The sequence below is a fragment of the Heteronotia binoei genome, chromosome 3 (assembly GCF_032191835.1).
Source record: "Heteronotia binoei isolate CCM8104 ecotype False Entrance Well chromosome 3, APGP_CSIRO_Hbin_v1, whole genome shotgun sequence".
NCBI lineage: Eukaryota > Metazoa > Chordata > Lepidosauria > Squamata > Gekkonidae > Heteronotia > Heteronotia binoei.
The window spans coordinates 159,685,514-159,829,692 of record NC_083225.1 but is presented as its reverse complement, the minus strand read 5'-3'; the positions used below and the strand labels follow the sequence as shown (position 1 = coordinate 159,829,692).

The 144,179-nt window shown below is 42.4% G+C and overlaps 1 protein-coding gene across 1 annotated transcript; it reads right to left on the bottom strand.

Moving 5' to 3' along the window:
* Window positions 1–28,627: 28,627 nt before the first annotated feature.
* UBL3 (ubiquitin like 3) lies at window positions 28,628–99,374 on the bottom strand. The gene is made up of 5 exons (XM_060234729.1): window positions 98,127–99,374; window positions 42,205–42,313; window positions 35,995–36,081; window positions 30,002–30,079; window positions 28,628–29,035 (listed from the first exon to the last, which is right to left on the bottom strand). The coding sequence occupies exons 1-5, from the start codon at window positions 98,151–98,153 to the stop codon at window positions 28,983–28,985; spliced, it is 354 nt and encodes a 117-aa protein (XP_060090712.1). The 5' UTR covers window positions 98,154–99,374; the 3' UTR covers window positions 28,628–28,982.
* Between the last annotated feature and the right edge of the window lie 44,805 nt (window positions 99,375–144,179).

The following is a 144,179-nucleotide window of genomic DNA, read 5'->3' as shown; positions in this document are numbered from 1 at the left end:
GTAGAATATTATGAAAGACATCCTGAAAAAGAAGTGGTGCTATTCTTTGCGGATGCAGAGAAAGCTTTTGATAATTTAAATTGGGACTTTGTTTGCGTTGATGAAAAAATTGAGATTGGGAGAGAATTTTATTAGAATGGTGAGAGCAATATATACTGAACAATGGGCAAGACTTTGTATTAATACAGATTTAACGGAGTATATGATGATCAGCAAAGGAACAAGACAAGGTTGCCATCTATCTCCATTGTTGTTTATAATGACTTTAGAAATTTTGCTGATGCAAATACAGGAAGATAAAGAGATAGAGGGACTGAAATTGAAAGGATTTTCCTATAAATATAGAGCATTTGCTGATGACGTTATGTTCATAAATGAAAACCCATTAAAAGTAACGCCACTGCTCTTGAGTAAAATACAAGAATATGGAGAATTGGCTGGATTTTATATAAATAAAGAGAAATCAAAAATTTTGTGTAAAAATTAGAATTAAAAACCAGAAAGAATTACAGAGCTCAACGGAGTTTGAAGTTACGTCTAAAGTAAAATATCTAGGTGTGGAAATTACCATGAAAAATATTGACGTATAAAAATAATTATGAAAAGTTATGGCACAAAGTGGAAGAAGATATATTAAAATGGAAAAGACTCAATTTGTCATTATTGGGAAGAATAGCCACAATAAAAATGAATATTTTACCGAGAATAATGTACTTGTTTCAAACTATTCCGATTGTAAAGGACAATAAACAATTTAGTAAAGGCAAAGGAAGATTTCGGAATTTGTGTGGGCTGGGAAGAAACCAGGAATTAAAATGAAAGTGTTAACATGCTAAAGAAAGAGGTGGATTTCAACTACCAGATTTAAAACTATATCATGAGGCGTTGTGCTTGGTGTGGATAAAAGAATGGATAATGTTGTTAAATAAAAAACTTTTAGCATTAGAAGGACATGAAAACAAATTTGGGTGGCACGAATATATATATTATGGTAAAAGTAAAATGGACGGCTTCTTCTCACACCATTATATAAGGATAAATCTGTTAAATATGTGGATAAAATATAAAAATATGGAGATGAGAGAAAGCCGTTGTGGATAGTGCCAACGGAAGTAATAAAAATATATGCTGAATGTCACAGCTGGGCCGGGCCAGGCCAGGCGAAGTCCAGGGGCAGTCCAAGGTCTGCAGCTGGTGAGCAAAGAGGGTTCAAAGCGCCAAAACCAAATCACAGTCCAGGTATCGCAGGTCAGAGGTTCAGAAGCCGAAGTGAGAGAGTCCAGAAGTCAAAGCCAACGTCAAGGGGTCCAGAAGCCAAAGTCAGAAGCCGAAGTGGATGCTAGAATGTCAGGTAAGCTTGAGAGTCATGGAGTAAAAGGACAGGTCCTCTTTTGGATCAAAAACTGGCTGAGTAATAGGAAGCAGAGAGTGAGTATAAATGGGCAGTCTTCGTAGCGGAGGACGGTAAGCAGTGGGGTGCCGCAGGGCTCGGTACTGGGTCCCATGCTTTTTAACTTGTTCATAAATAATTTAGAGTTGGGAGTGAGCAGTGAAGTGGCCAAGTTTGCGGATGACACTAAATTGTTCAGGGTGGTGAGAACCAGAGAGGATTGTGAGGAACTCTAAAGGGATCTGTTGAGGCTGGGTGAGTGGGCGTCATGGCAGATGAGGTTCAATGTGGCCAAGTGCAAAGTAATGCACATTGGGGCCAAGAATCCCAGCTACAAATACAAGTTGATGGGGTGTGAACTGGCAGAGACTGACCAAGAGAGAGATCTTGGGGTCGTGGTAGATAACTCACTGAAAATATCAAGACAGTGTGCGTTTGCAATAAAAAAGGCCAACGCCATGCTGGGAATTATTAGGAAGGGAATTGAAAACAAATCAGCCAGTATCATAATGCCCCTGTATAAATCGATGGTGCGGTCTCATTTGGAGTACTGTGTGCAGTTCTGGTCGCCGCACCTCAAAAAGGATATTATAGCATTGGGAAAAGTCCAGAAAAGGGCAACTAGAATGATTAAAGGGCTGGAGCACTTTCCCTATGAAGAAAGGTTGAAACGCTTGGGACTCTTTAGCTTGGAGAAACGTCGACTGCGGGGTGACATGATAGAGGTTTACAAGATAATGCATAGGATGGAGAAAGTAGAGAAAGAAGTACTTTTCTCCCTTTCTCACAATACAAGAACTCGTGGGCATTCGATGAAATTGCTGAGCAGACAGGTTAAAACGGATAAAAGGAAGTACTTCTTCACCCAAAGGGTGATTAACATGTGGAATTCACTGCCACAGGAGGTGGTGGCGGCCACAAGTATAGCCACCTTCAAGAGGGGTTTAGATAAAAATATGGAGCACAGGTCCATCAGTGGCTCTTAGCCACAGTGTGTGTATATATAATTTTTTGGGCCGCTGTGTGACATAGAGTGTTGGACTGGATGGGCCATTGGCCTGATCCAACATGGCTTCTCTTATGTTTTTATGTAAGTGACTAGTTGCTTCCACAAAGCCTTCTCCCAAAGCCCACAGCTATATAGCCCTCTGCTGTCTGTTGCCCATTTGGACTAATTGCTGACTCAGAGGGAGGCCAGGATCCTGCTGAGACTCAAGCATCCTCACTCCTAGAGGGGCCAGGATCCTTTTAGAACTGAGGGCTCAGGGAGCGTCTTGCTCGTGAGCGTGCCGCCCTCCTCCGATCCCTGAGGTCCTGACGAAGGCGGTCACGCACACGAGCCACCCAAGAGGGTGAGGCAGGGGGGCTTGGATCTTCTCCAGTAGGAGGCAGGGGCACTGGTGCCGGTGGCAGGGGCACAGTTTCTTCTGCAGGCTCAGCTTCTTCTGCAGGGTCCCCAGCACCCATGACACTGAAGGTGAAGGAAAGTGGTTATCATATGGTCAAATATTGAAAATCCAAGGTGGTAAAATCGAATTAAAGATGGAAGAATTAAGTAACAAATATGATTGGTTTCAAATTCAACAAATTAAGAACTTGGTGGAAAGTGACATTAAAAGAGCAAGAAGAAAAGAGCAAATCGAATTGGAAAAAGTTCTGCTTGGAGGCAATGAAAAGTTGATTTCAAAACTATATAAACTATTACTGAAATGGTCTACTGAAGATGAAGTAGTAAAATCTCAAATGATAAAATGGGCAATTAATGTTAATAAAGAAATACAGATGGAAATATGGGAATGTTTGTGGAAGAACTCTATGAAAACTTCAACATGTTATAGTATCAAAGAAAATTGTTATAAAATGATGTACAGGTGGTATATGACTCCTAAAAAGCTAGCAAAAATGAACAATAAGATGCCAGATAGATGTTGGAAATGTAAAGAGCATGAAGGTTCTTTCTACCATATGTGGTGGACTTGTGAAAGAGCGAAACAGTTTTGGCAAATGATTCAACAAGAAATTTCTAGAATCTTGGGATATGAATTTAAGAGAACTCCAGAGACTTTCTTATTGGGATTACAAATGGAGAAATTTCCAAAAGAAGATAGAACTGTTATGTGGTACTTGCTTTCAGCTGCTAGGACATTATATGCACAGTTATGGAAGCAAGATAAAATACCAGAAAAATGGGACTGGATTGTAAAAGTTATGTCATGGAGTGAAATGGACAAACTGACAAGAATCTTGAGAGACTATGAGTTAGAGGGATTTAAAAGGGATTGGGATAAATTTAGAAAGTACATAGAAAAAGAATGGAAAATAAAAAGATACTGGGTGATTTTTGAGAATACCACTTAGGTTTTCAGAAGAAGAAAGAAGATGAATTATAACTGGGTGGGACCTTATAAAGAATAAGAAATGGTGTTTTTTAACTTCTTTGCAAAATTATATATATATATTTTTCTTTTTATTTCTTATTACGATTCTTTTAAAGTTAAAGAAACCTTTTGATATTAGAAGTTTAGGTAACTGACAACAGCGGAAGTCAAGATCTGGGGGGAGGGAAGGAGGGGAAAGTGTAATGTATGGGGAAGGTAGTAAGTGTTAATATTTTATCAGAACTGGATATAATTACCATATATTACCAAATAAAAATGTGTTTAAAGTAGAAGGGGATATTTCAGAATTGGATCCCCCCCCTCCCAACAATGGCAGAAGAAGTTATATTGGCAATCTGGACTACCCCTCTGTGCACCTCTTAAAGATAAGAATATAAGATAAGCCATGTTGGATCAGGCCAATGGCTCATCCAGTCCAACACTCTGTGTCACACAGAGTGTCATCATGAGGACCACCAGCGGGGCTAGAACTCCAGAAGCCCTCTCACTGTGATCCCCCCCAAGCACCAAGAATACAGAACATCACTGCCCTGGCCATAGTGTTTCATCTATACCTTGTGGCTAATAGCCACTGATGGATCTCTGCTCCAAATGCAAGAATTTTCTCAGAATCTGGACCTTTCAACCCTCACTGCAAAACATAGTGAGGAATTATTCTTTTCAGCATTCCCTCATCTCTCTTTTCACTATTGCTACTGCTGTTAGCCACCTCTGTCTTGTCTTTTATAATAGGTGCAATGGCATCTCACGGATTTTCTGAGGGCAAGGAACTATCAAGGAGATTTCTGGAGACAAGGATGCCAGTCTCCAGGTGGGACCCAGGGATCCACCAGAATTATACCAGACTACAGAGATCAGTTATCCTGGAGAAAATTGATGTTTTGCAGGAGGGACTCTATGGTATTGTACCCCACTGAGGTCCAGGCTCCATCCCTCAATTCTCCAGGAGTTTCCCAGTCTGGATCTGGCCACCTTCCCCCCCATCCCCCACCAGTAGTCAGGGAGCACCTGACAACCCTGTATGGAGAGCATATGGCCACATCCAAGAATGGGGCAAAAGAAGGAAAATCAGAAATCTCCTTTTATTGCTGCTTTTAGTACTCTTAACTATAAGCCTTAGCTGGGAGTTTGCTTATTGTCAAGAGCTGAAGAAATTCACACCAGGCATACCACACAGGATGACATGAAAGGGATACTTCACACCTTACATTGTTGCCCTCCAGGCATGGAATTCATGGCATTCCATCAATAGTTCAGGCCTGCTGTCTGATAAGGGTACAATGGAACTGCTACAGTATGATGTCAGTAATGGGGAAAGATTTGCTACATAAAATGCTTTTTCCTCCAGAACAGGGGAAAAATTAGATTACTGCCACCCAGCAGCTGAAAAACAAGGTTGAAAAAGAGCCAGAGGGGAAAGGGTGACATGGCCTCATCTTCTCTACACACATATGCAAACAAGTCCTTCTTCTGCAGTCTATGTCAAATACCATGGAGGTCCATCTAATCTAAAGTGTAATTTGTGCCTTAATTGTGACTAAGCTTTCTGGAGTGTGAAGTGAAGTCTGGGTTCTTATCTCTAAACACGCAGCAGACATCTGCTAGAGAGTCGTTGCAAGGGGTTCTGTCACATTTTATTTCTTTATTAAAATATCAATGCCCTGCCTTTCCTTTAGGAGTGGCCAAATCTGCTTAACATAAGAGCCACATAGAATAAATGTCAGATGTTTGAGAGCCACAAGACATGAATGTCAGATGTTTGAAGGCAGGCAGGCAGGCAAATAGATGGGAGACAGGTGGAAAGAAAGCAACTTTAAATGTATTATTCAAGCCAGCTAATGGAGTAGTAGGGGCTTTAAGAGCCACACAAATACGTGTGAAAGAGCCACATCTGGCTTCCAAGCTGCAGTTTGGCCACCCCTGCCTTAGCGGTTCAAGGAGGCTTTCAATTCCAAACTAAAAACCATACATAATAAAATAGAACCCTATTAATCCCATCTAGGAAAATGCCTTCAGCTCCAACTCCATTATGCACCTTAACAGCATTACAATAACTTCTAAAAACTTGTTTGTACAGCGCCTTACTCAAGGAGCTTGTTCCACAGAGTGGGAAAATAAAAGAGGGCTGGGCTCTCATAAGATGCCAGGTAGGCAGCCTTAAGTCGGGGTCTCAGCAGAGGGAAACAGCTAAAGGAACATAACTGGTACACAGAAATATGGGGAGAGACATTCTGGATATTGAAATCCTAGCTCATGAGGGGCTTTAAAGGGTATAACCAACACCTTGAGCTGAATCTGGAAACAAACTGGCAGCTTCGGTTTTGATAATAGTTGGGATATCACGTTCCATACTACCTGTCACTTCTGCATAGTCTTCAAGGGAAGCCCACAAGCTTTATTCTTTTTAAGGGAAGCACACTCTGTTACAGTGGTTCAGCCGCTAGGTTACCAAAGCACAGTTTATTAACATGACCAGGTCAATTGAAGGGAAGAGTCGGCAGACCATAGCTCTGATTCTCACCATGCGATAATTTAGTGCCATTTTTTAACAGTCTCAAACGGTTAGCTGGTGGAGCTTGTGTGAATCCCACCTGACTCCTCTTTATCTTACAGTCCTTCCAGTACTTCTTTTGTTCCAGAATGTGCCATTTCTGATGAGAATCAGTGGTATAATAATAGAGTCCCTCAATATGTGCTTTATTCATTGCAAACCTTCAAGAACATTGCATCTTTCAAAATACATCAGTTATGTAACTTGGCAATGTTCTTAAATGAGTCAGTCTGTGAATCACGGGGGATAAAACTAGAAGAGAACCCATATTATCTTCCATACTTCAACAATACTGAATCTCCTACCCCCACACACATCAAGTGATTTTATGCTACTATTCAATTATTTTAACAATCTATTTTTCTACTGAACTGAGAAGAACTAAGTTCCATGTCTGAATATAGTTCCAGTAATGTTTTAATATATGTTGATATCACATACTGAGGGCAGAAAACGAACAGTCTCCATACTATTACAAAAAACATCACTAAGTACAATGACAATATATTGTCATTGAGGGTCATGCCATTGAGCTGAGGTGAAAGAAAGCTGGACTCAATGGAAACCGGAATCATATTTTTATAATTCAGGTCCAAGTTTTAAACATTGTGTTCAAAAAGTGTTATTTACGCAATGTTCCAAAATGTCACCCAGTTACATTTCTCTTCTTCCACAGTTGTAACTCCCACTTCACTGCTGTGGGCTTCCAAACCACCACCATCATCATTATTTCTAGATTGCTTACAGACACTAAGTAGGTGTATATCCCATCTGGGGATCCTTCTGAGGAGGTGGAGGACCTTTAGCACATCCTGCCTTATAAAGCACCAAAGAAAATGTTGAAGGGCTATGAGATTCATGTGTAGCTTGGCTGCAAAATTGCATTCATGTCCTTGCTTATTGTTATAGTCTATTACTTCACATGGAGATTCATACACAGGGATGTCTTGATTCATACATGGGATGAAAGTAAACTTGTTTAGGCCAGTACAGAATATCAGTTTAAAATGTCCAAAATGACCATTGTCTGCTTTGAGACCCTCAGGATAAACAGAACCGATTTGAAATTTAAGTCACTTTCACACATTACTTGGAAGGGAGACCACCAAGGAAGACTCTGCAGAGGAAGGCAATGGCAAACCACCTCTACTTCTCACCTTGAAAGCCCCATACTGGGGGTCACCATAAATTGGTTGCAACTTGACAGTACATAAATGACTGAATTGTCTGAGTTAACATTGTCAGAAACTTCATAAAGTTGCCCTCCGATATCTTTAAAAGTCTACTGGATAGCTATCAGGAGAGATGGAGGAAAAAGCAGAAACATCATTAGCATTACAAATAAAGCACCAAAAATGTGTTAAACTGAACTTGATCACCCAATTTCTGAATTTTCTCTCACCTGTTTCATCCTCTGGTTCTTCAGTAAATGCAGGAACAGAGAGGTCTTTACTGAAAAATGTACAGCATGTGGGAATAAGTGTGTCAACTGCCTGGGCCCTTTCCATATTCCCCAGATTATTCTTAGTTTCAACAGGAGCACCAGTCATTCCACAGAAGCACCAACCATACCCCCACGGTGGTCAGGAACACATCCACATCCATCAACCTCTGCAGTTGGACCAGGCTAATAGGCCTTTTTTGCAGAAGTATCAGGTTCCCAACATGCTAAACTTCACATAGGGTTGCCAGCTCAAGGTTGGGAAATCCTTGGAGATTAGGGGAGGGGGGAGGTGAAGCTTGGGGAGGGACTTCAGTGGGGTATAATGCCATAGAGTCCAACCTCCAAAGCAGCCATTTTCTCCAGGGAAACTATCTCTGCCACCTTCAGACCAATTGTCATTTCAGGAGTTCTCAAGCTACCATCTGGAAGTTGGCACACTTATTCACCAGGGAGTTATCAGTTAACAACAAAGGTATGGTGGTGTAGTAATTTGAGTGTTGAACTGGGGCCTGGGAAGCTCAGGTTCAAATCCCTCCTTAACTATGTTAAGGCCAGTCACTCTCTCTCAATCTAATCTTCCTCACAGGGTTGTTGTGAGGGCGAAATAGAGAAAGGAAGAACTATGTTCCAATTCTTTGAAGGACTTCTCTGCTACTAAGTACTTTTATAAACTGCATCAGTACAGAAGATCAAATCAAGGATGCAACCTGCTATAAGGTTGCCAACCTCCAAATCCCCAGGAATTTCCCAACCTGGAGTTGATGCTTGTAAACATACATGACATTCAAAAAAACGAACAAACACTTGATACTGAATGCAACTTTGAATCCCCTTCATGCTATTTGGCTGATGTGGAGAAAAATACAGAAGAGAGCTATTCTGAACAAGATGTACATTCCAGTCTTTTCATTTTAATTAAAGATGGTGGAAATGTTGAAAAGACCTTTCTCCGTCCTGTCTAAAAACACTCATCAGTTAAAGGCTGTGTCCGCAGAGCACCAGTTTGTGTTGAATCATTGCACATGTTCCAGTTGAGCCCCCAGGGCTGTGGCTTGGATCCCATGTTGTAGTCAGGAGACCTAACAGCAACCCCACACAGCCCCTGCTTGCATCACAGGGCTGCCATCTGCCTGTGGGGGCAGAACAGTGTCACTACTTCTTGGCTGTGCTGAGCCACCCCTGCTATTCCTTTTTCAGTCAGGAGCAAAGAAATGTATGGCTCTCTGCATTCACCTCCTGCCATGCAAAAACAGCAGCACTGCTAGGGTTGCCTACCTCCAGGTGGACTCTGGAGATCTCCCGCTTTTACAACTGATCTCCAGCTGGCAGAGATCAGCTCCCCTGGAGAAAATGGTTGCTTTGAAGGGGAGACTATATGGCATTGTACCATGCTGGGGCCCCTCCCCAAACCCTGCCCTATCCTGGACCCACCCCCCAAAGCTTCCAGGTATTTTCCAACACAGACCTGACAACTGTAGCTCAGATGGCTGTTTTACATACCCTTGCATAGATACTGCAACAGCTCAGCTGGAAGCCTGATTCTCACTCTCTTGTTTTGAGCACTCCATGTGTTCAAGGATGGTTAAAAATAAAGGAGCAGCCACTGTATTGAAGCAGGTTAATTAGGAACATTTAAATGTGGTCTTTAAAATGTGACAAAGTTTGTGTCTGTGTACATGCATGAGAGAGTTTGTGTGAGAGAAAGACTAGAACACCAGACATGAGACCATTTATCTTCATGCTTGTATTACAATTGGGGGCTGGGGGGCATGAAGAAAGAGGCTTTCCATTCCAACAGGTTGTAGAACTTTCCAGAAACCGTTCTTCACTTCCAACCAGTTGGATAGATTTTAACCATCACCATCTCAGCACTGATGTCACTGTGCTATTCAACAGGATCCATGCTGTTTAACAGGGAGGAGGTGTAGGCTGTAAGAAGAGTGGCCTCTGCATTTCCACCCAGGGACTGTCTGTTCAAGGGAATTGTTACACAGCATTTGAATGTTGAGTTAATGAATTTTAAATTAAGGGGCACCCGCCATGCCATTTCTTCCTCCAGTTCCCTTTGGCAGCTGCTGTCCTTTTCCTGCAGCTGCCCTGGGGTACTGCTCAAAGTACCTGACTCAGTTAAGCAAAACACAATCCTCTGACAAGCAGAGCAATTTATAAGCATGGCTCTTTTGGGGGGGAGGGGGGAAGGCATCTTTAAAAATTACAGATATCGAGGGTGGGGGGGATGTGCCATAGGTTTTATTCAAGGGGTTTAAAAACGTGTGTCTGCATCTGATAAAAAAGGCTTTTCCCCATGACAGCTCATACCATAACAAGAATATATATATATATATATATATATATATATAACATAACAGCGCAGAATGGTCAGGAGACATCTGCATCGCTAACCCCAGTGATGTTGTAAGGATCAGTCTGGCTGTGAATGCTATTTCAGGTAGGCTACTGAAATTCTTTGCAGTGGAAAATAAACCAGGGTAAACAGTTTCATCCATTTCAGATACAAGAAAATGGAACAGCAAACAGACAGTAATCTGTTAATGTAGGTCTGTAGATTCTTCTTTTTACAGAGAAACCATCCAACAACAGGCAATCTCAAATACTAGACCTATCTCTCTATTAAAAACTCCACCCCCATACTGCTTTGCTAGGGTTGCCAACTTCCAGGTAGGGCCTGGAGCTCTCCCAGAATTACAGCTGATCTCCTGACTATGGAGGTCAGTTCTGAAGAAAATGGCTGCTTTGGAGGGTGGACTCTGTTACAATATAACACACTGCAGTCCACCCCTTCCCCAAATCCTGCCCTCTCCAGGCTCCATTCCCAAATCCACCAGTATTTCTCAATTCAGAGTTGGCAGCTCTACAGATTTCTCTCTCTAAAAATCCATCTCTCAACTACACTGTCTACTTTCCTCCTTTCAGTAAACCTTCCCTTTTCCTCTTACCTTGACATTCATACAGTTGAGTTCAAATGGCTCAGTAAAACAACGTAACTGGAGAACTCCACATCTATTAGCCAGCATATCTAAACAGGATCTCCAGGTTCAGACACCATGCCACTGAGTACTGGTGGCCAAGAAGCACCAGTTGGAGGCAGCCTTCATGCCCTGCTTCAGGAGCATCTGGATGGCCACTTTTGGGAACAGGATGCTGGACTAGATGAAAACCTTCGGTCTGATTGAGCAGGACATTTTTTAAGTTAATGATTAAGATGAGTATCACCATGAAGAAGAAGAAGAATCTCAGAGCGGTCATGATCTCCTTTACCTTCCCCGCCCCCCCGCCACAGACATCCTGTGAGGTAGGTGGGGCTGAGAGTTCTTATAGCAGCTGCTCTTTCAAGGACAGCTCCTACGAGAGCTATAGCTGACCCAAGGCCATTCCAGCAGGTGCAAGTGGAGGAGTGGGGAATCAAACCTGGTTCTCCCAGATAAAAGTCCGCACACTTAACCATTATACCAAACTGGCTACTTTGTAATAATTGTTATGGTTGAATGCAGTAGTGGTCCCGCTATACAAAAAAGGTGATCACACTAACCCTGCCAATTACAGGCCGATTAGTCTACTTTCCATCATTGGCAAGCTTTACACCAAAAATCTATTAGTCAAGCTCTATTTGTGGATGTTGCAGGAAAATATTCTAGGCCCTGAACAGCTGGGCTTCTGCAAAGGGAAGACCACTTTAGACCACTGCATTACCCTATCCCATCTAGTCAACTAGTACCCTGTGTAAAATAACCAGAAATTATTTGTTGCTTTTTTAGATTTAAAAGGCGCATTTGATTCAGTTGACAGGGACCTCCTCTGGATTAAGCTAGATAAACTAAACATGGATAAAAGACTCCTTGTGAACTCTTGAGTAGTGAACTGGCAGAGACTGATCAAGAGAGAGATCTTGGGGTCATGGTAGATAACTCACTGAAAATGTCAAGACAGTGTGCGAATGCAATAAAAAAGGCCAAAGCCATGCTGGGAATTATTAGGAAGGGAATTGAAAACAAATCAGCCAGTATCATAATGCCGCTGTATAAATCAATGGTGCAGTCTCATTTGGAGTACTGTGTGCAATTCTGGTCACCGCACCTCAAACAAGATATTATAGCATTGGAAAAAGTGCAGAAAAGGGCAACTAGAATGATTAAAGGTTTGGAACACTTTCCATATGAAGAAAGGTTAAAACGCTTGGGGCTCTTTAGCTTGGAGAAATGATGACTGCAGGGTGTCATGATAGAGGTTTACAAGATTATGTATGGGATAGAGAAAGTAGAGAAAGAAGTCCTTTTCTCCCTTTCTCACAATATAAGAACTCGTGGGCATTCAATGAAATTGCTGAGCAGTCAGGTTAAAACGGATAAAAGGAAGTACTTCTTCACCCAAAGGGTGATTAACATGTGGAATTCACTGCCACAGGAGGTGGTGGTGGCTACAAGCATAGCCAGCTTCAAGAGGGGATTGGATAAAAATATGGAGCAAAGGTCCATCAGTGGCTATTAGCCACTGTGTGTGTGTGTGTGTGTATATATATATATATATTGGCCACTTTGTGATACAGCGTGTTGGACTGGATGGGCCATTGGCCTGATCCAATATGGCTTCTCTTATGTTCTTATGTTCTTCCTTATGCTTATTAAGAGATTCACATTTCTACCACCTGCCAGATGAAATGCTCATTAGCAGGCAACCTAACATCGAAGATTGCTGCCAATAAGGGTGTCAAATGGTTGCATTTTAGCTCCCTTTTTATTCAGTCTCTTTTTTAATGACCTGGCTATTCAGCTGTCTGGTCCTGGCTGCCATAGTCAAAACTTGGTGCATTGCACCTTTGTTACTTTATGCTGATGATACGGTGTTATTGTCCTGCTCTAGAGTGGGTTTAAGATGTCTGTTGTCCTGTTGTGTTCTGTATTTTACTAGTAATAAGCTCCAGCTCAATTATGAGAAGTCCAAAATCTTAGTTTTCTCAAAAAAGTGGAGACTTTACAAATGCGTTACTGATGGTAAAGAGATAGAGCAAATCACGTATTTTAAATACTTAGGTGTTTATTTTCAATATAATGTGACTTGGTCTACCTGTTGCAAGTATGCAGTGAAGACAACTAACATCAGTGCATCTGCCATAGCTCGCTTTTTTATGGCAGAGGTAACCAATTTGTGCCAGCTGCCATAAAAATATTCAAAGCCGAAGCGATTTCACAACTTCTGTATGGCATCCCAATATAGATTGGATCTTACGAATGTACCATCAAATGTGTCCAATCCAAATTCTTGCATAAAATTCTGGGCATGCCAAAATGTGACCCACATGCAGTTATCTGCTTAGAAACTGGCATGTCTTTAATGGTTACTAGTGCATGGCTCATGACCTTCAAATTCTGGCTACGCTTGCACTACAACTCTGAACCGGGGAGCTATATCTCTCAAATGCTCTCTGAATTTAATTTGTCAAATTGGTCAGCACATATTGAGAGAAAAATCAAAGCAATGGGTTTATCCCTAGAACTACTGTCCATGCTGTCCTTCACCACTGCAGTCCAACAAATTAAAAACAGGTTGCTAGATATTGAGCGCCAAGACCTATACCGTCTGGCTAAGAAAACTGTAGCTGTAGAAAAGAGCAAGAGTATCTGAAGAAGTGAGCTGTGACTCACAAAAGTTCATACCCTGCCTCAAATTTTGCTGCACAGAGGGAGGCAATAGCAAAGTGCCTCTCATGTCTCTTGCCTTAAAAACCCTGTGCGGTTGCCACGGATAACCTGCACTTTCACAGCCCCCTCCCTAAATTGCTTATGTCACTCCATCCTTTTTTAAAGGGGGAGAAACATAATTTTTGCCCTGACCTCAATAGCCCAAGCTAATCTGGTCTCATCATCAAATCTCAGAAGAAGCTAAGTAGGGTCAGCCCTGGTTAGTACTTGAATGGGAGATCACCAAGGCAGTCTAGGGTTGCTGCACAGAGGCAGGCCATGGCAAACCACCTCTGACTGTCTCTTGCCTTGGAAATCCCATAGGAATGCCATGTCAGCTGTGACTCAATGGCAAAAAACCAAAATAACATGCATGCATTGTGCATTTAGCCCACTTGGTGAAAAGCAAGTCGTGAATCCGCCTCTTACTAGAAAGGAGGGTTGTGCACATAATTTCTTTCCATTTTGTTTTCAGTTTGTTTCAGCTTTTTCAGCACTCTTATTTATTTATATTGTGTATGAATAAGTTTAAAGGTTTGTAAAGCCCATCCAGCTTGGCATTGCCCCAGAAATGGATATCAGACAAGGTGCCAAGATAAGCAGCCTATTGGAAGGTTTCCAATGGCACCTGAACATTAGAAATAACTGTTGTCTGTTAGGGACTTTTCCAGTATTTCTGAATGGGGTGTAGTTTGGATCAAATGTTGATTAGGTCAATTTCTGACTATGTAGCCTTAGAAGATAATTCTCACTTGAGCTTCAAATATCATAACTGGCATGCTAGAAATTACCTAGCAACTGCAACTGAACAAAGGACTCTGCGGACTAAAAGGGAAGCAAACGAGGGACCTAGGTTTCTAATGAGAAACTGTGGTGCTTCTGCATGTATGTTTCTTTGCATATGGTTACAGGCTGCTAGTCTTAAATAGGGGGCATGAGAGAGGTCTGGATGCTGCAGGAATCTTCAAGGTCACTGTTTGGGGAAAATGGACTTCAAATACATTTGTTACTTCTCAGCACTGCAAGCAGATCAGTGGGTCATCACAGGGGCTTCATTCAAGGTTCCTATAGTTGCAGAGCTAGAAACTCCTGCATCCCCCATTTTTTACCTGAACATTTACATTATTATTCTGGCTCAAAAGAGGTCCTATGTATGTTAGGAAATATGTGTTGAGGTGTGGGAGTGTGTTTCAAATATTCTGCTTGTTATGTTAAAAGAAAGGAAATGCTTTAAGCACCATACAGACAATTGAATACAATTGTTGCTGTTTGTTACTTATGGCAAAAAAAAAAATTATGCAAGAGATAACAGAAGTGTACCATGTGTGTAATTACCTTCCTGATGCTCATGTAAGCACACACACACACCAACTGCTATTATCTGCCCTTTCTAGGGTGTGGTGTTTTAGGTTGGTGGGAATCTCCTATCTCTGAATCATGCTAGTCACAGAGACAAACTGGCAACTTGAGAATAGTCAAGAACAATGCTGGGCTCCACTAGACCCACACTTGCAGGCCAGGCAAGCTGCATCTCATGTCTCTGCCTACACTCCTGTATGCTTTCTGCTTTTACCCCCCCACCCCCACCCCTTGTAGCAAGCAGAAGAGTTGATGAGTTTTGCACCTTCTTCATTCTCCTCCTGCAAGACTTGCTGCGTTGGACTAATGGAAGGAGGAGGGTGGGAGAACACTTCCAAAGGGAAGGTGCAGTGGGAGCTGCTGCATTCATGTCAATTATCTCATATTCGCCCACACAAGCTTCCCTGGATATGCTCTCCAGGCTAACAGGAGTGGAGAAATCAGTCTTCATGCAAAACAGACCCATGTGCTGGCTTGTCATTGAAGGTACTAGTACGTATTGCTGGTAAGTTCAGGAATCTATCCACAAGGATCCCAATTATCTTTCTTAAGCAATTGCAGCTGGTAGTGTTTATAGGGGGAGTCATGTGAACCCCTTGGTGGAGGATGGGGTAGTTTAGCTTTACTCCCCACTTGACCAACTTGAAATCCCCACCTTTTGGTCCCGGATGATGGGGCAAGTTGATAAAGGGATCACACAACCCCTCTAGGGGAATTCCAGGGGTTGAGGTGCTATCATCCTCAACTTTCTATCTAAGCATTCTACAAACTTGAAAACCTTTCATATTGGTCTAGGATGACAGGTCCAATTCATAGAGGGATTAAATAGCCAATCTTTAAGGACGATTGGGGTGGTGGGAAGGCAGGGATGGGCATAAATTGGTTGATGAACTAAAGTTTGTGATGAATTTTGGCCAGTTTGTGGATCCTGAACTGAAGTTGGTGGCAGGTCAACGAGCATGAACTTTCCATTAACTTTCAAGCTGTTCATGAAGGTTTGGTGAATGGATACATTTCCAGACAGGCTGTTTCCACTCAAAATGTTTACCAAACTTCACAGTAACGGGGGGGGGGGGGGAGGGTGGCATTCTCCAGCCTTGGAAACACTCATCAGTTTCAAACTTGTCATGTCAGTTTCAAGAGTGTTCCCCCCCACACACACACCTTTCTGGTAAAATCCCACCCCTCTTACTTGGATTTGTGACTCTGTGCTTTGAGATCAGTCCTTTTAAGTTTGCAATGCCAGTTGCACTGTATTCTGTTGGGCACGTGATTGCACTGGTACTGCTGGGCACTCTGTACATTGTACTCGTTCTGTTGGGCTTGCAAAAATGCCCCCCTCCCTGCTTGGATTATCATTGCACTGACGTGGCCATATTGGCACTGGGTTCTGATAGGCACTAGTAGAGTGCACTGGCTCTGCTGGGTTTGCAAAAATGTCTCCCACCTTCAGTTTCTACTGCTGATTCTGTTTGGCTGGGCTTCTATTGCCCTCTTCTTCCTCCTCCTCCTCCTTTTTCCCCAATGGAGGATAGAGGCACCTTTTTTGGAGGATTGTAACTTGGACTCCATAAATCCAATCTTCACCAAACTTGGAGGACAGGTAGAGGAGAGTCAATCAGAGATCCACTGTGAGTCTGGTGTCTCTAGCATGTTGGGGAGGGGGAGCCCATTTCACCACACTATGAACCTCATAAACTGAACCAGTCTGTTTGGCTCTTGAAAGCTCATGACAGTTTGTGAACTGGGCTCACTAAACCTCATTTTCCCAGTTCATACTCAGTGGGGTGCTGTAGTTTGTGCATTCCACAAACTCAAACCCCATACCTGTTAGTCCATGGCATTGAAATGAAAACTTAGAGGGATCACATAACCCTCTTAGGGCACTTGCAGGAACTGGGGTATTATTACCTTCCAACTTTCTACGCAAGCATTCTATAAACTCAAAACCCTTTCCTATTGTCCCAGAACAATGAGACAAGTTCATAGAGGGGTCACATGACCCCCCCTTAAGGGTTTCTCAGGAGGGGGGTGCACTATTGCCCTAAATTTCCCACCTGTGCACTCCACAAATTCAAAAACCTTTAATTTTGCTCTGGGGCAATGAAATAAATTCATAAAAGGGTCACATGTCACCCTAGAGAATTCTCAGGGGTCACATAGTTCAGGATCATTTCCCCTCATGTGAAGCAGACGTTCTAGGGCAAAGGTGGTGAGATTTAGGCCCCCTCGAAGGGGATGGGGCATCAATCACATTTTTTGTGACATAGGAGGTATGCCCGTATTCTCTGTTAAAGGAATGGGGCTTTCCCCCCTCCAGATTGTTGGCAGCCCCTATACACAATGCTACTTTCTCATCTTCATTCATTCTAATGATAAGTTATATCTGTCTACACTTAAGGTCAGAGATCTTTGGATTGCAGCACTTTTATGCAGAATAGAAACAAAACATAAGCACTCTTCACTGGAGTTAGATCCATGCAAGATGAAGAGATGCCTGGCTGCCATTTTGAAATGCCTGGCTAAATAGAAATTCCAAAGAAACGAAAAGACCAAAAATTCCAGGAAGTGGTTATTGGTATAAAATCCCTATTTTGATACCCTCACTTTCTTCACAGAACATATGATGGACCTAGGCTGTGGTAAGCTTGTAAACCAGATCCTTGAGCTGGGCCTGGAGATGCTCAGTTGCCCCTGAATAGGATAGACAGACCCCCACCTCTCAATTCCAAACAGCAGGTAGGCAGAAGCATTCTGTTCCAGTATGTCTTCAAGGCCTGGCTTCATGTAGGACACATAATAAGGGTCAGTCCCTGAAGTAAAAAAAATGTTTTTCATGACGGATAGGTCGGTGTCCCAGCCTGGGGAGTTGTATTTCCCATGCATTAGAAATGTTCAATTACAAGAAGACTGGCTTGACACAATGGAATTTCACCTACTTTAGCCAGTGAAGAAGCAAATCCTGCTGATTTGGGCTCATCCTTGAGCTGGCTTTGCATTTTGTTCCCCAGGTTAAAACAGGAGAAGTCTGCAAAGATCTTTTGATTCCAGAGTTTTAATCTCTCTTTTAAAATACATTGAAGATTCAGGGTGTTCTGACGACTACAGTATGATTTGCTTTAATTATCATAATACTCATATTGCATTTTATGCTGGATGGTCCCTTTGCCCATCCCCTTCTCCTTTGACACATACCACAATGATTCTCTAACTTTCTACAGGGGCAAGAATTGTATAACCTGATTGAACTCTACCACCAGTCTTTAAGAAAAACAGCCTTACGAGGTGTACATTACTGACTCATTCTTTGTGTCCCATTCATCCTGAGCTGTAGAAACAGCAAGCTTCCAATGGAAGGCTTAACCAGAGGTCACAATGATGTAATTTTAAGATGTATCAGATGTATGCAGGTTCGGCACAGATGTGTTATACTTTCTTGACACTTTCACTACCATATTTACCCAAAAGGAAGATGACCCTGAATGTAAGAAATTTTACAATGTTGTATTTTAAATAGTTTGGTTAATCATTGTGCCTACTTTTAATCTATATGCAAATATTCTTGATGACATGTCTGGAAGAAAACCTAGCCTTCCAGGTAAGGAAAGTATAGCTGTATTTGAGTTTCCCAAAGAATTTCACATACATTATCTTGTAAAGATTACAGTTCTGGAAGGTGTCAATATTATTATCCACAATGTTGCAGATTGTATAGGGTGTGTGTGGTAGATAAGGTTTGGATATTAAGGCTTGATCATGCAGAGTACAACACAGCTTCATGAGTTCAAAAATCAAACCAGGGACCTCCTGATTCACAGTTTACAAGTACACCACAAAAATATTCATTGGTTATTTTAAACATTGGTATATAAAATTAGTGGAAAGTACCATCAAGTCACAGCTGACTTATTGCAACCACATAAGGTTTTCCAAGTCCAAGTTACAAGTCTTTATTGACATAAGGTTTTCAAGGCAAGAGACAAGCATTTTGTCTTTGCACATCTCTGCATAGCAAACCTGAACTCCTTGGTCTCCCATCCAAGTACTAAACTGGTGAGATTGGGCGAGGTCATCCAGGTTGGTACTATTTTTGAAAAGCTATAAAAATTTAGTCATTTTTAAAAGTAACTCAGATTGTATTACCTGCCTCCCATGTCAGTAAGGTTGGTGGGGGTGGTTTGTGTGTGCACGTGCAAAATGGAGTAGACAGTAGATTAAATAGAAGTGTTTCCTTTATTTAGCATCACCTGTGCTTAGACCTTTGGTACAGGAAGGTTTGCATTTCTCACTGAGTACTGAACTAGTCTGACAGCCTTTTCTTTCCATCTGTGGAATGGAACACAGAACCTACCCTCACTACTGTGTTCCAAAGGTAAGACAACTGAGAATTATACAGTTCCTTGATAGTCTCCCATTCAAACATTCACCAGGGCTGCCCCTGCTTAGCGTCTGAATTCCGACAAAATTGAGTTTGCCTGGGTTATCCAGGTCAGGGCATAAAGTAAGTTACAAAATCAAAAAGAGTTGCAGAAATTATTTGCAAGAGGCTCTTGGTAATCTGCTCAATCTCCTCGACTCAGTCAGCTAGTGGTACTGGATAGCATTATTAATACTGCTGCTTAAGAAAAATAAGCAAGCACAGTATTCGTGCTCGTCTTTTATTGCTTTATATTGGCTTCCTCTCTGCTTCTCCTGAATCTTATCTGCCACCAGTTAGCCAAGTACTACAAATGGAGAAGTGGTCCACCCCTCATTTGCACTTCACCCTATCCAAGATTAGTTGCTGCTGATCCATCTTGCAAAGGGAGTTAGTGAATATTTCTCCCCTTGGTTCCAACTTGTCTGGGAACACAATACTAGTTGGAGGGTTTGGGGCACTTAAGCTATCAGCATCTTCAGTCTACTCCCCATCCAGCATATATTACATGTCAATACTACTCTTACATCTGAAGAAAGCTGTTTGGGTTACGAGCCTGCCCTGCATAACCCAACCATCAGAGAAACAGTGTAGGTGTGCAGCTGAGGCTAGCTCATGTGCCTATCATAGCACAAATGGGGCTACAGACCACACTGCCAGGAGCTGTGGTCCATTAGAAGGTATGGATATCACACTACTGAGATGGAGAACAGGCCAGAGGATTTCCAGTTCCAGCAGTCAGGCAGCTGATTGCTGGAAATAGGGTATCATTTCTTTCAGGCTACTGGGGTTGGCTCCAGATCTACAACCTACATGGGTAGAATGGGTAGTCCTGCATCCTGAGTACTGAGGCTACAGGACTACCATTATGCAAAACACATACAGAGTCAAGATGCAGCGAGGTGATATACAGAGACAGATGTATGCTTGGGGTTGAGAGGGAGTAATGGGGAACGGAAGATTGGTATCACTTACCGTGAAGCTTCCTTCTCGGTGGACTGGCAGTGGGTCGGTCCGACTACTGGGGGTATAGGCTCCTCCTCATCACAGGGTCGGGTGCTCCAATCGATCCGGAGGGGGAATGGCTTATGCCTCCCAGGCCTCGCCAGGTGTATCCAAGCCGCATCCCCCTAGAACAAAAAACTTCCACCACCTCCCCATTCACGTACAGAGACGAATAAATGAGGAAAAATGGTTTATTATGTTTCAGCACGCCACACACAATGGCGGAATGAAAAACCACTCAATATTAACAGAGAAAACCAGTATTCTCTAAGAAAGGAATCAGAATCGCTCCAGAATCCATCTCCAAAACCCAGGAAGCCGCTCAACCTTCAACGGGCGGGCCGGACCGACCCACTGCCAGTCCACCGAGAAGGAAGCTTCACGGTAAGTGATACCAATCTTCCGTTCTCCGGTGGTCTGGACAGTGGGTCGGTCCGACTACTGGGACGTAACAAAGCTGAACATCCCCGGGCGGGACCGGCTTCCCTATTTAGAGTGCATGCTGCAGCACACGCCTCCCAAAGGCCGCCTCAGCTGAAGCCCATTTATCCACCTTATAATGCCTGGTAAAGGTGTGCACAGATTTCCAAGTCGCTGCTTACACACAGCTTCCAGGGATGGAAAAGACCGATACACAGCTGACGTCGCAGCACCCCTAAGAGAATGGGCCGTGATCCCATCCAGGGGTGTTTGACCTCGGACCTTGTAAGCTAAAACAATACATTCCCGCAGCCACCTGCTAAGGGATGAAGTAGAGACCTGTCGTCCCTGCGACTTCTTGCTGAAGGAAACAAACAATGCCTCAGACTTTCGCCAGTCTTTTGTGCGATCAATATAAAAACTAAGTGCCCTTTTAACATCTAAACAGTGCAACTCCCTTTCTTTGGGAGACTGGGGGTTGGGACAAAAATTCGGAAGAACCAACTCCTGGGACCTATGAAAAACAGAATTAACTTTAGAAATGAAAGACGGATCTGGTCTCAGTACCACCTTTTCATTGTGAAAAACACAAAGTTCCTTGTCAACCGACAAGGCCCTTAACTCCGACACTCTCCGTGCCGTAGTGATACTCACTAGAAAAATTGTTTTAAGAGTCAGTTCCTTCAGCCCACAAGAAGCCATAGGCTCGAAGGGACGCCCACACAAGGCATTCAGCACGACGTTCAATCTCCAAGAGGGGAACCTATGTAGTTGAGGTTTAAGGAGAGCCACACCCCTTAAGAACCGTTTAATGTGTGGATGCGCTGACAAAGATTTACGCCCCCGCACCCCTCGAATAGATGATATGGCCGCCGCCTGATGCCGTAGCGTACTGGTGGAAAGCCCCTTGTCCGCCCCTTCCTGAAGAAAACTAAGAATGCCTTTGACTTTAACCTTCATCGGGTCCCACCCCTTCAGGGCGGCCCATGAAGAAAAAACCTTCCAGGTGGTATTATATATTCTATTAGTGGAACCCTTACGTGAAGCCAACAAGGTGTTCACCACTCTGGTGCTATAACCTAGCTCCCTGAGTTGCAACCGCTCAACCTCCAAACTGTCAATTGTAAAAGATCTGGTTGAGGGTGAGACATGTTGCCCTGAGTCAGAAGGTCCTCCCTCCCCGGCAGCCTCCAAGGAGGCTGAATCGACAACCTCAGAAGCTCCTGAAACCACGATCGTCTCGGCCAGAAGGGGGCCACAAACACCATCTCCGCCTTTACTTCCACCACTCTCTGCAACACCCTGGGTAACAGAGGAAGGGGAGGGAAGGCATACAATAGTCCCCTTGGCCATGTGACGCTGAGGGCATCGGTCCCTTCTGCTCTTGGGTCTCTGACCTTGGCGAAGAACCTGTCCACTTGACAATTGTCCGCCGTGGCAAACAAGTCCGCCATCACTGGGCCGTACCTGTCCACTATTTGACCGAAAACATCCCTGTGTAACATCCATTCCGTTTGGTCCAGCCAGCGTCTGCTGAGCCAATCCGCTACTAGATTGTCCTTCCCTGGAACATGCACCGCTTTGATCGACAGGAGATTGACCTCGGCCCACTCGAAGAGAAGCCTTGCCTCGGAGTGAAGAGATTTCACCCTGGTTCCCCCCTGTCGATTCACATAGGCTTTGGCAGTTGAATTGTCCGTTTTCACCAGGACATGGCGACCCTTCAGGACTGCCTGTAACCCTTGCAACCCCAACCGGATCGCCCTGAGCTCCAGAAAGTTGATACTGCGTTTCATCTCGTGGGGATCCCACTGACCCTGGATCATTTGATCCTGTGCGTGAGCCCCCCAACCCCATAAACTGGCATCCGTGGTCATGCAAACCCTCTGGGGTTCGCGAAGTGGATAACCTGGAATGAATCGGCCCAGGTCCAACCACCACTGTAGTTGGGACACCAACTCTGTCGATAAAGTTACCATTTTTGGAATCTTGTTCCCTATAATCTCCTGGAATGGTCGGAGGAACCATTGTAGAGGACGAGAATGGAATCTGGCCCAATACAGTAGATCCTGAAAGGAGACCATCATTCCTAAAACCTGTGCCAACGTCATGACTGACACCCTGCGTTGACACAAAACCCCTTGCAAGAGGAGACAAAACTTCTCCCGTCTCTCTGGAGTTAAGAAGACTCTGTCCATCTTTGTATCTATCTCCACCCCCAGGTGCATCAGCCTCTGAGAGGGAAGAAGATTGCTCTTTTCTAGGTTTACCACGAAGCCATGGGAACGTAACATGGACACTGTCTGCTGTATGCCCTCTAGGCATTGTTGGTATGACCCCGCCTTCACCAAAATGTCGTCCAGGTAAGGAAATATGGCCACACCCTGCAGTCTCAGCTCCGCCACCAGGGTCACCAGAACTTTGGTGAATACCCGGGGCGAAGACTTCAGACCGAACGGAAGGGCCCGATATTGGAAGTGTTTTCCCCCGTAGGAGAAACGTAGAAATCTTCTGTGTGATTCCCGAATGGGAATATGTAAATAGGCCTCTGATAGATCCAAGGAAGCCAGAAAATCCTGAGGCTGAATGGCTAGTAACACTGACCGTAGTGTCTCCATCCTGAAGTGTTTTGTTAGGACAAACTTGTTGAGCCATTTCAAATCCAGGATGGTTCTGAACTCCCCATTCCACCAGGTGTTGAATGGCCGACAGCATTGCTCTGTGAGCAGTCAAGTCTTTTTTCCGGGGAACCCAACGAAAATGGTTGGGGGGAGGAGAGTGGAATTCCAGGGTGTAACCCTGTTCCACTATCTCTAGTACCCATCTGTCTCGAATCGACTGATTCCAGATGTTTGTGAAACAAGAAAGGCGACCCCCTATTTTGCCTGTCGGCTGGTGAGAGGCATAGTCACTGGGATCCCCCTTTCTTGGGAGGGTTTTTGGAATTCTGATCTGGCTTCCCAGAATAATAGGGCTTGGAATCACACCCCTTCTGCTGCCACTTTCCTCTGAAGGACCGAAAGGGGCCTGATCTGGATGACTTTTTTGGGTCACGAAAGGAAGGAAAGGACTTCCTCTGCTTAGTTTCTTTGCCCTTAGACGGAAGGACCTTCTTTTTGTCCTTGTTCTCAACGAGGTACCTGTCCAAGCCCTCCCCGAACAACAAGGTTCCCTTGAAAGGCACCGCTGCAACCCTGGCCTGGGCTGCAGTGTTGACCTCCCAATTACGCAGCCAGATGTTGCGTCTAGCCGCCACACCACACGCCATAGCTCTGGCCGCCAGCTGCATGGTGTCCAAGGAACTATCCGCCACAAAGGCAGCAGATAAGGCAATCTTTTTGAGCTCATCCTTGAACTCCTTAGGAGCTCCACTATCCGCTGCTGCTAAATTATTGGCCCACGTACACATCGCTCTAGCGAACAATGAGGACGTAGTGGCAGCTTTAATGGCCCAGGATGTCGCTTCAAACTCTTTTCGAAAGGCCTGATCAATCCTCCTATCACAGGGATCCCAGGGTAAACCATCAGCGTCCATAGGTAGGACCGAGTTAGAAATCAAACTAGTTACAGGGTCATCCACTGTTGGTAACTTTAGCCTTTTAGTGGCTTGTGGAATAAGTGAATAGAGCTTGGAGAGGACCTGCTGACTGGCCTTAGGTTTAGCTGGTCGCTCCCATTCTGCTTTGACTAGAGCAAAAAAGGCCGCCGGCAAGGGAACCCCTGTCTGGGTCTTGCTCAGTTTTGGCATCATCTCCCCTGAACCCATGGGGAGGTCAGGGTCCAACTCCTCATTTTCCTTAGGAGTGGCCACAAAATTAAGAGTCCTCAGTACTTTGGGGAGTAATTTTGAATAATATTCAAAGGGGAAAAGCCTAGATTGTTCAGTGTCGGGCTCTTCCTCCTCATCTGAGAGCTCGCCTTCCTCTTTATCTGACAGTTGCTCAGAACCCTCAGATTCCTCAGCCGAACTCATGCGAGGGGAATCCAAGCCCAAATGAGGCTTGACCTTGGATTGCCGTTGAAAGTCACTAGGGCTAGGATCCCTGGGTCTTTTCTTTCCCTCTTGCTCTTTTGGTTTTGCCATGGAAGCAGAAGAGTCCATCTGTTGACGGAGGTCCTGGCCCAACTCCTTTAACATTTCCTTTTTAAGCCACTGGAGGAGATTTGACTTGGCATCCTCCCCTGAGAGATCAATATTCTGAGCCTCTTGCTGAGGGGTCAGAGCCCCTGAAAGAAGAGGCAGGTCGAATTCAGAGGGAGAACTGCTGTGGGAACCAGCCGCCATTGCTGCCTTACACGTCACTAAAAAGGAAGGGAAAGCATAGGCACTAGACGAAAAAGGCGGGAAGAACTCAAAATGGAGGGCTGTGTGCTTAACTACGCCCTCTAACCAGCCCAGGAACTTTGGGCGGGAAACACTCAAAATGGAGGGCTGTGCACTTAACTACGCCCTCTAACCAGCTTGGGAGCTTTCCAAACCCTTCAGGGGAAGAAAAAACCCCCTTCCATGGTGCTTTCCCCTTTTGCCAAGCACACTATGTGAGGCAGTTTGGGGTTAAAACAGTGCGGGCGGCAAGGGAACCTCCAGAACGCATGACGGTTTGCTAGCAGCCCTCCCGCCAAAGGGAGACTTACCGCTCCGCCGCTCTGTTTGCCGCCGCTTTTTTCCCTTCGTTTCTGACACGCCAGTGCAGAAAACGAAGCTCTCCGGGGCTCGGCCACTCGTTCCTCTGCTTGCTCCCGAGGAAACCGGCAGCTCTGCCCTCCGTCGGCGTTGTTGGGAGCGAGCCCAGCACTTCCGACCTTTGCCTGCGTCTTCTTCTTCTTCTTTCTTTAGCTATCCGGATCTTCTGCGCTTTCCCCAAGCGCCAGGAGAAAAACCGTCCTGCTCAGTGCAGGGCCGGGAAAGAACTGGCGAGGCCTGGGAGGTATAGGCCACTCCCCCTCCGGATCGATTGGAGCACCCGACCCTGTGATGAGGAGGAGGAGCCTATACCCCCAGTAGTCGGACCGACCCACTGTCCAGACCACCGGAGAAACCTTGTTGTGCCATAGCCCAGGGGTTCCCAACCATTTTGAGGCTGTGGGCACATTTGGGATTTTGACAAGGCAGAATAGAGCTAGACAGAAAATGTCACAGCTTAATTCCAGAAACACAGTACAGATACTTGTGCTATGCTGGCAGCTGCTGCCCAAGCAATATTTTTAAAAATCTGCACAGCCAAACAAGTCTCCAAGTCAGTCAGAAACCTTGCAGTGCAAAAGCCTCACCAGGCCCATCCACTTTCTAAAAACATTTGGTGGGAAAGAGAATTCCCTCCCCTTTGGTTCAAGATCTCTCTACTTTCTATTAACTGCTTGAGGGAAAAATTATGACAGACAGCGTAAGATTCTCCCAGAATGTTCAGATGTATTTTGTGTGAATGAGAACAAGTACAGACACACCCTGATTGTGGTCAAAGCTGTAATCACACTTCAGGAGTCTACATTGTCATCAGATTCTCAGAAATACCATAAGAGACAACTGGCACTGTTCCTAACAAAACTGAAATAGCATCCAAGGAAATCTGAACAATTAGGGCTACTAATGTCTAGCTTTCCATGTGTACTAAATTGAGCAGTCAGTGTAACAAACATGCTCAGACAAGGTTATAAGCGGAGATCCAGTAGCATTTTTAGTATCAATAATGCGGAATAACCATTCAACCAGTGCCTGATGGCTCAATTGAAGACAGGAGAGCAACAAAGCCCTAAACAGCTAGCCCAGAATATTTGCACCCACTCCTATACTCTATCCCAACCTTCAATTTCAATCAGAAATACCCTTAATCCAGGCCCTAATTCCACAACAACCACCAATGCCAAGTAATGTTCCTATAAAGCATTATTTGAAGAATACCACTGAGTCCTGTAATACCCTTACTGGGAGGTTAGATTTAAACTAAATGTCTCCTAGAATGATCACAGCCCTTTTGTTGGAAATTGGCTTTTGGGATGGAGAGATTTTTTTTTTTTTGGGGGGGGGGAGGCAAAAGGATTTAAAGATGTAAATAGCTGTTGTAATTAACATAATCATTACCATCATCTCCTTTTTAGGTTTCATTCAGAATACTTCATACATAGTCAACAGCAGGGTACTACTAATTTTCTTCTATAAACAGAGGGAATTCTCTTTTAAACTCTGACCTGAATCTCCCCAAGAAGTGGGAAAATTGTGTTAATTTATTTTCAGGAAATAATTCCTGACAAATGCCTAAATAGTGAAATAAACAATTCAATTTAATTAAATGTTAATGTCCAAAGATCACATAAAATACACCAAAACAATGATTAAATATACTGACTTCTTTGAGCCTCTTAGAAGTGCGGTATTTCCAAAGTCTTTCCGCAATATGGAGTGGGTATTTTTTTCTTTCAAAAAAGCGGCGGGGGGGGGGATTGTTTAGTGAGCCCAAGAATTCAGAGTGGTCTGAGTTGCTGATAAGGAATGTACATGGCAGCCATAGGTCTTCAGTTGTTCAGCCAAGCCCTAACGCTAAACAACACTGTCCTCTAGTCTGAAGTAGCTCCAATTCTTTTTGAAGACAACTGAAAAATGAATTGAAGGCAGAAAACAGGCCAGGTCATAGCCCTCAAATCACAACAAAGTGCACTACAATATTCTTCTTTTATTTAGTTTACAGAAGAATCTATCAGTACAGGTTGCAGAAAGAAAATGTTTAGTGCTATTTACAATTTGTTTTAAAACTCTGCTCTATACAAATTTAATTTTGATCATTATGAACAATATTTTTGTAGGCCTACTGCATATAAAGCATTTTGTCAAAGCAATAACATTGAATAAAATAACCCATTATGTTTAAATGAAGTTGATCATTCAGAAAACACGGAACATTTGTAAGGGCCATGGACTCAAGTACAGAACACAATGTCAACCTGCAATTTTTTTTAAAGCCTAAAGCTATTTATATGGATTATTACTGTATTACTCTACACGCCAATCTATATTTAAGTTCTATAGTTATGTTTTTATAAGATCTTTATTAAATATATTCTACATATTTGTAATTTCAACTAGGAAGAATTTCTTCCCAGTGAAAAAATATAAAATCTTTTATAATTTTTTACAGGTTTAGATGAAACTAACTCATGCTTTAGTGCTGTGCAAAAAATTGTTTTAGCATATCAATTTTTAAATTATTCATATGAAATAAAAGAATGGCATCCTTTGTAACTAACTACATATGCTTTTAAAAACCAGCTTCTGATTTCCAATACAATTGCAAGCACTAATACCAAATGCAGATTACATAAACAAAAAGTCATCATATGGCAGAGGAATTTTTTTGTCCTTTTTTTTCTTTTAGTTATTCCTTTGAAGTCACTAATGAGTAAGCATGACACTGGACACTAAGGTACGGATGAATAAGAATGACTGAAAAACATCAATTGCTGATTCAAAGACATAAAATTGATTAGTAAATGAGGTCTTCTAATATTTATGCACATTAATAAAAGCCTATGAACTACAGGAAATCACCCCTCCCATATTAAGGCTAGGAAATGCACTCTCTGCACTTATTTGTGCTGTCTGAACAAGCACTCAACTAATGTATGAGAGAAGAGTGCATGTTAATGAAAAAAAATTCAGTTTGAACAGCCCTCTACAGAGTGCTTTAAAATTACAGGCACATAGTTTGTTGCAGTGAAAATATATAATGTCTAAAGTCAGACTTAATTTTAGTTAGTATTTTGTGCCAGTTTGGCCACTAAGGTTGACTTTAGGTAGAATTTAGTAATTATTCCTCCTCTCCTTCAGTTGGCCATTACTGAATAATAATAATTTTTTTAAAAAGACTGCCGATAGTGTTTTCCAGTGCTGAATCATTTCTGTCTGCTTGAAATATTTAGAACTTTTGTTGATGAGGTCTATATATTGTCAACCATTTTTAGTGCAAATTGCATTTAGAAATGTTGATTGGTTAAAGTTCAGGTAAAGTATGATTTTATGGCAGCAAAATGATTCTTGTTGAAGAGAATAGTTAACCTTTTCCTGGAGACAGAATGCATTGGAGAAGTGATGCATTAATAAGTTTGTTCAACAACCAAAAAGTAGGGGGGAAAGTGTTCATTGCTCTAGGAAAAAAACATATGTGACAGTGTTCATGTAACATTTCAGTTGAATGGATTCACAGATAGGCTCTTCCTAAGGGCGTCTGAAGCGATGTTGGTCTCCTCTAGTCCAGCAGCATGAAAAACAAAAACTATTTTACATCACAAGTAGCAGATACAGCAGAGCTTTTACAGGATTACACAGCAATTGCTCTCTCCAGTTTTTTCACGATTCCTCTGACCTGCAGAACAAAAGAAGAGAAGAGGCTTAAGACTACTGCTTGACACGAGTGTGTCATATAAAGCTTTGGCTTAATTCTGAGCTGGACTACAGATTTGGGGTAAAGCATGTTAATTGGATAGGTAAGTGAGCATTTATAGTAGCAGGTTTTTAAAAACAAAATTGCTACTGTTTTTTAAGCTACCCTCTCGATTTCTCCTCAAGAAAAATTATTCATAAACCTTGAAAGAGTTACCTTGTTTTAAACAAATGTGGCAAGTGTACAACGACTTTGAATTATATGCCTATTGAGTCCAAGTCACTGATGCAGCAGAAGCAGATTACAGTAGTTTTGCTGGTTCATCAAATGCAGAAAGCAGACCTTGTTGTGGTTAATCAGGCATGGGTATTAGACTACTGCCATGTGCTCAGTGTGGGGCTGCTTATGAGGAATGCTCGGAAAGGCAGCTAGGTTCTTAATTGAAACTGGTCATGATCAGCCTACAAGATCGATAATCTGTCAACTCCATGGCTTCCTGGTTTGTTTCCGGGTTCCACTCAAAGTGATGCTTTTGACCTTTAAATGTGAACCCTGCTCAAGACCTGAGATCAGCTTCCAGGTTCATAAGCTGTATTATCAGAAGGGAGGTTAGGAGTGACAAGCCCTTCTTGATTGCTGCCATGGGGCTATGAAATTCTTTACCTCCTGAAGTCTGCTCCCTCCTGCTCTCCCAGTGACCTATTTCATAGAATACACATGAACTCTGGGACCAGGATGACCTTTTTGTTTTCTTGCGCTGACTTTTTTCCTGCTGCTTGATTATCCATATGTTTTCTTTTGAACCACTAATATTTTGAGTCAGTGTCTTTTATCACAGATTCCACAATTATATTTCTTATAAACTGCATTATAGGCTTCACTAAATAGGAAGGTAGAATATAAATCCCCTAAATAAAAAAGTTAAAAGCCAAATTCTGTTTCTCTTACCTTGAGAATTTGGCTCTGGCAATGTCTCTCTTGCCACCAAATGCATCACTGTTGTCTTGCCAAATGGAAGTTTTAATGCTGTGTGAGAAAAGGAGGAGAATGGTTAAATATCCCTCTTTGCCTCTACATGCAAATAATGTTGGAAATATCATTAATAATGTTAGTATCATTTTCAAAGCCTGCCTGTAGGGTAGGGTAGCCAAATTTGACTTGGGAAGTTCCTGGAGATTTAAAGGTGGGGTTTGGGGGAGGGAGCTCAGAGAAGGAAGTGACATCCACCCTCCAAAGCTGCTGTTTCCTCCGGATGAACTAATCTCTGTAGTCTGGAGATCAGTTGCAATTCCAGGAGAACTCTCAGTCCCACACTGAGGTTGGTGACCCTACTGCAAGTAGCTTACCTAAAGTATCCATTACCCAAAGTGCAGGTTATTTTTATAAATTACAGTAAGTAAATATTATCCATGAACTCCAGCCCCCAATATGGTCAGAAACATTCATACAATTTTAGGTAGTAGTTTGGACTAGTTAAAGTCATTATGAATTAACATTTTTAAAAAACTACTTTTTTAATTTTAAGTCACCTTGTTTTAGATCATTTGCCTTGCAGCAGGTCCCTTTTATTTTTTACCATATGAGATGGACAAAGGAATACGAGAAGTAACTGAAGTAGAAACTAATTTCATGTTAGTCTGTTGTAGCAAAATTGAACAAGACCTCAGGAGCATTTTCAAGACAAAACTTATTACAACATAAGCCTTTCATGAAGTAGAGCTCACTTGCTCAGATGCATGGCCATTCCATACATCTGATGATCTCTGACTCAAGAAAGTTTATTCTGAGCCCTGGCTTGGATAGCCCAGGCAAGCCCAATCTCGTCAGATCTCGGCAGCTAAGGAGGGTTGACTCTGGCAAGTACTTGGATGGGAAACCTTCTTGAAATACCAGAGCTGGGAGGGCAGGGGCAGGCTTTATTCAGCCACCTCTCTGAATATCCTCTATGCCCCTAGTAGGCAGTCAGTTCCAAAGGCTGCCATGATTCCAGGTGCACACACAAAAAACCAACAAAACAGAAAGACAATTTATTCTGTTAGTCTTCAGGTTGGTACTGGGCTCCAAAGCAGAGACTGCTGGTGGCTGTTATTCTCAAATAGACAAGCATGATGGGAGATTTTTCTGGACTTGTGTGAGATGTAAACTTTGTCGAACCAGTAGGGAATAATGACCACTGCTACTAAAGTCAGCATTTAAGCAAACAGAAAGCTTCCCCAAAACATCCAACATGTCCACATTTCACTTAAAAAGAAAACTTTTAAATGTGATGGGAGTAGTCAAACAAAGTCAAACAACTTAATTCTATTCAGGATTCTTGGGAGTTAATTAAATCCACAATAACTGAAGCTCAAGACAAAATGTATACCACAGATTAGGAAAGGTTACATAAAAATAACAAGATGCCAGCATGGTTAAACAAAATCAAGGAAACTATTAAAGGAATAAAAAGCTTCCCTTAACTACTGGAGATTGTGTCCAAATGAGGAGAACAAGCAGCAGCACAGGCTGTGGCAGAACAAATGTTGATGTTAAGGCCAGCCAAACAAGAATTTGACAACCACACTGGGGTTCTGCAATCAATAAGGGTTTTTAAAAAAAACATATTTCAGAATCAGGAAACCAGCCAGAGAGGTATTTGGGCTGCTGGATGTAAAAGAGTGAAAAGGCTGCTAAAGGATGATCAGGAAGAATGAATAAACTCGATCCATTTTCACTGCGGAAGTTATGGGGGGCTATCCACACTGGAACTGTTATCTATGTCTGTGGCGTGCAGCCAAATAGAGGTGAGAAGAGATGAAGCTCTAGGGCTAAATGAGAAATTAAAGACTAACAGATGGCACATACCCAGGTGCTATCAAGGAGCTCAACTGTGAAACTGCGGATCTCCTAATGGTAACAACGCAACTCTTCACTAAAATCAGGCTCTCTGTCCAAGGACAGGAAAACAGCAAACACAAATGTAGACTGTTAAAAAGGAATCCAGCTGGATCCATGATATTATAGACCCATTAAATTTATCATGCATCCTGGGAAATTTGATGAAAACTATTTAAGATAGAATTTTATAACATGCACACAGGAACATGCAGTACTGAGGAAAAATCAGAATGGTTTCTGTGAAGGAGAGTCCTACCTTGCTGACCTTTGAGTTCTCTGAGCATATTAATGTGGATAAGAATGAGCTGGCAGACATTATAAACAAGCAGAGAGCAGAAATAAGTAGCAATAGAGGGAAGGAAAAAGTGAAGTCTCCCAGGACTGATACTTTTAAATTTCTTTATAAGTGATCTGGATGCGGGATGAGCAAGAAAGAGGCTAAATTTGCAAAGGATGTAAATTAGGCGCCTAAAGCTAGCACCCTGGTATAACCAGGAGTTGCGGCAATTAAAGCGTGGACTCAGACGACTAGAGAGGCAATGGCGGTGCACTCGAGACGAAGGGACTAGAGCATCTTATAGAGAATGTATGAAGTCCTATGAGATGGCAGTCAAAGCCGCAAAGAAAACATACTTTGCAGCTAGGATTGCATCTGCAACTTCGCGCCCGGCACAATTGTTTAACACAATTCGGACTTTGATAACGCTGCCACAGGGCAGCCCAAACGCTAGTCAATTGGAAATCGGCTGTGAGGCTTTTGCGAAATTTTTTGCAGATAAAATCGCGTCGCTCCGCCGCGACACCCCCGCCATATTGGAGACAGTATGCAAACCCGAGGCTCCTTGCCTGTCTTCAGACTGTATTCTGGATGGTTTCGGTGCTCTCAGCCTGGAGGAAGTTGACAGAATCCTCCTATCTGCACGCCCTACAACTTGCAATTCGGACCCGTGCCCCTCCTGGCTTATTAAATCTTGCCAGAGGGAGCTTAGGTATCCTATACGGGATATCATAAATAGATCCCTAATGGAAGGGCAATTTCCAACACCTCTTAAGGAGGCAGTGGTCCGCCCCCTCCTAAAAAAAACAACACTGGACCCGGCTGAATTGGCACACTATCGGCCAGTCTCGAATTTACCCTTTTTTGGGTAAACTCATTGAGAGGGCAGTGGCGTTGCAATTACAGAGCTTCCTGGAGGATGCTTCCGTCCTTAACTCCCATCAGTCGGGCTTTCGCCCGGGTCATGGGACGGAGACAGTGCTGGTTGCCCTAGTGGATGATCTCCAGCGGCATCTGGACCGAGGCGGCTCGGCGGTACTGATGTTGTTAGACCTATCGGCAGCGTTCGATATGGTCGACCATCGGGTGCTGACTTGCCGACGCAGGGATTCAGGGGTTGGCTCTACAATGGCTTACCTCTTTCCTCAAGGGTCGGGGACAAAGAGTGGCGATTGGGGGTGAACTGTCCCGGAGGTACCCGCTGGATTGCGGGGTCCCTCAGGGAGCAGTTCTCTCCCCAATGTTGTTTAACATCTACATGCGCCCTCTTGCCCAGATTGCCCGGAGATATGGGCTGGGTTGCCACCAGTATGCTGATGACACCCAGCTCTATCTACTTATGGACGGCCGGCATGCCTGTGTCCCAGAAAACCTGGACCTGGCATTGCAGGCCGTATCTAGATGGCTCAGGCTGAGCGGGCTGAAGCTAAATCCGTCGAAGACAGAGGTCCTTTGCCTGGGTTGCCGTGGTCCGGGGAGGGAGATTCCCTTACCGGCCCTCGATGGTGTGCCTCTGTCAGCGGCGCACAGGGTTAGGAGCCTGGGGGTGCTATTGGAGCCTACTTTAACTATGGAGGCCCAGATAGTAGCCACTGCCAAGTCCGCATTTTTTCATCTTAGGTGGGCAAGGCAGTTGGCTCCTTTCCTGGAGGACAACGACCTGGCAACAGTGATCCATGCAACGGTCACCTCGAGGTTGGACTACTGCAATGCCCTCTACATGGGGCTGCCCCTGTGCCGAACCCGGAAGTTGCAGCTAGTGCAGAATGCCGCGGCCCGGCTGTTGTTAGGGCTCCCTAGACGGGAGCACATTCAGCCGGGGCTTCAGGGACTGCACTGGCTGCCGATAACATACCGAGTTCGGTACAAGGTGCTGGTTATGACCTTTAAAGCCCTTTATGACCTGGGACCTGCCTACCTTAGGGACCGTCTCTCCCCACATGTTCCCCAGAGAGTGCTGAGATCGGGGTCTCAAAACCTTCTTACAATCCCTGGGCCAAAGGAGGCCCGTCTGAAAGTGACCAGAGACAGGGCCTTCTCAATTGCAGCTCCCTGTTGGTGGAATCAACTCCCCGAGGAGGTGAGGGCCCTGCGGAACCTTGAACAGTTCCGCAGGGCCTGCAAAACAGCCCTCTTCCGGTTGGCATATAATTAATTGTTATCGGAATGCCTGAACATTCAAATCTCGAACACCAGATTATTCAATACTGGAATATTGAAGAATTGATCTAAGAAAGGTAGCATAGTACATACTGAAGCGTGCTTTTATGTATTTTATATGAATTTTATGTATTTTATTGCATAATTATAATTATTAATGTATTATTAATGTATTTTAAATAGACTTTGTTAGCTTTTTGTGTTGCAAGCCACCCTGAGCCCACCTCGGTGGGGTAGGGCGGGGTATAAATCGAATAATAAAAAAAACCCAACTATGCAGGAATGTGAAAACCAGAGCAGATAGTGGGGAATGTCTGTGAGAATGTCTCCAAACTGGGTGAAAAGGCAACAACATGGCAAATAAGGTTAAATGTAAAATGATGTTCAAGTGTAACATAATGCACAATGGGACAAAAACTTAACATGATGTATAAATTGATGGGATTTAAACTGACAGTGACTGACCAGAAAAGAGGTCATGGAGGATAATTCAACAAAAATGCAGCAGTGAGAACAATATGTCTGTGCTAGGGATTATTAGGAAAGCAGGTGAAAATAAAATAGTTGGTATCAACAGCCAGCCCTTATACAGATGGATAGTATTAATACTATGTGCATTTCTGATTGCTGCATCTCAAAAAGGGTATCATAGATGCAGAAAAGGCAGCCAAGGATCAGTGGGACTTGAGTACTTACTCTACAAAAAGTCTAAAGCTGCATTTGGGTCTAATAGGCTTAGAGGGAAAAAATCTAAAGCAAAAATTATTGAGGTTTCTAAAATGATGCATGATGTGTAAAGAATGAACAGAAAACTTAACATTCCACATGACAAATTGATGTCAACATAATGCACATAGTAGTGAATTAAAAAAAAAAGAAAACCCAGCATGAAGTGAAAAAAATTGGCATCACCAATCTTTGGATGTTCAAAACACGCTGAGAAAGACATGCCACAAGAGGGCACAATTGAACTGCTTTTGTACTTGAAGGGAGGCCATTTTCTGCTTGCATACTCAAGGCTATGCTAGACACAGCAAGAATTCTTGCCTTCATTCCACTTCTCAGTATCTCACTCCACTAACACTGCTGAGATTTTGGATGCTGTTAAGCAATTTTCATAACCTCTATTTAGAATACTGATTATACAGGAAGATTTTTAAAAATGGTTTTCATTGTAGAAGTTGCATACAAAAATCAAAATCTAAAGTATTTCTCCTATTAAGACATAATTTCCAGTCAAAGTTTACAACAGTATACTTATTGCTGTTGCACAATTCCAGAAGAATGAGTATAAGTGTGACCTACAGCATAACAATCCATGTGAAAATCCTCCTATTACTTTCAATGTTAACATTCATTTTTGTCAATACAGGCTGCAGCTGAAGGCTCAATTAGAAACATACATAAGGGAGACACATCACTGCAGATTTAATTAAAAGCACTGACTAGATTGTGCTGAAAAGTTAAGCACTTTTAAGACTCACCAATTTCAGCCAGAAGTCATTACATTTTTGCTCTGACTAGATAATGTTCAATATAGTCCTAAAAATCATGCAGTGCTACTGAAATCATTATTCCCATTTTATAGATCAGTCCAAGATTACCCACAGTACTCAGCTCTCCGTACCTCCTAATGTTACGTTGCCATGAAGGAACCGTCCTTGATAAATAAGCCGCAGAATATTTGGACTGCTCACCTGCTCTTCTTCCCAGTCTGAAAAAGCACAAGAAGAATGTCAAGATCTTTAACATTCTTATCTTCTCTCATTATGCCCTAACACAATGTAAATGACTGCATACATAAAACATGTATTATACAAATACTGTCTTAGTTTCTTTCCAATAAGGAGGCAAAGAAGCCCTTTTATCCATAAAAATGACACTGAGAATGGCTGGGAGAGGAACAGAATTAGGAGGCAGGAATTTTGACTCATAATTACAACCCTGTCTAGCTGCAACTACCAACAGAAAACACTCTGTTATGAAAATTAACAACTTAGTGTGGGGTCTTCACAAGAGAAAACTGAGTTCTGCTTGCAGGACTGAGCTGCCCCATCATCTCCCTTCTGCAACTGCCTACTCCAAGGAAAAGTCAGCCCTGAGGCCTGGAGGCATTCTGGAGCATCACCCCCCACTGTGCAAACAGAAGCAGCAGGTTCCTTTGGATTCAACTCAGATAATAAGCTGTCATCTCTGGTTTCCATTTAAGTCAAGAAACTCAATGTATTCCAGTGGCTAAAGCCTACCAAACTGGATCACCCCTTATATGGCAGGTGCCCAGTCAAAAAAAGTGATGTGACCTGATGCCTTGAAAGAGACAGCACCAGTCTGGGCTAAGTGAACATATTTAACAAGGTGTCAAATTAGCTTTTCACAGAATTAATGCTAACCTTTGAAAATATAATAGTTTAAAATCTTACTTAATGGTAAACAGAAGCAGGAAAAAAAATCTAAAGTTTGCACTTCAATCTTTGGGAAAATATATTTTAATCCAAAGATATATTTTAATCAACTTGAAAAAATATTTTTAATCCATAAACACTGTCAGAAAAGACACAATTTAATGAGAGTCAGTTTGGTGTAGTGGTTAAGTGCGCAGTCTCTCATCTGGGAGAACAGGGTTTGATTCCCCACTCCTCCACTTGCACCTGCTGGAATGGCCTTGGGTTAGCCATAGCTCTGGCAGAGGTTGTCCTTGAAAGGGCAGCTGCTTGTGAAAGCCCTCTCAGTCACACTCACCTCACAGGGTGTCTGTTGGGGGGGAGAAGATATAGGAGATTGTAAGCCGCTCTGAGTCTCTGATTCAAAGAGAAGGGCAAGGTATAAATCTGCAATTCTTTTTCTTCTTTAAAAGGCCTAAATAACCTTTTGCATGGCTCACTCTTTCCTTTAAGTCAAAACATCTTGGAGATGAGAACACGACTACCCAGATCAATATGGAATACTTAAGTGGTGTATCAGCATAAGTCGATTACCATAGGTACACTTTTTCACTTTGTTGGGGATCACAGAGACCCCTAGTACCCTGAATAGGTAATATGTCACTTGCCCCAATGAATAAAATGGGACTTCTGAATAGACCTGTGAAGGATTGTTCTTAAAGTCACTTAATTCTGTATTGCAGAAAATGTAAGTTTATGAAGTGGAACCTTTTTTTCCAGGGGGGGGAGGAACTATAATCCCAAATGCATAGAAGCATTAAGAGCTGCAGCCCTGTCCCCCCTTTTTAATACATAGAATTCTCTTTGAAGTCACAATTACATATGACAGTGTAGCAATGAATTCATTATCATCATCATGTTTCTTCTATTAAACTATGAAATGAACAGCTTGAATATTCAAGAGTCTATTCAGAAAATGAACCTAAGCATGAATGCACAATATTCTAAGTGTCAATATGTAGAAAACCAGACAAAGATATCAAAAACTATAAAAACATAGGATGAAAATGACTGTTTTTCTAATGAAGCTGAAAGAAAAATGTTAAAATGTTGAATACATTTTAAATTTGGTTCTCCTTTCTCCTTACAAAAAAAAAAGTGAACCAAAATCTGGAGTTGGGTCTAAGCTACACATCTGAATAGCTGAAGAGCAGCGATACTTCAGTTTTGTTTTTTATCTTTATGCTTTTAATGCCCAGCCTTCAAGATGAGTCTTTTGGATGCTGCACAACCTGACTAAGAAAGGGACTCAGTAGCCATTTTAGTACAGTAATTCATGCTTCTAAACTTTTACAGTTTTAAGAAGTGTTAGTGCTTTGACAGGAAGACCTTTCAGACCTTTGCTCTGCTTATCGTTTTAAAGAACGTGAAGAAAAATCCAGGCTGTTTAGCAGTTAAGTATTGCAAAAGGTCACTCATACAAATATAACAGCCCTGCTGGATGAGACCAATGGTCCATCTAGTCCAGCATCTTGTCTCACACAGTTGCCAACCAGTTCCTCTGGAGGGCCAACAACAGGGCATAAAGGCTGAGGCCTCCTGGCTCTGGGATTCAGAGGTTTAGCACCTCTGAATGTGGCACCCTTAGTTGTCATGGTCATTGATAGACTTATCCTCCATCAATCTGTCTAATCCCCTTTTAAAGCTGTTTATTCTTGGGGCCATCACTACATCCTCTGGCAGCAAATCCCACATTTTAATCACTCTCTGTGTAAAGTAGTATTCCCTTTTGTCTATCCTGAACCTACACCCACCAGCTTCATTGGATGCCCTTAATTTCATATTTTGGGACAGGGAGAAAAAGTTCCCTTTGCAAACTCACTCCACCCCATTCACAATTTTATAAACTTCTATCATGTCCCCCTTAGTCATCTCTTATCTAAACTGAAAAGTCCCAGACTCATCCGCCTTTCCTCATAGGGAAGGTGCCTCCAACCCTCTCATCATCTTGGTTGCCCTCCTCTGAACTTTTTCCAGCTCTGCAATGTCCTTTTTGAGATACAATGACCAGAACTGTACACGGTATTCCAAATGAAGCTACAACATAGATATATACACAAGCATTATAATAGTGGCCAGGGCTTGTTTTGTAGCAAGAACTCCTTTGCATATTAGGCCACACAGTACTCACTCCTGGGTCCAGATCATTCATGAATAAATTAAATAGTCGTGGTCCCTTGTGGGGACCCCACTGCTTACTTTTCTCCACTGTTTTTTTTTTAAAGGAAATCAAATAATGCCGCCAACACCCCCCCCCCTCCACAAATAGCTGACCCAACTATTTAGCCTTTGGGCCAGTTACCAGAATTTTGGGGAAACACTGCATATAGAACAAAGGTTGTGATAAGGAGTATCCCCAAGTCAAGTAAAAATACCTGCTTCCTCCTCCCTCAGTGAGAATGCTTTTCTTCTGTATCTTGACTACATACTAATGTAGCTCTGAACTATATTCAGGATTTTAATATATATATTCATATTCTTGTATATTAGCCAGGAAATCTATTGGGGATACCATCCCATATATAGAATTGTAATGTTTCACTTGGTCCTTAGTGTAGTTGCAAAATCCTGCCTGCTGATCATTGTTTGTTTGTTTTTTAACCCCCCCCCCTCCGAGTTTTCTAATGCTAGACATTCTAGTTAACTTGAGATGGAAGGGACTCAGATCTCTTAAAAATGAATTGACGTTAGGCATGCAAGGAAACTGCGCAGTGATTTATGGGGTGCAGGTAGTAGTTTTATTTAGATATTTATTCCCCACTTTTCTCTCCAGTGGGGACCCAAAGCAGTTTACAACATTCTCATTTCCTCCATTCTGTCCTCACAACAATCCTGTGAGGTAGGTCTGAGAGACTGACTCGCATAAGGTACCCAGCAAGCTTCTATGACAATGTGCGGAATCAAACCTCGTCCTCCCAAATTTCTGTCTGACACACTAATAACTATACTAGAGTGCCTTTTCAAACAAAGGACAAATTATGTCAGGGAAATACTATATCAGGGAAATATATTAGCTTGGGAGTCAACAGGGATTTAAATAAATTGCAATAAACAGCAATTTCTCTGATGACCTACAAGGAGGTCATACTTATTGCAATTCTGCAGAAATACAACCTGCTACCTAAGTGAATGATGTTCTGATGTTGTACAGTGTGAAAGCATTAGCTCATCTCCCTTCCGTTAAAAAAAGGTCAACCATGACTTCCAACTACATTAGAATAAGTATAAACGGAAGTGTTCACATATGGCAATAAAGAGGACAAAACCAACGAAATTTTACACTGTAAAGTGTTGAAATAGTCTTAAGCATACTGGAAATCCATTTATGAATAGCACTACAAATCTTGTGCATACCTGAAAGTAGAGAAAAGTATGTTATGTTCACAGAAGGTGACACAGGTCACATGTGCTCAAAAAGCTCTGTCTTCAATAGAAGGCAAGGCTTTTAATTGTAGTCACTGCGTACTTTTACATGTGACATGAAAAGAACCGTATGCAGTCACAGTGCACAAATGCAGAAGTTGGTAAGGGGAGTAGAATCAGCATTCTGATGGGATGGGAAAATGTCCATGTAACACACAGATGTCATCCTTGTATTCCAATTTTCATTAATCTAGAACTACAATGCAGACCACAGCAGGACGTAACTTTGGTCATGCTCTCTCATTAAAGCATCCCTCCTTTGAATGTGAATTTTCCCTACTGACCTGAATTACAGTTATTGGTTAAGGTTGCACAGCTATTAAATTATCATTGATCCCAGTTTCATTATCAAATTGCAGTAGAACAGTAATACTCAGTGGCTTGGCAGCCACATGTGTGCCTCTTTGACATGCCACCTGTGGTTCTTCTGAGCACCATTCTCCGATAAGGCACCTGCTCCAGGCTTCAGAAAAAGGGGTAAGGCTACTGCCTGGCAGGGATTTTGATTGGCTGGTGGTTCTCACTTAGCACAGAGACAGGTTTTAACCAAATTGTTTCTTGCCAGGCTGGATTTCAGTTTGAATATAACTTTTAACTTAAGGAACCATTTTTCTTTTAGCATCCAGCTGAACAGAACGTTGTGCAGAACTTGCAAGCTTGTACACTGTTTTGAGTGGGACACTTTCCCCTCACTCCAGATACACAAGGCCTGGCTAAAGTTCAACAATAGTAAAGAGAAATCACTCCACATGCTCAGGGGTGCTCTAGTAATTAACAAGGTAAGTTATTCATTTAATATTAATGCATATATCTTAATGTGCATGTCTGGTGTGGTGGATCAATGGAGATACAGTAGTCATGTGGCTCTTAAGATTGATAGTAATTGCATGTGACTCTGTGAACAGTGGAGAAAGTATCACTGAGAGAAAAGCTTGCTGGGCATTAACTACACTTGAATGGTGGAACTGACAAAGCCCTCATCTAGAAAAAAGTCAGAAAGGGAAATCACATGTTCACTAGAGATAATCACAAACACTGCTAATGAAACTCAAGGCCACAATCACAGTCAGTTACATAAAGTTTGGTTATTTGACCTCAGTTTCATACTGTTGAGAAGTGAGGGTTTCTGTGTACTTCCTGGGTCTTCCCCAGCTTTCCTCTGATCTTTCCTAAATTTGATTTGTTCCAAGTTTTAGGAAAAGATCACTGGATTTTCCTAGGCCTATCCACACAGCAGTCATTTTCATGACCCTTGTCTCTGTGATATCCACTAGGGATGGGCACGAATCAGGAAAATGTGGTTCAGTTCAGTTTATGGCTGAACCACCAATGAAATCCAAACTGAGTCTGGAGGCTCGTTTGCAAACTGAACCAGTTCGTGGCCCAGCAAACCCAATGAAAGGGACTACAGTTCTTTTAAACAGGATTTGCAGAAAGCCTGAAATGAGTAGCAGGGAGCAGCTTCCTCCCTGGTGCCCAGCTGTTTTGGGGCTGTCTTGTGCAGCCTCTTTAAAGATCAAAGGGACTGCAGAAGACAGTCAGAAAACAGCTGTGGGGCAGGGAGGAAGCTGTTCCCTGACACTCAGCTATTTCCATTGTCTTCTGCAGTACCTTTAAACTTTAAAAATTCAGGCAAAACACAGATACAATTACATAGAGCAGCAATACACAGATAAAACCACACAGAGTGACATTTCTAACATTCTGCATTGGGAAATAAAGACTCTCTTCTCTGCTCTCCCATCACGGCCAGATCTATGGGGGGCAGAGGGGGGTGCTTGGCCCGGGCGCTGATGGAGGGGGGGGCACCAAATTTGACATGGAGTCCATTGTAGTCTATGAGACCATAAGACAGAATGGCCCAAAAGGGGGCGTCATTTTTTAATTTTGCCCCCCTTCAAAAAACATGTAGATCCGGTCCCGTCTCCCATAAATAGTTTTAAAATATATTTTTTAAAATATCTATTACTTACCCATTGGCCAGTTATCATAAACATGTTTTGCGATGTCTGCTGCCGAATCATTTGGTGAGAATAAGAATTCTTTTGTTTTTCCACTTACCAAGATGAGGCGCAAATTTATCTACACAAGTAAATAAACAAGGAAAGTGTCAAAACTGCAGAAATGTATAGTGACAATTATGACTAAAATCTGCATTATTATTGCCTCAATGGATCAATGAGGTAAGCGCATTTTAAAAACTTGTTCGGTAATTGTATAAGACAGCAAACAAAGTAAGTCAAAATAACTTAAATCATTGATAGATTTTTTAATTAACATTTTATTATATAATCTAAAGGTATAACATAACCACAAAGCAAAGGAATATAGCAAAACAAACTGAAATATATATCTGTTAATCAACATAACAATACAACAGGAAGAATGACTAAGAGAGAAGAGTTGGAGGGGGGAGAGCTGACTGTAATGTACTCAGTTTCATTATATCCCATCTCATTCAGAGATACTGTGTCTATCACAACCATGACTGAAGTTGACACCAATCATGTGGAATAAACTATCGATGAGATAAATACTCTAGCAATAGAAAGCATTTTTCATTGAAACTGGAGACTTTAGGGAAATTTAAAGATCTATTAATCTGATCTGTGATGTTCTCCATGATGTACTGGTTCCATAGCTTATGGAACCAATTGTCTAGGTAAAGGTAGTCCCCTGTGTCATTACCAACCCATGGGGTGACATGACATCATGATGTTTTCTTGGTAGACTTTTATGGAGTGATTTGCCATTGCCTTCCCCAGACATCTACACTTTACCTCCAGCAAGCTGGGTACTCATTTTACCGACCTTGGGATGATGGAACCTTGAGCCGGCTACCTGAACCAAGCTTTTGTCAGGAGCAGATTTATTCCTCCAGAGATAGGCTACTGTTGACCTGGCTGCTACAATAATTGATTCTATTAGAGTTTTATGCCCTAAAGGCAGGGCATGTGGCCAGTAGTAATTTAAAAACAGGATTTCTGGGAGAACTGAGACTTCAATTCCAGTTTTTAGCTTTATGTGTATAAGGACCTTCTTCCAGAAGTTCTGTATTTTGTCACATTGCCACCAACAGTGGGCAAAAGTACCGATCTGGTTATATGATTTCCAGAAGTAAGGTGTTTGTGTTGAAACTGTGCAAAGTTTTGAGAGGTATGAGGGACCATCTGGACATGATTTTGAAAGTTTGCAGCCTCGTGGTAATAGTTGATGACAGCAGCATTTTTTACTTCCAAGGATATGATCATGCCTTATTAGTGAGCTGCATCTCACAATCCCTTTGCTGTGTTTGCTAGTATAGGAGAGTGTTTTTGTGACCTATTCAGGAGAATTTTGTATAAGGTAGATATTAAGCCCTGATTTTGTGTACCATAAACATGTATAACATGTTCAAGACCTGTTTGCAGAATTGCCAGGGTATTTTAAGATGACTAAACGTGTGATTTAATTACAAGTATAGAAACCAAGGGATTGGGTGATTTAGTTTAGGCTCTATAATTGCATTCTCTAGGATGCCATGTTCGGATAATATGTCAATTATTCATGTTATGTGACATCTCCATTTTTTGAACAGATTTTTATTTTGGCCTGGGGAAAACCATGTTTGATTCAGGAAAGTAGAATAATGCGAGAGTGTGTGGAAAGAAGCTGCTTATGTTTAGCTTTCCATATCTATATAGAGGGATATATAAAGTTGTTTTGCAGAATGGTTTAAGATAAAGAATTCTGCTCTGACCATATAATCTCATCTAATGCATATGGGTAAATCACTGCATTACAAAATGTCACTCTGTCAGGAAGAGAGGGTGTTCTGAGCACTTTGATAATATTTGACATGTGGATTGCTTGATAATAGGTTAAAAATCCAGAAAATTGAAATCTTTGTTTTGTCTGTGCATTATGTGAAAACCCACCCAAGGACTTTTCACTACCCCAAAAAACTTAACCAAGATGCTATTCCAACTCCCAAGAGTGATTTTTGATATTTTATTGGGATAGAGCAGAAGAGAAAATGAATTTTGGGAGAATAAGCAATTTGATGAGATTGTATCTATCTGACCAGTTGAGATTAAGCTTGTTCCAATTCGGTAGGGTGTTTAAAGGTTTCTCATACATGAGGACTCAGGGCTCTTTTTCTAGCAGAAGCTCCTCTGCATATTAGGCCATGCGCCCTGATGTAGCCAATCCTCCTGGAGCTTACAGTAGGCTCTGTACTAAGAGCCCTCTAAGCTCTTGGAGGATTGGCTACATCCGTGAGGGCATGGCCTAATATGCAGAAGAGCTCCTGCTAGAAAAAGAGCCCTGCATGAGGTGATAGTTAGATTCCAATATATTAGAGATGTCTTGGGGAATTTGGTTTTCAAGGTACTGTAGTGATGAAGTGACCCAGTGGAAAGAACAAGTGGTCTATTTATATATAGAGAGAGGCATGAAGTTAAAAGAATCCTAGGGAATATTGTAGGAAACCTTTGAAAATCAGTCCTTCAATTTAATCTCTGGAAATCTCAATAATAGACAACAGCTAACAATGTTTAACTGCACAAAAGTTACTGTGGTCAGCTTTTCATAAAATTGCACAACCAACCAACCAGATGTTACAGGGGGGAAAAAAGTTCAAAGTGTTTAAAAACTAGGCCCATTACTGTTAGCTATGACTGCAGCCATGCAGCAAGAGACTATATATTTATTAAAATGTTTAAACCTGCCTTTCCTCTTGGTTCTTATGATAATAGTTAAAATATCCCCAACTAAAACTGAACAGTCATCTGACCACAACATCAAAATAGCATTTCAGAACCAAGACAAACACATCTAGAGACTTGGATAATGAAGTACAGAACTAGGTGTCACCTACATATTGGTGGCACCCAAACCCAAAGTTCTGAACAATCTCACTCAGTGGCATGGGTGACAGAATAGAGCCCTGTGGCACCCTGCAAGATAAACCCCACCCTGCACCTCTGGTCCAGTCGGACAAAAAAAGTGAAACCACCATAAGGCTACCCCCTTAATATCAACACATTCAAGCCAGTGGATAACAATGAAATGATCACCTGTATCAGAGGCTGCTGAGAGGTCCAAGAGTATCAAAAGGAAAGGTAGACCCTTGACAACTTCAAACAAAAACTGCCCACCATTGCAATGAAAGCCATCTGAGTAACAAATCTGGCCTGAAACCAGATTGAAATGGGTCAAGGACAGATTTCTTCAAGACTTGCTCTCTCTTCCCTGTTAAAGGTAAATTGGTACTGGCCTATAATTGGCCACCTGATTCCTACCCAATGAAGGTCCCCCCCCCCTTTAAAGCAGACATCTAATAACTGTCTCCTTCAATGGTCAAGAGCAGGGATGCCAAACCCATTTGTCACAAGGGCTGCATCTGACATAAATGTCACTTTGTTGAGCCAAGCCATGCATGCCATAAAATGTTACATGAAGTACCAGAGAGATAAACTTTATAAAGGTGATTTCAGATGCCAAATGGCAATAGCAGGTGAATGACAATAGCAGGCTTGATTGGATGAGGTCTGATATGCAGAGAGATAGTATGACTGAATATACCAGCAGTGGTAATGAGACAGGAAACACAGGCCTCAATTTTTTGTTTAAACAATTTTATTGATAACATATGGTAATAATTTCCATTAATAACTTCTTTTCATCTATCCCATATGCTTCTTTCTAATCACCCCTCCCCCGTTACTTGACCCCTGCCGGTGTTATTTACTCAAAATACTAACATTAAAAGGTACCCTTAATTCCTAAGAACTAAAATTAATATTCTTCTTTCTTCTAAAGTTTAATCATTATCAAAAATTGTCCAATGTCCTTTTACTTTCCACTCGTCTTCTACATAACTTCTAAATTTTTCCCACTCCCTTTTAAAATCTTCTAAATCATAGTATCTTAAAGTTCTTGTTAATTTCTCCATCTCACTCCATGTCATAACTTTTACAATCCAATTCCATTTTTCTGGTATTTTTTCTTGCTTCCATAACTGCGCATATAGTGTCCTAGCAGCTGAAAGCAAGTACCAAATTATAGTTCTATCTTCTTTTGGAAATTTTTCCATTTGTAATCCTAACAGAAAAGTCTCTGCAGCTTTCTTGAATTCATATCCCAAGATCCTAGAAATTTCTTGTTGGATCATCTGCCAATGGAAGCCCAGGCCTCAATATGATCCAGGAGAGTTCAGACCAGGAGGAATAAATGGACATTAGAAAACAAAACATTAAAAAAAAAGTGAAGGAACATTTAACCTTGTAAGACATTCAGTTGCTGACCTAAGAGTAGTCATTCCCTTACAAAGGAATTTCAAAGGGGGAGACTGCTGAATTGCAATGGATAATGAAGTTCAAGTGATCCTCCAGGACTAAATTGAAACCTAGATTTCCTGTCTCATTACCAATGCCTGCTATTGACATTTGACATTTGAAATCACTCTACTCTTGAAGATATAAGGACCAGTGGACTCACATTCTAGCTTTATCTAAAGAAGTGGACAATGACTCATGAAAGGCTCATGCCCTGCCACAAATTCTGTTGGTGCTACTGGACTCTTGCTCCTTCCCACTGATAAAGATTGCAAGCTGTGCCATTAGGTTTCTTTTTTCTTCTTCATCTGTTTAAACTGGAGAGGGGGATCTCTCCAAGTGAAATAATGTGTTGATTTCAGACTGGGCAAAATCAGTGCTAATGCATCAGTGCTAGAAAGACAGCCAGAGAGGGAGATTGTTGAACTGGAACATATGGGACTATAAATGTATTTTAAAATACTTAGCTACTTCCAGTCATTAAGCTACAGAAAACAACCCAAGTGTTCTAATTTCTAATCAGAGTCTTTTTGAAAGAAAATAAAACCCCAGATAGGTACTGAGAAATCTAATTCTTTTTAATCCTTTTCAGAATAAGCCAAAATAATTTCCTTTTAATTCTCCTTCCCCTTTAGCCCAAGGTGCCCCTTTCTTTTAACACACCTACACGTGTGGAGAGGGGGGAGAGAGAGCAAGTTTCAAAGAAAGCAGCAGCACATGAGCAATCTCAGTGTAAATTGTGCTTGGCAGAAGAATCCATCCTCCCTAAAGAACAATGAAAGCTTATACCTTAAATGAAGCATTACTGTTCTTAAAAGAGCTATAGGAGGAGTCAGGCTTTGCTCTTGCTCTGCTGCACAAGCACTGGCTTTCGCCTTCCCTCATCCTCCCCTGTTCAGCCAGTGGAGGGAAGAGATGCATGGTTTGGTTCTCTCCTGTACAAAGCAGTAAGGAGCTGGGCAAAAGCTAGATGCAATGTGATAGTGTCAGTAGCCCCGGAGAAGTAAGTAAGAGGGAGCCATTACAATCTGAGATTGACCATGGTTGTCATGATGGTCATGAAGTTCTGAACCTGACCCAACAAGGTAGCCTTGGCAATCATCCTTGGGGGTTCTGAGCACAAAGTCTGTCAGCTCAACCAGAGATTCCACTGGTAAACTAGGCAGACAGTACACCAGCAAGTTCCCTAATATATCTCAGGTGCCCAGCTCAAGGCTGACCTCTGTCTGTACCGGATACTAGGGATGCAGAAATGTTCACTGATCCATCCTCCTGTTCAAGCTGTTGAAGGACTATACAGCCGGTGTGAGCTGTGTCAATAGCAGAGTCATGCAGTCAGGTTGACCTATTCTCAATAAACAGGTCATCAACATGTCAAATATTGTGGAGATGTTATTTTTCACACCTGGCATTATACATCATCAAGGTCCAAGTACAGCCACTTAGAGCTACTGCAGTTACTTTTTGACGGATGAACATATGAACATATGAAGCTGCCTTATACTGAATCAGACCCTTGGTCCATCAAAGTCAGTATTGTCTTCTCAGACTGGCAGTGGCTCTCCAGGGTCTCAAGCTGAGGTTTTTCACACCTATTTGCCTGGACCCTTTTTTGGAGATGCCAGGGATTGAACCTGGGACCTTCTGCTTCCCAAGCAGATGCTCTACCACTGAGCCACCGTCCTGAAACTAGACATGCAGTGAGCACCATTATGTCTCCTTACATGTCTTCTGGCAGTAACACTCCTCCCATTGTCTTATCTTCATAACATTTGCGCCACCTCAATGATCAATCCAGGATAAATCATGCCAGAAGCCAACCAAGTCCAAGTTCTCTACCCCATACCTCTACAACCATCACCTGCAATAGATGCTACATAGGGTTATGCCAGCCCTCAGAGACCCCATTGAAGGGACAAGCCAAAGGTACCTCTATTCCATTCCCTCCAGCATTGCCTCAGGGCACCTCCCTCAACAGGAACACTATTGTTCTCAAGGTATCATCTTGCTCTCATACCTCTGATACAAAAATATCTTTCAAGAGCAATAGGAAAGTGCTAATATTGAATTACAAAGCAACATAGTTCAAAACTGACATATTTATCTAAAATGCTGGTATTTCACAGACTACAGCAGAACACTGAACAGATGGGTGAAGACATTTCTTACTATCCTCCCGCAATAAAGGAAACTACAGAAGTTACAAAGTAATCACACATTATCCAAAAGTTCTCTATTTTAAAAAGATTGAGACTGCTTGAACTACTGATGCCTCAAATCCAGCACTGTGCATCCATTTTCTTACATGAATCTGGGTGGAGATGTCCATGTAAATAAATATGCAATTGCAGTTAACAGACACAGGCATTCAACACATTTTCCCTATCCAGAGCATGAGCATCTGTTTTACGTTTGATTCTTCTGACAATAATGAACTGCTTAAAGGTTATACAGTATCTTGATTATATAGCATTGATGGGGGAAAAGATTTTATAGATCTATGTAAAATTAAACAATGAAACAATGGAGGTGAGACCACATTTTTTAAAAGAAACTACTTATAACGTATTTTTCGCTCCTTAAGATGCACTTTTCCCTCCCAAAAAAGTGGGGGGGAAGTGTGTGCGTCTTATGGAGCGAATACTGACAGCCCCCCCCTATCCCCTGCTCTTCCAACGTGCTTCTCTCCCAGCCCCAATTCCCCCCCCCCACTTCCGTGGCTTCTAGCGCCACCTCAGTGCCCTTGCCCGGCCTCCGCCTCTTTGAGGGGGCGGGAAGACGAGCCGGTGGAGCAGAGGCAGCATCACTTGGTATGGAGCTAAACAACATCTAGACTCCGTTGAAGAAAGCAACTCCAGATGCCATCTGATTGTAAACAAGCTGAATAGCTTTGGAGGAGTCAGAGGGGTGGCAGTGAAGAAGACTGGTCGAAATGTCTCTTCGAGAGGGCCACTGCCACTCTGGAGACGAAGTTCGCGCTGCTGCCTCTTCTTTCTACCAACGCCAAACACTCCATTCCCAAACTGAGGCTGCAGCTGTTTCCCACCCTCGACAGCCGACGCAGCTCCAACTTCTCCCTCTTTCTATTTGTTTACAATCAGATGACATCACTCCTGCCCGAGACCCCTCCCTCCGTCCTCACTCCCCTTCGTGCCATAGACGGGAGATGGTTGAAGTGTTTGCCAACGTCGCTGCTGCCCTCCTACATCAGCGGGAGGCAGAAGAGTTGGGCGGAGCTTTTCAATTCAGTTCTCTGAACACGCTCAGTGCTTTCCCTAACTCTCCTCTTTTTCCCTGACCCCTGGCACTTGCGCTCCCCTCCGCCCCCTGCCCTCTCACTCAACCACCAGAGCTGGCTGCCCCTTGCCCCCATGCATCCTTCCCTTTACACCCGGGCCAGCATGATACGCGAGATCGCCGCGGCTGTGGGCTTCATCTTCAAGTTCCTGTGCACCAAGGAACTGATGAATGAGCGGCAGTTGCAAACGTTCAGCCAGAGACGGCAGGTGAGAGACGGCAGGGGCGGGGGAGGGGGGGACTTCAAGAAGGAAAAGGGGAAAAGTTGGATCTACATGGATCTTCATGAATTCATATGATTTTTTACATTGAAATGAAATAAAACCACTGTAATTCTATAGATTCTGTCTTAGACTATAGGCAGGACCACAAAAATCATGCTTCCACGGATTCGTGGCGCCTCAGCAATGCAAAAACAGGGTTCCAAAGCAGGGATCCTCATGAATTCATATGATTTTATGGTGAAATGAAATCAAACCAACATCATGTTGTAGATCCTCTCTTAGACTATAGGCAGGACCACAAAAATCATGCCTCCACGAATTTGTGGCACCACAGCACTGAAAAAACATGTTTCCAAACCACGGATCCTCATGATTTTTGCTTCGGATCCCCCCAAACTCACCATCAGTCCTTATATCATGTCCGTGGACAGAGTTTGCATCAGAGAAATCATGGATCCACGGCTTCGTGGCAGCACCATGGACCAAAAACTTGGTTTTGAACCACAGATTCTTATGGATCCTCATGATTTTTGCTTTGGATCCCCCAAAGCTCACCATCTATTCTTATATCGTGTCCACGGGCAGAGTTTGCACCCCAGAAATCGTGGATCCACGGCTTCGTGGCAGTGCCAGGGACCAAAAACTTGGTTTTGAACCACGGATCCTTATGGATCCTCATGATTTTTGCTTTGGATCCCCCAAAGCTCACCATCTATTCTTATATCGTGTCTACGGGCAGAGTTTGCACCCCAGAAATCGTGGATCCACGGCTTCATGGCAGTGCCAGGGACCAAAAATTTGGTTTTGAACCACGGATCCTTATGGATCCTCATGATTTTTGCTTTGGATCCCCCAAAGCTCACCATCTATTCTTATATCGTGTCCACGGGCAGAGTTTGCACCCCAGAAATCGTGGATCCATGGCTTCGTGGCAGCGCCAAAGACCAAAAACTTGGTTTTGGACCACGGATCCTCTTGGATCCAGATGATTTTTGCTTTGGATCCCCCAAGCCCTCCATCCAGTCCCATATCATGTCCATGGGCAGAGTCTGCACCACAGAAATCATGGATCCACGGCTTTGTGGCAGCGCCAAAGGCCAAAAACTTGGTTTTGGACCACGGATCCTCATGGATCCACATGATTTTTGCCTTGGATCCCCCCAGGATCACCATGCAGTCACATATCATATCCATGGGCAGTTTGCACCCCAGAAATTGTGGATCCATGGCTTCGTGTCAGCACCGTGGAACAAAAACTTGGTTTTGGACCACGGATGCTCATGAATCCTCATGATTTTCACTTTGGGCCACCCCAAGCTCACCATCCAATCAAGGTGGAGGGAACAGCTGAACCGCCCTGGGAGCCCCCCCCCCCAGCAGGAGGAAGAGGAGGAGGAGCCCCATGGCTTGGGGCTGGCGACCGGGTCCGCTGAGTCTGCAGCACTTAGACTATGTGTTCCTCACGTAGTATTCACAAGTATTGGTGCCTTTTTGCCAGCCCCGTTTGTGCCGAAGGAAGGAAGGCTTCAAGGGGCATGGCCTAGGAGGGGTGGAAGTCTTCACGCGGTGATGGCGGCCAGTGCTCCCGAGGTGTCTTTTTCAGTTACAGTATGTAAATAAACATTAAATTTGCCCGAGATGTTTTTTTTTTTTTTGGAAGCAACAGTGGGAGGGCTTCTGGAGTTTTGGCCCTGCTGGTGGACATCCTGATAGCACCTGGGTTTTGGCCACTGTGTGACACAGTGATGGTCTGGATGAACCCTTCCCTAAGAGCAGAGCAAAAGATAATGGTGATATTGGATTTATATCCCACCCCATACTCTGAATCTCAGAAGGGCTCACAGTCTCCTTTATCTTCCTCCCCAACAACAGACACCCTGTGAGGTAGGCGAGGCTGAGAGAGCTCTCCCAGAAGCCGCCCTTTCGAGGACAACTCCTATGATAGTGATGGCTGACCCAAGGCCATTTTATTACACTATTTGGTTCAGAATATTTTTTTTCTGTTTTCCTCCTCTAAAAACTAAGTGCGTCTTTTGGTCAGGTGCGTCTTATGGAGCGAAAAATACGGTAAGTCATCTTCCCCCCCAAACATACAGATCTTGTCACCTAAACATATTATAAAATACAATGTAGAGAGGAAACTATGTATTTTGAGCCTGATGGTTAAGATAACTTGTTAGGAATGTATTATTTGCATTCTCCCACATCTTGAGATCCGCAGCAGCATGTTTTATAAAAATACAGTTGTGAATACTTTTACAAACAAGCAATGCAAGCACAGCATGCCATTAGAATCCTCCACAAGACACAGACTTAAAAAATAAGGTCTTAAACTTTGAGACAGACACACATGGCAGTAAACATATCTTATTTTAAAATCCCTTTGAAGAAATTTTATTTTTAGTTCTATAATATCTCTAACATATTAGGATATAAATATTTAACTCTTTATTAGAAGCAGCTGTTTCTCTGCATCAGGCAACATCTACTTAAACATGTTAAGAATGTTCTGCCACAAATTTGGACTTATTTTGGAACCAAAATAATTTTATTTATTTATTTGATTTATATCCCGCCCTCCCCGCCGAAGCAGGCTCAGGGCGGCTCACAGTATAAAACCACAACAGACAATTAAAATCCATACATATTATAAAATTACACATTCCATAGTTAAAACAATTAGAGTAGTTTGGTGCTAATAAATAAGAGCTCTGTTGGTTAACATTTTTCAACTTTAGTAAGCATGTAAAACTCACAAGCAATTAGGGCAACTTCGGGAGTCTGTCCTCCTTGGTAATGAGGTGCTCTCAAGTTTTTTATTACTGGCTACTTTTATTTGAAAAGAAATGACTGGACTGAAAAGAAATGTTTGCTCCAAGCCTGCATGTTTATTGTGGCTTATCAAGTGTGTCTGTGTATTCATTATACTTGATTTTAAGCATTTCTCTTACTTCCCCAACCAAAATATTCAAGGCTACTTACAAATGCTGTCATCTAACTGCATAATTAAAAAAATATTAAAATATAAAAATTATTTAACATGTTTTATTTATTTAACACATTTTCCCACCCTATTAGAGTTTCTCAAGGATGGGAACAGTCACAAACCATTAAGACTACATTTTTACACATACAGATACACACAAATTAAAAAACAAACAGGGAGGGAGAGACAATAAAGAAGAGTCCCAACGAAACAGAAATCTTCCCCTATTGGCAGAAGATAACAATAGAGGGGGGCAGATAAATGTCCCTAAGGAGGGAATTCTGGAGCCATAACAAAGAAGGCTCTTTATTGGGTTGCCTTACATGATGGGGCAGACATCAAGAGCAAAGTTAGGAAGATATGTGACAGTATGTGGTCATTATGCTAAGATGAAACAAGACTTGAATTATATGGTACCTATGTCCTGATCCAGTCAGTGTTCTTGCTGCAATAATCTGTACTAACTGTTGTTTCTGGACACCCTTCAAGGGCAGCCTCATGTAACAAACTCTGAGTTAATCCTCCAGATGTTACTGTGGCATGCATCACAGTGGTAAGATTTTTATTTACCCAGGAAAGGCCAAAGCTAGCTCACCAGCTGAAACTGGTGAAGAATGCACCCAGCAACTGCTACCAACTTATCCAAGAGAAGGCCGAGGCCCAGCAGCACCCTCAGACTGCAAATTGGCTTCCTTTAGGGAGAGTGCAAACCCCCTCAGAACCAGCTAACAAACTGAAAGTTAATCCTTACAAAATGGAGGTGATATTGGTGGGTGGAATGACTGATTTGAGTATTGAAGTATCTCCTGATCTGAGTTCAAAACTATCTCCAGACACTGATTCAAGATTTCTACAACCTAGCTGGGATCTGATAGAAGTGCAAGATACAGCTAAGTATGATGTGCATACAAAACCCAAATTTCCAGATGTCCTCATCCAGCAGCTTCACATAGATGGCAAAACCCATAGGGGACAAGACAGAATCCTGTAGTACCAGACTAGCCAGAAGACCAAGAGGCTGAGCAGCAGTCCTCCAAGCACCACCTTCTGTCTGGAAGGTAGGTTTCAAGACTAAAACCACTGCAAGAGGTTGCTTCCCAGACCCAACCTTGAAAAGTGCCCAAGAAGAACATCATGACTGATGATACACAAAGAATGTGAGCCCGCTTCGGTGGGGGAGGGCGGGATATAAGAATAAATTTATTATTATTATTATTATCATCACACTCCCTCTGTCCATTCCCAGTGCATGTCATCCACTAGGGTGACCAAGGCTATTTCAGACCCATAACAAAGCCTGAACAAGACTGGAAAGAGAAAAGTTCAAACAATCTGTTTCATCCAGGAATCCTTCTAGATACCACTTCTTCAATCATTTTGCTGGTACACGGAAGACTTGACTATAGTTGTTTTACAGAATTTATATCCCGCCTTTCTGCCCTCACAAGGGCTACAAAGGGAGCTAATAAATTAAAACATACATAATACAATCACATTTTAAAATCCAGTCATTCAGATTTCCTGGGCCCAGAAAATATATATTTAGAAGTAGATACACCACCACCTTTTACAGGGATGAAGTGAATATTCCCTCTTTCAAGGAAGCATTCTCTACCAGATTCATTCAAGCAGCCCCATCTTTGGCAGACTGAAGCAATCAAGAGGAGTAAACAGATGGTTGATCTCAGACATCCAAGAATGGTGTCCACATCCTCAGAATGAATAAAATGAAAGTTATCATACCCTATCACTTCTAATGTAGACAAGACACAGCCAATCCAAAAATGATACTAAACAGTAACAATAAAACCAATCAGTCTAGCTAAAACTACTCCCTATTGTAGCACTAACAGATTAATAGTAGATAAAATCAAGTTAACTGATTTTTTAACTAAATGGCACCCACCACATAGAAGGAACTCTGTCTGGGGCAGTGATGCTCTGTATTCTTGGTGCTTGGGGAGGGGCACACTGGGAGGGCTTCTAGGGTCCTGGCCCCACTGATGGACCTCCTGATGGCGCCTGGTTTTTTGGCCATTGTGTGACACAGAGTGTTGGACTGGATGGGCTATTGGCCTGATCCAACATGACTTCTCTCATGTTCTTACGTGTTCTTATAAGGATGCTTCTCTTTTACTTGTGTTTCAGTGTGTCCTTAGCCAGCTTAAGACATTACATTACAAGTGGAAAGTAGGGACGGTAAACACAAGAAAAACTTGTGCTTCCAGGTTCTTACTGTAGTATTAAATATGCAAGAGCTAACAAAGATTATATCAGACAGCAAATGCTTACCAACAGAAAGCATTTGTTACCAACAGAAATTCAGAAATGCAAATTATAGTATTGGCTGGCAGCAAGTCTTGATTCATGGATGAGTTCTAAGATATTTGTTCTAATTTACAAAAAGAAATGCCTTTGCATGACATTAAAATAATAAGGGAGAGTTAACCATCAATGCTGTAGTAGATTAGTTGTATTTGTGTTTAAGAATGTGAGTTTTTCCCCTGAAGAGTTGACATACATATGCACTAAATAAAAATTAAGGTATGATTACTTTAGGCAAACAATGGTCACTAGAAAATTTACTCTCACTATAGTTCTTGGGAACATGTATACCAGCCAAGTAAAGCTGTTCAAGGTACTGAAAGAGTTATCATTATGTTTCTTTTGGGTGATACAATGCATAGCAAAAAAGTACAGATGCAGAGTATTCTGATGCATTTCAAAGACAGATAGTAATAACCTTCCCTCACATACAAAGGCTTACTCAGTGCAACTCTCATTAACTACAAACATTTACAATAAAAATTGTGCTTCATATTTTTTGGGAATAGTTTTTTGCATTATTTTTCCCCGCATGGAAAATTCCAAAATAAAAATAAATGGAGGTGCCATCAATTAAAAAGCAGCATGTTTACTTTGTTAAAACTGGCCAGATTAAAAACAACAACAGATAGTACACATTTTCCCTACATTTGAGTTACCTCTGTAAATGAAAATATAAATCACTGTAAACAAGTGTGTTGAACTCATTTATTATTAGGGTCAGATCTGACATGAATAGGACTTTGTCAGGCCACGCCACGTGTGTCATAAATTTTGTAATGCCAAGTAGCAGAGATATTCCATTGGAGCTTCTCCTTAGAAGGGGAGGTGTGTTAAAACTAATATTTCTCTGCAAAACCAGAGTTCCTTGAGTTTGTAATGCTCCATATTTTAACTGTGGCTGGAAATAAATCTCTCCCCCTCTTAAAAGATGCCTGCCTAAAATGAAAAGATAGTGGAATACTGGAATTTGGCAATGCAGTTTTAAAAATAAAACATCAAGAAGAAGCACAAGGATTACAGCAGAAACTAAAAATATAACCTAAAAATATAAATGCTCTGAGCCTAGGACCCAGGGGAAAACATGAAATGGCTGAGCATTGCAAACTTCTCCCCACACCCCCACTCAGAGTGGAAGTGGCTCCCCAGGTTATCAGGTTTGTTTACAGGGTGGTTTGAGATAATTTTGGTTGACTTCTTAAGCACTTGTTCCACTATTCCATTGGAGCCCAACATGAGTAGCGTGTGTGTGTGTTAAAACTAGTATATTCCTGCAAAACTGGAATTCATTGAGTTTGCAGAATTCTATCTTTTAACTGTGGTTGGTCCCAAACACTTCCCCCTTCACAAGCCTTAAAAAAGATGCCTGCCTAAAATAGAAAGCTGGGGAAATAGTGAGATTTGGCAATGCAATTTTAAAAATAAAACAAGAAGTGGGTCACATTAGGCCTGCAAGTCATAGGTTTAACACCCCTGCTGTACAACAACTAGCACCATGTAATCTCTCTCGGAGCGGGAGTAGCAGAGTGAGGGAGATGACTTGCCCGACACAGGGCTTCAGGAAAGAAAATCAGGCAGACACGTGCAACTAGTGCCAAAAGGTGTATTAACATATATACACACCAAGTGCTCTCTTGTGCAGTCTATACAATATCACCTCCACGGACAAAGTGCTTCGCCTAACCACCATCTCACAGGGAGAGACCTGTGTGATGCACACACAGATCATATATAGTCCAAGCAGCCAATCCTGGCCATGCTGACTCAGCAGATTGCATCACTTGGCTTCTGCCGGCTCAAGCCGGTCTGCTGATCAGGTCACTGTGACCTAGCCTGGCAGCTAGATCACCAGCTGTCATACTGTAGCTGTCAGACTGGGTTTATGTAGATTCTTGCTCCAACACACCTCCTAATCTATTTAAACCCAGTGCACCAAAACACTTTACACAGTTTACATACATGTCCACCAGCAACATTACAGTTCATATTTACGTAGCTCGGAACCCTTTCCGGAATTGGTTCAGGAACTCATCATGATTGTAAAACACATCATCGTGTTCCTGTTCAGCCAGCTCTTTCAGACGCTTGGCTTCAGCCTCCTTCTCCCTTGCCTCGCACTCTGCCACCCAGGCTTTCCATTTCTTAGCCTTTTCTTTTAACATTTCCTCAAATCCGGGTGGGTCTGGATTGACAGTCAGAGTGACATAGGGACACTTGTACCTAGCGGGACGTTGGCCTTTGGTGGACCTGGCAGACACCCGTGGCCCTGTGCTTGGACCAGCTTTGTCTTCTTCGGGTTGCTCTGTTCCCACCTCCTGGGCTGGTTGCTCTGCCCCTGTAATTGGGTGTTGAACCTCCTGACTCTCACACTTTACCTCCAGTTCCTGCATTTGAGGCTCTGCCTCCTGACTCTGCTCGTCAGGCTCTGTGCCAGCATTCGGCTCACCTTCTCCAGCCCCACTGGGTGCCACCTCCTGGGCTGGAGTTCTGGGCTGCGCTCCAACATCGTTATCGCTACTTGGCAGCAGGACAAATTGTTTCTGCAAGGAGTGCAACCTTGGCCAGCTGCTTTCTTCATTGAACTGGGCACTCTGACTAAGTGTTATCTTGCTTTTGCTATTGCAGAAACGATAACACCTGGCCCTTGGCTTGTAGCCCAGAAAAATTAGGCTCTCTGCCCGGACATCCCCCTCCCCGCTACTCGTGGAGTGGATGCCAACCCGAGCCCGTGACCCAAAGACTTTTAAAGAACTCAAATCTGGGGTCTTGTTCAGCAGTAACCTGTAAGGCACATTTTTCACAGTATTACACCAAACCCTGTTTTGCAAAAAAACAGCTGCATGTATGGTTTCTGCCCAATAGGTCATTGGCAGTTGTGCATCCTCTAACATGCAATACATCACATTCTGCAATACAGCCCCATGCCCATTTTCTCGGGGCGTTGCCGGGTTCGTCAGACGGTGGGCAATGCCCTTGTTCTCCAGCCAACGTTTCATCTGGTTAGATAAGAATTCCCCCCCTCTGCCGGTTTGTACAGCTAGGAGATTAACCCCTAATTGTCTCTCCACTGCTTTGACCCACTTGGTGAATGTCTTATACACCTCAGACTTATGCACCATGGTGAAAACCCACGCGTACCTCGTGTGGTCGTCGGTGGCCACCAAGCAGTATCTCCTCCCCGACAGACTCTTTGGCAATGGGCCAATAACGTCTAAATGGACTAGTTCCAGGGCTCGTGTGCTTTCCCTTGAGCTTTCTTTAGCAACAGCACACGCCTTGCTTTTGGTCTTCTTGCAGACCTGGCAATCCAAGTAACATTTGCAAGGATTTACTTTCAAACTAGGCACAAGCTCCAGGGTTTTCTTTAACGCCCTAAATCCGCAGTGCCCAAGTCTCCTATGGAGCAAATGTATACAATTATTGTGCACAGGCTCATTCGACACCTGAGCCACCTGGGCACAATCACTCTGGACCACATACAGTTTACCTTCCCTCTTTCCTGTCACAAGCAACTTTCCCCCACCTCCCAGGATTTTGCAGCAGGTTTTCTCAAATCTCACCTGGTATCCCTGGTCAAACAGTGTGCTAACACTCAACAGGTTAGACTGCAGTGAGGGTACATACAACACATTTTGCAACATACATTTCAGTGCAGGAAATTCCACATTGCCTGAGCAAACGGAATTGGCAGTGGTCCCATCAGCCAATCTCACATACTTATGCTCAGGACTGTCAATGTTTTTCAACAACTCCTTCTCGCAGCAGAGATGGCTCGTTGCCCCGGAGTCTAAAATCCAAGCAGACCCTGTGCTCTCTACTGCAGACGTGACCAGCCGGGTTGCTTCCTCACACGGGCTGGCGGTCCTCCGCTCTCGCCGCACACGCCCCCGCCTCTTCTCCCTCTCAGGGCAAGCTCGGAGCAGGTGCTGCGACGACCCGCATCCATAGCAGCGACGGACTGCAAACGCAGTCGGCTCCACTTCCTCCACCTTCGGACGCCTGCCAGCAGCAAAAGCTGGCTCATTCTTGGCTGTCTTCCCGGACACACCGATAACAGCACGCTGCCCGGCCGACACCCCCGGACAGCTCACGGCCGCAATTCTCTCTTGGAAGTCAAGCAGGTGGGCACAGACGTATTCCATGGTCAGGGTCGCTACGTCCACCGTCTCCAGAGAAGTTATCAGGGGAGTGTACTCAGGTGGCAACGACGACAGCAAAATGTACACTCTGTCGTCTGGAGCTACAGTCTTGCCTCTTGCCTCCAGCTCAACGAAACAGTCCGTTAGCCGTTTGATGTGATCTTTCACACACCCTCCAGCCGGCATAACGGTGCGGAACATCCTCCTTGTCAAGGCCATGAGGGAACCAGCAGTGGTGCTAACATGCACCGCACTCAACGCGTCCCAGGCAGCCTTGGGAGTGTCCTGCCCTCGCACATAAACCAGCTGGTCATCTCCTATAGACAGCACTATGTTGGCCAGTGCCTTATCCGATAACACAGTCTCGGCAGGAGATAAGTCAGCAGGGGGGTTACTCACGAACAGCCATTGCCCTTCACGCTTGAGGTAGTGTTGCATTCTCAGGCTCCACACCGCGTAGTTGGCTGAGGTGAGCTTCTCAACGGCTACTCCAAGCTGTTGCTGAGCCATCGTGCCGACTCCTCCTCACGGCTGGCTGCCGACGTCCCTCTGGCTCTCAAACAGAGAACGGTGGTGCTTCTGTGTCCTTCACCGGCGTTCCTCGCCTCCGGCTCTTTCCAAACTCACAGTCAGCTCAACTCTCAACTCTCTCCTCCGCGCAGCGGAACCGCCCTGGGCCCATAACCCTGTCGGAGCGGGAGTAGCAGAGTGAGGGAGATGACTTGCCCGACACAGGGCTTCAGGAAAGAAAATCAGGCAGACACGTGCAACTAGTGCCAAAAGGTGTATTAACATATATACACAACAAGTGCTCTCTTGTGCAGTCTATACAATATCACCTCCACGGACAAAGTGCTTCGCCTAACCACCATCTCACAGGGAGAGACCTGTGTGATGCACACACAGATCATATATAGTCCAAGCAGCCAATCCTGGCCATGCTGACTCAGCAGATTGCATCACTTGGCTTCTGCCGGCTCAAGCCGGTCTGCTGATCAGGTCACTGTGACCTAGCCTGGCAGCTAGATCACCAGCTGTCATACTGTAGCTGTCAGACTGGGTTTATGTAGATTCTTGCTCCAACAATTTACTCAGTTCAGAATAAAAAGAACACTTTTCAAAAGCAGGCATTAAAAATTTATTTAATACTAGTCTTCTGATGGTTAGAAACTTGACACTTTTTAAAAGAGTCTTTACAGTTGTTGGCATGATACTCTGATGAAAGTCTACTTTCACTATGAAGTTTTAAACAGATGTACTCTAATCTGAAAAAGTTATAATTTGGTGAGCGAAGCAGACCCCCCCTCCCATTGGTAGCAATGGAAAGAGTGTCTGGTTTTTGTTGATTGTAAGGCAATGCCACTCTTTTGTATCTTCCCCTCCTCACTCCCATTTTTTTAACTTAATATTTTTTATTAATTTTTGAAATCAACAATTAAATACCAATATTAATGTGTATACAATTAATTAATCTTCTGGAAACAAGTTAAAAAACAAGCACAAACACATGCATACATATGATAAAAAATCATGGAAGGATTTTAAGGTGTATAGATGTATCTAGACACGCAGACCATTTTCTAATCAAGGAGAACAACTTTAATACAAAATTAAAATTAAGGTAAGTACCTGTATCAAAAGTCAATCAAAATAAACTTATATTATAAAAAATATTACTAAGGCATTGATATGAATGTTTAACTGCCTAAATATAGTTTATACATACTATACAGATTACATTGTCAATGTATACATCTTCAGCCTTTACTAAAGAAATTATTTGGTCAATATCGAAATCACGTCCTCCCTCAGTAAGTCATAGCACCTTTCTAAAATCCATACTTGGTATATGGGACACTCTCAGGAAACAACTACTCCTGACCATTTCTAGATTCTCACTCCCATTCAGGGTATATTTATTATATTAGGGTTACTGTGGTAACCTGTACTTTACAGAGGTTTGGTTGATGACAACTTGCAAGACAGCCTTCTCAGGTGCTACCAAGTATCTCTCACCACTTTTTTCTGAGCAAGATTCTCATATTCTGCATAACACCACAATCAATTCACCTATGGGGCCTTTAAGGAATTACTTTCCTTTCTCACCTCCATAATTATTTCAGTTAAAAATTATACCTCTTTACTATCATAAGTATAGTATAAGAACTGATAGTATAAAGTTTCTCCCTCCCCAATACTCCGAAAGGCCCCAATACTCTGAAAGGCTCCCCAATAGAAGGCTCATTTAAGAGCTGATCTACTGGCATATCTACAACTAATAAAGGAACTGGAATACACAGTGGTATTCACATTCATTTTGTAGCACCTTACGAGCCATTTTAGTAACTTAAAGATCCATTTGGATTTTAATCCATTAACCCAGAGCTCTGCAAGTCTATGCTACAGGGACTTAAAATTTCCCTGTGTGAGCAAAGTGGGGCCTACTCCATGAACAATGGCAGGTTTACTCTACTTGTTAAGGATTATTCTAACTCCTAGAACCACAGACAATCTAGCAAGACCTGAATTAGCATGTTTTCAGCTGGCTAATATCATTAACCAAGAAAACAGATAAAGAACTTAAATGTATTTCTTGGAGTTTTGGCCTCAGCTCTTTGGTTTATATTATCAATTTACTTATTTGCTCCCAAAGGGGACCCAAACCAGCCTGTATCATTCTTCTCTCCTCTGTTTTATCCTGGCAACAACCCTGTGCATTAGGATAGGTTGAGAGAGAACAAGAAGCCAAAGCTTCCGTACCAAAGTAGAGATTTGAACATGGTCCCTCCAGGATCTCTTATTCTGTTACTACCCCACTCTTCTAAATAGATGAGCTGCATAAATAAGTCAGATCCATCTTTCATGTATTTATACTGACAGACTTATCTGGAATCTATCAACAATAAAGTGCCTACATCTGTCAGATGACAGATATGTTTAGAACTACAAATGAGTTTCTCTAAGTCAACTGTATAAAAGACCCTGGGTTTTCTGGCTTCCTGACACTTTCTACCACCAAAACATATAGCCTGATTTGCTCTGTAAATTGCTTTTTGGTTTGAGATACTATGAATAGGGTAAACAGGATAAACCCTACGCCAAAGGATAAATGGACACAAATCTGACATCAGGAGTCACAAGACTGAGAAACCTGCAGGAGAACACTTCAACCTTCCAGGGCATTCAATGGGTGACCTCAAAGTAGCCGTTTCATTGCAAAGGAACTTCAGGAACAGACTGGAAAGGGAAACTGCTGAACTACACATATTACAAAACTTGTTAATTTTCCTGGACCTCTCAGTAGCTTTCAATACAGTTGATCATAGTATCATTCTCGATTATCTTGTGGGACTGGGAGGCACTATACTGCAGTGGTTTCTGTCATATCTTAAGGGCAGGTTTCAGAGTGTGGTGCTGGGGGTGGGGAAACTGGTGCTCTGTTGCTCAGTCTCTGACCTACAGGGTCCCTCAAGGTTCCATCTTGTCCCTCATGCTTTTCAATTTCTATGTAAAGCTGCTGGGAGAGGTTATCCAGAGATTTGGACTGAGCTGCCAACAAAATGCTGATGACAATTAGCTCTACCTTATGCTACCGTGTTTCCCCAAAAATAAGACACTGTTTTATATTTGTTTTTTCTCAAGAAGACACACTAGGGCTTATTTTCAGGAGATGTCTTATTTTTTATTAAGTATGCTACAACAATCTACATTTATTCAAATACAATTAAGTCATCTTCTGGAACATTGTCATAACTCTCCAGGTATTTCAGTCTTCCTTACCACTCCATGCCGAAATGCATGGCGTGACTATGCAGATACGCTGTATAGCCACGCCCATCACTAGGTCTTATTATCGGGGTAGGGCTTATATTTAACAAATGCATAGAAATCCTGCTAGGGCTTATTTTTTGGGTAGGTCTTATTTTCAGGGAAGCAGGGTACCAGCAGAACCCAGAGAGACTGTGGAAGCTGTGAACAGGTGTCTGGAGAAAGTTTTGGAATGAAGGCTAAAACTGAAACTTAGATGCCATTCATGGGGGGAAGGCCTAACCCAGGAAATGGGTTATCCCCTGTTCTCCATGGGGTTGCACTTCCCCTACAGGAGGAGATTTTAGCTTGGGGGGTAACTCCTGGACCTGGGACTCCTGTTGGATAAACAGGTGGCACAGGAGCCAGCGGTGCCTTTCACCAGATTCAGCTGGTGAGTCAGCTGTGGTGCTTCCTAGACAGAAAAGTTCTTTTCACTGTGGTGTATGTCTTGGTAACATCTAGATTAGATTACAATGCATTGTACATGGGATGTACCTGAGGACTATCTGGAAGCTGCAGTTGATACACAATGCTGCAGCCAAGATATTGTCTGTAGTGAGTCATAAGGACCATATCAGTGCAATCTTGTTTCATCTACGCTGGCTTCCATTTTCCTTCCAGGCTCAATTCAAGGTGCTAGTTTTGTCCTTTAAAGCCCTGTGCAGTCTGGGGCCAACATATCTTAAAGACTGCCATATGAATTTAACCATCTACTTTGGTCATCTCTGGAGACCCCACTTCAGCTGTCCCTATCATCTGAGGCTAGATGGGTGCCAACCAGAGAAAGGGCCTTCTTCAACATGGCACCAAAACTCTGGAACTCCCTCCTTAGGGAGATTTGTCTGTCATAAGTGCCTTCTACTAGTGTGTGAAGATTTTGTTATTTGTTGTTGTTTAATTGGCATATCCCAAAAACCATTACTGGTTCTCCTCCCTGTTTCTTTTATTGAATTACCGGTATTTTATAATTTTAAGTGTTTCAAATTGTTCAAATGTTTTTATGTGCACCACCCTGGAAACCTTGATTCCCCAATAATAACCAGACTTCTCCTTTATGAAGAACAAACTCAGACTGACTAGATCCAGTTATATGCAGGGGTCGTAATCTACACAGCCTGCTCTACCCTCAAGACACTATTGTCTCCACTTTGGCTTTCTACAAAAGTCGCACCTCTGCTGCTGTTAAGTCTTCTCTCTCTCCCTAACATTCCATCTTTCCCCTGAAAACTGACTGGATACAGCTGCAGCTTTCAAACTTGCTCAGGGGTATTGGTTATTTGACAGCTAGGGGCCAAGGTAACATCCTGTGCACCACAGTAGTATTCCCCCAAACTATCAGCAGCCCTGAATCTAAGGACTATAGAAAGGACAGGTTTTGAAGCTGTAAGCACACCCAACTCCTAGAATTAGAGAGTTGGAAGGGACCTCCAGGGTCATCTAGTCTAAACCCCTGCACAATGCAGGAAACTCATAAATACCTCTCCCTAATTCACAGGATCTTCATTGCTGTCAGATGGCCATTTAGCCTCTGTTTAAAAACCTCCAAGGAAGGAGAGTTTAAAAGCCTTCAAGGAAGGAGAGCCTGTGTCAGTCCACACGACTGAGGACTCAATTTCTCTTATTGCCTGTCAGAAGCAGACTAGCTAACCATTTTTGACATTGTTTCCCATATAAACCTACCCAACAATTGTGCTCATCTTTGGAGGCCCTGCTTCAGGCGTCCCCATCTAAGTCTGGTCAGGTAGCAACTAATGAAAGGGCCATCTCTGTTGCGGCACCAAAATTTCATCCTTTCTTTGTCTTCCACCAAACAAGTGAAGACTTTTCTATTTTGTCTGGCATCCCTTGTCTGGCATAGTCATCCTTTGTCCTGTCCATGTGTTCTGTTTAAAATGTTTTAATTGTCACCTCACAAGTTGTGCTCATATACCAGAGCAGAACATCTAGAACATGCAGTGACACAGCAACCAAGGAACATACACAAAGAAACATGCTATATTACCTTTGGGGAGCATAGATCCACAATCCTGAATCTAATATGTTCACATATTTCTCTATTCTCTTCTATTATATAATAATGGTGCTATAACAAGAGGGACCATGCTGGAAAAACAATGTTACCAACCAGGAACAGAAATTGACTAGCTTACATTGCACTGCAAATGTGGTTTGTTTATTATTGGACTGAATTTGTGAATTGCCCATCCTTGCCACAGCAAGGCTCTGGATGATGTACAACAGAGATAAAACATCTGATATAACTGCAGCCACTTTCAAGGTAAGGCCACACAATAAATATATAGACTAAAAATTTTAACTAGTTTTACTTATTTTAAATTCAGATATTATGCATCTGGTTTTAGATATATAAGGCTAATCAGTACTCTGGTGGGGGAAAATGATCAGGAATAAATCCTATAGTAAAAATATGGTGAATATTACCAGGATTTCTCCAAAGAGATGACCAAATAAAGGTTTCTTCATCAAAATATTAAAAAGCTTAAAACAGAGAAGTCATTCAAGGACAAAGTAGTCATATTTGATAAGTAGAAAAACAAATCACATCCGATTAATTGACTACCTGAACAAGGGAGCTACCTATACAACATGGGCTAGAGACTGAAAGTAAAGAAGAATGGCAGAGTTAATTAATAAAATGTACACACATTTAAAGAGGCCCAGACACATAATATTCCAGCTTAATGGAATGAAATTACTAAGGAATTTGTTTAAGCAATCATTACATGGTGGCCAAAATTTCAGACATTTAAGTAAATGAACAGAAGTTACTGGGGGCAAGAAGTACTACAAAAGATTTAAAATATATTTTATATCTCTGATAGCTTTCATATTCAACTGAAGCATCTGTTTAAAAGACTGCTGCACTGATCTACTTTAGCAGAAATAAGCAACCTAGACATGAATGAGCTAAAACCAAGAGGTCCATTTTCTCTTGATTTTTAGTTAAATATAGCTCTTAGTAAACATTCAATCACATGAAGCAGAGAAGATGGGTAGGGATGCTGCCCATTTCCCTGGAGCAGAACTCCACATTAACAAAGGCTGACACGGCTTTTGTACAGCTGTATATGAAGCACCTTCAACCTGTTCTCACAAAACACCACAAAGCTCAGAACCCACAACTTGCGAATGCAAAGCTGATGTACCTGGGTTATTTTGTTTTGTCATATGCAAGCACAAGTATTTTACTAGTAACATTTTTTTCATGAAATATAAAATTCTATCTTTACTACCCAAGTAACAATTTAATCACCCAGTGAGCATCACAGTAAAACAAGGTTCTAAACCAGCACTGATTTCACACTAGGCTTGTTCTGGGTGGAGAGCCCTTTTGCCCCCGGTCCTTCTCTTGGTTTTAGCACAAGTTGCGAGTTGGAGTGCCGCTTTTCCACGGCAAGCAGAAACTGACTGTAAGAGGATCTCGCTTGCTGCGGAAAAGCAGCGTGCCAACTCACAACTCCGGGGCAGCTTGTGCAAAAACTGAGAGAAGCCCCAGGAGCAAAAGGACTCTCCACCTGGAACAATCCTAGTGCAAAATCGGTCTTCAAATGCCCACAGTATTCTTACAAATATTATTTGACACTGATCACTTTGTAGGGGCTGAACAGCTATCATATCTTCAGGACACAAAAAGCAAAATTGGCCCTTCTAAGATACTGCTTTGAAAAGTCTTGTATGTTACAAAACAGGTTATATCACCATCCTAATAGGAAGACTTTGTTTTACTTAAGAACAATCTTATAATTTAGCACAACTAAAGTAGAATGTGTAGAATAAACAGAACTAAACAAGTACAAAAACCCTCAAAATAAATGCTGCTGATTAAAGTTTCATATAATCTTCTTCACCTGAAATTACTTTTCAGCATCCCCATAACATCTGTGGAGGGGGAGGAGAGAATGGTCTAGATTTGGTAATATGAATGGTTCCAACCCCTTCAAATCCTCATCTGCAAATACGGATAGCAAATATTCCAGATATCTGGCAAATATTTTCAATACCACATTATTTCCAAACATTTCAGTCAACAAAGTCTACATATAACAAAATACAGTAACATTTAGATAAGTTACTGTTATTCAAAGTCAGATGAATTTTTAATTCACAATGACAAAAATCTTTTTTTAAAAGGGGTGGGGCTTAGAAGTGCTTTGACTCTAAATAAGAGGTGGCCAAACTGTGGTTCGGGAGTCACATGTGGCTCTTTTGCACATATTGTGTGGCTTTTGAAGCCCCCACTGCCCTATCTACCAGCTTGGAGAAGACATTTTTCTCTCTAACTCACTTCTCCAAGCCAGCCGGTGGCTTGGAGAATACATTTAAAGTTAAAGTTGCTTTCTTTCCACCTCTCCTTCCTTCCACCACCCCCCAATCTATTTGCCTGCCTGCCTTCCTGACTTGAGGCTCTCAAACATCTGATATTCATGTCTTGTGGCTCTCAGACATCTGACATTTATTCTATGTGGCTCTTTCATTAAGCAAGTTAAGCCACACCTGCTCTAAATAGTGGTCAGCCTTTTTTTTTACACATGCTACACATAAACTTAGGATATACCATTACTACTCAGTCTGAATATATGAAACATGCATCTTTTTTGTAATGGGAAAGTGACCCATTAAAACTCTCTCCGTCTTACAAATTTCACATGACAAAATCCATTAATAGCCTAAAATTATATCTTTACAGTTTCTCATACTTATTTTATCAAAACTTTGCCTTTCATCATGGTTCAAGGCAACCGACAAACTCAAATCTGAAACATACAAAATACAACAAAACTGCAATGGAAAAAGATCTCCTTCTCCAATGGAAAAAGATCTCACACCACAGAGGCATATAGAAATTTACAGCTATCTTTTGCAAAGATCAGTCAACAGTCACAAGATACACACAGTAGCAGCTATAAATGGAGGGACAGCTGAAAGTAGACCATTATTTCAAAAAATGTGGTCTGTCAAATACTACACAAAGCTATAAAGAAGACCTGGAACTTTTTTAAAAAAGAAGAACAGTTTATTTGTTAAACAAAGTAGCTCTATCAAGTGGCCTATTGTCTTGACCTCCCCAAGGCTTTCAGCAGCTATTCATCTAAACATGGTTAATTTGCATCAACCTGTGACAAGAGATGCTGTCACTTAGTGGTGCCACGGAAAGCTAAGAAATCTCTGCTTACCAGTAACATTGTCACTATGCAAGTCTGCAAAACTAATAAGTGATTTTCATGCAAATATAACTACATACAATCTGAAAATAAAGATTACAGTTCTATGTAAGCAGCCAGCAATTCTGAGAGCAAGGCTAGATTCAGACATCACAAAGGCAGGATAGGATGTGCATGAATCCAGCTTCCTCTCTCCATTCTTCCTCTCTCCCTTCTTCCACAAAGAATACCAGTTAGGAAGTAATTTCATTTACTCTTAATATATAAATGCAGGCTTGTAGGTTAAGCAGAGTTATCCCCTTTCCCATAACTCTGGGATTCTAAGCCTGAAGCAAACCCTGGTTTAGAATCCCAACTTGAGGAAAGGAAATTGCACGTGTTAAGTTCAATCAAGTTGCTTTCAACTAGGGATGCCAGCCTCCAGATGGGACCTTGGGATCCCCCAAAATTACAGCACATCACCGATTAAAAGAGGTCAGTTTTCCTGGAGAAAATGGATGCTTTTGAAGGTGGACATTATGGCATTGTACTCCACTGAAGTTCCTGTCCACCCCAGCCTCCACCAAAATCTCTATGCATTTCCCAACCTGGATCTGGCAACTCTATCCATGCTAGTGGGAGGGGGGGGGGCTGGCAACCCTACTTTTGACATGGTGACCCTATAAGTGACCTCAAAACATCCTCTCATTAACAGCCTTGGCTCAAGTCTTGCAAACTGAGGGCTGTGAGTTCCTTGACTGAGTCCATCCATCTCATATTGGGTCTTCCTCTTTTCCTATTGCCTTCTTCTTTTCCTTGCATTGTTGTCTTTTCCAATGAGTCTTGCCTTCTCATAGGGCATTTTCGCACTGACCTTAATCAGCAGCGACGCCCCTCTTCACCGCGCAGGATCGGCGCAGATTTCGCACTAATTGCCACGGAGCACCCGGAAGAGCCGGAAACTCCTGCGGCTTTTGCGGTGCAAATGGAAACTGGTTTTTGGTGGTTTCCGTTTGCGCCGCAAAAGCCGCGGGACTTTCCGGCTCTTCCGGGTGCTCCGCGGCAATTAGTGCGAAATCCGCACCGATCCTGCGCGGTGAAGAGGGGCGTCGCTGCTGATTAAGGTCAGTGCGAAAACGCCCATAATGTGACCCAAGTACAATGGCCTCAGTTAATTTTAGCTTACGGGGAGAGTTTGAGCTTGATTTGATCTAGAACTCACTCATTTGTCTTTTTGGCACTCCTTGGTATCCATAAAACTGCATAGCATTAATAAAACTCCAACAGCACATTTCAAATGAATCTACTTTCTTCCTACTAGCTTTCTTCATTGCCCAGCTTTCACACCTGTATCTAGTAACAGAGGATACTATGGTGTATGGTAGAGGAAATTAACCCAGGTTAAACTTCATCGTTGCATCACAAATGTACATTGTAACTGGCAATCACCATGGGGTGAAGGAGCAGAGAGGCGCCTCAGACAACAGAATTTCATTGTAACAAATCAACAAAATAGTGGATGAATGAATGTAATATCATGCAGTATCAGTGTTCATAAATAACATTCATAACAATTACTTGGAAGGCAAAGGAACTACAGTTGAATGATTAAACTTCCACTAGTGTATTGAAAGTGTCATGCCTTCCGGGGAAACTCAATCAGTCCATTTCAATTTTGGATAGCCCAGAACTTGCTCAGTATTAAAATATTTCCGTCCTACTTGAAATTTAGATGAGTTGAGGGGTTTAATGGCCAATTCATCTGAAACGTTTTTGTATAGCTATCTGTCCTCAACACCACAATCCTCTTTGACAACAATAAAATTGAAATGAATGCACAAAGACTGCAAATACATCACAATGAATGTTTCACATGCAGCTTTATTCTTGGAGATCCAGGGAACTTAGCATGTGATGCACCCATGAGCTGTGGTTTTAATGATGAATGCCTCGATGCACAAGGGCTACAGAGACACTGCACTCATTCCTTATACACGGGCAAAAGAAAGGATGAATCTCATATTCAGCAACCCTGAGGGAGCAAATTATCAGGTCTGCCCATGGAGTCTCATATTCACATCTCATGTTAAGTTTTGCCTACTGATTCTCAAAACATTTAAAGGTACTTAAAATACCCTGCAGAAAGCCCTTATATGCTTTTCTGTGTGTCATGTTTTTATTTTAAAAAACTAAACCCATATGGAGCATTTGAACAGTATGGTTTATACTATGGCGGTGTCTAACCTAAAATACACATTCAGACATTAGCTTCAGATGCTCGTTTTTTTCGAAATAGTTAGCTACACAAATAGTCAAGAAATTGACAGTGCATTCTGGTTTTTTAAATAATTTAGGATTTTAAAAATATTTTAAAGCCTGCAAATTCTACAACTAGTTTTGCAAAACAGCTTTTTAATGAAGGCAACAGGGAAGGAGCAATAGTTCAGTGTTACATTTTGCACAATGAAGGTCCATGGTTCAAGTTTCAGACAGAGCTCAGATAGTGGGGCTAGAAACTACTTCTACATGAGACCTTGGAGAGCCACTGCCAATTACAGCAGACATTACTACCCTTCAAGCAGGTCTCTGGAGAGGCAGCATATTCCTGTTCTACATAAAATACAGAGTAATGATACCATTCAATTATAAGACAACTCTACACATTCAAGCATTTCATCAAGTTGGTTTTATTAGTAGTGAAGTAAAACTTTATTTCACTATTAGTACTAAAGTAAAACTTTAGCATTTAAGATCTCAACCATTCAGCCTGAGATGGAGTATCTGTAAACCTAACTGAAGTCAAGATGGCAGCTCCTTGGCTGCATCAAGTGTTACAGTCCAAAGGAGTCCATATTAGTAGCTATTTACTATCTGTCGGAGCGGGAGTAGCAGAGTGAGGGAGATGACTTGCCCGACACAGGGCTTCAGGAAAGAAAATCAGGCTTACACGTGCAACTAGTGCCAAAAGGTGTATTAACATATATACACAACAAGTGCTCTCTTGTGCAGTCTATACAATATCACCTCCACGGACAAAGTGCTTCGCCTAACCACCATCTCACAGGGAGAGACCTGTGTGATGCACACACAGATCATATATAGTCCAAGCAGCCAATCCTGGCCGTGCTGACTCAGCAGATTGCATCACTTGGCTTCTGCCGGCTCAAGCCGGTCTGCTGATCAGGTCACTGTGACCTAGCCTGGCAGCTAGATCACCAGCTGTCATACTGTAGCTGTCGGACTGGGTTTATGTAGATTCTTGCTCCAACACACCTCCTAATCTATTTAAACCCAGTGCACCAAAACACTTTACACAGTTTACATACATGTCCACCAGCAACATTACAGTTCATATTTACGTAGCTCGGAACCCTTTCCGGAATTCGTTCAGGAACTCATCATGATTGTAAAACACATCATCGTGTTCCTGTTCAGCCAGCTCTTTCAGACGCTTGGCTTCAGCCTCCTTCTCCCTTGCCTCGCACTCTGCCACCCAGGCTTTCCATTTCTTAGCCTTTTCTTTTAACATTTCCTCAAATCCGGGTGGGTCTGGATTGACAGTCAGAGTGACATAGGGACACTTGTACCTAGCGGGACGTTGGCCTTTGGTGGACCTGGCAGACACCCGTGGCCCTGTGCTTGGACCAGCTTTGTCTTCTTCGGGTTGCTCTGTTCCCACCTCCTGGGCTGGTTGCTCTGCCCCTGTAATTGGGTGTTGAACCTCCTGACTCTCACACTTTACCTCCAGTTCCTGCATTTGAGGCTCTGCCTCCTGATTCTGCTCGTCAGGCTCTGTGCCAGCATTCGGCTCACCTTCTCCAGCCCCACTGGGTGCCACCTCCTGGGCTGGAGTTCTGGGCTGCGCTCCAACATCGTTATCGCTACTTGGCAGCAGGACAAATTGTTTCTGCAAGGAGTGCAACCTTGGCCAGCTGCTTTCTTCATTGAACTGGGCACTCTTACTAAGTGTTATCTTGCTTTTGCTATTGCAGAAACGATAACACCTGGCCCTTGGCTTGTAGCCCAGAAAAATTAGGCTCTCTGCCCGGACATCCCCCTCCCCGCTACTCGTGGAGTGGATGCCAACCCGAGCCCGTGACCCAAAGACTTTTAAAGAACTCAAATCTGGGGTCTTGTTCAACAGTAACCTGTAAGGCACATTTTTCACAGTATTACACCAAACCCTATTTTGCAAAAAAACAGCTGCATGTATGGTTTCTGCCCAATAGGTCATTGGCAGTTGTGCATCCTCTAACATGCAATACATCACATTCTGCAATACAGCCCCATGCCCATTTTCTCGGGGCGTTGCCGGGTTCGTCAGACGGTGGGCAATGCCCTTGTTCTCCAGCCAACGTTTCATCTGGTTAGATAAGAATTCCCCCCCTCTGTCGGTTTGTACAGCCAGGAGATTAACCCCTAATTGTCTCTCCACTGTTTTGACCCACTTGGTGAATGTCTTATACACCTCAGACTTATGCACCATGGTGAAAACCCACGCGTACCTCGTGTGGTCGTCGGTGGCCACCAAGCAGTATCTCCTCCCCGACAGACTCTTTGGCAATGGGCCAATAACGTCTAAATGGACTAGTTCCAGGGCTCGTGTGCTTTCCCTTGAGCTTTCTTTAGCAACAGCACACGCCTTGCTTTTGGTCTTCTTGCAGACCTGGCAATCCAAGTAACATTTGCAAGGATTTACTTTCAAACTAGGCACAAGCTCCAGGGTTTTCTTTAACGCCCTAAATCCGCAGTGCCCGAGTCTCCTATGGAGCAAATGTATACAATTATTGTGCACAGGCTCATTCGACACTTGAGCCACCTGGGCACAATCACTCTGGACCACATACAGTTTACCTTCCCTCTTTCCTGTCACAAGCAACTTTCCCCCACCTCCCAGGATTTTGCAGCAGGTTTTCTCAAATCTCACCTGGTATCCCTGGTCAAACAGTGTGCTAACACTCAACAGGTTAGACTGCAGTGAGGGTACATACAACACATTTTGCAACATACATTTCAGTGCAGGAAATTCCACATTGCCTGAGCAAACAGAATTGGCAGTGGTCCCATCAGCCAATCTCACATACTTATGCTCAGGACTGTCAATGTTTTTCAACAACTCCTTCTCGCAGCAGAGATGGCTCGTTGCCCCGGAGTCTAAAATCCAAGCAGACCCTGTGCTCTCTACTGCAGACGTGACCAGCCGGGTTGCTTCCTCACACGGGCTGGCGGTCCTCCGCTCTCGCCGCACACGCCCCCGCCTCTTCTCCCTCTCAGGGCAAGCTCGGAGCAGGTGCTGCGACGACCCGCATCCATAGCAGCGACGGACTGCAAACGCAGTCGGCTCCACTTCCTCCACCTTCGGACGCCTGCCAGCAGCAAAAGCTGGCTCATTCTTGGCTGTCTTCCCGGACACACCGATAACAGCACGCTGCCCGGCCGACACCCCCGGACAGCTCACGGCCGCAATTCTCTCTTGGAAGTCAAGCAGGTGGGCACAGACGTATTCCATGGTCAGGGTCGCTACGTCCACCGTCTCCAGAGAAGTTATCAGGGGAGTGTACTCAGGTGGCAACGACGACAGCAAAATGTACACTCTGTCGTCTGGAGCTACAGTCTTGCCTCTTGCCTCCAGCTCAACGAAACAGTCCGTTAGCCGTTTGATGTGATCTTTCACACACCCTCCAGCCGGCATAACGGTGCGGAACATCCTCCTTGTCAAGGCCATGAGGGAACCAGCAGTGGTGCTAACATGCACCGCACTCAACGCGTCCCAGGCAGCCTTGGGAGTGTCCTTCCCTCGCACATAAACCAGCTGGTCATCTCCTATAGATAGCACTATGTTGGCCAGTGCCTTATCCGATAACACAGTCTCGGCAGGAGATAAGTCAGCAGGGGGGTTACTCACGAACAGCCATTGCCCTTCACGCTTGAGGTAGTGTTGCATTCTCAGGCTCCACACCGCGTAGTTGGCTGAGGTGAGCTTCTCAACGGCTACTCCAAGCTGTTGCTGAGCCATCGTGCCGACTCCTCCTCACGGCTGGCTGCCGACGTCCCTCTGGCTCTCAAACAGAGAACGGTGGTGCTTCTGTGTCCTTCACCGGCGTTCCTCGCCTCCGGCTCTTTCCAAACTCACAGTCAGCTCAACTCTCAACTCTCTCCTCCGCGCAGCGGAACCGCCCTGGGCCCATAACCCTGTCGGAGCGGGAGTAGCAGAGTGAGGGAGATGACTTGCCCGACACAGGGCTTCAGGAAAGAAAATCAGGCTTACACGTGCAACTAGTGCCAAAAGGTGTATTAACATATATACACAACAAGTGCTCTCTTGTGCAGTCTATACAATATCACCTCCACGGACAAAGTGCTTCGCCTAACCACCATCTCACAGGGAGAGACCTGTGTGATGCACACACAGATCATATATAGTCCAAGCAGCCAATCCTGGCCGTGCTGACTCAGCAGATTGCATCACTTGGCTTCTGCCGGCTCAAGCCGGTCTGCTGATCAGGTCACTGTGACCTAGCCTGGCAGCTAGATCACCAGCTGTCATACTGTAGCTGTCGGACTGGGTTTATGTAGATTCTTGCTCCAACACTATCAGGAACAGTTCTGCCAGAAATACATTTTGCAGTTAACAGGCATTAATGGAAAAATTTGCTGTTATCATAAACAAGCTCTTAAAAAGCCAATAACTGATACATAAACCTATTCCAAGACCAAGATGGTCTGAATGAGTCTTAGTCTTCCCCCAATGTCATTAGTCTTCCCCCAAATCATAGCTTTCACAGATTGCCGGAATTTGAACAGACCCCTCCACAAAAATTTAACTTCATATTTTGAAGAGTCTGCATACAATGAAGACTAAAACTATTGACAATACAGCCTCTTCTTTACTGAAGACTACAAATATTTCTAATATCTGCCTCAGAAGTAATATTTGGGGTTTAATTAGTTCTTCATGCATGTATTGAATCAGCTGAGTGTCTTCACCTTCCTCCCTAAATGCGTCAGTAAAATCACTCAGGGGCTATTTACGCTGCAGAGGAAAAGACTTATTATGATCATCTAATGCAATTTATCTCAGACCACAACAGCTCTAAGCAATGTAAGAGACATATACAACACACTGCAACTGCAGGCAAATCCCAGACCATCCCTACCCATTTCTCAATTCATGGATCACATAATATGGGGGGGACTGGACAAAGCTATAATGTCCCTATATTTCCAGTGCTCAGAGACTTTTTCTAGTGAGCGATACAGATACAACTCAAAGTACTCTTGGGAAAGAGTGTCATTACAACTACTAAACTAATTTTGCATCTTACTAGCATGAAGACTGGATCAGACAATCCTCTATCTCTGGAGAAGTCCAAGGTTATCAAAAGCAGACTGTGATGTAAAAGCCAATATTTTCAAATTGAACCAATCTACACATACAAGACAGCTCAAATTCAGATTTCCTCTCAAACAGGATTATCTAAAGCATTTTCACCATCATGAGCTATCAAAGGAGTGTGTCCTAATAAAACAGCAGGTCCCTGTTGTGTTAGGAAAGGCATGTGTGTATACTGCACTATATAACATATGCCAGGAGTAAAATATTGCTCTTGTTTACCAAATGAAGTTACAGCAACTGTGAATAAGAACATAAGAGAAGCCATGTTGGATCAGGCCCATCCAGTCCAACACTCTGTATCACACAGTGGCCAAAATTTTATATATATATATATATATATATATATATATATATATATATATATATATATATATATATAAAATACACACACACACACATATACATACACACTGTGGCTAATAGCCACTGATGGACCTCTGCTCCATATTTTTATCTAACCCCCTCTTGAAGCTGGCTATGCTTGTAGCTGCCACCACCTCCTGTGGCAGTGAATTCCACATGTTAATCACCTTTGAGTGAAGAAGTACCTCCTTTTATCCATTCTAACCCAACTGCTCAGCAATTTCATTGAATGCCCACGAGTTCTTGTATTGTGAGAAAGGGAGAAAAGGACTTCTTTCTCTACTTTCTCCATCCCATACATAATCTTGTAAACCTCTATCATGACACCCTGCAGTCATCATTTCTCCAAGCTAAAGAGCCCCAAGCGTTTTAACCTTTCTTCATATGGAAAGTGTTCCAAACCTTTAATCATTCTAGTTGCCCTTTTCTGCACTTTTTCCAGTGCTATAATATCCTTTTTGAGGTGCGGTGACCAGAATTGCACACAGTATTCCAAATGAGACCGCACCATCGATTTATACAGGGGCATTATGATACTGGCTGATTTGTTTTCAATTCCCTTCCTAATAATTCCCAGCATGGCGAATATATGGAAGTGAGACTATAGCAAGGACTATGTATGTCAGGCTGGACTTGCTTTCCCGTCCATAGACACAGGGGTATGCATTTGGCATAAACCAAGCTGAAAAAATACCTCCCAAAAACTGTATTCATATTTTCCTGTATTTTTTCAGCTGGTTAGCAAGTAGGCTAATTATTTGACTACCCAAAAATGACCAGATTGAAAAATCCCAAAAATATTTGTGATTTTTTTGGTGTTGCAGGACAGCTAACATTAAAGGGTGTTTGAAGGGATTGCAATTCTTTTAAACACCTTCAAGGTAAAGCCGCAGCTTGGAGAAGGCAATTAAAGGAACCACAATCCTTTAAACGCCTTCAAAATTCAGCTGTGGCTTGCAAAAGACATTTAAAGGACCTATGTATCCTTTAAATGCCTCCCCCCTGGAAACAACAGAGGACAGGGACACTTTATTGGGCTCATAGAATTGGACCCTGGTCCAATCTTTTTAAACTTGGGGGGGGAGAAGGTTGGGGAGAGGCATCAGCAGCTATAATGCAAATTTGTGCCTCCACCTCAAAAAAATGGTCACCTCAGAGCCCCAGATAAATTATCTATTATAGCTTATGGGAACCATTTACTGTAATGGTTCCCACAGGTATAATGGAGCCAAAAAAATTCAGCAATTCTGAATGTTCATCAAACCCAAATATCATATTGGTATGGGGATTTGGCAATATTGGGAAATACCAATACTTTGGGAGTTCAATATATCCAAGCCTGAAAAATACCAGGGTTTTGTTTTGTTTTTGCACACACCTACGTAGACAGGAGTTACTACAGTTGAATAGTAATAGTAAGCGAAGGAGCAGGGAAGGTGGGGGGTTTATCCAGCACACATTCTATACAACAGGCCTGGCTTTGTCTCTTCAGACACAATATGCTAATGGTTCCACTTTAGGCTGCATTTACAGAGATGTACTGCATGATTCTGGAGATTGCCATTTCAATGTCTGGCACACTGATGTGATCCTGGAACAGCAGAGTTTTGTATCTGATGCTCCTTATGGCTTAGAATCCACTTTTTTAAAGGTGCATCAGGTTGTTCCCCACTTGGCATCAAACCAGAACCTGTGCATTCTCCATTGCAGCTCCCATTTGGAACAGGCTCTTTGAAGTAGTAAGGAAAAGCATCATTTTTATAAATTTTCAAGAAATGCTGCAAGGACATTTTATTTGCCAGAGTTTAAGTGGTAACTGTTGGGAGAGTTCCCAACATTGGCAAGTCTCTTGGTCTCAGTCCTTTGTCTCTGATATGCCCCTTACCCAGGTTCAGGCAGTCACACTGGTGCTTTTGTACTATCCAAGGCTAGCTAGAAGTGAAACAAACAATGCTAAACTCATGCAACAATGTAAACTTTATTTGGAAATAAAGTTAACCTTTGACACAGGACAGAATTTCGGGGTGGGCAGCCCCCTGGTGCCTAGCCAATTCAACAAAACACTTATACAGTAGCCCTTCTATCTTAGCTATACTGGCAATAAAATAAGAGACAAAGTAACAGAACCCCCCCCCCCCACAAGAAAAATGAGAATTCTTGTACTGTGACAGTCAGCAGGAGGAGTAACCCTCTCTGCTGATCTGGCCAAGCAGGCCTGATTCTCTGAAAAGTGCCGCTTATATAGGTTGAACATCGAAGTCATCAAAGGATCTGAAGACCCTTGTTACATGTGTAAATTCTGCTGGCCATTGTTTGCTTTGGTAACAGGTTCATCTTGACAAGACACTTGTTTCCATACCTTCAGTTGTTTACATGTTTACAGGTTCAAGCCATTTGGTAACATAAATACTTTAAACTCTTGCATTTCACAGGGATGCCTCAATGTTACTGTTCTGTTACCCTTAGATGTCATTTGTTATCTTTTCCCGGGAACAGAGAATTGCACACAACTTTTGGCAGCTGCAGTCACTGAGAGGTCAGATAGCTGAAAAGCAATTTGGGAGTTTGGTTCACTTAAAGTTGGTCTAAAACATTTATAGTATAAAGAGCATAAGAATATAATTTTTAGGACCCAAATCCAAAATTCTCACAACAGTACATATTACAAACCAGGGAGGTGTCATGTGGAGATTTATTTTGTATGTTTTACATGGTGATGTTTTTAATTGTGCAATTCCGTGGCACAGAGTGGTAAAGCTGCAGTACTGCAGTCTAAACTCTCTGCTCACAACCTGAGTTCGATCCCAGTGGAAGCTGGGTTCAAGTAGTCGGCTCAAGGTTGACTCAGCCTTCCATCCTTCTGAGGTCGGTAAAATGAGTATCCACCTTGCTGGGAGGAAAGTGTAGATGACTGGGGAAGGCAATGGCAAACCACCCTGTAAAAAGTCTGTCATGAAAACATTTTGATGCGATGTTACCCCAGAGTCAGAAACCACTGGTGCTTGCACAGGGGACTAACTTTACCTTTATTTTTAATTGCAATCTGTCAGTTGCCATAAGCAGGGTATAAATATTTTAATGAATTTCTTCACTTTCTCCAAAAAAATTTAGAAGACATACTGTTCATTCTAGATTTGAGTCAGAAGTACTGAAACTTTACCTTCTTTGTACTAATTCCCTCCCCCCAACACTTATGTGTAGTTTTCTTCAAGGATTGTTTTGAGGTGGATACTCAGTCATAGGAAAGAAAGCATTCTGGTTAAAATGAGAAGCACAAGGAAAATAAATGAATCCAAAAGAAAATATATTTTTCCAATATTAAAAACATAACTACTTCAAGTGTGGATGAAGTTTTGCTTCCTCAGTAAAAATGGAAAGGAATGTAGTGACATAAGAGTAATTGACTGCACAATGAGAATTCACATGAAACTTATGATGAAATTGTTAGCCTTTAAGGTGCAACGCATATTTATTTTTGCTGCAACTAACACAGCTATATGAACATATGAAGCTGCCTTATACTGAATCAGACCTTTGGTCCATCAAAGTCAGTATTGTCTTCTCAGACTGGCAGCGACTCTCCAGGATCTCAAGCTGAGGTTTTTCACACCTATTTGCCTGGATCCTTTTTTGGAGATGCCAGGGATTGAACCTGGGACCTTCTGCTTCCCAAGCAGATGCTCTACCACTGAGCCAATAGCTCTGGAACTGTTTCCAAATTGCAAGCATCAAATACATTTATGCATCTACATGTCAAGAAATTTTCCAGTCATGGTATACCTAATCTTCAAGGTAGACTTAAGCCAATAAATAAATTATAATTTTTTTGTACCTGTATAGTATCAGATATGTCCCTGCATATTTACCATTATGAATCAAGCAGAGTCTTAAGTATTAATTTCTACATTTTAGCTACTTGAAATCTTACCAACTATTTCTCATTGAAACTCACGTTTCAATCCTTCCTAGTCAGCATAAAACAAACACTTCATATTAGGCATTTTAGAGACTGTGGGTTTTATATCACTTATGACACAAGCAGTCAAAAATTCATTTAGGACATTTTTCTTGTCTGAGTTTGACAACACCAAGATTCCCATTTCAGATATGCCCTTCAAACTGTGAGATTCTAATCAATGTAGAGTGGGTTATGTTTGGCTACCCAGCATAAACCAATCTCTGTCTCAATCAGATTATTTTTTTACAGCGTTATTTACTGCTGAATGCCCCCATAGAGAGTGAAAATCTAAAATGGCCACAGTATTGGTAACTGGAATTTGTTGAAAGTGTAATTATCCTCATCTTCCACATTTAAAAAAGTTTTAATCTACTAGCATTTGAGATTTTTTTGTTTGAGATTTTATTTTGTTGCCTCAGCAAAATCAAGGAGGTGTCTCAAGGAAAGCTACGCATTGGAATTAAATAAAAAGCCTTTAGGTTACTGAAGTTATTTTCAAGGTGTTTTCTAAACACATTTTCCTCTGATTTAGTCTTTAGTTCTTCCTGTCCACAGGAACTAACCATATGCATTCAGAACATAAGAACCAGTCAAATTACTTTACCCAAACTTACTCTTTCTATATATAGATGTACTTTCTTTCTATCATTTCTCCAGCAGATATGTTCAAAACAACAATGTAAGTGTTGTCAATTACTTAAGAAAGGTGGCTCAGAACTAGCAAATGACCCCAAGATCTTATTTTTCTGGATTACCTTAAACAGGAGAATTTGTGGATCAACTCATATACAGAAATGATAGATTGCTTGAGAGAACATCTGCAATTACTGCTCAGTAACTAAATTAAGATCCATGTTCTTTTAGTAAATTTTATATTTGCTGTCTACTTCAAAGTACTAGAGTACATTATAATTTGTACATTGTGTTCTTCAAGAAAGATATGATGAATTGTAGAAATGCAGGAAAAGTAATCAATATATTAAAGGAACGAATATCAAAATGAATTCTGAAGACATAGCTTTCTCCAGAACACAGGGAGGGAATTAAGTGACATAGTCCTAAACCCACTCCACCCCACATCAAAACCTGCCCCAGTTTACACTTCTATCTTAATCTTATAAGTATACTCATATACTGTACCAGTCTTCTCTGAACAAACTTCTGCTTATTCATGACATGCTGAAGCTTTCTTGCAAACACCCTGCCCTTTGCTTGCTGAACGAACTCTGAAAACTTCCTGTTTTCAAGGTTCAAATGAGAACATTGCAACAAATTGAAATATGCTTCTTGTCCACAAACTTTAAAACCCCAGTTATGTTTACAGGCAAGAAGTACACGCCAATTTGTTGCTGTCAATGAATCTGGACATCACAGCCGACTGAAATTACATCAAAAATTTCCTAAACCAGGAAGCATTCAGCTCCACAAATGAAAAGGGGGAGAATGCAAAAACAAATCAGACAAGCTCATCGTGAAGAAATAAAGGGTTTGTCATTTCCTAATGTGGCCTTATTATTTTCATGACTCCAGGATTCTCAATACAAACGAATGACTCTCAGATAGTGATTTGCTATTTTACAGCTTAAGAGTACACTCTGTGCGCAGGGAGAATTGTACGTAGAAACAGAAATATTGCTTCTATATGGTATGATGGAAGCACAGAGTAGGGATGAGCATGAACTGGGAAAACAGATATTTGTGAAGGTTTGTAGGGTTTCACAAACCACAAACATTCATGAATGTTTCTGTTGAATGAACCGGTTTGAGGTTCATGATGCGGCACTGCTTGCAAAAGGGATCCCTTTAAATGGCTTTTGCAAGCACCACAGCTTTTGCAACTCATGCCAGCGCTACAGCTCTACTCATAGACAAGTTCACTTGTGAGTTGTGCCACCATGGCAGCACAACTCAGTGAGTATACTCAGAAGGCGGTGCAACTCAGCAAATGAACTCAGAAGGAATTTAAAAGCCTTCGGGCTAGGTTCATGAAGAATTTCAGTTTGTAATTTGGTTCATTCCCATTCCTAGTACAGAGCCCAGGAACTATACTATTTTTCACTTTGAGTCAAGCAGTCCGTAACAAACTACTTGTACTAGTAACATTCTTCAGGAACCTTTCAAATAGCAGTATATTTGAATATTGTATACTGATTTTATTAATTTGCCATAAGAACTATGGTCATTTATAAATTTTGGAGGCTTGAATCATGTTCCTAAACATACTTACTCATCATTGTCCACCAACACTTCCAAGAAGATGCAGTTAAGAACGCAATGCTAATTTATCAGCATACTTGTGTAACTATGCATCACAAGACAATCAAGGAGTCACTGGCCAGCTATTTTGTTTCCCCAAAATTCTGTCTCAAGTAAATAGCTTCATCTTGCAATTAAATATTGATGGTTCATTAATGTCAGTACATTTTATATACCCTATTTCCTACCGTTATCTAATGCAATATTTGAATATTTTGTAAATATTTTAGCTTTGTTTTTTAGCTTTTGTAATTTTTTTCTGATTTGTGCTGTCATTGACCATATTAAAATCGAATGAACGAGGTACCATGCTGACTGGTTACAATCAAACTATGCTATTAGTTTTTGTGCCAGTGAAGTTTCCAGTCTGAAGTCCCTTTGAAAAAATATGGTTCACTTATTGTATATCTGAAACTTAATTCAGGCATGCTTAATTATAGGCTATTCAGCAAAGATGCAAAATGACAGTACTGACAGAAATTCTATATAAAATTTGCAAAAAGATGAAAATGTAAAACAGTATGACTGCTACTGAGGCATAATACAGACATGCTATTAAAGAAGCTGAACATTTCATGAACCTCTGCTTATTTAATATACTCATGTTGCACTTTTATCCAAATAAGATCAACAATGCAGTATCTGTTCCTTTAATAACATTTTGCTAGTTATCATCAGTCTGGAGTTGTGAGTTCTAAGATTTTTATTCATTACACCTTTTTTTAAAAGCCCTGCCCAAACTTAGGAGCCCATCCCCCTTAACCTGGAAATACACTGATGCTATTCATATTACCTCATAATTCGAAGCGGAGGAAGAAAGAAAGGCTGGATAAATATGACCCTGGCCCTGTTCAGATTCATTTTTCTGCCAAGAATGTCCCCAGAGACAATGGAAGCAGGCTTATGGGCTGCTTCTCTCTCTCCCTCCCCCCACCCCAATCTCAGAAAAACCATCCAATCAAATGGAAGGTTTAGTCTCTGAGGGCCCAGAAAAGTCTTGTGTTCAAATAAACACTGAATCTTCCTCCTGATTGTTCATCTCCCTCCATGGTGAAAGAAAGAATCCTCACAAATCTAAGACATGTTCCTAATCCATCTTGTGGGCAATCAGAGAAAGAGATCCCTGTGGACAACTGAAGAAAGAGATCCCAAGTCAAACATAAGTTCTTGTTAGGAAAAAAAAAACCAATTATAATGATTATGCACTCATGATATGAAATAATGCATAATATCAGGCCTTCCTACCAAGACAAATCAGTTTTAAAAAAAAAAACTAGTCAAATTATCCCATTAGCTGCAACCTATTTTGTTCACTTATTTAACCTGAAAGTTAAACTTCCTCTGGAATAGTGCTATTTAATAGCTAATGATATTTATATATAGTTTAATTCTTACTTTTAATCTTCAGTGATTGTTCTGAAAAACAGCAATCAGAATGAGACTTTAGCAAAGAATATGCATATCATGGATCACTCATTGTCTTGTAAGTAGGGTTACCAGGTCCCCTCGCCTGTCCGGTGGCGGGAGTTAGGAGGGGCATTTCAGAGGTGGGTGCAATGACATACTAATCCAGAAATGACATCATCACATCAGGGAGGGGTTGTATGGGGCACTTTGGTATTTGGGTGAAACTTTTTGTTTTTTTTCACCCTCAAAACCATAGTCTGCCCAAATACCAGAGTATCCCTGTGTGACATTCTTGTTTAGAGGAGGGGTTTCCCTTGCTGGCCAGCCATTTCACAGCGGAGAGGAGCTCCCAAAACCAGAAAATCCCCTGCTGGAACCATGGGGCTGGCAACCCTATTTGTAAGATTTGTAATATGCACACAGTGCCTCAATAGCTGACTAGGGTATCAGATTTGTTGAATACTTCATGATCAGCTAGAGCATGGAATCTGATAAATGTGTAGTGTAAAATCCAGGAAAACGTCTGGAGCTTGGACCTTTAGATACCACTCCCTTTAAACAGGGGACTCACAGGGAGCCTTTAAATATCATTCCCTTTAAAAAGGGGACTCACAGCATCCTCATATGGTTAATACGCTTTCAAACCTCATAAAGAGAAACTTAAGCATGCAGACATATACTGCCCTATACATAATATGCAGGATTTCCACAGGTGACTCCATTTAACCTCTATACCACAAATCTCACAAAAAAAATAAGGAACCTGTTTACTGGCATTTGTATGAAGCAATATCTTTAAAGTGTCTCTGGACTGTTTTCTTTTGCAACAACAGACTAAGATGGCTACTCCTCTGAAATAAATTTCCATGTGTCATCCTGACTGCCACAGATAGCGGGAGATCTGATTACATCATTTTCCATAAGCAGGACTAGTCCACAAGGCCTGTGGATTCTGATTATTTGATTACATTCTTAAATTCTCCATCCCCCACCACATTTGAAATGTTAAATCTTGTTACTGGGCAGCAGACAACTCACTATAAAGATGGCCACATTCACGCCTTACCCTTTCCAGATTGGCTTTTCATAAGCCTTTCCTTTTACAACCTCTATTCATTGGACTCATCACCAAGGAAGAGGACACTTTTTGCCAATGGTGACTATTTAAAAAGCAGAACTTGCAAGGAGAACTTCTATTATCTCTCTTTGGAGCTGCTAGTACCCAGGTGACATGTGGCTGATTCTATTTTAAGAACCTTTCAGTAGCTTGCACACAATAGTCTCTTGGAGTCATGCAAGTTTTGGGGTTCCAGCCTGCTATTTTATTCTTTGCATGGAAGTACAGAAAGGCATTTGCCTAACGTTTTTTACATGGAATTGCTTTTGAGACGGTCCAGAAACTTTAGATGGTACAAAATGCAGCAGCCAGATAGTTGGGTGTTGTAAATTAAAGAGAGCATATTGTAAAAGTCCTAAAAGGGTTACATTATCTGCTAATGTTTCCAGGTCCAGTTTCTACATTTAACATCTTGTACAATTTTGGACACAGGAATGTAAAGGACTATTGTTAAGCAGTAAAGATATTCATCTCAGGCCCTGCTCTGCATGCCTCCACCTTAGGAATGAATAAAGACCCAATGACCAAAGATACTGCCTTCTCTGTGCTGGTACCTGGATTATGGAATATTTCCCCACAGAAATTCAGTAGGTGCCTGTACAGTTCTGGACAGCAAATGTTTTGTTTACCTAAGCCTTTAGTTATTTAATTTTAGTGGATTTTTCTTTGATCACTTTTCCAGTTTCATCATGCTGCTATAATGTTTTTTGAGGGTCATCTTGCCTCCTCTTTATCATGATACTATGCTTTGTTTTTATTTTATAAAAATCATAAAGATGTGTATGATTTATCCAACTGCCAGTTAACTGTGATTTTTATCCCTCTAATATTTGACTGTTGTGTGGTTAATTTTATTACTGCTCTACAGTTATTTTACTGTATTAGTCACTATTACTATTGAAAAGTGATTTTAAAATATATTGTATTTTAATTTTAAGCATCCTTATGGTGAGGTGGCAATATATTCTAAATACACAATCAAGAAGAGTCAGGTGGCTTGGGGGGCAACAGTGGAAGGGCTTCTAGCCCGACTGGTGGACCTCCTGAAGGCACCTAGTTTTTTGGCCACTGTGTGACATAGCGTTGGACTGGATGGGCCATTGGCCTGATCTAATATGACTTCTCTTATGTTCTACTGTTCATACTTTTTTCTAATTTCTGTTTTACCAATTCTAGGAATATTTTCATCTTGTTCTGTTTGAAGTGTCATGCAATATCAGATTTCTTTTAAAGTAAAACAAGCTTTATTGTCTAGTTGCAATTCTAGGTTGTATTTCCCCACCCAATTATCTGCCTAACCACACTGATTTACACTTGCCATACTGGCTGCAGGCATCCAATTTAGTCACAGGTAAATAAAAATGTGCATGAAATTGGCATGTGCTTGGCTTTCACACACACCTTGTGCTCCGCCTCATTCCGTTTTAAAACAAACAAAAAAAATCAATAATGGAATGGAGTTTAAAGACTAACTTCCATTACCTGTAAGGCACAATTTCAATCACACTGCTTATCTGGGGTTAGTACCCCTTCCTCTTGGCCAGAATTTTCATAGGATTTATTCTTAGCATAGGATTCCAGTTAGCAGACAAAAAACTAACTCCCATTAAGCCATGGTCTGCATGTGCAAATCATCTTCACTATGCTCTGTGGTAAAGGAAGGGGGGGGGGAGGTAAGAACAAGACACACAAAATGTGCCCCACACTGCCTATGCTGTATTTTACCTTGTTGTGCTTGTTTTATCATTATTTTATTGTTGGGTTTTAACTTATTTGTTATGTCTGTAATCCATCCTGAGCCCACCATGGGAATGGGCAGAATATAAATCTACTAAAATAAATAAATAAAATAAATAGACAAGCTGATTCCATGCATATTTTAGCTGTGTTTAAATTAGACGTCCGAGTGCAACCACAGATACTCAGATGACCTCACAGCTTGGTGAATAGCCAAGAGAGATAGCTGACTACTGCTACTGAAAATTAGCAGGTATGCAAGGGCAGAAAGTTTGGGAACAAGCCCCGCAATGACAATTCCATGAGTGAAACTTGAATTTTGGATCTACCGCTGTGTTTTGTGTTTGTCTACTAAATCACAGGAGTCTGACTTGAATGCAGGCGCAAGCTACAGCTTGGCACAATGTTTTGCGATAAGACATTTTTATTTATTTAGTAAAATATTTATACACTGTTCTTCTTCTTGGCTCAAGTTGCTTCTTATTTCATGATGAAATAATCTTTGGATGATAACATATTTTCCTCAAAAAGCATTTTATTTTTAAAAAATCCGATTTAAATTTAAAAAATCCAATTTAAAGAAAAAAATCATTGATTTTTATTCACTCTGCTTTCATGCTAGAAAGACTGACACACTTGCAACCTCATTCATTAGCAGTTATTCCTAATCATATTGGGGGGGGGGGTTGCTATCTGCTTCACAACAAACCCAGTAATTAGGCAGAAAATGAGCTTGGCTAGTTAGCTGATTGCTTTTTGTACTAGTAAAAAAGGTAGTCCCCTGTGCAAGCACCGAGTCATTACCGATCCATGGGGTGACGTCACATGACGTTTTCTTGGCAAACTTTTTACGGGGTGGTTTGCCATTGCCTTCCCCAGTTATCTACATTTTACCCCCAGCAAGCTGGGTACTCACTTTACCGACCTCAGAAGGATGGAAGGTTGAGTCAACCTTGACCTGGCTACGTGAACTTAGTTTCCACTGGGATCAAACTCAGGTCGTGAGCAGAGCTTGGACTGCAGTACTGCAGCTTGCCACTCTGCACCTTCTGTACTAGAGGAATAACCAAATATTAAGGTGGAAAAAGAGAGACTATGATCTAACATTTAGTAAGTTCCATTGACCACTTCACAGATTGCACAGACAGGCCCAAATACCACCACCTCCATCAGAAAAATATGATTGCCAGGTCCAGGTAAAGTGCCAGCAACAAGTAGTGAAGGACAAAGAAACAGAAGGACAACCAGGCAAAAGTCAGAAAATTTTCTTTGAATCTAGGAGTCATCCCCAAAAAATCAGGAGCCAGACTTATTTGCAGCAGTTATTTCCTTTGTCTTGTAAGCCATCTTCAGCAGCTTTTTAAAGAGATCTGAAGCATTAGCCAGTGCCAACTTTTTCTGTGAGTTTCTTTCCCTTTCCAAGGCCTTTGAATTCATACCACTCATTAAAGAGAAGTTGTTCATTATATACGTTTGGTGGTAAAAGTTGCTTTTGGAAATGGTGAGGCAGTGTTATTGCAGCAACACCGTAATTTTCAAGATTACCCACTGGCCGATCCTAGTTTAACCAAACAACAAAACACTCTGTCCCCCTAACCTACTAACTGGCAGGAAATTATAATTCCCAGCAAAGCAGCACTGAGCAAATATTAGCTAAGATATAAGGGATGGGAAACAGAAGTTCCAGTCAGCTATAGTGGTCCAAAGAAAAATTCAAGAACAAAATACATTTCCCCATTTATGATCCATCACAGTAGAGAATGCTAACTGGAGATATGCTTTTCTCAAAGTTTGGCAGAATTTCCCCCCACCCTTCCCAATTAATCCTTACAGTGGTACAGCCCTTTGCCCAAATGCATGCAATGCAACTTGTCTTTTGACATTAAAACTAAAAACAAAGAGACCAACATAAATTTTCTAAAGAGCAGGAAGGCCGCCAGACACTGCAAAAACCTTTTCTTCAGAAAGATGCAGCTCATGTCTGCTGCTAAAGACAACAAAAACACCTTTTTATCTCACACCAAAGCCCACCTCAGCCACCATTCCCAAGCTGAATGCAAGTGAGACAATAAATTGAAGGAGTAAGCTCTGACTCACAAAAGCTCATTCTGGAATAAATGTTAAGTCTTTAGCATGCCACTTATGCTTCCCCCCCTCCTACATCAAACAATTATCCCTCTGCAGTCCTACACAGTTATAGGAGTAAGTGGCATTAAACCCAGTAGGACCTAGTTCTGAGAAAATACGATATGATCAGACTGAAGCTCCCTAGCAACTGGATGGGGAGGGGGGGAGGGGAAGGAACGTTTTTAGTAGAAATCAGCAGCAAATCAAATTCAAGTTTTTAAAGAACAGCTCTGTAATCAACTGCTAGATAGCATCCTCAGTTTTAGCAGCATAATGTTAACAAAATCAATGACAGGGTTAGATTCTAAGTAATCAATAAGCATTTACTTTAAAATAAGTGGAGAACCAAAATGAAAACCTTTCTTATCTTTAAAGGATACAGCAAACATAGATTACTCTTAGATTGCTTAAAATTAGTCTACCATTATGCAAATCTGTTGGGCTTAAAAATGGGACAGTTTCATGAATATTTAGGAAATCAAGATTCCACAGGCAGCAAGACTTAGAAACAGTTAAAACTTCTTCTCTTGTTACCATGATTTTAAAAAATGACAAAGAAGAGATGCTGTGATACCACACATAGATTTGTTGCAAGGCTGGTAGTAGTAGCACCTTTAAAGACTAACATTTATTCCAACACAAGCTTTCATGAGTCATCCTTGAATGTGCCGGATAGCAAGGTATGTGCAAGACTGCAGTCCTATATACAGTTATATAGGAGCAAGCTCTCAAAATAACTGGGACATCTGAATAAATAATCATATCATCAGACTGGCCCTGCTCTCCAGTTTGGTGTCAAGCAAATTGCCCCTTAGCACCTTTGAGGCAAACCCCATCAAGGAAAGTTGAGAGCTTTGCAATGCTTCACTGCCTATGCTGGGCTTTCTCAAATCATTCATCATAATAAATCTGTAGAACTGCCAGGAGCCAGCTTGTGGTTGCCACTACAACTTGGCACTCAGGATGTGTTGAGTCCTGTGTTAAGGGCAAGGTTTGTTAAAGTAATGGCTAAAGTAATGGCTTCCGCCTTAGACCCTCACCAGTCCGGCTTCCGTCCGGGTTATGGGACGGAGACAGTGCTGGTCGCCTTGGTGGATGACCTCCAGCGGCATCTGGATCGAGGCGGCGTGGCGGTGCTGATACTGTTAGATCTGTCGGCCGCATTTGATACGGTTGATCATCAGTTACTGGCCCGCCGCCTCGCCGACACGGGGATTGGGGGATTGGCCTTACAGTGGCTTTCCTCCTTCCTCGAAGGATGGGGACAAAGGGTGGCCATTGGGGGGGAACGGTCCCGGAGGCACCCACTAGTATGTGGGGTCCCACAAGGGGCAGTTCTCTCCCCGATGTTATTTAACATCTATATGCGCCCCCTTGCCCAGATTGCCCGGAGGTTTGGACTTGGGTGCCATCAATATGCTGATGACACCCAACTCTATCTGCTAATGGATGGCCGGCCTGGCTCCGTCCCAGAAAGCCTGGACCTAGCATTGCAAGCCGTGGCAGGCTGGCTCAGACTGAGTGGGCTGAAGTTGAATCCAACGAAGACAGAGGTCCTGTGCTTGGGTCGCGGTGCCTTGGGAGGGGAAATCCCCTTGCCAGTCCTTGACGGTGTGCAGCTTAAAGCGGCACACAGGGTCAAGAGCTTGGGGGTTCTTCTGGAGCCTTCATTATCAATGGAGGCACAGATAGCGGCCGCTGCCAAGTCCGCGTTCTTTCATCTTCGTCGGGCGAGGCAGTTGGCCCCCTTCCTGGAGCGCCGTGACCTAGCAACAGTGATCCATGCTACGGTCACCTCGAGACTGGACTACTGCAACGCCCTCTACATGGGGCTGCCCTTGTGCCGAATTCGGCGGTTGCAGCTGGTGCAGAACGCGGCGGCTAGGCTGTTGTTGGGGCTCCCAAGGTGGGAGCACATACAGCCAGGGCTGCGCGGACTGCACTGGTTGCCAGTGGCATACCGAGTTCGCTACAAGGTGCTGGTTATTACCTTTAAAGCCCTATATGGCCGGGGACCTACCTACCTAAGGGACCGTCTCTCCCCATATGAGCCCCAGAGGGCACTGAGGTCATCTGGGAAAAACCAGCTGAATATCCCTGGGCCAAGGGAGGCCAGACTGAAAGCCACCCGGGATCGGGCCTTCTCTATTACTGCTCCACTACTGTGGAACCAACTTCCTGAGGAGGTGAGGGCCATACGATGTTTAGAGGGATTCCGTAGGGCCTGCAAGACCCACCTTTTCAGGATGGCCTTCAACTAGCGAAAATTAGTGGAAAACTGTGACAAAACTAGATATGCTGCTAGAAATGCTTTTACTCTTGAAATGTTTTTACTGCTGAAATTTATTGAAATCTGTTATAACGCCATATTATTATGTGAATTTTAATATTTTGTAATTGTTTTAACCGTGTTTTATAATTGCAACTGATGTAATGTGTGTTTTATGCTGTGAGCCGCCCTGAGCCTGCTTCGGCGGGGAGGGCGGGATAGAAATAAAAAATTATTATTATATTATTATTATTATAAGCAGGATCTCAAGGAGGAGGGCACCAATATTGCACAATGATTCCAAACAATCTTGGATCTTACGAACCATGAACAGAGCAGAGTTCATAAGAGGGAGATTCCTACCTTTCCATGTAGCCCCTTGAGCTGCCCCTAACTGCTTTCAAGGCTCAGAAGACCTCTGAATGATCCAGCACAGGGGGCTGCAACTGGCAGAAATCATCCATGTTTGTGGGAATTCTTCTACAGAGCAAGAGCTCACCCAAGGGTGGAAATTTCTACCCTCCAGGAACAGATCCCAGCGCATTCCTCAGGAATCTTCAGGATGGGGCAGAGATGTACAGGGGCTCCAATGGGAAGGGAAGCAACACAGTTTCTCTTTCTAACTCTGCTTCAATTTCAGTTCATAGGATTCAAGCCGCAGGAAGTACTATAGCACTAGGCTTAGAAAATGGAAATGAGACAGCGACATAAGGACCTAAAACTTGGCAGAAGCCTAGAGAATAAGGGGTGGTGGAAAAGGGGGCTCCATTTTGGCATATAGTGTGAAGAACTTTAAAAGTGAGCACTACCACCTGGAACTGACAGGATGACAGAAAGCCAGTGTGGAACCTTAAGGAAAGAAGTGACAACCACAATTAATAGAGATGGGTCATTCTGAGCTCAAGGAAAAGAGACAATGTGGCAGCAATGAGGCCAGGAAAGATGAAACTGTATTAGCCAAAGTAGAATTTAATATTGAAGATGTGGACTGTCAGATTAGCTAGTCTCAGGGAAAAGCACAGACAAATGAGGAATGCTAATTCTAGATCAAAAGAGGTCTTGAACAGAGACCAAAAGCATGACAAGCAGTATTCTATAGACCCTAGAATCACACTGCAATACTATGTGCAGCCCTTGCCATTGAAAATTTGATGCTCCAGTCCTATATTCAACAATGTGATGACACAATGACGCAAAAGTGTGCAGAGCATGCAGACCACTGAAATGGGAAAAAATAGTAGCCATAAACACTGGAGCACTTACATGGAAGGGAAACAGGGAGCAAAACAGCTGAATATGTTCTGTGTATTATTAATAAAAGTTTATATCTCTAGCTATAGTTGCAATTTCCAACAACAAAAGCACATTTAAAATTCTATCACATTAAAATGGAAGCAACATACTAAAATTCACAAACATTGCCAAATCAAGTTATATAGAGGTTAAGAGTGTCAGACTAGAATCCGGAAGACCCAGATTCAAATGTGTACTATGACATGGAAGTTGCTGGGTGACCTACATCATACAGGGTTTTTGTGAGACTAACTTTGGCTTCCCATTGTGGGACAAAGTGGGAGTATAAATGAATATAAATAACTGCCTAAAAATTCCAGTTCAGGACTAACAGACTTTCTTGGGATGCGTCTCATACGACAAGTGCACTGGTGAAGAGCTCCGTTCCTAGAAGACAACATCACAGCTGATTATGGTAGCTCTTAAGACAGTATTTCTTCATATCTGAATTCTTTGGGGATGGGAGACTTTCTGAGAAAACTAGTTCAAGCCAAAGCTAGAAAAAGACGTGAGTATTATACTAACTTCCATTGTTAAAAAATTCAAGACTACTCATTAAATTTGCATAATATATTACTTTGCACCAGATAATTGATCTAAATTTGTTTAATAAAAGATGGTGTTTTACAGTGAAATATGTCAAGAATCACAAGTTGGCTTTCAGAAGTATCATTTGTATCAGGAGTTAAGCAGAATTCAGAAGCAGTTGAGTGGCATGGAATCTTGCCAAACCACAACACCACAGCACTCAAACTACACAAAATGGGAAGGTGCCAACCAATATGGAAATAACCAATTTTTAATTGTGACTCTGTGTGGTAAGAAGTCTTGAACCATTCAGCCTCAGGGAAAATATATTTCTAGAGTACTGTATATACATCACTGTGCTTTAAATAATTTCACACTATTAATGGGATGTCATGTAGCTTACCTGATTACCCGGTGGCTATTAAATCTTTTCATTTTCAAACCCTAATGGCTTTACCCATTCCTAAAGCATACACCTTAAATGCTTTCAGCATTTCCCCCCCATATAAATAAAGTTTAATTCCACATGTCTCAACTGTTTTAACATCTGTGATGGTAAAACAAAAGCTATTAACACATTTCAGCCACAGTTTGATCCTAGCAAATTTGCAAACTTTTTTGATTAAACACATGCGCACAACTGCAGAGATGCTTAGTTTAAGCCGCTTGAAAACAGGAAATTAACAAGTCCAACATATTCAAATTAGAGAAAAATGTATGACTTGGAGGTGGAACATAACAAAATGTATGACTTAGAGGTGGAACATAACAAGCATTGTCATAGCACCTACCAGGCCAACTAAATACAAGTATCTTTGTTGTACATTCATTTAACTATATAATCGTACCTATGTCTAGGACAAACTCAAACATATTTCTCTTATGACACAAACTTTTAATGGGATTCACTGAGCCTTACTATCTAGCTGAAGTTAAAAACCATGACAACATTATGCCTTCAGTTTTTGATAGCATATTTGAAAGGGGGGGGGGGGGGAAGGACCTCCTACAACAATCCTTACAGTAGTCTCAATCACCAAAAAAAAAAATCAATGATCTAAGACAAGTCTTTACAAATTATATTTGATTCTAGGAGTCAGATTCATTTTTCCATCTTCCTAGTCTTGTATTTTAATGACTAAATATTCTAATTATTGCTACCACAAAACCTAAGCCTAAACTTTTAATAGTTTTGTTATAATTGTATTAAAGCTATACAATACATGAATAAATAAAGGGTAGATCCTGGTTGTCATCACCATGACAAAGGCTAACCTCTAACCCTAAACCAAACTACTCCCCTAATTTCTCATAGTTTCATGATGGTTTTAAAAAACTGAATACTGGAGTCTGTACAAAAGGCAATTGTTTAATGAATTAATGTACCACTAGTGGGTATAAAGTTAATATATAAACAAGCAATGATAAGAAAGTCAAGATTCAAGTATGTTATGCAACATGACATTGTTATATGAAATTTCTAGGCACCATGGGCAATCTATCAAGCCCTATCAAAGACATTTTCATCTCTCTAAGCTACACTCAGGCCTCTTAAGGAAGAGAAAAACTAAACACAACTTTTGCCTATATTTCCTTAGTCCAGTTGCTTTAAACACCAGAATTTCATGCCAGAAGCACTCATTAGGCAATATCGTGGAAAAATTCCCAAAGACCAAGACAGAAAGACTAGCCCCTATCCATGCATCCCATCCCATATATATTATCCACAATATTTTTCTGGAAGACAATCCAGGCACAGAGGATTTTATTGTCACAAAGGTATTACAATGCATATATTTATTGTATTTATTTAAAACATTTATTAGCTGTCTTTCTCCCTTACGGAACTCAAGGCTGCTTACAATATAAAAAATACAATAAAACCAGCTATTATCAAACCCATAAAAGTCAGTTTGAAAACGTCAATTAGGACTCCCAATACTAAAAGCTAAACCAATCTAATTGTAGTCCTAAATAAAGCTGTCTTTAACTGCCTCCTGAAGAGTGACACTGAGGGAGCCAGGCACACTTACTTGGAAAGCTTGTTCCATGATTGTGGGGCTGCCACAGAAAAAGCCCTTTCTCATATGCCCACCAAAGAAGCATCTCTAATTGGTGGGAAAGTCAAGAGGGCATATCTCCGTGTTCTTAATTCCCATGCAGGAATATATGGAAGAAGATGGTCCAGAGATATCCCATTTCCAAGCCATATAGGGTTTTAAAGGACAAAACCAACACTTTGAACTGGGTTTGGGAGCAGACTGGTAAGCAGTGTAATTCCTATAGTACTGGCAACATACTTGCTATAGGTAATCGCAACAATCAGTAGTTTCTGAACCCTCAAGGGTAGTCCCAAGCAGAGTGTATTGCAATAGTTCTGTCTAGATGGAACTAACACATGACTAACTGTGACTTGATCTCACTGAGCCAGGAATGGATACAGTTGACACATCGGCCAGAGCTGGGCAAACACACTCCTAGCCACAGCAGCCACCTGGTTGCTTAACATGACAACTATGGCTTTTTCAAGGGGACTGTTTCTTTTTCCAGTCACACAACTGGTAATGGTGGGAAATAACACCAGCTTAGCAATTGACTGTAGCTAGTTCAGCCGTAGAATGTATGGCACATCACAAAACCCTAAAATATTGTAAAGTGCTTAGCACTTGGAGTCACAGAAAAGGAAGAGGCTATGTGCACTAATGTGGATTTAAGGGGTTATGGATATATCAAACAAAGTAAGGACAATACAGACTACGGACTACTGATCGACAGTTTAAGGTCACTTGCCAAGTTTATTTTATGTCAAAATTGGTTACTGCAATTGAGAAGTAATTGGCACCACAATCCTAATAACACTTTCCTGAGAGTAAGCCTCACAAAGTAGACCTGGTTAAGATCACTCTGTAAAATCCGCTTCCTATAATCTTGGAACTCCAGCTCACACTTAAAAGTACTCTCCAGATTTTCCTAAAATAAAATGGATTTCTTTCCATCTCATATACATTTCCCACATTTACCTGACATGCATTTTCCTATTTTCATACACCAATGAACTAGAACAAAAAGACTAAATTTCAAATATTAGCTTTTGCAAAGTGCATGAACTATGGGGCTAGCAACATCCATTCAGTGCCTGGAAAGTTCAATTACATCATGAAAATGTACTGGTTTCTCTTTTAGTACATTCTGCTTATAGTAACCACTATGTATGTGTGGAAACTATACCGAAGTTCATGGAAAAGATCAAATTTTTCAAAGGTTTATTAGACCCTTAATCTTGTGCAACATCCATTGCTACATCAACAGTACATTACATACTTGGTATGTTTGGAATTTAGTTTGCAGCTATCATCATATGTTAATAGCATGCAAAGGACAGGATTATTATGTTAATCACTTTAGGACTAATGTTTTGAAATATTTAGTGAGTAAATGACAGTAATTGAAAAACTATATCAAATATGATTGAAATAAAAGATCAAAGCTTCCAGAGAACTGAAGCTGTATTCTATTTTGATATTTTATATGTACCATGAGTAGCCAAATGCTAATATTTCATAACAAATGAAGGGATAATGTCCTACAAACATCTCTGACATTATGTTCTACTGGGCCTGCTCCTGCACACAAGTAACATATAATAAGGATGACTGAAGCTTGCTTTTCTCACATTTTATGGATCATTTGTTAAGAAGACCTGGAAATGGACTGACCTGTTAATACTCAACTATTAATTTTTAAAAATGGCATCCCACATTTCAGTAATAGGATGAAGTGACAAAAATACAAACTACCAAATTTTCAAGTGACAAATGAAGCCAGAGCCTAATATCTATCCTACCCTCCCCAAAGGAAACAAAAATGTCATCACAACAAAAAAAAACTTCAGTTAGGCTTCAATATCTAAGTTTTTCCTAGAGGTGATAGGATGGCATTCAGTCAAAGCAAAGTATTTTGATGTTCCATTTAAACATTTTTTTAAAAAAATGTATTAATGAAATTCCCTGGGATTGAAAAGAACTTTTATTTGTCTAGATCACGTGCACTTGTCTACTGCTTTAGTCTAGATCACAGTTAACGTATTCAGTAAGATATTTTAAAAAGCAATTTAATTGATTTTCATGATCTCAAGCTAAAGAAAGGTTACGAGGAAATTGTAGAACTACCACCATAGCTGACAATTTGCCACAACTCCTGTGAAAAGATCTGACAAATAAAGAGTTTGGACTTAAAATCATTAGTATGTTTTCTATTATTTTAGACCATTTCCCCCTACAATTCCTGTCAAAGTCACTTTGAGAAAAAGGCTTTATAAACAGTGTTTAAACTATTTATACTACTGCCTTTGTCACAAATTACACTTTTCCTGTTGTGCAGTGCCAAAGGAAAAACATCTTAATGCCAAACATGGACTATGGCCTGAAAAGCCTAATTAGCTACATATACAAAGCATGACTGGCACATCAGTACTCAGAAACCATAACCAATTATCCTTAAGTGGCATGGCACAGCAGTAACAACATAACGCCAAGTTTATGCTTGAATGTGAAAAACCCAAACGTATTTTTCTGCAGTTTATGGAATAAAAGTAGCTCTTGAATTCAGAAATATGACAGATATGGGCTTGTTTGTTCTTAAGTATACCTGCAGGTGGTATCATTCTAAAACTAGGCTTTCAACTCTTTTTGCTCAAATTTCAAAACCTATTGAAATAGACCACTGCTGGGTTCCCCTAATTTAAGATATCCAATATTGGTTAAAGAACAGCCCACTATAGGGAGTTTGGTTATTCTTTAAAAGAAATGATAACCACAGTTGTTCACAGTTTTTATATTGCATAGATCAATTAGCCTTATGAAACTCTCCGATGACATTAATTCTTCCATCCATACCAAGAAGTTAAAAGGGAGGAATGGCAAAAGCAGAAAGGTGGTAAGACTTCAACTGGTTTCAGGTAAGTAACCACAAATTAAAAAGACAGTACTAATTTCATGTAAAATAATAAATTTGGTCCATATTAGAGTCTAAAACATTTTATAATGTTAAACAGAAACAAGAAGATAGCACAAGAGGTAAACTGGTTCCAATATAATCAATCAAAATGTTTTCTTAACACATCTCCCCTGCTCACTTGGTTGTCCCCCAATGTACTCCTGAAAATAAAGCCAATTATGGACTTACCATATCAGATGGGACACTGCTGGACATCTTGAAACTACCCTGATGGTCTCAAATAGCACAAAACAAGAAACTCTTATAAGTCAGCCAAGAGTATGCAAAAGTGATCTTTCAGTCAACCAATCTTTGGCATCTGTTAAGTTCTGAGTTTTCCTTTTTTTCCTCCACAATAAAAGTAGCTGACCCCGAGCAAGGAAACTGTTGGACCAGGGAGGAAAAATCCAGGAGGAACCGGTGTTAAATGGCTCGATCAGCAAAGAAACACCAGGGAGACCAGAGATGGCAGCAGATCCCTGTCAGCAGCAAACAACACCACCAAGCAGCAGTGCCAGGTAGACCGGGCAGAAGTACACAAGGACATGAATTGTGTGGAGGCTTTCCCCTCACCACCACTCTGTCGCTCTTCCTCTCCAGCTTAGACCAATAATGAATGACGGGGATGATTCAGAGGATAGTTCTGCGTCCGAGTCACCTCATTAAGACGTGCGACAGGCCAAGTAAAGCGACCTCCTTCCTCCCCCTGATCTGGACCCGAAGTTGTTGGGGCTGGTTCCTACCCCCCCTTTACAATCCCTCCCGAAGTAAAAGTGAGATAAGTAGCTGGCAGAGGCAGGATTCCGCTTCTCTTCCTCTTTCGGGCCCTTCTGAGAGGCTTTGCAACCCTGAGCCCCCAAAAGAAAAAAAAAGAATGAAAAACGAGAAGGGGGGTGGGAAAAGGAAAGACGGGGGGAACAAAAGAACTAATACCCTCCCCCCTCAAACTGCAGCAGCAGCAGCTCAAGGGGGGATTTAAACCGCAGTCGCCTCTTGGAGTAGCAGCGGCAGAAGCACCCGCCGCTTCTTCGCCTCAGGTCTCTGCTCTCATCGCCGCTGCCGCCGCCGCCGTGGCTGCTCTTCCTTCGCCGTCCCTCTCCGTCTCCCTCCCCCTCCTCTTCCAGGGGCTCCCTCAGCAGACGGTTGGCGGAATCCCCCCCTCCCCAACTGACACGACCAAGCCTCTCGTCCTTTCGCTCAGCGCTGGAGCGGACAAGTAGGCAGGGAAAGGAAGGGGGAGACAACAGCCCTTTCCTCAGCACCAGCCGCTCTCGGGGACCCCTCGCCCGCCACCGCTGCTGCAGCCGCCTCTTGTCATCTTCCTTTCAAACCAACATGGCGTCTGCGCCGAGCTGAGAAAAGGGGACACGGCAGGGGAAAGACGGACCCAACACCCCTATCCCCCCACCCTTCCTGTTAGCTCCACCTCCCGTTCTCTCTCCTTTTTTTTTTTTTTTGCGACGACGCGTAATGATCGGCCCACGCGCCGCCGCGCGGCATCATGGGGGGTGTAGTTCTTAAATGGAAGACCTCACAGGAGAGCGACGCGAGGGCGGCCTTTGCCCTGCAGCAGCTGTTGTTATGGCATTGGCTTCAGCAACTGTTGCTAAGGCTGGGAAACTCCCTGCTGCTGCAAGGAAAGCAATTGTACTTCGTGACAAGGAGATAAGGGAATTGCTGGCTTACATAATACCCGGAGATAGGGTTTGCCCTTTCTCCTGTACCTTCAAGTCCCATGTGCTAACAGCGAGCAGCCCTACGCATTTTCCAATTGGAAACACATCTTTCTGCGCTCACACATTTAGTGCAGCTTCAATCCACTTTCAATGCACTTTCCAACTAGATTTTACTTGTGACCTGGCAAAATCCAGTTTGAAAGTGGATTGAAACTGCATTATTTAGCATGTGTGATCACAGGTAGCAGAGGGTAGACCCCATTTATAGAAGTGGTGGCTGCCAAAGTCAGGAGGATGCTTCCATTTAAGTCAGATACAACTGTAAACTGTCAACTTTTCTAGACAGCAGTCCACAGCAGGGAGGGATCATTGACTATACACCTGAAAAGTGTGGGGAAAAGGGGCCAAGCATATGTTTCTCCTTTAATCTGAGTTAATGCAAGGACCAAGGAGCCTCAAGTATACAATTAAAAAGGCATGGAAGTAGAGCATTTATCTTTGTGTGTTTAAGCAAGGCCGATGGGCCCATTAAAGCTTCTAGAGGCGATTATCTGTTGATGCCCTGCTTTTATTGAAAGTACCAAAGGTGCCTTTTATATCTTGTCTCCAGGGAAATGGTCATAAAATGTACTTCAGTTTCAACTGTAAAGAATGTAAATGTATGTGCTGCTAAATTTTTATTTGTGAATCACAATTACTAGGGAGGAGGGACATCATTCCACTTTCAGAAATAAAGTAGTATGTCCCTTTTTAGTTGATTTATATATATTGAGAGCCTGTGTGGTGCAGTGGTTGGATCCAGAACCTGGGAGATTCAAGTTGGAATCCCAGTTCAGTGGCAGAAGCTTGCTAATGACCTTCTCCACTCATTGGCTCTCAGCCTAACCTAGGGTTGCCAGCTCTGTGTTGGGAAATACCTGGAGATTTTAGGGGTGGAGCCTGAGGAGGGCAGGGTTTGGAGAGGGAAGGGAGTTCAATTGAGTATAATGCCATTGAGTCCACTTTCCACTGTGGCCATTTTCTCCTGGTGAAATGATCTCTATTGCCTGGAGATTAGTTGTAATCCCAGGAGATCTCCAGCTACTATCTGGAGCTTGGCAACCCTAATCTATCACAGCCCTGTTGTGAGGATAAAATGGGGGAGAGAAGAATTCTGTGAGCCAATTAGGCCCCCATTGGGGAGAGAGATGGGATATAAATGAAGAAAACAAATGAATAAATATTACACACAATCATGTTCAATTTCGATGGAAAAACTAAAAGCCAGATCTATACAGATCTTCATGATTATTATGTGGGGGGGTCTCAAATTTACCACCAGATTATCACATTACCAAACTATCACACTTCAATTGATAGCAGCACTGTTTTAATTTATACTGTTTTAATTATTTAACTGCTGTGCTGTTACTGTTTTATGCTAGTAAAGGGTAGAATAAAAATCAAAATGTTTAGGGAGAGTAGAATAAAAATCAAAATGTTTATTAATTGTTTTATTGTTTTAGTCTTGATTGTTGTGAGCCGCCCGGAGCCTGCTTCGGTGGGGAGGGCGGGATATAAATCCAATAAATAAATAAATAAATAAAATGAAAAATAAATAAATTACAGATCATATCTGTATCTGCAAACTGTACAGTGAACATTGTGGATCCAGTGTTCTATTGCAATACTGTGGTGCAAAAATGTTGACTGGATGCACTGGATCTATGTGATATTTACATGGAATCCTGCCAGATTCACTACTACACACATGCACATACATTATCAGGGTTGCCAACCTTCAGGAGGTACCTGGAGATCTCCAGATCTATTGTAATAGATCTCCAGTTCCCTAGGAGAAAATGGCTGCTTTGGAGGGTAGACACTATGGCATTGTACCGTGCTGAGGTTCCTCCCTTCTTCAAACCCCAGCCTCTCCTGGATCCATTCCCAAAATCTCCAGATATTCCTCAGCCCAGAGCTGGCAACCCTACCTATGTATGCAAAAGTGCTTTTCCTTGCAGATTAATTAATTAATCTTCAGGAATTAACCTGAAGTAGCATGGGTCTCCTGCATAGACTGAAATCATATGTATGTGCATACAGTGCAGCTGTAGCTCAGAGGATCACTTTTCTAATCTAGGCATTTGGCTGCCATCTTTAGAAATGGCCGCCATTACAAATAAGATAAGTAAGCGTTGATATGTACATATGAAGCTGATTTTGAATTTTTTTCATTGACTAAGGAGGTACTGCAATAAGTTCCTTTGTGTTTAGATGAGTAATAATCGATTGATTGGCAGCTCTAATTCTTTAAATACAAAAATAATCAGCCAGTGTTTTTAGCAACACAATAAGAGTGGCAACACAATAAGTGGAAAGTTTTATGCTCTGTTCTATTACACTGCCTGTAATATAATTATGAACAAAATAACAAATGATTGCGGAATATACTTCAGACAAACTGTTTCAACTCAAATTTGAAGTCAAGGCTACAACATGGATATTTTTCATCTAGGTATTTTCCTTCTGTATCTCTATCTTCCTTAGATTACTCTAGAGCAGTAGCTTCAATTGGCTCATTTGAATGCCCATTTTCCTGTGTCAGTGTGCCATAGGGTTGCCCAACTCCAGGTGGCACCTAGAAATCCCCTGCTATTCCAATTGATTTCCAAGATCAGTGCCTCTGAAGAAACTGGCCACTTTCATGCATGGACTGGCATTATATCCTGCTGAGGTCCCTCCCCTCCCCAAACCCTGCCTTCGCAAGGTTCTACCCCCCAAAACCCCAGGTATTTCCCAACCCAGAACCAGCAGCCCTGGATTTATATGTATGATCACTGAACAAATTGTTGCTTAAATGCTCACTGTAAAGTCTTCTGCCACCATGGTACAGTGGTTAAGAGCAGTGGACTCCAATCTGAAGAACTGGATTTGTTTCTACACTCCTCTACAGGAAGCCTGCTGGGTGTCCTTGGGCCAGTCACAGTTGTCTCAGAACTCTCTCAGCCCCATTTACCTCTTAAGGTGCCTGTTGTTGGGAGAGGAAGGGAAAGTGATAGCTGTCTTGAGACTCCTTAGGGTAGAGAAAATCCAGGTATAAAACCTACTCTTCTTCTGCCAGTGAGCAAACAAATCTTTAGTGAGCTCCTTATTTTTTTTCAAGTTTTTGTATTGTCTCCATGTATACCAGATGTTTTGATTGTGAGATTGCCTTTATTACTGTCACTTAGCCAGATACTTCCCATTGTGTCTAATGAACCAATAGACTTCAATAACAGCAAATATTGCATCACACATGGTTAATAACAAACATCAGTTTTAATCTCATGGAGCTTCTGATTTGCTCTTGCTTGTGTACATACCTTGATCAGATGTGACTGATGTACAAAACAACCTTCTGATCAAAAGGGTTCTCCCCCTGCCACCTGTGTTCCCTCAATAACTCTTCCATCCTTCCCTAAATGTTTTCATGACTGTTTTATGTGCTCTTACATTAGGGTTCCCAAGTCCAACCCCCAAAATATCTGGGGACTTTGGGGGTGGAGCCAGGAGACTTTGGGGGGTGGAGCCAGGAGACAGTGGGGTGGAGCTAGGGGGAGGAGGGAAACAGCGAGCCACCCCTGCGCAGCTGACGCCTCTTCTCTGCTCGCCGTGGTTGCTCCTCCGAGATGGGCTCAGGCTGAGCCCATCTCGGAGAAGCAGCCACGGCGAGCGGAGAAGAGGCCGCCATGCCGCTGCCGCCTCACCCGCTCCGCCTCTGGGGTGGAAGCGGAGGGGGGGTGGAGGCGGGCCGGGGGCGTGGTGAGCCGCGAGTCCGGGTCCTAGAATGGCCTGGATACGCGGCTCGCCATGCTCCTGGCCTGCTTCGCCCTCCCCTGCGCTGCTGCCGCCTCTTGGCTGCTCCTCTGAGATGGGCTCAGCCTGGGCTCATCTCGGAGGAGCAGCTGCGGTGGGAGGGGAGGGGGCAGCAGCGGCCTCGCCGGCTCTGGGATGCGGCGGCTGGCCATGCTCCCCGGCGCCGTTTCCACCCCCTCCCCCCGCTTCCATTTTTGGGGGGAGCGGGGGAAGAGGGTGGAAATCCTGGGGTCCCCCGCCAGGGCGGGAGGGTTGGGAAGCCTATCTTACATGTATATTTTAGTTTTGTTTTTAATTATTTTAATTATTTGTTTTATATTTTTTTAACCATTAGCTGCACTGGTGTCCCTGATTGGGCAGAAAGATGGCATACAAATCTTGTTAATAAATAAAATAAATATATTCTATTTTTTTTAAAAAAGCAGTGTGTGCAAGAATGATTCACTTGAGCTGCCTGAAAGTATGCTCTTGTGTCGCTAGGAGATTTCAATACAATGCACCTACCATGTTTGCCAGATTTTAAATCGTAGCAGATGTGATTCCTTTTGAAGTACAGGTCAATGCGGTGGAAGCAGGAATGCCATTTGTTCAAGAGGAAACACTGCAGTCTGCTGTGAGAATGCTTGAAGGAATGAAAGGATGGATGCTCCACTACATATTTGCTTGTCTAAAACAGAGTGGACATTAGGAACAAATCCAAACAACTTTGGTGATGCTACCATTCATGGTGTTTTGTATTATTCTTCAACCAATCTCCATCATAAACATCATTAGTGAACTGCTACTGAGGTAAATCAGGCTGAGAGAGTAAATGGACCTAGGTCAACCAATGAGCACCATAGCTGAGTGGCTATTTGAATCCCAGTCCTAGTTCAACATTCTAACCACTATTCCACAATATCCCTAATACCTTGAAAAGAGTGAGGGAAAATCCTTACTTGGTGAGACTTGCCACCCATATTATTCCATCATCTGTTAATGCAGTATAATGTGATGGTGTGAGACTGACCCATGGCTCATGACCTTTGATTTGTCAGGTTTGTGGAATGCCCAGTGTGCTTTAAGGAATAAGCTCACAGAGGTAGTTCAGCATTGCATGATGTCTTCTAAAGCTATGGTAATCTATGGGTTAGAGGGTGAAAGACATTTTCCAGTATGGCCAGCCATATTCCTATCATTTTGTTTGCTCTTGGTTGTTGCAGTCATCTTGTTGCAGAGATAGTTTCCTTTGTGGATATAGTGTTCTCACCTTTGTTCTGGAAGGAATAATTTCCCCCCCACTCTCACTTCACTCTAACCATGCACTAAGAGACCCTTACTTACCTGTTCTGTTGCTGGCTCTTCAGAGCGAAAGGATTGATGAGGTGGTTGACGTCCCATTCTTTCAGAGCTCATTATGCCAACAGTCTTTACATCCAGCTCCATTCTTGATAGATCTTGCTCTGACTGGCATTACCAAAGCTGTTTGACATGAGCCACCTGTATTAGTTATTCTGACACTGCAGTCCTAATCAGACATACACCCTTCTATATCCATTGACTTCAGTGGACTTAAGGGTATAATCATTTCAGGATTGCACTGTAAATACATAGATTGCAACCATGGATTGATTATGGTAAATCTACCCATTCACCCACTTCTTGAATTTCCAGTTTACAATCATTTCAATAACCTGTTCAGAGGAAATTAGCTAATAAAACATAATTAGCATAAAACATTAATATAGCCACCACTTGCACCTTTTCATCTTCCTTCAATGTTGTCATTTGTCAAGCAATGCAAAAACAAACAGTTGATATTTCCATAAGCTGCTATTAATGGAAGCATTCTATGGCAAGTCAATAGGTACTCTTCAAAATTTGTTTCACTCCTCAGCCAATGGTAATGTTAAAAGAGAATTTCAACATCCATGTTTTAAGAGAGAAAATACTTGGCTATATCTCATTCATAAATTAGCACTTCCACACATCGATTCTCAAAAAGCAGTTAAGCAGGTGTATTCATTGTGACTGAATTTTGAAGGGTTGTGTACTAACTACTAAGCTGTCAATTGCTTGAAGAGTCATCTGGAGGTCCCTATGAACTAACATTTAGTATAATGTGTGGTGCTGGGGTTTGGAGGCCCATTCCTCTCTTCTAATACTTACCTGGGAATGCTCTGTGTATGCAGCCTGCATCCACAACCCTCCTACAGATTCTTTAAGACCACTACCTGCTTATCCTTCCCTAGAAAAAGGAGACATTTCTATGTAAAACAAACCAAGTACTCCTTTCACATGAGGCCATCTCTTCTTATCTTCACAAAGGGCATCTTCAGTATATCCTCACACTGCTTGATCTACAGCCAACTCAATCACTGATATTTTCTTCAGGTCAGTGAACTTCTGCTGGCACTGACCCACCACACCTATAACAACTTCTTTGCCTAGAGGCTGTGTGTAGCATTTAACATTTGTTTCAAAGCTGATGGTAATGTTGGTTTGAAAGCACAAGTGAGTGACCAAGAAGACATTGCTCTCCATGCTGGTCCCTGCCTCATCTCCTCTTGTTTACCCCTACCTTCTTTTCCTCCTTGGCCACATAACTACCAGGATAATGACATGAGACTAGCAAACTGACCCCATAAAATAAATTATATTCTAGGCAGCTTAAAAATTATTTCTGGGTATTAAAAGTCCCCTAAAAATGCTTGGACTTTATAAGAATGACTACATTATATGTGCCCAAATAGAGTATCTCACCTTATTTATTATATTTGGCCTCATCTCTGTTCAACTTCATACTCTTTCCTTTTCTTCTTCTATAACATTCTCATTAAAAATGAGTTAATTTTTTTCTTTCTTCCCATTATATCTGAAGAGGTGAACTCTGACTCACAAAAGGTCATACTGGAATAAATATTGCTAGTCTTTAAGGTGTTACGGGTTTCTGCTTTGGTTTGCGCTATATGGGATCAGCCTGCCAATCAGTTTACTAGTACACAGAATAGAAATGGACATTAGAGTAGCCCTGTTGATGCCATGACTTTGGGCTTCAGTGAACTTTCTGTGGATTCAGTTTCACTCTATAATGGACTGTTCAGAATAGCTTTTGTTCTGCTGTGATACATTTTCTTTTGGAGAAGACTACATTGGAGACTTAGGTGTCTTTGTAATTACCTCTCCTTGAGGACTAGGAATAGTAGGATTGTAAAGTACTGGGGTCGACGCAGTAAGAGACCAGAGTCAGAGAGTGATTTCAGCAAGCTTTACTTCAGGAACACAACACAGACTGAGCTCTATTCAAACCTCCCGCTCCTTTATACAATTCTTGCCCCCTTCTGATTGGTCCTTAACTATGTACATGGATTGGCTATTTACAGGGGCCTAAGGGCCTATCAGGGTACAGTATGAGCCTAGATGTTAATTGGCTACTTATGTTTCAATCCTTCCCCTGATTGGGCACGCTTAGGCCTTCTCTGGAACCCTGTTGTGGAGTACAAGCTTTGGCTTGTTCAGCTTCCCTTCAAAAGTAACAGTTCCCTCCAAAAGTAACAGTTCTCCCATTTGAGCCTAGGACACAACACCCCTCCCCCCATAGTTCCAGCTATCAGGTGACATAGTCCTGGAGATATGCCGGAGGGCAGCGGTCTCGTGTCGAGCGTTGGAGCTCCGAGGGGACTGGGCGTTCCGACTCGGTTGGTGGTTCCGCGGCTGCAGAGCTGGAGACATCTGGGACGGCGGCCCCGGGAGACCTGGGTTCAGCTGCGCAGTCGGGGGTCTCCTCCTGCTGGGCCGAAGCGGGCTCCACGGAACCCTGTTCTGTGTCAAGCTCACGGGGACTTACGTTGTCCGGATCTGGAGCCTCTGACCTTGGCTCCCCGGCAGGCAGGCGACCACGGAGTTGGTCGATGTGTCGCCTCAGGAGATGTCCACCCTCCAAGGTCACTGCATAGGAGACCGGTCCGGTGACGTGGTCCACCTTTCCAGGGAGCCAGGCGGGGCCAGTGGTGGCATAGTTCCGTGCCCACACTGTCTCACCTGGGTAGAACCCTCTGGGGGCTTTAAGGTGTTCTGGCGCCGGTTGCCTGTCTGGGGCTCGGTCAGGGTGCAGCTTGTCCAGCAGGGTGGTGATGCGGCGGCCCATGAGGAGTTCGGCTGGACTGCGACCTGTGGAGGCGGTGGGTGTGGTCCGGTAGGCCATTAGGAAACACGCCAAGTCTTTTGGCCAGTCTGAGGGGCCCAGACGGTTCAAGGCCTCCTTTGCCGTGCGCACCATCTGCTCTGCCTGGCCGTTGGTGGCTGGATGAAATGGGGCAGAGCAAATGTGCCTGATGAGGTTCCTGGCTAAGAAGTCCTGGAACACTGCGGACGTGAATGCTGTGCCGTTGTCGGTGACGATGGTCTCCGGCAACCTGTGGGTTGCAAAGATGGCCCTCAGAGCCGTGATGGTCGCCTGCGATGATGGCGAGGGCACCTGGACCACCTCCAACCACTTGGAGTATGAATCCACTAGTATGAGTAGAGTCCGCCCATGGAAGGGGCCAGCAAAGTCCATATGCAGTCTTGACCAGGGGGTTTTGGTGGATTCCCATGGTTGCACTGGGCCACGTGGGGGGTCAGGCCTTGACACCTGGCATGTCGGGCACCTTTTAAGCCAAGCCTCAATTTCTGCATCGAGGCCGGGCCACCAGACATAGCTCCGTGCGAGAGCCTTCATGTGGACTATGTCCGGGTGTGCCTCGTGCAGGGCTCTAAGCACTTGGTCTTGCAAGGGTTTGGGGATGACGACTCTGTTGCCCCATAGTAGGCAGCCTTTGTGGGTGGATAGTTCGTCTTTCCGGGCTGCAAACGGAGTAAATTCCGGCCCAGTCGAGCCCTTGGGCCACCCCCTCCCCACCCAGTCCAAGACACAGGAGAGGACTGGATCACGAGCGAAGCGGGCAGCAACGTCGCGGGCGAGCAATGGCCTGTCCGGAAGCATGTCCATCAGTAGGATCTGATGAGCCGGGGCTGGATCGGGATCCACGTCAGGCAAGGGCAAGCGGCTCAGGGCGTCAGCATGGCCCATTGCCTTGCCCGGGCGATGCACTAGGGTGTAAGTGTAGCCGGCTAGAAAAATGGACCAACGGAGGACCCGTGGGGACAACACCTGAGGGGTCTGCCGGTCTGATGCAAAGAGGCCCAAGAGGGGTTTGTGGTCCGTATAGAGGGTAAAGGGCCGGCCGTAGATGTAATCATGAAATTTTTTGACGCCGGCCACAACTGCCAACCCTTCTTTGTCGATTTGGGCGTAGTTCCGCTCTGCCGACGAGAGGGTCCGCGAGTAGTACACGATAGGGACTTCGGTCCCATCAGGGAGTCGGTGGCCCAGAACTGCCCCCACGCCATAAGGGGATGCGTCGCATGCAAGGACCAAGGGCAGGGTCTCGTCGAAATGGGCAAGGACGGAGTTGGATATCAGGAGGCCCTTGATATCCTGGAAGGCTTTAGCGTGCTGGCGGCCCCACGCCCAGGGTCGGTTCTTGTCTAGAAGCCGGTGCAGGGCTTCGGCCACCGCTGCCTTGTGGGGGAGAAAAGCATGATAAAAGTTTAGGAGGTCGAGGAAGGCCTGGAGTTCTTGCTTGTTGGTGGGCGCTGGAGCATCTCTGATGGCACGCAGCTTGGCATCGGAGGGGTGGACCCCCTGGGCATCGATGGAGAACCCCAGGAATTCCACCCGATCCACACCCAGGAGGCACTTCTCCCGTTTGACCTTGAGGCCGGCTTTTTCAAAACGTTGTAGGACTCCTCTAAGGCGGGCGGCGAATTCTTCAGGCGAGGCTGCAGCGATCAGCACATCATCGAAGAATGGAGTGACTCCGGGAAGTCCTTTTAAAAGAGAGTCCATGAGTTCCTGGAACAACCCCGGAGCCACACTCACGCCAAATTGCAACCGCTTTACTCTAAAGGCCCCCCGGTGGGTCACAATTGTTTGGGCGTTGGCCGTGGCCTCATCCACCGGCAGCTGTTGGTAAGCTTGGGCCAAGTCCAACTTGCCAAAAATTTTTGCGCCGGCTAGGGTGGCTAAAACGTGGCTGACGATGGGCACAGGGTATGCGTGGGCCTGAAGAGCCTTGTTGAGGGTGCACTTATAGTCTGCACAAATCTGCACTTCCCCACTGGGCTTGACTGGAGTCACGATGGGAGTTTCCCAGGTTGCGTGGGTGACAGGCTCTAGTATTCCCTGTGCAATCAGTTTATCCAGTTCCTCTTCAATTTTTGGCTTGAGTGCGAATGGAACTCGACGCGCTTTAAGCCTAATAGGCCGCACCGTGGGGTCGAGGTGTAGTGTAACCGGGGGACCCGTGTAGCAGCCCAAGGTGCCATCAACAACGGCCAGGAACTCTTCGCAAACCTTGTTAAAGTCCACTCCGACAGTCTTATTGACCCCCCTGATCTCTATTCCCAGGGGCTTGAACCAGTCGAGACCCAAAAGGTTTGTAAGGTGGTTCTTGACCACTAGCACTTGTAGCTGGCCCTTGAACCCCTTGTATTGGACTGGGACCGGGCCCACTCCCAAGATAGGCACCTTATTCTTCTGGAAGTCCACTAAGGTAAACCCCGGGTCCCTGAGACGAGGCCTCAGCCTGGTGGGGATTTTAAAAAATGCCTCTGCCGCTATAATAGATGATGCTGACCCAGAGTCTACCTCCATTTGGCAGGGCACCCCCCCGATCCCTACATTGACCCGGATTTTGGAGGGCCTGACCGGCGAGGGTAGGTACTGTACCGGGTATAGGTGGGCGTGGAGAGCGTCAGTCTCGAAGTCGGGCTGGCCTTCGGAGTGCGCAGATCTTTGCGGGACGCGTGCTCGGGATGTGGATCTGCAGGCACAGGCGATGTGGCCTTCCTTGTTGCAGAGTCGACAGGCGGCATTCCGGAATCGGCAGGTCTTTCGCTCGTGCTGGCCCCCGCAGCTTGCACATGCAGGTGGTGTCTTGTGTCTCATGCCCTGTGGGCCATGGGTGGTCTTCCTTCCTGCTGAACGATAGCAGGTTTGTAGAGCTTTGTCCTCATCTGAGTCCTCTGTAGATGGTTCAGGGTTGATCTGGTGTGCCGCAGCCTGTCTTGTCAGCCGTGGCCCTGCTGATCTGCCCTTCTCCCAGCTGGTGGCCACATCGATTGCCTTTGTTAGGTCACACTCGGAGAGGGACAGGAGTTTATGTACTAGTTTTTCGTCCCTCAAGCCCCATACAAACTGGTCGAGAAGGGCTTCGTTGAGGTCTGCGAAACTGCGTCGGCTTGCCACCCGGCGCAGGCTTGTCAAGAACGCCATCGTGGTTTCGCCTGCCTTCTGTGTCCTTTGTCGGAAGTCCCAGTGCCGGGTGAGCTTGGTTGGCTGGGGCTGGAAATACTTCTCCAGAGCGCCGATGATGTCGTCCACCGGCGTCTCTGAGAGCTTCCTGGGTTGGAGAAGAGCCCTGGCTAAGTCCACGGTCTCCGTGCCACACGTACTGATAAGCAGAGCTCTCTGCATGGTAGTCTCTGTAATCTTCCGGAAGGTCAGGTATGACTGGAAGCCTTCGACCCACGAGTCCCACAGCTCGGGGCAATCGATGCTAAAGGGCTGCAGGAGGTTGGCTGGAGCCTCCATTCTTGGCAGAGTGTCTGGGCGGCTTGCGAGATGGGGTGTGCGCAGAGCGGAGGTGCGGACCCAGATGGCTTGGATTTAGCCACCTTTCCGTGTTCCTGGTTCTGTTGCTGGTTCTTACTGGGATCCCATCCTCGTCGCCAGTGTAAAGTACTGGGGTCGACGCAGTAAGAGACCAGAGTGATTTCAGCAAGCTTTACTTCAGGAACACAACACAGACTGAGCTCTATTCAAACCTCCCGCTCCTTTATACAATTCTTGCCCCCTTCTGATTGGTCCTTAACTATGTACATGGATTGGCTATTTACAGGGGCCTAAGGGCCTATCAGGGTACAGTATGAGCCTAGATGTTAATTGGCTACTTATGTTTCAATCCTTCCCCTGATTGGGCACGCTTAGGCCTTCTCTGGAACCCTGTTGTGGAGTACAAGCTTTGGCTTGTTCAGCTTCCCTCCAAAAGTAACAGTTCCTTCCAAAAGTAACAGTTTTCCATTTGGGCCTAGGACACAACAAGGATGAAATAATGTACAGCATTACCAGCCATTTGGAAGCCCATCTGGGCCTGTGAAATCACTGTAAGAGGGGGGGAGAGTGGGAGAATCTTCATTATTCTCTTCATCTATAGTGTCAAGAAACTGATCTCTTTAAACAGTTTCTTGTTCAGTTCAAACAATTGTTCAGGCTGAGGCCTAGAAAAGATGGACGTTTCTGTTTCTGAAAACTTAGGTCAAGCTGCTTGTCATGCCAAAGATTCAGGTAAAGGAGAGGAAAAGTCACCCAGGTGCTAAGGTTGCCAAGTGAGGCTGACAAGCCGGCAGGGGATTTACCAGGAAACTCCAGGAGAGAAAAGGGAGGTTCCAGGTGAGGGGAGGGAAGAGGTGCGATAGAACTCCAAAGGAGTTTCAGATGAGCTGCCATTGCTTTTAAATACCTTCCTTATATTGGAAATAATAGAGGGTGGGGATGCCTTCTTTTGGGATTCACGGAATTGGACTCTCTGATCCAATATTTTTTAAACTTGGGGTGGAGGTTTGAGGAGAAGCACCAACAGCTATCCTGAAAATTTGGTGCCTCTAGCTTGAGATACCCACTGATTGATTCACCATTATACTCTATGCATCTTGTTAGAGCCTGAGCTCGTGGGTGGGAGGAGGTGTTTATTAATTAAACCTAATGCAGCTGCAGGGTATTTGCTTTAATAGGCAAATCCTTCTGATTGGTCCAGTGACATCATGTGCTGTACATTTGATTGGTTATCTAGAATCAAGCCAACACAGGTTGTTGGGCATATAGGAAAGATCTTGCTCTGTGTCTGGATTATATCTGACTTCAGGACACTTTGTTGTTTTGTGTGGATCATACTGACTGGAAACCTTGTCTTGAACTTTGGACTTAGAGCCCTATTGGACTAGTTCTTAAGGATAACATCTGGATCTTGAACCAGTGCTTGTAAATGTGCCTAATTTAGACTTCTGGCTTTGTTATTTTTATCCTTGCTATTCACTGCTCTTTTATTGACTATTTCAACACAATTTTAAAACAAAACAATTTACTATATTTTGGGAGAGTTCTTGAATTCAGGAGGTTTCAGTCTGAATTCACTACTCACTGGCTACAGGCTACAGCTACCAGATTGTTTTGTGAAACTCGTCTTGTAAGAGTCCTGTCTTACAAAGGTGACTTTCCTAAACTTAGTCCCAGAAGAGTGTCATGAGAATTTTGGATTTGGGTCCTAAAAATTGTATTCTTATGCTCTATATACTATGAATGTATTAGACCAACTTTAAGTGAACCAAACTCCCAAAATGCTTTTCAGCTCTCAGACTTCTCAGTGACTGCAGCTGCCAAAAGTTGTGTGTAATTCTCTGTTCCCAGGAAAAGCTAAGGAATGACATCTGAGGACTTATACTTCAGCCTTTTTGGTTTTGGCTTTACCTACTCCCTTTCAAGGGATCCCTTAACACCTGGTGTCTCTAGGTCTTGGATTTCAGTCTGTCAGGAGCTAAAATATAATGGGTTGGATCCACCAGCTATTTTATTTAATCTTGCCTTTAATTTCCCTCTTCAATACAGCCAGTATCCAGTATGGTTTTAGTCCATGTAGGTCCTGTGATTAAGAACATAAGAGAAGCCATGTTGGATCAGGCCAACGGCCCATCCAGTCCAACACTCTGTGTCACACAGTGGCAAAAAATTTTATATATACACACACACTGTGGCTAATAGCCACTGATGGACCTGTGCTCCATATTTTTATCTAAACCCCTCTTGAAGGTAGCTATACTTGTGGCCGCCACCACCTCCTGTGGCAGTGAATTCCACATGTTAATCACCCTTTGGGTGAAGAAGTACTTCCTTTTATCTGTTTTAACCTGTCTGCTCAGCAATTTCATCGAATTACCCACATAGCAGGGGTAATGGGAATGATCAAAGGGGGGCAATGAAGAAAGCTGACAGGAAGAAAGATTCCTTTGAAAGGCAGTGTTAGAAGAGAGTGTTACAGGTACCATGGACTGCCAAAAATACAAATAAGTGGGTTATAGACCAAATCAAGCCTGAACTGTCTCTGGAAGCTAAAATGGCTAAACTGAGGCTATTGTACTTTGGTCACATTATGAGAAGACAAGAGTCACTGGAAAAGAGAATAATGCTAGGAAAAGTCAAAGGCATCTGGAAAAGAAAGAGACCCAACATGAGATGGATGTAATCAATCAGGAAAGCCACAGCCCTCAGTTTGCAAGGCCTGCAAATGGCTGCTAACAATAGGTTGTTCTGGAGAATTCATAGCATCACCATAGGCTGGAACTGGAAGTGACTTGATGACACTCAACACACACATGCAAAGGGGGCGTCTGCTTTCTTTTCCATCAGTTGCTTGGCTCTCTGTGAGTACATAGTTGGATACAAATATTGTTGGACACTAAACATAAAACCACTTGTGTGTTATGTTGGAACTGGAACTATTTTTTCCATAGATCTTCATGCTCTTCCAGCACCTCTGACTGAATGAAAAGCATTTATACATTTTGCTATATAATTATCCGAAGAGGTAATGAAACACACAGATACCATTTTCTCTTGTTCAGAATACTCTTTGAAACCATTAGACCATTGCCTGTATGCAATAAGACAATCGTTTAGTGTTCTCTTGGATATGGGAACAGCACCATTTTCATTCCTTTACATTATAACTATAGATACCAAGAACAATCAACAAAGACTTCCCAAAGATGAATGTTGTTACTATATGAAACTCAGAATAACCTGTTTTCTGCTTTACTGAATACTCGCCTTTCTTTTAGATATTTTTTAAAGGAGAAGAAATCCAGAAAAGGAAAATACTAGCATGAAATGCAAAGAGGAATCATGTAAATCTAGCAAAGTTTGATTCTAGCAACTATAACTAAACAGTTTTTACTACCGTGCTGTGATTTTTCTAGTAGATTTCTCTTTAAGGTCTCAGTAGTGATGCAATATTTATCAATCAGATTTCATTTCTTCATTTTGTGCTTTTTCGGATATTTGGTTAAGTTTGCCTAGTCATAGAGTGCAGAAGCTAAATCTCCCAAGAAGTTTACTGCACAGAAAAAAAATTGCTTACATTTATTCAATTAAAAATTACTTAGATTATAAATTATTGCATTTATTCAAGTAGTTTCAGTTCACATTCAGGTTGCAGTCGAAAGTAATCTAAAGAGGTACTTTCCCTACCACAAGTGGCCAGCTGATCCAGCATTGTGTGTGGGTATGATGGCGTCTCTACTAGAGCGATCTCTAGAGATACATGACTCCATGGCCATTTCCGCACAGTCACCTACCCCGTCTCAGTTCAGCAGCATGCACCAGATTTAGTGAAGAGTTCCTCACATGCTGATCTGGAGCAAGGTTTCAGTCCTTCTTTTTTGCCTCTAATGTGGGTTTTCCAGACTTCTGATTTTTGCCATGTGAAGAAAGGGAAGAACAGAGGGAGAGGAGAAGTCAACGGGAAGCTTCCAGGTTAAAGACAAAGAGAGGCATCCCATTCAGGCCCGTAGCCAGTGGGGAGGGGAGGAGAGGGGCTAGGCCCCTCCACCTAACCCCCTTTTCAACTATATGGTCCCTCCTTTTACTGCCCCGCTCTCCCCGCCCTGCTCTCTCCGCCGCTGCCATTCTCTCTCCGCCACTCTCACAGCCCCCGCTCTCTCTGCCGCCACTACTCTGGCAGCCTTCAATCTCCCCAGCATTCTGTTGGCCCCTGTCCTCCTCTGCGGTGCCTCCCCTCTCCCTCCCACCCACCTGGTAAAGTGCTGGCTCCCAGGGCTCTTTCAAGGAGGCCCCCCCATGGGGTGCTGAACATGCTGAAAGTGCTGGAAAGCCGGGATAAGAGCTACCAGCCTTAGCACGCTTTTCCCACCAATCAGCTGATCGGCAGGGAGGGGAACTCCTTGAAAGAGCTCCAGGAGCTTTACCAGGTAGGTGGGTGGGTGGAAGGGAGGGGGAGGCGCTGTGGAGGAGGGCAGGCCGGACAGAGTGGGAAAATTGTTGGCTGCCAGGGCGGGGGGCCCCCCCACCTAAAATTTTCTGGCTATGGCCCTGATCCCATTCAAGGAGATAACACTTATACACACTTAGGGTGATGTAGCCCCCCCCTCCAATGTCCAGCATGCTGAGTTACTCACTCCAACAGTGCACTGCTTACATATACTGTACCAGGGCTTTTTTGTAGCAGAAATTCCTTTGTATATTAGGCCACACACCCCTGATGTAGCCAATCCTCCAAGAGCTTACAGGGGTTTTAGTACAGGCCCTACTGTAAGCTCCAGGAGGACTGGCTACATCAGGGGTGTGTGGCCTAATATGCAAATGAGTTCCTGCTACAAAAAAGAAAAGAAAAGCCCTGACTGTAGCTGTATCTTCCCTGGAGCCACCCAGGACAGACATGATTTGATTGCTCTAAAGTCAACAGGTGATCTTTGAAATATCTCCTTGCCTGTTTTTAATAGCAATATATGAGCTGGCTAGGATTTCTAATACCTCTTAATAGCAGCAGCCCACCTCTGTAATTTAAAGTTTAATTATGAGCTGTGTGGATTCCAAATTAAGCAAAAGATTAATTCTATGCACACCCGCCTATCTTTGCATTCTTTTGTCACTGGTAGTATATCTGAAAGTCACAGAAAGTACTCCCTCACAAAACAGTTTAATGAGAAACACTGCCACAAATATTTCTTTGTACTAAATGCCTGGGTTAGACTCTTTTTTTATTAGCCTGCACATGTTTTCATAAATGATAACACAAATCCTGGGTTTGTCAGTTTGCAGTGTTTGCACAGTTGTATTGTTTAACAACCTGTTGTTGTTCAGTCACACAGTCGAGTCTGATTCTTTACAACCCCATGGACCACATCACGCCAGGCCCTTCTATCTTCCACCACCCTCCTAAGTTCACTCAAATTCATGTTTGTTTCATCGGTAACACTGTTTAACCATCTTATCCTTTGCCGTCCCCTTCTTCTTTTACCTTCAATCTTTCCCAGCATCTGGGTCTTCTCCAGTGAGTAATCCCTTCTCATCTGGTGGCCAAAGTATTTGAGCTTCAGCTTCAACATCTGACCTTCCAAGGAACAGCCAGGGTTGATTTCCTTTAGGATTGACTGATTTGATCTTTTTGCTGTCCAAGGGACTCTCAAGAGTTGTAAGCCGAAATGCCCTCAAAACGAGGTTGGGGAATTAGTTAGGTGGGCACCTGGCTCACTCGGAATCTTTTCACCTATGTATACAAGATTAACCAACCAGAGAGTGATGCTTAAATAATGGGACTCTAATTTAGTAAAACCAATTATAATTTATTGTGAAAAATATAGTCTTCCATACAAGATAAAAATACACATACAATCACACTTCCATACAGTCCTAGAAAATCTAGATAGATGGATAGGGGAACATATAAGGGTAGACACACAGGGTGATATTACCTATCGTAGTCTTCGAGGAAGGCTCCAATGGGCAACACGTGAGGAAATGGGTGAGGGACCCGAAACTGATCAGGAATCGGGGATGGATCTATGCAGCGGAAGGTGGGTTGCTGATAAAAGCACACCTGTGGGTAGCTAGTCCACAGGTTATAAGGACTCTTTTGAGCCCTTAGGGGATGGGTGGTATCAGGGAGGAGAAAAGGGGAGGCTCTGCAATTACCATGAAGGCTGGACACTTGCAGAGCCAATGGCGAGTTCCTTGGTGGCACCTAATTGGGTACCTGCTCTTGACCAATGAACTTCGCCTAGGTCCTGCTTACCTGAGAGAGCTTCCAGATTGCAACAGGCCCTGGGGCGGCTCCAAGGTGTCAGTCGGGAAGAATAATGGAAATGGCTAAATACTTAAGATTAGATGGACTTATCTGGGAAGGTGACAATAGGGAATCAAATATTGACCTAGGTATCCCCGGTATAGACAAAAGACTTGGCTTGGACAGGAGATGGTCTTCCTCTTATCCCATCATCTTCTGGGTAGGATCCTTTGTCCAGGGTTTTGCCCGACAAAAGGAGCAACAGTTGAGCTGTTAATCCATTCATGGGGCAGACGGGTTGCTTGCGGGCTAAAGGTGACATAGAGTGTGTACGTGAGCCTTCCACTATGAGGGAATGAAGTCCAGCCTGGCGGGAAGATGGCTTCGAGTGGTGTTAGCGTTACACGGTGGATTCCATGTTCAGCGCTTCATAACCGGTCGCCTGGATAGCTCCGTGGCGGCGCAGACTTTTCCGCTCCATGGCTGGCCCATGCGGTGACGGGGAAACGTTCGTTTGGGTTAGCAAGCATTCTGTACCGGTTTAGAATACCTGTGTAACTTGTGGCTGCTTATACACATGAGTCCCTTTATATCTCTGGATAGTTTTGCCCACACTCTCTGGCCAGACGTGTGCGAGCTCACTTCTCCAGGCGCCCTGGCAACCATACTGGTGACTACAATGTTCGGAAAGGGGGCTTTTCCTCACAGAGTCTTCTCCAGCACCATAGTTCGAAAGCATCTATTCTTTGGTGCTCAGCCTTCCTAATGGTCCAACTCTCACAGTCATACATTACTACTGGGAATACCATTGCTCTGACTATACGGACTTTTGTCACCAGTGTGATGTCTCTACTTTTTATTATGCTGTCTAGGTTTGCCATAGCTTTCCTCCCAAGGAGCAGGCATCTTTTAATTTCGTGACTGTAGTCACCATCTACAGTGATCTTGGATCCCAAGAATGTGAAGTCTGTCACTACTTCCATGTCTTCCCGTTCGATTTGCCAAGGAGTAATGGGGCAACTTTTTAGCTCTCCTCTTTCATCCTAATCAAGAGGTTTTTTAGATCCTCTTCACTTTTTGCCATTAGAGTGGTATCATCTTCATATCTGAGGTTGTTGATGTTTTTCCCAGCAATCTTAATTCCAGTTTGTGCTTCATTCAGGCCGGCTTTTCACACAATGTACTCTGCATATAAATTAAATAAGCAGGGTAATAATATGCATCCTTGTTGTACTCCTTTTCCCATTCTAAACCAATCAGTTGTTCCATATCTGGTTCTTACTGTTGCTTCTTGACCCTTATACAGGTTTCTCAGGAGACATGTGAGGTGATCTGGTACTCCAATCTCTTTAAGGACTTCCCACAGTTTGTTGTCATCCACATAATCAAAGGTTTTAGCATAGTCAATGAAGCAGAAGGAAATGTTTTTCTGGTACTCCTTTGCTTTCTCCATAATCCAGCGAACTTTGGCAATTTGATCTCTGGTTTCTCTACCTCTTCAAAACCCAGCTTGTAGTTTTGGTAGTTCTCTATCCATGTAGCATGCTAACAGTTCTGCGCTAGCTGGGCAGCCATGTCATATACGGTGCAAAGAAATGAAATGTTCCTACAAAGAAAATGCAACACTTCCCCCCGGGAACTGGAGTGTTCATGAGCAAGCTTAAACTGATATAACTGGACATGCAAAAAAAAAAAAAATTAAGCTGCATCCAGATTGCAAGGATTTCCTGCTTTCCTGTCATAAATATAATGGGTTTAATGTTAAAAATATAATTTGCCTTGGAAGCACAGAAGCTTCATGCAGTATCCCCAGTCTTCCATGTTTCCCAGTTAGGAGGAAAATGCTGTTCAAACAAATTACAAAAATGATCTGACTCCAGTGGTAAGAAGAGAAAGAAATTTTATTTACAAAAATAGGAGCATATCTTACATGACATATACATGTAGGTACATTTATCTTATTGTGAACAGATTAACTTCAAAAAGGTTACTTGCTATAGCTCCAAGCACATGTAAGAGAGAGAAGAGAAGTCATATACAAGATGAAACAGATGACAAGCAATAGTCAAAGAGGCTCAACATCTAACCGATTAGAAGGTGGGGCCAACTTCCAAGTGAGAGAATTCTCGTAGCCCTTTCCCTCCCAGATCCTCTTTCACGCAGAGTTACAATATTCAACAGAATGCAGAGGCACTTGCACTAGCAACAGAGAATCCACACAGGAGTTTTGCATGCATTTTCTTCCATTAGCCAACCATATTCTCTGCATTTTCCCCTTTCCACACCATCAGACGGCTTTTGAGGGATTTGTGTTTTAATTTGGTAACTGCTGTTGCACTCTGATGCAATAACATTACAACCATTTATTTCCACAATATGCTTGTTCCTTCAAATCCCAAGGTTTTATTTTTTAAAAAGTCCTTCAGGTTGTAGAGCTCAAAAAAGTTCAGGGAGGAGAGAAATGGCAGCTGTGTGAGTGGCTGAGGCAAGGAAACTGGTGCTGATGGAGATAGGACCTTCTCAAACGTGCACTTCCCCATCCTAGATGGCATGTTAACATGCTCAGATTGTGTTCTTTCCAGAAAGGGACTCTTTCCATTCTTGTACCTTTTTCTCTTCCATGGGGATTCTCACATGGTGGGATTAATCTGTCTGGGAACATAATTAATTAATTAATTCAATTTTAGCCCACCCTTCTCATAGGACAGGCTCAGGGTGGGTTACATAACAAAAACAATCAACAGTATTGAAACTGAAAATAAATCAGTATCATAATGCTCCTGTATAAATCAATGGTGCAGCCTCATTTGGAGTACTGTGTACAATTCTGATCACCGCACCTCAAAAAAGATATTATAGCTTTGGAAAAAGTGCAGAAAAGGGCAACTAGAATAATTAAACGGTTGGAACACTTTCCCTTTGAAGAAAGGTTAAAATGTTTGGGGCTCTTTAGCTTGGATTCAGGAGTGACATGATAGAGGTTTACAAGATTTTGCATGGGATAGAGAAGGTAGAGAAAGACCTACTTTTCTCCCTTTCTCACAGTACAAGAACTCATGGACACTCAATGAAATTGCTGAGCAGTTGGGTTAGAACAGATAAAAGGAAGTACTTCTTCACCCAAAGGGTGATTAAAACGTGGAGTTCACTGCCCCAGGAGGTGGTGGCGGCTACAGGCATAGCCAAAAGGGGATTGGATAAACATATGAAGCGAGGTCCATCAGTGGCTATTAGCCACAGCGTATTATTGGAACTCTCTGTTTGGGGCAAGTGATGCTCTGTATTCTTGGTGCTTGGGAGGGGTAAAAGTGTGAGGACTTCTAGTGTGCTAGCCCCACCGATGTACCTCCTGATGACACCTGGGTTTTTTGGCCACTGTGTGACACAGAGTGTTGGACTGGATGGGCCATTGGCCTGATCCAACATTGCTTCTCTTATGTTCTTATGTTCTCTTAGTAAAAAAACAATAAAAGATCAATTTAAAATATATAAAATCTAAAACTACAGAGTGACAATAGAGACTAAAATGGCAGGTTCTGCCTCACAGACATCGCCTATTGTCCTGGTCCAGCAAATCTTGTAACACTGGGATGGAATGAAGGGGGCAATCATTGGCCAATACTAGCTTATAACAAGTTGCGCTGTAACTCTGCCTGCAATTTCTGTTTGGGTGTCTGAGCTTGCAAGACTAAAGGTATCTTGAATGTTTGGTCAGCATCAGTAATGGTTAGAGTGATTGTAATCATCTGTAAATGTGGTTGTGCTTCATTTTCCCCATCCTCATGCAGAAATAAGTCAACGTGATATTATGCAGACATCGCAGTAGTGCCTTGCTGAAATATCTCTAAGGGCAGCTGCCCTTTATGCACTGTGTATATGTATAAACCCTGTACATCCACCCGTTCCAGAGAGGCACTGCTAGCAACTATTAAGGGAAGAAGAGTTGTTGAGTGAATTGACAGTAGATACATATGGAAAGGGGGCTTGCATCTTCACTTGGAGGATTCAGGTAAATCTTCAGATGGATTATTTGTAAAGATTCTGAGCTAATCAGTGTTAACAATATGCTTGAAGCAATGTTAGCTGGTTCTGCAATCTACCCTCTCTCTAGAATTCTCATTGCTCAAGTGTGCATGTTCTAAGTGTATACACCATGAGGCTGGAGAGATATACCACTCATGCTGCAAATCCTGTCATCGGAGATCTAGATGTCCTGGTTGGTGTTTGTACAGAGCTTAGGAAAGCTCTGTACAAACTTTGGCTGCAAACTTAGTAGGTATCTTAGTAGTGATTGGCTGCAAACTTAGTAGGTATCTACATGTGTTTAGGTGTGGCCAGGCCTCAGATTCAGTGGGAGCTCAAAGGAGTGCAGCTCCTGAACCTTTCTGAGAGTTTCACCTCCTCCTTCTGAGAGTTCCACCTCCTTGTCCATGGAATAGTATGTGCAGCTGCATAACAATCCCTGGATGAACTTCACCACCTATTTTTCTACAAAATGGCCCCTGTGTGTGAGAGAGCAAATGAGAGAGCAATGCTTTCTGTTTCACTCCCATTTAATTCAGTGGGCATACTCATACTGATGTTGGTGTTTTTGCCAATGGGACAGGGCCCCAGAGTACTTAAGATACTATTGAAGAACTGTTCCTCCCCTGGCATGCCCCAGCATTCCTCATTTCTAGCTTCTGTGCCAGCACAGCCATATCAACAAAGGGTTTATAATTGTGTGGTATTGGTGGGTTATTACCCTGATGTACCTCCAAATGTGAAACCTAGTTGCTATGGTAAGCAGTTTACCAGCTGGCTATAGGGCTGTGCTCTTAATACCCATTAAGTGTGCTATTATAAATCACCTACAATTGAGCCTTAGTGCGAGAGACTTGTTGACTCAACTAGATCAACCCCTGCATTTGTGACAACCTCATAATAGCTCTTGATTTTGAGCCCTCTATTATCTGTTCTCTTCTCTGTAAACCTGCCTTCCCTTTGACAACATCATCCTTAATGAGTGGTGTGATAACAACAAAAATTTATTGGGCTAGGCTTTTTTCACTCTGCTTGGATTTTATTGGTGGCAGTCTTCAAGTGTTATTAATGATTCTTACCTTTCTCTTAAAAACCCATTAGCAGATGTTTACCTCTTCATCTGGGGTTTTAGGGGGCCATCTAAACAGGACTTTGCATTACAGCTTGAACTTCCTTCTCCTCTCAAGAAGATTAATGGTCTCACGGTTCATATTAAGCAGCTGAACTCCAGCTAGCTTCATAATGCATGCAATTTATTTTTTAAACTGCTTTTCCACTTTTGGAATTCCCAGCAAGCAATGCTTTGGCACCTAATAGCATCTTCGTATTTCCTGCATAGGTCTATATTAGTAGGCTAATAAGGTATATGAGAGTCAACTATTCTATTACAGGCAATTTGAGGGTAAATAGAATCCCATTTATTTTATTTGTGTTTGGGGCATTTCTTCAAGAGCTAATTACTCACATACTTAATTGCTTGTTGTTAATTCTTTGTGCAGTTATGTTATAGTAGGTTACAGTTAAACCTTTGGAGTTTATGTTGGTTTTACTTTTAGATGCTGCTCTCTTTGAGAACTGCTCTCCCATATAGAAGAAGACGATGACATTGGGTTTATATACTGCCCTCCGCTCTGAATCTCAGAGTTGTTCACAATCTCTTTTATCTTCCTCCTCCACAACAAACACCCTGTGAGGTAGGTGGGGCTGAGAGGGCTCTCACAGAAGCTTATTTTTTAAGGACAAGCTCTGCAAGAGCTATGGCTGCCCCATGGCCATTCCAGCAGCTGCAAGTGGAGGAATGGGGAATCAAACCCAGTTCTCCCATATAAGAGTCCGCATACTTAACCACTACATCAAACTGGCTACCACAAGTTCACACCTTCCTATCAGAAGAGATACATCAACTTGAGCACATACACTAGGGTTGCCTGGTCTGTGGTGGAAAATGCCTGGAGACTTTGAGGATGGATCCAGGAGAGGGTGGGGTTTGGGAGGGGAGGGGAGGAGCCTCAGTATGGTACCACTGCACCACTATTTCATATAAAATTTTGAGTTTTCCTGAGATTTTTAAAAGCGCACATTTTAGAAATCAAAAGGAGTGTTGTTCAATGTTCAAAGCCCATGGGCAAGACAACTTGAACTCCCATAAGCAGCATCTGGTGAACTCTTTAACCAGTTTAAGACCAAAGTTATAAAGAACTCTGGTACTAATAGCAATATTACCCAGTAGCCAATGCAGTATAGCGGTTAGAGTGACATATTAGTATCATGGAGATCCAGATTTGACTTCTTGCTCTGCCACAGAAATTTGCTGGGTGACCTTGGCCAGTCACTCTCTCTCAGCCTAATTTACCTCACAGGACAGTGATGATAATAAGATGGAGGAGAGGAAAATGAGGTAAGCATTCTGGGGTCTCCATTGGGGAGAAAGGTGAGGTATAAATGAAGAACATAAAAAATTATGTGAGGACTTAAAAAAAATACACATATGGTAACATTATTGTTATTTCACTAAGGCATTGCTTTCTGTATTTTATTCAAACTTCAAAATAATATTTTAAGACATTTGTGAATATTTACAGTAACTGTCCTTTTATGTTTTCCCCTTCTTTCAAGTTAGTAACAGTTTTTATTCACATTAGGGTCATTTCTTCTGTTCCTTCTGCAGGCCTTTGAAATAGCTGAAAGGAATGCAAATTGAAGTTTAATGTTTTGCATCATTTGTGTTTGGTAGCAACATCCTTGAGTTTATGTCACTCCTCCATCATGTCTACAAATTCTTTTTCACCTTCATGTCTTTCCCTGGGCCCTCTACTATTGCATCTCATCCATGTTGACTATTTTAAAAATGTAATATATATTCTTCCTGTTTTTCATATGTGAGTCATCCATTCTTCATTGTTAGTGGGTCCCGCTTCCTTTGCCCTTTCAAAAAACCTTGTTCTCCTCAAACTAGGAACCCAAATAATGTGCTCTATGCAGTGTTCCAAGGCATGTCTATAGATTCTTTTGCAATCTTTGTTTTGCACATTCCAGTCTTTAACAGTGCCATCCTAAGCAGAGTTACACATGTCTGTTGAAGTCAATGAGCTTAGAAAGGCGTAACTTTGCTTTGAATGGCACTGCCAATTATGGCGGGAGGTGCAAAATAGAGAGTGCAAAAATCACAGTTAACATACATCCATTTAAGTCAATGGACCCTGCTCTGCACTATAAATCACATTGCTTCCTTTACTGTTCTTCCTTCCTTATACATGTTAATTGCTCTGCTTGGTATAGCACTGGAAATCACATTGCTTTGATTACTATTCTTCTTTCTTTATCTGTTGAAGTCAGTGAGCTAAATCACATTGCTTCCTTCAGTGTTCTTCCTTCCTTATACTGTATAAGTTACACATGTCCATTGAAATCAGTCGGCTCTGTTTGGAATAGCACTGGAAATCAAATTGGTTCTTTATACGCCCATGGACCTCAATGCTTAGGATAACACTCCAAATCAAATTGCTTCCTTTTGTCCTTCCTTCATTCTATATTTCAAGACTTCAATGGACATATATAAGGAAGGAAGAACAATAAAGGAAGCAATTCGTTTTTTAGTGCTATCTGAAGCAGAGCCCATTGACTTCACTGTACATGTATAAGGAAGGAAGAACATTTCAAGAGCTGGATTCTACCAGTCCATTCCACTGGTGGTGGTATGTTGCTGTAATGTGTACCACTGATGGAATATTCCACCAAAAAAACAGGCTGTTTAGTTACCATAAGAGCTCTTGCACCAGAGGAAAACACCAGTGCTAGTGGAAGGGACTCATGTAATTGATTTTTCGTGGTATTCTACCATATTTTAGTTTCATTAGTTTAAAAAATCATTATTATAATATTCATGTTTTGTTTGATATAATCCTAGTAGCTGATATTTTGCCATCTGGACTTATTTTATGGACACACTTCAAAATTTCTTTGAAGTACAGTTTGCCCATGGGTAAAGATTGGTTTGGATAAATATTGTTCAACAATGGTCAATGTTTCTTAAAAACCTAGTTTCAAAGCTTATTTTAATGTATTTTTAAAATATGTATAATTTCCTCCTCATATTTCTTTTTCCACATACCTTTATGTCACTCTGCCCTTGCATTTTATGTTCTTACCTTTAGGGGGTATATGAACAGCCTTTTATGCTTTTTAAAAATAGTTATTTCACTGAGTTTAGTCTACTAATTTTCCAAATAGAATTTGCTAAAACAGGCTGCAGTCAATGGGTTTTTCCCCCCTCACAGGATTTCTGTTTAAGCACTCAGATTCATATATTTCACTTCTCATTACTCAGCTTCCTACAAAATATTTTCAGTTAATAATTGGAACTCTTCTTACACAAACATCTTGTTTTTAGTTCTAATTGCCAGCATCTTTTCTATTTTCTTTCTTTTGCCCCTCAGATTATAGCATGATAATATTTTCACTTTTATTCCTTTTGAAATTTTGCTCCCATATCATCTGCTTTTATGTCTTAGAGAGGAATGAAAAAATCATATTTACCTTTTATATTGTTCTGCTATAAAATTTTCTGTAAGTATGAGGACCTATCAACATAGTATACTTTTCCTGGATTCATTCCCCAGTCCCATTGAGATTTATCCCCCAATCCCATTGAGAAAATTCAATTTCCATATGCATGGTGGCTCAACTTGGATTGGGACCACAGTGCATGTGAACATGGTCTTCAGCTTTTCCCCTTCTGCTGTTTTCCCAATATGAGAAAACTCAAGCAGCTGCCAGTGGGGGAAGGCAGGATTGTCAGATTGGGAAACTCCTGGAGATTTGGGGATGGAGCCTGGGAAAAACAGGGACCACAGTAGGGTACAATGCTATACAGTCCACCCTCCAAAGCACCCATTTTCTCCACGGGGACTGATCTCTGTAGTCTGGAGATGAGCTGCAATTCTGGGGGATCCCCAGGTCCCACCTGGATGCTAGCATCCCTAGCAGCTGCTATTTGCCCCACTGGGAAAATCTGCATGTGTTGCAATAGGTTACATATCAAGTTTCTGCGGCTGGGCAAATAATGGCTCCCTGATAGGGTTGCCAGGTCTGTGTTGGAAAATACCTGGAGACTGTGGGGGTGGATCTGGGAGAGGGAGGAGTTTGGGGAGGGGAGGGGCCTCAGAATGGAACAATGCCGTAGAGTCCGCCCTTCAAAGCAGCCATTTTCTCCAGGGGAGCTGACCTCTACCAGCTGGTGATCAGTTGTAAAAGCGGGCAATCCCCAGGCCCTACCTGAAGGCTGGCAAACCTACCACATGGAGTTCTCTCTCCTCCCTAAACTCCAACCTCTCTACACACTAGCCCCAAGTCATTAGGAATAATTTCCCAAGCTGGAGATGGCAACCCAATTACACAGACCTACATAGCAGTCTGACAAAAATTCTGCTCATAATTTAAGAAGAAAGATTAATAGTCTTTTCTTGCTATCTCAAAATGTAGGGAAATTCTAGTAATGCCCATTTGACAATGGTTATTTCACTAACCTTTGCTTCACAACTGTAAAAAGCAGTCAATAAGAATCCCAACTTTCTCAAATCTAGTAGGCATTTTCTTTCTTTCTCTCTTAATTGGTAGCTTTTAAAATGTTTAATCCCATTATAAACTTTATAATTGATAGTAGTAATTATACCTCTGTTCTCTCAGCATAATTTATATGGGTTACTGTAACCAGCATTGGTGTTTATCTGTATTGTTTTTGCTGGCTTCTGCTGTGAATAAACTTGACTAAATGAAACTTGACTGTCTCAAATCTAGTGTGTTTATTCCTTGAGTTTAAGGAGCTGAAACAAATTTTTATAATAGGGATTGAGATGTTTACAGACATGACTTAGCATTCACAATATTTAAGTAAATGACATTGTGGTGGTGGAAAATATAAGGCGATAGTTAACACAAGCCCAAAACAATTTGGTGCTTAATTTAGCAGCACTGCCTATACTTAAATGGCATTTTAAAATCTAGCCAGAACCTCCCCTCCACCACAAACAACTTCAAAATCTTATCTACCACCTGAGGTGGGCCTGATCGCCACTTAATTGTGTAGTGCTGTTTTCACTACCTCATTTCACACAGGATGTGCAAAATCTATAATTTTCCAGGAACAAAGCAAATTAATGATGTATTAAAATAGGCTTCCCAGAATGGTAGGGATGAGGAAACCACGATCAGAGAGGAAGCTACAAAGTGGTGCATCAGCAAAGGGGCCCAACCCACTTCTAGTTCACAAGCCTTCTGAGACATACAGTCTGAATTGACCAGAATGTTAATATATGCTAGAAGTAGCTTGGCTTCCTCAGAAATGGGTTAGCTTGAGGGAACGGGAAAGAGAAGTGGCAAGGAAAATCCCAGCCATATAGGGTTGCCAAGTTCAATTCAAGAAATATCTGGGGACTTTGGGGGTGGAGCCAGGAGACTTTGAAGATGGAGCCAGGAGACACTGGGGGTGGAGCCAGGAGCAAGGTCCAAAGGAGGAGTTGTGGTCATCATATTTCAAGGGACTGCATGCCTTTTAAATGCCTTCCCTCCATTTGGAAATAATGAAGGATAGGGGCACCTTCCTTTGGGGCTCAGAGAATTGGATCCCCTGGTCCAATCCTTTTGAAACTTGGAGAGTATTTTGAGGAGAGGGGGCACTGAATGCTATGCTGAACATTTGGGGCCTCTATCTCAAAAAATGGTCCCTCCAGTGCCCCAGATACCCACAGATCAATTCTCCATTGTACCCTATGGGAATTGCTTCCCATAGGGAATAATGGAGTGCCCGGCAGACATTTCCCTCCCCCCCCACTTTCTGATGACCCTGTAGCGGGGGGAGGGCCTCCAAACCAGGGGATCCCCTGCCCACACCTGGGGATTGGTAACCCTACAACCATGGGAAATTTGCAGCTTATAATACAGCCAGTGTAGGTTCAACCTACCTTTTCAACTGCACTTCAGACCTGACTTTTTCAGCTTACTGCCCAGGTAGCTTTCTTTTTAGGTTGGGATATCCTGGAGCCCTTACATCTTCAAAATTATTCAGGGTCTCTAAAGTCATGAATACCAGAAGGGCTAAGGGCCAAACCATACATGGTAGGTTTCTGATCCCTCAGATACATAATTTTGCTTCAGAATAAAGTCCAGTAGCATCTTTAAGACCAACAAAGTTTTATTCAAGGTATAAATTGGGGTGAGTTGTGAGAGCTGCTATGAACTGAGGCCACAAAGCTGGGGAAGGAAGGGCTTAACTCTTTCCCTGTGTGCTGGATCCTTGATTAGAAATGCTCTCCCCAGGAGTGTTAAGCTCCAAAGAGGGGGAAAGATCACAAATCCAAGTTTAGATCCCTAGCAACACAAGTGGCTTGATCCTAAAGTTTTAATCCTAACTGCACTTACTAAGGAATGTTGTTGTTCAGTCGCACAGTCGACTCTTTGTGACCCTATCGACAAAGTCACACCAGGCCCTCCTGTCTTCTGCCATCCCCCAAAGTGTGCTCAAATTCATGTTAGTTACATCAGTAATGCTGTCCAGCCATCTCACCTTTTGCTGTCTCCTTCTTTTGCCTTCTGTCTTTCCCAGCATCAGAATCTTCTCCTGTGAGTTCTCCCTTCTCATTTGGTGGCCAAAGTATTTGAGCTTCAGCTTCAACATCTGACCTTCCAGGGAATAGTCAGGGTTGATTTCCCTTAGGACTGACTGATTTGATCTTCTTGCAGTCCAAGGGACTCTCAAGATTCTTCTCCAGCACCACATCTCAAAAGCATCTATTCTTCTGTTCTTGGCCTTCCTTATGGTCCAACTCTCACAGCCATACATTACTTCTGGGAATACCATCGCTTTGATTCTATGGACTTTTGTTGGCAGGTTACTGAGGAAGAGACCCCATTACACCTACTGGGTCTTATTTTTGAGGACATGATGTTTGTATTCAGATATCACAGCAAGCTCTGGTTAAGCCAAGGTATGTCACATACCATATGTGCACTAGTTTCTCTCTCTTCTTGCACAGAGAATGGTTAAGAATTCCTGATTTGGGGGAAAAAAAACCTCCAGTTCACAGTAGCATACGAATGCACATGTCTAGCTAGATTAGAATTTGTTTCCTTCCCACAAACTAGGGTCATACACCATGGTTTAATCCAAGCACAGAGTTCTAGCAATCAGGATGAAAAACTGTGATGCAGCTAGGTGCCTGCATTCATACACAACTAGAAACCAGAGCTTATTTCAAGCAAGGAATCTGTAATTGTGTAACACACAAGAATATTACATTTCAGTTTACATCTCCCTATGCTCCCATATCTCAGGCACATATTCTTTTTTCTTTTCTTTTTTGTGTGTATGTTTGTGTGTGTGCACCTGGAAGTCATGTGGACCTCTGGTGACTGACCCCTACTGGGAGCCTGGGGGATATGCAGAGAGGTAGCGGAAAGCCTGCCCCGACCTCTTGACCTGGTATTTCAAGAAGGTCTCCCATCCAAGTACTAACCAGAGTTGGCCTGAGATATGATGAGATGGGACTTGCCTGGACTATCCAGGTCAGGGCTCTCAGTCTTAACTATGACTCCATTATGCTTCCATCAAGGTTCTCCTCCTGATAAGACTCCTGCCAATTGCGAGCCTTGTGCTGATAACCTACCATCAGATCTTCCCCAACTTCACTGTCCTCAAAAACACCTCCCCATCTCCCAGCATTTGCCAATACAGTGTTTGGAATACTAAACTCAGTATATGTAATAGTTAGACTGTTAACCTAAGACTTGAGAGACCTGCATTAAAATCTCCACCTTGCCATGAAGTTCACTGGTGTATGACTTCTTTCATCCTAACATAGTTTTCTCATGGTTAGGATAAAATGGGAGTGGGGAGAGCTATCTGCCCTAATTCGATGTTTTTGGAAGATGAGTAAGATTTTTTTAAAAAAATGATAGACAGTCGAGAAAAGGTCAATACTGAACTATGGTGCTCATGCTAGTGATGACATGATAGTAGCAGCCTCTGTTTGATTCAGAAAAAACATCCAGGATTGCAGCTGAGAATTGCACCAATTTCCTGCTATGTATCTTGCAAATGCCAGAGGTGAAAAACACATAATTACATCAATAGCTATTGTGTAAAAACAATTTTATTATACTGTAATATACTGTATCTACATATCAACATTTATCAATAAATGTTAGTACACACATATAACTTTTTCACCACCCCACCTCTCCCCTTTTGTGACCCCCAGCAGTGCATACCTCTTAATAAGTGTCCCCATATTGCTATTTAATCTTATCTGTTATAAGGTAATAAACTCTATCTATTAAAGAATCTTTTTCCAAAAAAAACCCCCAAAACCCAAAAGTTATAATAATAATCCATCATCATATTATTATTCCATACTGTCCAATAACTGTAATCCATATATTATTTCTTTAAAAGTTAACCATTGTCAAAGATCACAAGATGTCCTTTAACATTCTATTGTTTTCCAATATATTTTTGAAATTTTCTCCAGTCATTTTTAAAGTTCTCTAAATCTTTTTCTTTTAAGATTCTTGTAAGTTTGTCCATTTCACTCCAATACATAACTTTCAAAGTCCATTCCCATACTTCTGGCATTTTATCTTGTTTCCACATTTGCGCATATAAAGTCCATGCAGCTAAAAGCATATACCAAATTATTGTTCTCTTTCTTTTGGAATTTTTCCATTTGTAATCCCAACAGGAATATACCTGGTGCCTTCTTAATATTATATCCCAATACTTTCAAAATCTCCTGCTTAATCATTTGCCAAAATTCTTTCACCTTTTCACAAGTCCACCACATATGGTAGAAAGATCCTTCATGACATTTACATTTCCAACATCTATCCGACAACTGATTGTTCATTTTTGCCAGTTTCTTAGGTGTCATATACCACCTATATAACATTTTGAAGCAATTTTCTTTGATGTTATAACATGTAGAAATTTTCATAGATTTCTTCCATAAATGTTCCCATGACTCCATTTGTATTTCCTTATTTATATTTATCGCCCATTTTATCATTTGTGATTTGACTACTTCGTCTTCCGTAGACCATTTCAATAATAATTTATATGTCCTTGGGACCAGCTTTTCGTTTTCTCCAAACAGCATTCTCTCCAGTTCTGTTTGTTCTTGTTTTATTCCGTAATTCTTGATGTCCTGTTCAAGCAAGCTCTTTATTTGTTGCAATTGAAACCAATTATATTTATATTGTATTTCCGTAGTTGTTTTCAACTCCACCTTTTTTCCTTGAATTTTTAAGCGTTGGTTATATGTTAATCCCTTCTCTTCTTTGATATCTGAATACAATTTTATTACTTCTGCTGGTACAATCCAAAGCAGTTTCCTTTCGTCACCATATCTTTTATATTTTGACCAGGTATTAAACAAATTACTTCTGATGTAGTGACGTGAAAAGAAACCATCCATTTTATTTTTTCCAATATATGGAAATATATGGAATATATGTAAGCATGCCATCCAAAGACATTTCCATGTCCTTCTAATGTCAATAATTTTCTATTTGATAATGTCATCCATTCCTTAATACACAACAGACAAACAGCATCATGATATAGCTTTAAGTTAGGCAGTTGGAATCCACCTCTTTCTTTCACATCAGTCAGGCTTTTCATTTTAATTTTTGGTTTTTTCCTGGCCTATACAAATTCTGAAAGCTTCTTTTGCCATTTATTAAATTGTTTATTGTCTTTTACTATTGGAATTGTTTGAAACAGGAACATAATTCTCAGTAAAACATTCATCTTAATTGCAGAGATTCTGCCCAACATAGATAAATTCAATTTATTCCATTTGATCATATCTCCACCCATCTTGCGCCAGAGTTTCTCATAATTGTTTTTGTACAAATCAATATTTTTCATTGTTATTTTTACACCTAAATAGTTTACTTTTGAGATTATTTCACATTCTGTTAGCCTCTGTAGTTCTTCCTGCTTACTTTTTAACATATTTTTACACATAATTTTTGATTTTTCTTTATTTATGTAAAAGCCTGCCAACTCTCCATATTCTTGTATCTTACGAAGCAGTAGTGGTGTTACATGAGTGGGGTTTTCATTTATAAACATCACATCATCTGCAAATGCTCTGTATTTGTAGAAGAAACCTTTCATTTTAAGCCCCTCTATCTCTTTTTCGTCTTGAATTTGAGTTAACAAAACCTCTAAAGTCATAATAAATATCAATGGAGATAGAGGGCACCCTTGCCTTGTTCCTTTATTTATTATCATTTTTTTCTGTTAAATCTGTGTTAATGCAGAGCCTTGCTGATTGTTCAGAATATATCGCTTTTACCATTCTAATAAAGTCTTCTCCCAATCTCAATTTCTCAATCACTGCAAACATAAAGTCCCAATTCACATTATCAAATGCTTTCTCTGTGTCTGCAAAAAATAATGCAACTTCTTTTTCAGGGAGCTTTTCATAATATTCAATAATGTCTATAACTGTTATGTTGTCTTTAATTTGTCTCTCGGAAAGAAATCCTTCTTGTTCTTCTTTAATAAAACTGTTCAAATGCTGTTTTAGGCATTCTGCTAAAATCCTTGCATATATTTTATAGTCATTGTTTAATAATGAATTTGTCTATAATTTTTCACATTTGTGGTGTCTCTGTCTTCTTTTGGTATCAAAGAAATTACTGCTTCCTTCCATGTACTAGGAACCTTCCCATCTAATCTTATAGTGTTCATCAGTATCTGAAGTTTTGATGATAATGTCTCCGCAAGAACTTTGTAAAATTTTGCCGTAAATCCGTCTGGACCAGGTGCTTTCCCTAATTTCATTGAGTTGATCGCCTCCTCTATTTCTTCTTTCTCAATTGATTTATTCAACAGGTTCTCCATGTTTTTTGTTAATGCATTAACTTTAATTTTCTGTAGATACTCATTGATTCTTTTTCTGTCTACCCTTTGGCTTTTAAACAATTTGGCATAATATTTGTAAAATTCCCTTTTAATGCCTTCATGGTCCACTATATCTTTTCCTCCAGATACAATTTTGCTAATTACTTTATTCTCCCTTCTTTTTTTCATTTGCCATGCAAGGTATTTTCCAGGCTTATTTGCACCTTCAAAAGATTTCTGCTGTAATCTTTTTAAATTCTATTCCAATTCTTTATTCAACAAATGGCTCAATTGGCTTTGAAATATTGTAATGTCTCTTATAATCTTTTTTCCATGTTGTTTTCTAAGCTCTTTCTCTTTTTTGCCAATTTCTTTCTGGATGTCCATCATTTGTTTATTTTTGGCTCTTTTATCCTTATTGTTCAATATAATCAAAATGCCCCTCATCACTGCTTTATACGCATCCCACATGATTCGGAACTGGGTATCTTTTTTTTCATTTATTTGGAAGAAGTCTTTAGTTTACTTTTCCAGAGACACCACTATTTCCTGTTTCTGTAGCAAATCCTCATTTATCCGCCACCTTAGAGTCTTTTTTCCTGATTTTGCAGACCACAATATTGGATTGTGGTCGGCTCTTATTTTAGGAAGTATCTCTACTTTTTTCATTAAAAGTCTAAGATATTTTGTGGCCCAAATCATATCAATTCTTGACCAGGAATTATGCCTTACTGAGAAATAAGTATAGTCATGCTCTTTGGGGTTTAATTCCCTCCATATGTCTTCTAAACTCTCTTGTTTTACCAATTCAAAAAATGATTTTGGTAGTTTCCCTTCATTGTTTTTTTCCCCCCATTCTGTCCAAAGTATTTTTCACTGTCCCATTAAAATCTCCTATTATCATAATTTGATCGTACACCACTTGGTCTAGCTATTGCATTATTTCTTTTAAAAAATAGTCTTTTGCTCCATTTGGAGCATATACTTCCAACAGCAAAGTTCTTTTGTAATTCAGTGTCACTTCTACTGCAATATATATGCCATCATCATCTTTAAAGATTAATTTTGGGTCTAGTTCTTGTTTAATATAAAAAACTACCCCCCTTTTTTTCTCCTTGGCCAATGAAAAAAATTCCACACATAGTTGTTTATTCCATAAAAATTTGTAATCCATTTGTTTAATGTGTACTTCTTGTAGACAAATATAACATTTTTTTCCCCGAGCCAATGAAAAATTGCCCTTCTTTTTTGTGGTGAGTTAAGTCCATTTATATTCCAAGATATTAGTTTGTAATCCATAATGGTTTTTATTCTTAATCTGATTCCCCAAAGTCTTTATGTTCACTCAGAAATGTTGTCATTTGTTGAGCGGTTGAGATGGCAAATATTCATCCTTTAAATTCAAAACTCAGACCCTCTGGAAGTTCCCATCTATATCTTATTTCTTTTTCTCTCAGCTTTTCTGTCAATCTTCTGTAAAGTCTCCTGTCACTGATGACTTTCCTTGGCAGTTCTTTCATAATTCTTACTTTACTGCCATCCACCTCCAGTGGGCTCTTGAATTGTTTACTAAGAATCCTTCCCACCATGTCTCTTGTCACCAATCTTACCACCACATCTCTTGGTAACTTTTTTTTTTTTGCATATTCCGAATTTACCCTATAGATATACTCATAATAATGATCAGTTTCTGCTGGGTGTTCTCCTAAAAAATTAGCAATAATTTCAATTATATATCGCCTTAGATCAGTAGTAGTAGACTCAGGCACCCCTCTTAACAGGTATTCCAAACAATATTTATTTTTTCTCTTTTCGTCTCAGTTCTCCAAATTTTTAAGTCCCAGTTTTAACCCCTCCTTTATCCTCCTAGATATACATCAATAGCTATTAAAGCATAGAAAGGAACCAAAGCAAGACAAGCTGTGACACTTGCTGGTGGTAGAAGAACATCCAAGTAGGGATGCATAATACAAAAAGAGGCACTGGTCTGGTACAAGTCAGACTCTTTTATTTCAGCCTTCATGGTATGTCAGTGGGTTCTGGCGTGGTTAAAATCACCCACTGCAGCTCAGAAGGGGGCTGACCTTTCATCAGCCTTACTTTGTTCCCAGGGCCACAGGCAAAACATCTGCCTCCTTCCTTGTCCACCTGCTCCTGAGTTTTTCCATTCCCCTTTATTTCTAATATAGCTTTTCCCTCTATTTCCTCTGATGGCCCCACCTCACCTCACCTTTTCTGTTATTTTCTTTAGTAATTTCCGTTTCCTCATAGCCTCACTAAAGTCAAGGCTGCCTAAGGCTAACAGGCCACAGTTCAGTAATCCTGGCCTAGTGTTGCCAGCCTCCAGGTGGAACCTAGAGATCTCCCAGAATTACAACTAATCTCTAACCTACAAAGATCAGTTCTCTTGGAGAAAATGGCTGCATTGGAAAGTGGACTCTATGGCATTATACTCGGCTGAAATCCCTCCACTCCCCATATCCTCCCCTCCCTAGGCTTCACTCACAAATATCCAAAAAGTTCCCAACCCAGATCTGGCAACCCTAAATCCAGCCCCACCCAATGTTTTGCTAGGACTCAGGGGCTCGTGGCCACAATCCTGTGCTGGGCTACCTGTGGCTCTGAAGCCACCCCACCTGCTTGGCTTGCTCTTTTCCAGGGCAGCCCCACCCTAGTGTTGCCCCCTCTGGCTTGAGAAATTCCTGGAGATTTGGAGGCAGTACCTGCAGAGGAATTTCCATTTCTCCTATCCTCTGTGGCATATAGATTCTGTCCTTCAAAGCTGCCATTTTTTTCCAGGGGAAGTGATCTCTCTTTCTGGAGATCAGTTGTAATTCTGTGAGAACTCCACCCCCCACATAGTCCCATTCAGTGACTGGCCTCTTCTTCCCTTCCCCTCAGGTGCTTGAGTGCCTGCCATCATGACTCTTCTCTCTGCTGGAAAAGCTTCACGCTCTTCTGCTGGCAAGAAAATCCTGCCTCCCTGCTTGACTTCTGTGGGTACTGAACTGAACCCCTCCCCTGCTGGTTTGTTGGCACAGAGTCACAACACAAGCATTAAGATGACCTTGTGTTTTTTTCTAAAGGGGATTAAACATGCTTTGATTTTAGGTTCCTGAGTGAAACAGAGCTAACATGAGAGTTTTACTATCAAGTTAACGGCAGAAATAGGGAAATCAATGTCCGGTCCTTTTGAGCAGAGCACCCAATGTGATGCCAGTGCACACGGCCATTTGAGTACACAGAAGAGCTTCTTTTCTCTGAGACTGCAACATCAGTTCAATAGTGTTAATTAAACAGTGTCGATCCATTAATATTAGTTCTCTATTCAAATAAAAACTGCAAGACTTTATTAATGATACTCCTGTAATAGATCTTAGCTCTGTAAATTACACCTACCTAAGTGAAGTGTGTAGGATAAGTAACATTCATTAGCAAAGTGTGAATTGTTGGGTCAAGGAAAGGAGCAGGTGAAAAGAAATGAAAAATACAAAGGATCTCCAAGGAAACAGGTGACATCATTCAATGCACCTCACCGGGGTTTTGTCTAGCATACACAAACTACACTCCTGTGTGGTGAATCTCCCATTATCTAAAACTACCAGTTACTCAGACCATCTGGGTCCATATTTGTGTAGCTTTATGTCAAAGTAACCTTGAATAAACAGGTTTGTGCATACTTAAAATGCTATAATATTTTGGTTGTCCCCTCTAAATTAGAGCTGTAATCATCACTTGTGTGTGTCTGTGTGATGTTTCTAGCTTGAATGTGTATTTTAAAAAAAACAACAACCATATTCATATACTTACTTATTTCCAACATTTAGATGAATTCATATTGCTGAATTATAAAAATTAAAAACACCAAAATATTCTTTTAAATAGGTTGGATCCTACCAGTTTTTTTCCAGGATAAGAGAGAGAAGACGACATCTGCCCAACTCTCTTCCACAGTATAGGCCCACCTAGGGTTGCCAACCTACAGGTGGTGGCTTGAGATTTCCTGTGATTACAACTGATCTCCACGTAACAAAGATCGGTTCATCTGGAGAAAATGGCTGTTTTGATAGGTGGACTCTATGACGTACCCCACTGAAATCCTCCCCTCTCCAAACCCCACTGACCTCTGGCTACACTCTCAAAATCTCCAGGTATCTCTCAATAAAGAGCTGGTAACCCTAGCCCTTTTTGTCCACATGGACAAAAAGACTCCCATTCAGGCCAAAGGAAAGGAGATAGAACTTCTAGGAAGAGAAGAAGATTCCCTACCCAGTCAAAAAGGGAGAGATGTCTCTGAGGAGTACATAATTCCCTGATCTGGTGTGAATAGAAACTGTGTGTAGAAACCTTAACAGTCAGTGAAAGACTCAAGAAGAGTACCAGTGTTCCAAGGGAAGGGGTTTTAGTCTTTTGTTTGTACCAGATAGTGTCATGGGCAATTTAATTTGATTCTCTTTTCTGGCTTTCCCCTAGGCAGCCTGAAGAATGCCTGGTACCTTTGAGTAAAGAACCAAGGCCTTGGTTCTGTCTTTGGAAAGACAGGGAGGGCTGCTACAGTGCTTGGGAACAGCTCAAGAACCAGAATCCGGTTTGGCTGTACTTTCCAGTAATAGCCAGCCTTGCAAATAGACAGATGAAAACAGAGTCACTTATGAAAGATAAGAGAAGCAAGTATTTTTCTTTGTCTAAAAGCAATCTGGAGGGGAAACAACTATGTGCACATTCACTGTCAGGTATAAAGCAGGGGTGCTGATTGATGTATTTTTCCTTTTCATAAACTGTACAGGTGAGCAAAGGGAGGTCCTCTGTGCCTTCCTGTGCTTTATCTTGCTGCAAAGCATTATGCCTTCTTCAAGCAAGCCCTTTGGCTCTTCAACAGCTAGTGAGGGTAGTAAGTTAAGCAGTGTCCGGTTTCCAGAATGGGTTTTGCAATGCAAACTGGTGAACCACAGCAGACGTCTAAACTAATCTGCAGATAATCAAAGGCAGGGAAACTAGATACAAACCCTTAAGCACACAAAAAGTTCAGTGTTGCACCAGGAGGAGCCTAACCTTGAATGAAGACTTAAGTAGTCCTCCAGGGTGTATGTGTCTCAAGTCCTACATGATCCCTTGAAGGAAATTCTGGAATGTGAAAGGTCATCTCAGTTCTGGAAGTATGTGGTCTAGCAGGGTTCAGATGCCTCCTGTTGACTTGAGGATTGGTAAGGAAGTGGAAGAGCAACCTCCTTGTAGATGATGTGGCAGAATAGGCCCCAGAGGCACCTCTGTTCTACTGCAGGGCATGGAATTTATGTAGTTGGTCCAGGGCCAAATTTATTGGATCCTAATGAGTATTTCCTGTCTACTGCTCTAATCCGAAATAAGATCTTTTAACATCTACCAGCAACAGCCAGAAACAGTTTTCTAGTTCTTCTTCCAGGTCCTTCCAGCTATGTTCATTCACTTAATGATCATAGGTTATCTTCTCCAATTTGCACTGAGCATAGGGACAAGTCTTAGAAATTAAGTACTTCAAAAGCCAAGCAAGAGTTTCTCTGCATTCTCTTTACACCTGGGTTATTGTTGTGCCAAGTTATCTTATTACATGAGGCACAATGATCAGTATGAGTCTCAATTGGTCTGTGACCATAAATAAACTGTCTGTCTGACCAGTGTGAGTCACCAGTTTCATGGAAACCAAACCAACCCCCCCCCCCCAAAAAAAATTACTTGTAATTAAGGCCATTGATTATAGAATGGGATACAGAATGGGAAAACATACAAGGTTACATCCTATTAGTTTTCCTCTGATGCAAGATGGAGGAGTGGATATCTCTTCTGATACTCTCCTCACGGCAATCCTGCCCCCTGCATAGTTTTTTGTCTGTCTCCACCCCTTGGCATAGCCTTTTGTAAGCTAAAGGGTAATAGAAGGGAAAGATAAGAATGTTCAATGTCTACCAGCAGAAAGCTGGCAGGATTAAATCAGCAAAAAAACAAAAAAAAAACACATGGTCTAATAACTACAGAGCAAAGAATATCTATAGTCTGTCTGTCTGCCTGCCTGTCTGTCTATCTATCTAGGGCTCTTTTTGTAGAAAAAACCCAACAGGAACTCATTTGAATATTAGGTCACACCCCCTGACAGAACCATTATTTCACACAAGGCTTTTTTTTTTTTAGAAAAAGCCCACTGGTAACTTATTTGTATATTAAGCCACACCCCCTGACACCAAGCCAGCCGGAACTGCGTTCCTGTTCAAAAAAATCTATCTATCATCTATCTATCATCATCATATTAAGTTTAATCTTCTACAGTATGTTAAATTAAGAGATAGGCAGAATATACTTAAGGCTACCATAGTTTTTTTTTGGGGGGGGGGGGTCTGCTGTTTTTGTCCAGATCACATTCTTGAAGTTGTGTATCTTTCTTGCCTAGCTCAGTACAGAGTCAGAAACCAACTGCCCTCTCCACACCCCAAATCTCTCAGTACTTTGTTCTTTAATTCCCTTAACTAAAGAATTGTTTCTTCTTTTTAGGTGTATCAGACCATTCAGACACCACCCATTCACCCCAGTGGAACTTTCTAGACAGAGGAAGTGTATTCAGCGTGCCTTTATTGAAGACACTATTCACTGCATAGCCCCAGAAAGCCCTGTTTTTATATATTAATGGCAATTCTTCCAACAAGACCTTTCTCCTCAGTGAAAGTTTACTAAATAAACTTGGTCTGCAGCCTTGATCCAGCAAGCTAGGAATGAAGTCAGCATCAGCATTGTTCTCCCAAACTGGGTAAAGTATCATTTCACCACAAATGTTTCACTGGAGTACAAGAGCAGACCATTTCCTCAGGGTCAATGTATGCAGATGTTTCTGTCCTTTGGGATTCCTTTTGTTCTGCCATTGTTAACATGAGCTAAAGAATGTATATTCATTGTGCACTCATGTGTGTGGATAGCCCATGTATGGAATCTTTGAGTTAATGTACAAATAAGCATGTTTAAATATGATACCCAGAAAGGAGGAGGATAAGGGACCTCACTCAATGAACCAACTTTATTTACTATGAAAGACTAGGAAGAAAAAGCAAAAAGGACACCTTCAGCAAAATAAAGAATGGTAGCACCCATTGGCATTTCCTACAAATAACATGACAATCAATAAAATATCCTTTTGTGACCAGCTAAACAGACAATTCTCTGGTAGGAACAGAATCTCCACTCTATTTCCCCAAGTGCGGCTGCATGTAAACTGTGAAGAATAAGCAAGTGCGAAAGGGGGTTAAGGGAGGAATGGAAAAAGGACAGGAGGGTTCATGAAGTGATGCAATTGATAAAGCCCAGGTGTAGCAGAGACAAGCAGAAAGAGAGAGATGGCAATAGCAGAAGTCAGCAGCATGGAGGGAGAACTTAAAGACTTGCATTTTCTCCCCTCTATGTGCAACTGGGCAGGGAGGTTTCCTGGGGCAAGGGTTACAGTCATTAAGAATTTAAGTCCTGTTAGATGGTGGGGGAGAAAGTGTGTTGTGTCTTTCATTGTCTCTAGAACAGAGAAGCTTCTTTGGGTGAGTGGTATCATTCCTGAGAATTTCAATAGAATTAAGTGGGGAATGAATGCAAGAGTGGTGTAACTATGAAGACATGAAGCTGCCTTGTACTGACTCACACCTTTCGTCCATCAAGGTCAGTATTGTCTACTCAGACTGGCAGCAGCTCTCCAGGGTTTCAGGCAGATCACCTACTGCCAAATCATTTACCTGGAGGTGCTGGGGATTATACCTGGGACTTTCTGCATACAAAGCAGATGCTCTGCCATCAATCCACGGTTCAGTCAGACTTAGAAGCAAGAATTTGTTTTCCCATAAAATGAATGGAAACAGCTACCAAACTAATTAGTGACCACCGAGATGTGACATTATGACACTGAGGTAAAGGAATGAAATTTTCAAAAACAAAAGAAGTCAAACAAAATAAAATATCTGGGCACATCCTTTGTGCAGAATCAGTAGAATTGCCCTACACCTTCTTCCATGTTGATAGCTATAACAAACTGCCTTTGTAAGGTACTCAACAACAGCCTCCTGCACGGAGCCACTCTCTTGAGGCTAACTCTGAGTTTACATTACATTTTGTTTTCCCTTCAAGTCAGGATCCACCAAGGGAGTTCTTCTGATTGCCACCAGCAATACACGGGGACCCAACCTGACAGTACATTACATAAACAGATTTCAGTGTTATTCTTTCCACACCAACAGGCATGCATATGTATTGTGAAACATAACCAGAGGAAAAGAAGTCTGAAGGAAAAGCCACACAAGAGATGAACGGTCGCATTAATTAGCCCTTGAACTGTCAGGCTTGGTTACTCCAGCTGACTCTGACATTTCCAAGATTAATTAGGCAGTTTGTCGCCACATTTCCAATAAGCTTTCACCTACCTTTTGTAGACAATGCTTCAAAATCTGTGGAGGACATCTTCTGGTATTCAAGGAGTGGAGAAAGTGCCAGATTTTATGCACTAAAATATTATCTTTGGAGGAAAAAAGATCTAGATACAGAGTCCACAAGGGGTATCCAGAGTCCCTACCATGGGGGGAAGCCTCAGCCATCATCCCTGCACCACTTCCCAACCTGCATGAGTATTTTCACAACAGGCTAAATAGCACTCCCTCCCCCGTCTTGTTCACAAGTTGCAGATGAAATTATTTTTCAGTGAACAATTAGACAATCTTTTTATGGCTGTTTGACGAGGCTGCTTTTGTATTCCTTACTAACAGTGCGCAAGGCACAGCACAGTTGGCTTTTGATGCAGCCATGACCAATATTTGCCATGCCATACCACCAGAAGAACATAAGAACATAAGAGAAGCCATGTTGGATCAGGCCAATGGCCCAACCAGTCCAACACTCTGTGTCACACAGTGGCCAATATATGTGTGTGTGTGTATGTGTGACTCACATACATACATACATATGTGTGTATATATATATATATATATATATATATATATATATATATATATATATATATATATATAAGCCTTTTAAAAAATCAGCAATTGCTATTGTAAACTAACATCCTTACAATATAGTGGCACAACCACTGCAGTCTCTGCCTTTATTTTTTTTCAAGTAAGACTCTAGCCTTTACCATTGCAGGTAAGGCAGTACATTTACCCTTATAACTCTGCAATGGAAGAGACTAGAGAGCTATTTCAGTGATTATGGCTGTCCAGGTCCCTCCTGGCCCATGGACTTACTGGCCAAAGATGGAACTCATCTGGCATGTATCATGAGACCTGGGTTGGTTAAGCAGGGCTTTCTTTGTAACAAAAATTCCTTTGCATATTAGACCACCCTCCTAATGTAGTCAATCCTCCAAGAGCTTACAGGGGTCCCCCTGCCTGAGCAGACAGAAGAATCTCAGATTTAGCATTGAGGATCCCAAAGTTTGTCGTCCTTGGGGACTTCAGTGTTCATACAAAGGCTGCCCTAGAGGGAGCAGTTCAGTACTTTATGGCTGCCACGATGACCTTGGGGAAGACCCAGAACATTCCGGAACCTATACATACAGCAGGTCATATACTTGATTTGTTCTCCCCCGACTGATGACCTTAAGCATGAAAGTACCAGAGAGAATGCATCCCTGTTGATTCTCTAGGACGTTGGCCCAGAAACTATTGGTCACAGTATCTTTCTGGAGAGGCTGACTTGGCTGAATCCTGGCCTACTAGCAGTGCAGTTTGGAGAGTCAGTTTGGTGTAGTGGTTAAGTGCATGGACTCTTATCTGGGAGAACTGGGTTTGATTCCCCACTCCTCCACATGCAACTGCTGGAGTGACCTTGGGGTACAAATCCAATCTCTTCTTATTCGTCTTCCTCTGTGGCACATAGCACCTTTTATCAGCTCTGGTTAGTTTACCAGCTATGGCCATTCTTCAGAAAGGTAAACCAGAGATTTGCAGTGTGGTGGAGGCGTGGTGGTAGTAATGTTTTAGTTGTACAGGAAACAACCAGATAAAACAAAACCCAAAAGCCATAATTGTCTCTGTTTGCAACTGGCCAGATTTGACAGCAGGATTTCAGCAAGAACAGGGTGATTTTCCTCCTCTTTTAGTTTTTTGCTGTGCCATGTTTTAAAATTGGTATGACTCATTCCAAACCCAAGAGATTGGCTAGGGCACAGTTTAAAATAAAATAAGTAGATGACTGACAATGTACATTTCTTTCTGGCTGGCATGTTTCTAACATTCAGTAGAGAATGATTGGTTTTGGGTTGTTTTTTTTTGTGGGGGGGTTGCTATTTTGATTTTTTCAAACCAATTCTTAAAGCCTGATCCTAAGCGCATTTACTAAAAAACAGGACCAGTCCAAGGACTTTGGGCACCCTAGGCAATAAATAAAATTTCACTATTCTACCACACTTCAGCAAAGTGACCACTGACCCCTCCAGGCTGCCCCAGCATAGTAATGAAGTACACCACAGGGAAGTTTCTGCCTGCTCTCCCACTCCCCACCCACACTAAGACAGGCAACTGTCATAACACCCAGCGAGGCAGGCTCAGAGGAGGAACCAGGAAAACTTGGGAAAGAGGTAGGCATTTCCAGGAGCTTTCTGGTTGGGGCCCAGGCTGGAAGTGATATCCAGTGACCAGGGCTGCTTTTGTAGGAAAAGCCCAACTGGAGATCATTTACATATTAGGCCACACCCCCTGACATCGCCATTGTTTTGCGCAGGGCAGCAGGAACTCATTTGCATATTAGGCCACACGCCCTGACACCAAGCCAGCCAGAACTGAGTTCCTATGCGTTCCTGCTAAAAAAAACAACCTGACAGTGACACATGACATCACACCCACCCCCAAACCAGGACGCCATGAAAGCCTGGTGTCTTTAGTCCAGCTCCTGTGCTCCAGGCTACCAAAACCAGCCCTTCTTGCCT

Bases quoted from the DNA above. Each gene is read 5' to 3' on its own strand.
- UBL3 (XM_060234729.1), bottom strand. From the start codon at position 98,153: ATGTCCAGCAGTGTCCCATCTGATATG. The intron at 36,082-42,204 runs GTAAGTAATAGA...GTGCTTTTTCAG, and splicing joins TTATGATAACTGGCCAATGG to ACTGGGAAGAAGAGCAGGTG. The intron at 29,036-30,001 runs GTAAGAGAAACA...TTTGTTCTGCAG, and splicing joins GCCAGAGCCAAATTCTCAAG to GTCAGAGGAATCGTGAAAAA.